The following is a 121447-nucleotide window of genomic DNA, read 5'->3' on the forward strand; positions in this document are numbered from 1 at the left end:
TCTTGGTTGTAGGTTTCAACAAGAAAGCAAACAGACAACAAACGCATTTATTGATCGGAGAATTCTTGGATTCTGGCTATTAACAAGCATGGACACGTTCGGGAAATATTTAAATGGTGGTTGAGAGCTTTGCAGGGAGCGGGATTTTATTGGAAACATGCCGTAGAAACGTTTATGCGCTTCTACTTTTTTTAAAGTTTCTTGTTCACACAAGATTGAAAACGTATCTTTTTCTTTTTTGTCGCAATATTTATGTGACGCGCGTTTGGACACATTGGCGTTTAATTGGTGTCACGTGAGGTTCACATTCCAGTGATGGAAAACAAAGATATCCCGAAACATTGTAGGTGAACTGAGTTTAAGATCGCGTTCAAGATTAATGCATATCAATGCGTGTGTGTGACGCTTGTACTCGACCAGAGTGGTTTTACAGAGGTAGGGGGTGGTAGGGTAGCCTTGTGGTTAATGCGTTCGCTCGTCATACCGAAGACCCGAGTTTGATTCCCCACATGGGTACAATGCGTGAAGCCTATTTCTGGTGTCACCCGCCGTGATATTGCTGGGGTATTGCAAAAAGCGGCGTTACTCAACTCACTCACTCACTCAATTATAGTGGTAGCCCACCGAGATAATATACCCCACTCACATATGGTATACTGACTCCTTAATGCCACACGTCAGGCAGGGAAACAACAAGTACCCTTTTTTCACTAGACGCGGTCACAGACACAAACCAACAATGTTGGTAGGCGCTCTATCCACAAGACCACGGGGGGCGGTGGGGTAGCCTAGTGGTTAATGCGTTCGCTCGTCACGCCGAAGACCCGGGTTCGATTCTCCACATGGGTACAATGTGTGCAGCCCATTTCTGGTGTCCTCCGCCGTGATATTGCTGGAATATTGTATATAAAGACGAACAAGGTTATCATGCACGACTGGCTGGATTGATTCCACGGACAGGCATGATGGATCAAGTGTGTGCGTGTGCACCAATAACTAAAGTTGACGTAGACGCTCGATCCACCAATCCCCTTGACAATGAACGCGGACGACTAACATTGTAAGTGGGCGATAGATTCAGTACTTGTTCTGATTCAAGTTGATCAAGCAGTTATGACAATTACCAGCCATCCATGATGGTGGCTTTGTTCTCGGCAACCTTCTTAGCAAATGATTTTCTACAATCCTTTCAACCGTTACTCTCAAGAGAACCACCCACGGAGGTTTTACATAGCTTTTTATATTACATTGAACAAAATGGTACGGCGGTTGAAATGTAGAACTATTTCGCGTTTTCGTTATTACAATATGAATTCAGTGAGGGAGTGAGGGAGTTTGGTTTTACACCGCTTTTAGCAATATTCCAGCAATATCACGGCGGGTGACACCTGAAATGGGCCTCACACATTGTAACCAAGTGGGAAATCGAACCCGGCTTTCGAGCGAACGCTTTAACCTCTGGGCTACCCCAGCCACTCATGAATGGGGATAATTCATCAGTTAGAGTATGGCATAACAATGAGATGTTTTAGGGTTTAATTTCATAAAAAAAGAGAGAACAAGTCACCCATGCCCTTTATACAATGTTTTCAGCTCGCTCGGCGAACATTCTGTCAATCGGTGGTCCACAACACAGAATAGTCCCTCGGACGTTCCTCTAACGTAGGCAGCAAGCCGTCCGTCGCCACTGAACGTCAACACCAGAACGTCACACGTCATCAGGACGTGCTGATCGTATATCGCCTTCTCAAGACCTTGACAACCAAGTGCGTCTGGGTTATCTTCTATGTCGTATACAGACATTCCAGTGTCTATGATCTGACGAGGGAATAATATTTTAGCGTTATTTCGGACATCTTCCGAATCGGATGTGACGAATACTTTGTACCTCATGATGTCGTTATATTGTCTTAGGAAGTTCCATATTAACTCGACGTCATCCAATGTGGTTGCTCGTTGTCCGAATTCCGATACCCTTATGTGGGCACATATCAGCTGATAATCCGAATTTGGCCTCGCCTTGGAAATGAAATCTGTTAATGACCTATTCAGACTGGGAGAGAGTTGAAATATTTCTTCGTAAGCTTTTGCAAACACTTGGTCTCTTGTCATTCCCTTCATCCATGATAGAGGACCGTTCATATAACGTGGGTTCATTTTAAGCGAATCGACATAGTCGAGGTTTGATGTGATATAAGTGACATCATGTCTTAACCACTTGTCGAAGTCAACTGTTTTCGCATGAAACACAAGATTAGCGTTATTATACAAATTATGGAAGCCTTTTGACGCCGTATGCCCAAGATGTGCGACTTCGTCTACAACCGAATACCAATCTATCATCTTAGGTACCACGTATGACGTAAGACTACATGGTGGTGACGTCATTTCAATTCCGAATTTCCGATTGGTTCCGAGCGATATAAGATACGTCATCAATATTCCCATAACACGATCAGACCAGCCACCACACAGTCCAAATCTGCCGCCACAGTTGTAGATGATGTAATGACTGCGCGTTTGTTTTGCCGTCAACGACGTCATCTCGACATCCGTGACATGAACATCGGTAACCTTGGTCAGTTGGTACAGAGAGAACACTACGGGCAGGACGATCAATAACTTGACAACCTTTATCTGCAACAGAATTATGAGAAACATCCATTAATGATTCAACGTGCTTTTCATCATTCACTGAATGGAATGTCTTTTTGTTTTCCAACATTTTCGAACGTGCTCACATGTGTGCCAAAAGTATATGAGTTCGCATTTTCGATACAGTCAAACACTGCTGTATCGAAGTTAAAGGGATCTACGTCAACCGAGTCTCGACACAACCAAACATGGTTAATAAAGAAGAAATTCACGGGGGAAACGTTTATTTCGTGACAACCGTTAATACGATATAAGTTCGACGCAACAGTGTCTGACTGTAGTTTATAGATATGGCGACACGAACAAAAGCATAAATTCACATCCAGAGGGAAGACATTTTTCCGTCTCCTGTCTATAATTTTACACGTCGATAGCGAAATGTTGTTTGTTCTCGAGAACATTGCATTTGACCTACATGATCAATTTGCAGTCATATTTTGGAATACCCCGTGGTAACAATATACCATATTTGAGTCCGTTTTAACGTAAATTAGGCATATACTAACACACGTAAAATTTCACTCTGCTCACACATGAAATCCCGCATGACGTATAACACTGGAAGAGGAACAATCAAATCACTCATGATCTTCACTAACATGTTCAATCTTGACTACAAACCCGTGAGGATCCGGGTTAAAATTGATCTGCAACAACCCGTACTTGTAAGGGGCACACCCGTGAAGGTCCAGGTTAGAATATTGATCTCCTGCAACCCATGCTTGTCGTAAGAGGCGACTAACGGGATCGAGTGGTCAGGCTCACTGACTTGGTTGACGCATATCATCGGTTCCTAATTGCGCAGATCGATGATCCTGCTGTTGATCAGTGGATTGTCTTGTCCAGACTCGATTATTTACAGACCGCCGCCATATAGCTGGAATATTGCTGAGTGCGGTGTAAAACTAACCTCACTCACTCACTGTAAGAGGCAACAAATGGGATCGGGAGGTCAGGCTCGCTGACTTCGTTGACACATGTCATCGTATCCCAACTGCGTACATCGATGCTCATGCTGTTGATCGCAGGATTGTCTGGTCTAGACTCGATTATATGCAGACTGCCGCCTTATAGCTGGAATATTGCTGAGTGCGGCGTTAAACAACAAACAACATCAATCTTGACTAAGCTACAAAACAAGAGAGATGCGCAAAATTGGGAACATGTTCAGGAATGTGAATAAATCCTAACTGGAATACACATTTGTTGTGATCCTTCTTAAGTACAAGGACTGGCTGGCCGAGTATGGTTTAACGCCGTTTTTAGCAATATTCCAGCAATATCACGGCGGGGTACACCAGAAATGGGCTTCACAAGTTGTACCCATGTGGGGAATGGAACCCGGGCCTACGGCGTGACGAGCGAACGCTTTAACCACTAGGCTACCCCACCGCCCCTTAAGTAAAAGGTAGAGCGGTGGGCTAGCATAATAATTGAAGCGCTCCTGACGCAGAAGACTCGGGTTCGATTTCCCATATATACAGTGGCTGGCCATAAGTGAGTCATCATGAGTGAAATTTCCATAGACTTACTTCTTAATTAACTGTTGCAAGAATAATTTTCATAAATTGAGTAGAAGTCATTTTATTTTGATATTTTGCAAACACATTGGAAATCATCTTCAGCTACGTGTACATAATTTTCTTTCATCTTTCCGTTGATTCGTTATCGAATGACACCTGACTAAGCACCATAACTACAACTTAATATTAATCTATCCCATAGACAGCTATGTTCAACCTGATTGGTATGTCTAATATATGTAGTTTAAATAGTTGCAGTTTTCTTAATAATCATCGGAAAATTGAATGGAAATTATGTACGCGTAGCTGAAATGATTTCCCAGCTGGTACTGAAAGCAATTCGACCGAAACAGTGTGAAGCCCTTTCTTTTGTCCCGTCGTGATATTGCTGGAATACTTTCAAAAGCAGAATGAAACCAAATCACATATAGGATGTTAACATGTGGAGTGAGCTGTCATATCACACTGGACAACAGCTGAACACAAAATCCCCATAACCTAATCATGTTTAGAGTTTTTATTTAAGAAATACAGTTCGCTCTACCACCATGTATAATGTAATAAAGCACACTTTGGCCCTGAACTATTATAGTTAAAGTACGAGGACGCTTGCGTTATAATAGTTCAGGGCGAAAGTGTGCTTTATTACACCATACATGGTGGTAGAGCGAACTGTATTTCTTTTCTAAGATGCCAAATTTAATACTTTCTAAGGATAATTACGATGAATTTAACATCATGAACACCAATTGCACGCTACGCAAATGTGATACAATGACATGTGACAACCAAGTCAGCAAACCTCACCCCCGATCCCGTTCATCAATTCTTTTGTGTGAGTGAGCGAGTGTGTTTAGTTTTACGCCGCCGTTAGCAATATTCCAGCAATATCAAGGCGGGGGACACCAGAAATGGGCTTCACACATTGTACTCATGTGGGGAATTGGACCCGGGTCTTCTGCGTGACGAGCGAACACTTTAACCACTAGGCTACCCCACCGCCCAATCTCTTTTGACAAGCATGGGTTGTTGAAGCTAACTTCTGGCCCTGATCCCCACGGCTTTAGAATTTAGATACTGTGTATGATATGTGTTGAAATTGGATGTGTAAATCTGATTTACAGGCACTTGCTTATCAAATCCGTCAGTACTTAGAGCCTATATCGCACAGTGCTAACGCAGTAATGTACAAATAAACCAAAGTAAATAATGCTGACTGGAAAATTAACCTTTATGATTTCAATAGGTTGTTGGTTCTTATCCGCGGAGGTTGCAGTTTATTCGGAACACATTTTAACCTACAGTGTTGCATCATGAAGAATATCAAATTAAATGTATTGATGAAACACTGACAGAACGGAAGAGTGGGTAACTCACAAATGTAAGTGACTCGGGTTTAAAGCCTCTCAAGTTTAAGTTATAAAATATTGTATCGAATCAGGGAAAGAAACCTTTCAAAATTTCCCACCTGACCACAGGACCAGTGAGTGGACAATAATTAGTGGCCCTGTCTGTAGTTCACTGGTCCAAAATAACATTCGTAGATTTATTCAACTTTCAATACAAAATTCACTGGCCACCAGGACCACTCCGCATGCAAACTTATCATTTTGAGGTCCCAATGAATTTTTACTATCCAGGGACCACAGGACCAGCGTGATTTATTCTAAAGGTCATTATTAGTAGTGTAGCCTACTCGTTATGAGTAGTGAGGCACTGCACAGTTACATGACATGACAGGTGTGATAAATGTAGAATGAAACTAATGGAACAGCACGCAACGGCTGATTAATCCATATACCTAATCCACCGTAGGATGACTGCAGGAAAAATCGTTAACTGCTTGAAGACCAAAAGAAGCAGCACGCCCCAGTGCTTATCTACAGATCAGATTCAGTGGTGTAATGCAGTGTCCAGTGACACTATTTTCATTTCTTTTGACTTAAGTTCTGGATAAAACTCCATCACAATATTTAAGCGACCAGGTAAAGTGTTTTAAATGTTTTATAAACCATCTACTTAAAACATGCTTCGACTGCAACTTAAACTGAACCCGGAGTCACTTTACGATACATGCAATTCGAGACTACTTAAAACATAAAATATTAATATCAACCAACGGTACCTTGTATCTGCCGGAGTGGAACACCATCGCTGACCAGCGGTGAATTTCATCCACAGACCCGAAGTATTCACCGTGCTACTGACAAATGTTAAATGAATCGTTCGGCATCAAAGCCAAAAGCTACATGCACAATATCGACGTGAGCACGTTTGAAGCCCACATTGATCACAGCACACTCCGTGAACACTCCAGTGACTACACCGAACTTCAGTAGTTCAAGTTCTCTTCACGATATAATGCTCGACTAGGGCATCGCACGAGTCAACCGTTCCCGAGGGTGATTTATTGCTGTGCTATCAACTGAATTATTGTATGGTTTTTTTACAGTACTTACCGTTTCATTCTTGCGTCATAGTAATATGTCATATGTGAATTGGCAAGAAGAAATATCTGGACTCATATTTCATATTTATACATATATGTAAGAATGTCCATCTCTGATTGGTTCACGTTACCTTCCGTGTTCAGGCGAGAATGAACATTAAGCATAACATCTTAACGCATAAAACATAAATAATATTTTCTCATACCAATAAGTAATATCGTAACTAGTGCTCTATTCCTATTGTTAGATATAGGTGAACAAGTAATTATAAACGGTACCATGGTCATACATCGTACTACCTAATATTAATTCATTCTACCTACCACAATGCACATATATTCAAATATTTGAGTCTACCACACATGTTTACTGCTTTACTGAGAACAATGCAACGAGGGTGTTTATACATAACTGTTTTAAACTAAAATCAATGATGGCAGAAGGGTCTGGTATAAAAATATGTAAGTTTACTAGGTAGGTAGGTAGGTAAGTAAGTACATAAATAAAACATATATTTTTTCATGAAGATTTGAGGGCACCTCACTATGCCAGGTTGAGTCATCTCAATATTGTTATCAGTCAATCAGTGTCTTGGATTCCAGTTCTGGGTCCGATCCTGCGTTGTATCCACACTGGCATTTCTGATCTCAAAAACAATAATCGGGGGATTCCGAATACAAACAAAATGAGCCGATGGTATCCATGCATGTCCAACGGATTTCTGTCGACACGGAATGATGTATTTGTTTCTCGAGATCTACTAATATCTCACCCTGTGGTATACTTATCATTTAAATGAACCCTTTCTCCCGTAAAAGATTGTGATGTTTCAACTTTCATCCAATATATTAAACAATGCTTGTCGACACGTACCGTAGTTGACGGGTAACTGGAAATAGTTCAGAAAGATATGACAAGTAACCTCTGTGGGAAGAGATTGCAATATAATGAAGATGGCGTGTTTGGTGTTGGCCTAATTCTTATTATTTGCCATTTAAAGCAATTCTACTATGAAAATGTGGCCAACCTCTTGCATTCAGCATCACAAACTTAACTAACACGTCACAATACCTATGTCTTAATATTTGCGGCGAAACAATGTCCCCGTGACGTCAGCCTGCTTGTGTGGTCATCGAGTGTGAAAAGTCATCCACTGATCCAATATCGAAAGCGCATGTTAAAGAAGTTCCAAATGTTTGAATTATATTAATTTGTAGGTGCTTTCCATGCAAATACATACGTGGTCCCATTCGGACATTCTGGTTCAGTCGACATTCTTGGTTTGATCTCCAGCTCTACGTACAGTACATATTGACCACAATTGGGTTGGCACGCCAAAAAGAAAAACTGGCTTCAAGGTATTACAGTGTCACTGACGGCCGGTCAGGTCTGAGCACTGCGTGAAAATAGTGTATACGTAAATACCCCACCAGTGACAATGTATACCTTGAAGCCAGTTTTTTTTTGCGTACAAGAAAAGTCCATGTGAACCAGCTCTCGTCTGCCACGGTCTGGTGCTTACTGTTTGTGCACGCGACACTATGTCAAGGGAGGTAACGCAGTAGAACTTTTAACCAACTTGCTGGCTTCAGCGGTGTAGGGGAGACAACCCATAAATTGCAATCTGTCAGACACACTCGAGGCCCAGCTATTTCAACCAGGGATAATATACAGTCTTCTATTCTCCCAGTTTCAACAAATGAAACGCCCAAACCCATCTTTGGTACCGTGATCAAAAGTGCTTATGTTTCGCAGCGACAATGTGTTTCAACAGGGAGACTCTATAAGGGGGGAGTGGTCACTCCTCGGAAAGCTCCTAAGCTATGCCTCGGCTCGTCACGTGACCAGTGCAGCCAATATGGCGGCAGCGTAGTTTTTAAGATTGAGCCCGGTTTATTTTCAACAGCTGATTACATACGCTGAGTGTTGTGACAACTGAAAACCTACATGTAGAAGATAAGTTACCTATTCTGTCACTTCATTTTAAGTCAAATACTTGTTATTAGTGTCAGTATAAGTACAGTAGCTTTGTAGTAAAGTTTCAAGTGGGCATGTTGTAGCTCACTGGCTTCAATTCTCAGTACACAGCGAAGAAAGACTAACTTATATCGCTAAAAACTTCTTTCACATATTCGTTTAATTTTTAGAAGGAAATATACCATTTGTTAAAAGGTGTTTGCAAGTAATAGTGATATTTTATAACTAAAAAATTTGTTAGGGTGTATTTGAGGGTGTGTGAAAATATGACATATCGCCGATCTGCCATTGAAATACTACAGGGCGTTATTTGAGTGTTTCTAGTTAGTGTTCAAAAACATCTTTCACATACACCTTCAATTTTATGAGGGAATATACCATCAGGTGAAAGGTGTTTGCAAGTAATAGTGATAGTTTTATAATTTAAAAAAAATTGTTAGTGTGTATTTGAGGTGTGTAAAAAATATGACATATCGCCGATCTGCCATTGAAATACTACAGGGCGTTGTTTGAGTGTTTCTAGTTAGTGTTCAAAAACATCTTTCACATACACCTTCAATTTTTATGAGGGGAATATACCATCACGTGAAAGGTGTTTGCAAGTAATAGTAATAGTTTTATAATTTTAAAAAAAATGTTAGTGTGTATTTGAGGTGTGTGAAAAATATGACATATCGCCGATCTGCCATTGAAATACTACAGGGCGTTGTTTGAGTGTTTCTAGTTATTGTTCTAAAACATCTTTCACATACACCTTTAATTTTTATGAGGGGAATATACCATCAGGTGAAAGTTTTTTGCAAGTAATAGTGATAGGTTTTTTTGTTTTTTTGTTAGTGTGTATTTGAGGTGTGTGAAAAATATGACATATCGCCGATCTGTTCTGATACGCCATTCGTGCTTGTGATGCTTGAGTGTTATAGTTCTAAAACTTCTTTCTTTCTTGTTGATCTTAGTATTTGACAAAACTGGAAAGGTGTTTGCAAGGCTTTGTGATAGTTCTAAACTTTCTGTTCTTGAGGGGTCTGTGACAGTGTCAGTTAACATTCTGTCAATGCCCATGTCATTCCACACATGCAATAAGATATCTGAATTAGTTACTAATGTAAAAAAATGTCTCAAAGTAGATTTTTAATAAAAAGGACAGCTGATGTTAACATGTGTTCTACCGATAGTTTTGCGTTCTTTAACATGTTTGGGGAGGGATGGCCGTGGTGTATCATTTATTCTTTCATTCATTCACATATGTTCTTTTTCTTAATTTCTTTCATTCATTCACATAAAATTCTTGCTCTTAATTCATTCATTCATTCATTGTAAAATTCCGACCTATACAATACACTGGCTGAAGTACTGTTAAACGCAGCCGAAGTTGCGCTGGGACCGAACCAAGTCACTGTGTGCGTTGGAGCATGACGAGGCACACGTTAATTAGTACAAATGGTAAAGAAAGCAAGCGAGTGACCTATCCCTGTTGTAGAGTATCCCTGGTTTCAAGTACGAATACAGTTGTTGAAAATATGCAAAATGAAACATGGGATTATCACTCGTCCATTAGGTCAATATTAGTTAATAATCAAATTTGCAAACACAAAAACCCAACAAAATAAATGAATAAATAAATAAAACACAAACAGAGGATTAACGTTTTTATATCAGTTAGTAACTAGTGGGTTTCTGGTAGCAAACGGAGGCATATTCATTTTATAACGATAAAGCGATCGAAATTATTGACATGATTCGTTTGAATTTATGATTTATAGCAGATTATTGATGAGATTCGTTTGAATGTATCTCCGCAGGTTTGGGCGTTCTGGCCGCTGACCAGGCGGCGAAAGTCGATGCTCATAATCACAATCACTGTCTTGTCCAAACCTGATTATTTACAGAACACCGTCACAAGCTTTGGTATGAAAATACTGGAAGCCGTTTCCGGAAGATGTCTGTTGTCGTTTTCGATTCAACCGTTTGACAGGTGCTTGTCTCTTTCGTGGGCGTAATACACTGTGTTGTGTTGCAGTATTATATACATGATACACACTCAATACATCGGGTAAATGTTTATGTTCGACTGTTAAAATTACACGGGAAAATCTTAATTATTGGACGGATCCGTAATCCGCTCCGTAAAAGTCAATCTCGCGAGAAACTCCGAGACTTCGTTGCTACAACATCAATGGCCGACGAACTTGAGTTTTGACTTGGAAGGATTTGTTACATTGTGCTTTTGCATTCTTAATTTTCAAAGTAAGATCTCAGTACTTTTCTGATTGTCACTGGTCATTTGAGCATATGTATATTTCACAAAATGGGTAAACCATAGTCGTTGTCACACCTGTTGCAGCCGTTGTTTTTTTCTCGGATGTGGAAATTCGAACATTGCCCTTGACCTGCGAGTCAGATATTTTAATGTTATCATGCTTGAAAGGATATGACAGCTGAATATGTTTACCAAGTTTTGTACAATTCGTAGATGTTCCGTAAATGATCAATTAATAATGATTGATTTCATATCAATAAACAGTCAATGAATGAAAACAAAGACAACTTAAGAAATGGAGCAGTAATGTTCATTTAGAGATAGACATTATGTGTTTTATGACTTGTGGTCATCTTGAGTATTCAATTTTGAGAAAACCAATACATTGTTTTCAACTGACAATTTAATATTAAAAAATGTGAGATTACCATGATACAACTTCAATCACAATTTGTTCCAAGAGATGTTTATCAATGGCAGGCTCTCTATTATTGTGGCACGTGAAAACATTGGCAAAGCAGAAGTACCACTGCCTGTATCGGCTGTTTACATATGCAAATTACATAAATAAAATTCTTGAAAACGTCAATTATTTCATTGGAATGTCATGTCAAATCAAAGAAATATTGCAGCAAATTGTATGGAACGTTTTAAGGTGGAAAAAAATATTTTGTTACGTTAATGTTACCTTCAGTGTTCACAAATGGTGTTCCAAAGTAACAGGACATTGGGTCCAGTAAGTTTATGATGTCCGTCTGACCCATTGAAAATTCACAGGACCCATGGAATAAATTTAAACATACATTTCAGATTTAACATTTCTTATAATTGGCATTGAAATTATAAACAAACATAAGAAAAATTAAGATAAAATAAACAGCAAACAAGTGTCACATGTCACATATAACAACTTCAGTCAAAGTCATTGTGAAATATACAGTCGGACACTGGGGCCAGTGGGTTGTAGACTTCTATCGGACCGTTGGCGAATCTGCCGATTTGTCAGAGGGTCAGACACTATTCGCGAACACTGTACCTTGTTTCCAAATGAATAGAAGTTTCAGATGTTTTGGTTTAAAACATGATGATATTACTAATCTTAATAAAATACCTAAGTAATTTTGTAAATATTACAACTACATGTGTATTTAGATTTGTTACTTGTCTTAAGTAATCGTTTGACAGTGTCGTTTGTTTATACAGCGTGCCATAGTAAGAAAATAGCAATGCTACGATAATAGAGAGTTGATTCAATTTCCGAGTCAAATGAGGCAATCAGGATTGCGGCGACTGTATTGAATGAGTTGCGATTATGTGTCACATTATTTGCAACAGAAATGAACATTAAACATCAGTCAACTGAAAATATATATAAAATAACAAATGTCAGTAGGATTTCTTAATCCCGATATCGACAACCTTAACTACCACGATAATAGAGGATCCCATGATAATTTGACATATCACACATCATTTGCTCTCATCTAATATCAAAGTTATTTTTATCCAAATATTTAATTATTAACTTAGTTATTTTCATTTAAGCTGATACATTAATAAAGTCAAGACTAAGCACGATGAGGTAAAAATCATGGCAGCTGTAAGATTTCATAATATTCCCTCACTTATTTTTATTTTCACAGTATGAGGAAAAATGATGACAAGAATCTTAAGTACTATCTATCATCAAATATTTCTAGATAATCGTAGCTATCTGCTCAGCAACATAAGAAACTGCAGTGAATCTTTGTAAGTATGCCATATGTGAACGATTTGTTTCAGATTTTGTATCATGTGAAATCCCAGAACATTAATACTGTTACACTAACATGCAGTTTTGTTGGATAAAACTTGGTTTCTTATGATGCACTTCCTGTTTTAAGCTGATAAAAGAATTGTGATTGGTCCAATTCAAATAAATTCAATTGCTTTCGATATGGACCAGTTGTTAAACCATGTGTTCAAGTTTTAGTTTTGCATTGCATGAAATAGTTCATAATTTTCATTCTAATGTTTGAGTGATCTCAACTGAAATGAAATACATATTTTCAGACATTATACGAATGATGTGACAAGGGAGTCCATGATACAATATACAAACTGTCTTCCCCCTCCAAAAATCAGTTGGTTAGTATTCTAGAAAGATGTGAAAACAACATTTAAATTTATATGTGTTCAAACATAATACTTTTTATTGTGATATCGTTTTTGCCAAAATTTTCCAATTATTTATTGAGAAAAGGATGCTTAGCAACAAGATATTCATCACTGACATGACGTTAATGTTAAATACTAATATAATGTAGATGGACATGTCAGCATCAGCAACCATAGAAGGCCCTGATGTGATGGGGATCCCTGAGGATGACGATGGAATTCTGGATTATGATGGAGACCTTGACCTTGATGATGCAGATGACTTGGATGTTGACACTGTCATAGAGTAAGTTCGACTGATTGTCACAAAGACATTCTGTGCAAAACTAAAATGGCCAATTAGTTGTAGGATGGCACCAGCATAATGTCAGATTGGCTGATTACAGCAGCAATTATTCACTTCACAGAACTCTTAAATCTCAGGAGCAGGTAGTTCCAGGAATAAGACTAAGAGCCTACACAGTGCATGTGATTATTCTAAGTCCCTCTTTGATAATTTTGTTATGTTATGGGTTTTTTTTAAAACTACATAATCCATTGAGCTGACAGGCAAATGCAATTATGAATTATCTATATCTGTTTAATATTATGCTGAGGGTGATTGAACTGTCAGTTGAAATTTGTTAAAATAAAGACTCCTCAGGCAAATAAGTAAATTAATTACATGTATTTCCATGTGATAATTTTAAGGTTTCAGTTTGTTGTTCTCAAACAAAGAATTACCAGTGTTTTACGCGACAAATGTATAGAGTGGACTCAGAAAAATACATATCCTGTGTCCCCTGGAACGCACAATGATGTTCACTCATAACAAGAAATATAAAGTTCATGTAATTAAAGTAATCATTAAACCTTACAATACAATCTACATCATTTCGTCACTTTACAGGACTGTCGTTTTTCATGTAAGGACCCTCAAATTAGTATGTGGGGGTCATCTGGACCCGTTATTTTGTTGGTCAAGGTAAACCGTGATTACATATTGTCTCATGACAATGTTTCAGTGAGCACCAGCACCCTGAGTCTGCTGGGAACAAGGTGACATACCAGGAGCAGATTCGGATGATTCACCTGAGGAGTCACATCAACCAGCTGGTGGAGAAAGTGGAAGCCCACCAGTACACAGCAGAGAAAACAAGGTCATTCAGCTCACACATGAATTACTGAAAATGATTGTCTCTGTGCAGAGTTGTGTCCCTTAGAATGGACAGGATGTGCTGATTTTGCAAATTTTTAACTTACCTTACCATAGGTCTTATGCATATTACCCCAAGCTCTGCTTAAAAGAGATCAGACAGTCGTTGGTTAAACAGTCGTTGATTCGCCATTCTCTAGAATGGCTGCCTCAAGTATCAACGAGTGTACAGGAACAGAAGTGACGTGATCTCCCCTCTCCGCGAAAGAGCAGTCTATCCAAAATCACTTTTACTTCAAGCGTACTGTGTGTCCAACGTTTTTGATTTCGCTAGTTCGCTGCTTACTGATTCTTTCAGATATATATATATTTAGATTTTAAGAATTTTATGTGACATCCTACTTTGACAGCACGGTTTGAAACAAATAATTGTCATTTTCTTATTCATTCACTCACTGTCTTTTCTTTCACTTTCTCTCATGTCCAGGGAGGAACAGAAGAAGTGTCAGAGTCATATACAGGAGCTGACTTCAGAGAGAGACAGGCTGTTCATGGAGATAGAGCAAAATGAAACAGATAACAACACGTAAGTTACAGATATCTTGATGGACATAAATCACTTAAGTTAGACATATTTCATATGGTGAATTCATCATCTTCAGTTACCATTGTTTGCTGGATGCATCTTTTCAGTAAACATTACTATGTATTCTTTTTAAAAATGTGTAATTAATCAACCATATTTTCGATCTAAGTGAAAGATCAGGAGTCATATATAAACACTTTGCCCATTTTCGCCCAATATATATGTTGTGAGTTAATTTTGGCAAAGTCTATCCATCAAGCACATGGGACATTAATTTAGATTTATTATGCATGGAATTTTGCTACGAATCGCTGACTGAATGATTTAGTGAAATATTGATATCAAATTGAACATCACATGTTGTATATGGGGCTGGAACGATTCACCCAGACCTCAATTCGATTCGATCTTCGATCCTGGACCCTCGATTCGATCTTTTTCTGTTTGATTATTCATACAAGTAAACATTGTATACAAATTGGATTATTAGCCTGGCATTAACCAACCACGTTTTGGATGTTTTGTAATTTCATTTAGTACCACTACATTCAGTTTGCGAAGTAATTTTGTTGCTTTATTTAAACAAATGAAATCCTACCTGTTACAATGTATATCCATCCAATCAGAAAAAATCTGGCTAAAGTACTGACCTCCATCTTGTTTGACAGAGCGGCACTGTACAGGCTGCGGTCAGCACATGAGAGAGTGTGCAGGGAAATCCAGGGTGAGGGAGACTTGGAGAAGGTGATTGCTGAGCGACTGGAGGATGCAGAGTAAGTGTACATGAACCTGTGAAGATCTGTGTTAGAATTGATCTTCAGTAACCCATGCTTGTCAAAAGAGGCGACTAACGGGATTGGGTGGTCAGGCTCGCTGACTTGGTTGACACATGCCATCGGTTTCCATTCCCAGTTGCGTAGAACGATGCTTATGTTGTTGATCACTGGATTGTTTGGTCCTGACTCGATTATTGGCAGACTGTTGCCACGTGAGTAAGTAGTGGAGCAAACTGCCTGCTCCTCAGGAGACACAGAGCTGTCCAATAAGGGGAGCAGCATGGGTGCACAGGCATATGGACAAGAGAGGCCTAGATTTTGGTTTACAGTTAAACTCCACTCATTCACTCACCACACCGAAGATCCAGGTTCGATTCCCCACACGTGTGAAGCCCATTTCTGGTGTCCCCCACCGTGATATTGCTGGATTATTGCCAAAAGAGGCATAAAACCATACTCTCTCTCTTGCTCATTTCCACTCAGCTGGTCGAATATGTATAAATATACAATTTATAGTTAAAAAAATTCAATTATGGGTAATCTTGTGGAGTGGTGGATTTTTGTGTGAGGTTTAAGAATTAAGATTTTTCAGATTCTATGTTAATTGTCTGACAGCTACCTAACATTTTCTATCGTCACTGATAGGTATGAGCTTGCAAAGACCGAGGTTGAACATGGCAAGTTTATCCTGATTGAGGCTGATCTGTTGGAGAGAGAGGAGCAGTTGGCTGCCGACAAGACAGCACAGGCGATGGTTCGCTTGAAAAAGGAACAGAAGTATGCTGATCAGGCTGGACAAGCACAACGCAAACGGGAGAGGTGAGGCGTGTGTCAAACTTTGTATTCAGTGTCGTGTGCCAACTGAGATCATAAATTATTTACAGTTTCATTAAATGTTTTGCTAATTTTGAAAAGGTTCAGGTGAGCTATGTGCAGGTTGTTGTAAAGATGTGCTTCTAATACTTCTGTATGAACACTTTTCCAGTTTTATGATGTAAACACAACACAACCCCAACCCTGCTGTTGGTTTCGAAACTCACGAGGTGATCAAAGAAAAAGATGATACTTCTGCATCATTGAAATGTAGACATATTGAGCTGAAACCCCAATCCCACACAACCCAATTCCTTCCCCACTGTTCTTTTTCTTCTAAAAATCACATGTGATAAGAAAAGAAGATGATACTTATGTATTATTGAAATGTAGACAGATTCCTCTGATGACCTTGCATCTGAAACATTTGAATTGAACCCCAATCCTACCCAGTCTACTCAGGTGTAAGAAATCTAAATTTGACCCCAGAATTCGACAACATGATTCACTATTGATAGTTTTAATAGACATAAACATGGTAAAACAATTTAAAAAATAACCAAAGGTATTGAATTTGGACTGAACTGTGGGTTAGTATATTGTTTTCCATTGCACTCAGCACTATTGTACCTGCATGTCTTTTTATGCTGGTCTGTGGATCATGGAATCTGAACCAGACTATCTAGTGATTGACACAAAGATAATTTACAGTCATAGGGATATGATTACATGCATCAATAAAGTCAGCTATCCTGAACTCCTAATCCCTTTATGCTCTTGTAACAAATATCAGTGTTCGCGTTAACACAAAATCCTGCAGCTTTCACGCAAATAAATCTATGTTTCAAGCACGATATTTTCTACCTGTGTGTTCTACACGCTAAGTATTTTGTGTTCTAGGAACATTAGTAACCGGAAAACGTATTTTCCCCAAGGTCAAACAACAAAATAAAACAAAGTTTCTCTCAGCTAATTTGACTTGCGAATGATGACAACATGCTCTGAAATGCGCTGAAATGACGTCTAAATTTCACAATTGTACGGGGGAACCCCGGACTCCCCGAGACACCTCTCCGCTTTCTGGCTCGGGCATACACCTGCATTGCATGCACACGAAAGATTCTTGGGGCTCTGCGTTTGAGGCTGTGGGCTGTGCTTTTTTTCCTACCGCGAACACTGAATATGTGCTGCAGAAGATGACCGATTGTAAAAATAAGGGAGCATTAATTATTTTCAGGTTTATGCTAGCTGTGTGACAGTCTGATAAAATCGTGATGGGAAATTATCTCATTGTTTTCTCCGTTACATATTGCCAGAGACCAGAGAGAGGCTATCAGGGCACGAGAGGACCGACACCGACATGCTGTAGAGGAGGCTAAGAGAAGCCAGGAAAGGGCCAATAAGTACCTCAACATAACCCTCAACAAGTGAGACAACTTGGATATGTTCGCACCATACACAGGAATGATGTCCATTTAAATATTTTAAATCTATGGCCTGACTAACCTGACTTATGCAATTAACAACAATTTATCAAGAACATTTGTATTTGTATATTGTTAAGATAGTAATGAAAGGGATGTTCGTGAGACCTTGGAACATAAATGATATTACATGCACTAAATATAAATGTATTAGCTCCATTTTGCATAGGCGGATCCAGAAGGAGGGTGCAGGAGTGCGCACCCACCCCCACCCCCTTTGTCCTGAAAGTTTATTAAATGACCATTGAAACTCAGGTGAAAATGAAGTGTGCACCCCCTCTTTTCTCAATAGTTTGCACCCCCCATTTCTCAAAAAGCTGTATCCGCCCCTGTTTTGGATGTCCATGAATGTTTGTATTTCTGCAGATTGCGGACCCGAGAGAAGGAGGAGGAGAACCGCTACGAGTCGGACATGAAGAAGAAAATAGAAATGTTGGTGAAACTCAAGAATGATATCGCAGCTAACAGGGTAAGTAATAAGAATTCACTGGTATTTTGTGTATTTTGGACAACGAACCTCCATGGAGTGAATGGCAATCTGTCTGAACACCGGCACTTACATTGCAATACATTGTACCAGAACATTTATGAACATGTGTCTTGTCGTCTTCTGACTGGTATCTCGTACAGTGGAGAAGTCACTTATGGCTGACCTTCACAGTGAAATAAGAAAGTACCCATCTCTCTCACTCTCCTCTTTCCTCTCTCTCCTCTTTCTCTCCACTCTCTCCTCTAACCTTTTCCTCTCCCCTCTTCTTTCCTCTGTCTTTCCTCTCTCCTCTCCTCTCTCCTCTCCTCTCTCTCTCCTCTTTCACTCCTCTCTCCTCTCCTCTATCTTTCTCCACTCTCCTCTCACTCTCCTCTTTCCTCTCACTCTCCTCTCCCCTCTCCTCTTTCACTCCTCTCCCTCCCCCTATTCTCTCATATAAAAATCATGTGATGGAGTTTTGTGTTCTGTTGCACATTTATCTCTGAACCGGTAAATGTGGCATCAACACAACTGTAATATTGCTTGATCATGATTATTAGTCATTTCATTGCTAAGCAACTCTTGTCACAAAGTACTTTCAATGGTTCTTCTTGCCTGAATTGCAGGAAAACCTCCGAGCACTCCGAGCTCGGGACAAGGCACGTGAGAGAGAGGAGACATTCATGGAACAAGAGGAAAGGAGAAGGATATCACAAGATGGAGGAAATCCAGATGAAGTTCTGCTGATCAAGAAGCGTCTGAATGATTTTGAGAGACAAAAAACGTGAGGAATTATACTTTTATCAGTTCACTTTCATTTCCTCAAAATGATTTTACATGGGAACTGATTTTTGATTTTGTAATGTTATACTCAGTCGAATAAAAGGCTGAAAAGTACCCTGAGTTCATTGGCTTTGAAGAAGAGTCAGTTAAACTGGGTATGTTCTCTTTTGTAGTAAATATCTTTTGTAGTAAATATATTTGTGGATCGCCATGCTCTATATCGATTGCTCATGCTATCAGTCATTGGTTTCCCTGTGTTGTACTGACTGCAGTAAAAACAGTGTTCACTCACACAAAAACAGATGTAATCATGAAGAGTCTCTTGTTAACCCACACAGTCACCATGAAAATTGTTTTCATTTGAAGTTTTGTATTGAGAAAAGATTTAAGATGTTCTTTAAATATCTGTTAGATCACATATCATTATCAACCTTTATTTTTTCTTATCCTGACTCATGCTTATTTGCTTGTCTTCTTCTTCTGGCGAACCTAGTGGAACACTTGTATCTCCCAATTGAAGTTCCCTTCAATAAAAAATCACTCATTAGTACTCACCACGAGTTACCTCCCTTCTGCAAGCGCGGGAACGAGGGCGCCACCCAAGCCCATGTGCCTCACTCTCTCCTTCTTCGCCCAGTGAGCTGGACGTGAGAGCGCCTGTGTCTCCCAACACACTATATCCTTTATTTATATTTAGTTAGTTCCTCTTATACGTTAGTATAGAGGTATTACTAGTATATTTATTCAATTTGCATTGATTATTAATTGTGTTTCTGCTGTTTATTCACGCTTCACCATGATTGTTCAGTAGGCTACATTAATGAAAATTTGCAGATTGTAAACTACGTTATTCTGATACCGATCCACATTTAAAATGCCCTAGTTGCATTACTCCATGTTCCTTTGATTCTCGTTGTAAATTGTGTATCAATTTACCAATCTCTGCCTTTGACAAATATTTATGTTCCGTTTATAGACGGAAGGCAGATAAATCTCGTAAACAGATTTCAAACATGGCTAATAGATCGCAAATTAATGTTCCTTGTCAACTGTTGATTGAGGACACGCCACCGGCTGGTGGCATGCCTGAGTTTCCCTCGGCGGATAAGCGTGGGACGCAGTCCGCTATGTCCAAGAAGCGACCTGCATCTCAAGAGCTGCCGTCTTCTCAGTCCAAGTCGAGGAAACCAGCCGTATCATCTCGTACACTGCGTACACCAAGATCTACACCTTCATCTAAAGGGAAGTCAACAAAATCTAATAATTTTGCCTCTGATATCTTACCAGTTACAGAATTAGCATTATATGATGATGATATGCCAATAATCATTCCAGAAGTTCGTCACAAGAAACGGCCCGTTTCTGCGACTGTCACCTCAGCGCAGATGAACACACAACCGACACTATCACCAGAAATTTTATCTGAGGGTCCCGTCACCTCTGCAGAGAGACATCCCTCATCAAAGCAGACCGCTTCAGACGACTTGATCAACCAGATAATGAGGGTGATGGAAGACCGCTACGGCTTACAGAGGCCTCAGAGCCACGGGCCTCAGAGCCCACCCCATATTAAGTCATACAGGGCCTCAGAGCCCCCTTTGGCTTCGCGTAGGGCCTCTGAGCCCATAGACGCGCCTCCGCGAAGGGCAACCCTGCCCGGAGTGAGCTCTTTGCATAAGGTATCCCAGGCCGCCTCCGCGAAGGAGCTAGAGCCTCACCTTTTGCAAGAGGCTTCACGGAGAAGGAGCGCTTTGCCGAGCATGCACCTTGTCATGCGAAGAGGCGTTCAGCAAAGCAAGCTCATATGTCGGATCGGACACTGACTCCAGACATTCGCGTAGGACGCGAAGGCTAAGTGGTTCTACATTGCCTAGAAGGCGTTCGCGTAGCCCTCAACGTTCGAGAAATCCAGAGCGTCTGCGAAGCCATCACCGTTCACGAAGCCCACAGTCTCCGTGAAGGATGTCTTCTCCAAGGTCTACATACACTAGCCACTCGTCAGTCCGTTCTCCTCAGTCCTCACATAGATCTTCTTACAGATCGAGGACTCCGACATACGACCATACGTCAGAGGAGGACGATGGTATCATTTTATCAGAGGCTGAGATAAGGTATTGGATGGTAAACGAATTACAACTGGCCTCCCCTTCTAAGAACGAGGATGCAGCCCAAACTTACCTGATGAAAGATGATGATGTAGATGCCTCCTATGGATCCTATCGCAGCCGTTCCTGCTAAACTGGATACAGCCTACTCCAAATCTACTAAAACCCATCCTACCCATTTACCGTTCCTCAATGCCAAGAGTTTTTATGGACATAATATGGAGCCCTTTTTCACGACTCAGGAGATTGATGAAAACTTTAAACTTATCAGTGATTCCAAGTCCAGAAGTTATAGGGTAGACGATCACAAGATGGCCCAGTTAGATACCATTTCAAGAAGGATGTTCTTCGGACTAGGACTATTAACGAGACTCTCCTCACTAAGTTCAAGAACTCTATGGATGAGGAGGACAGGATGATCTATTCAGCTCTACTTATGCAGAGAAAAGATCAACAATTCCTTACAGACCATCTTTCAGCACTTACTGAAACTACTACCATGACACGTCGGCAAGGATTACTAGCCTCCTGCTCTTGGAATAAACAATTCACAGAGCCCCTGTACACAGCTCCATGGTCTTCACCTTTACTGTTTGGTGGCAACATTAACAAGGTTTCCAAGGAAGTATCTAAAGATTCTAGAGAAGTACTCATGATTAGATCGATGGATACGTTAGCGAACGTCTTTAAACAATCAGCACAGAGGTACTCGGGTAAGTCTAAGTTTTCAGGGCTACAGAGAGCACGGGATAAGAAATTAGCGCCGCTAATAATCCCAAGGATTCTTTTCGATGCGCCTCGTAAAAAACAAGTTCAGAGGAGGATCAGCTAGAGGCAGATCATCCAGAGGTGCCCGTGGATTTAAACGATGAAAGTCAGGTTCGAACGACTGGAGTCTTCCACCCCAGTCGCCCCAGTACAACCTTCTCAAGTGGGTGGACGTCTACAACTACACTGGGAAAACTGGGGAATACTTCAAGATCCGTGATGTATCCAACATCCTTCAGCACGGATATCGTCTACAACTCAAGGCCAAGCCACCGTTAACAGTCAACCCACCAGGGTTCAACGTTCATCTGGCACAACTACCGATGCTAAGAGAAACAGTTCAGTCTCTACTAAACAAACAGGCCTTAGAAGTTCTCGATCAGCGAAACATCATACCAGGTTTCTACTCCCCAGTTTTCCTAGTGCCGAAGAATTCCAAAGAGAAGTATCGTCTCATTTACAACATGAGCACATTCAACAGAGAATTTCTATGCAAACCACCAGCGTTTTGCATGATACATTTACCTCAACTCCGTCATCTGATTCATCCACTAGATTACATGGTAAGTATAGATCTGCAGGACGCATACCTACACATTCCGTCTGGAAAGTACTTCCCTTCGGAATCACTTTGGCCCCATGGGTATTCACAAGAGTAACCAAGCCTATTGTCTCATACGTAAATCGTCAAGGACTGCGGAATGCATTTTACCTAGACGACGGTATACAGGTGGATCTAGATCCACAGCGTCTCAGACTACAGCTGAACTTTACAATCAAGCTACTAACGCAGTTAGGCTGGTTAGTAAATCTACTCAAGTCGGACCTAGAGCCCACGCAGGATCTGTAGTTTCTAGGTATACGATTCCTTACGGCTCAGAATCGTATGGTAGTCCCGGAGGACAGATGGATCAAGATACAACAACTGATCCCCCAAGCCCTACTCTCTCCGTTACCACTACTGGGACTACTCACATCAGCTCAAGACTTGACACTCAGAGGCAAGCTTCAATTGCGTCCATTACAAGTCCTCATCAATGCCCATCTCGAGGACCCTCTACCGTTCAGTCTACCAGATTACGTCAAACCACATCTACTCTGGTGGACCAAGAGATTGAATGTTTGCGCAGGCGTCTCCTTAGTAGAGCCGGAATCGAAAACACATCTCTACGTGGACGCGTCACTAAAAGGTTGGGGAGCCCACCTTACCAGCAGGACAGCGTCAGGCCTATGGAGCATTCAAGAGAGCTTATGTCACATAAATCTGCTAGAGATGCAAGCAGTCATAAACACCATAGGTCACTGGAGCAACCTGTTACAGAACGCTCAGTTAATGATTCACACAGACAACTCAACAGTGGCGTTTTATGTGAACAAACAAGGGTCAACAAGATCACTGAATCTACTCACTCAATGTTTCAGACTGTTCGAATTAGTCGACAGTCTAAACATACGTAACAAAGCCTGCCACATTCCAGGAGCAAAGAATGTGTTAGCAGACGCGCTCTCTCGGCCGCACCAACCGTCGCCGACAGAATGGATGCTCCACACAGAGATATTCAATCAGATAATCATGGAAATCCTCTGATAGACCTATTTGCCACCCGATTCAACAATCAACTGACAACCTTCGTATCGCCAGTGCCAGATCCATTAGCCTGGGCAACGGACGACTAAGCACATCGTGGAGGAACTAAACGATAACGCTTCCCCGCCTCCTGCGTTAATCCCACAAGTCTTGCTAAAAATCAGTCAAACGAAGAGCCTCGATCTCATTTTGGTCTCGCCTTACTGGCCAGCAAGAACGTGGTTTCCAGACCTCATACTAGGAATCGGAAAACCACTACTTCAGCTCCCACTACGCTCCAATCTACTGATACATCCGCACACCAAACAAGTGCACAAAACACCAGAAGCATTCCGACTTCACGTGTGGATTGTATCAAGGCATGTTTGAATAAGAGAGGTTATTCCACCAGAGCGGCGAAGGCGGTCACGCTTTGCACTCACGTAACTCTACTGTGAACTTGTACGATGACAAATGGCTCAGATTTGTCAATTATGCTGCTAAGAAAGGATTTTCAGCCAGATTTGCTACACATCCTCAAGTGGCAGATTTCTTATGTTTCCTACGCCAAACTAAGAATCTAAAAGGATCTACACTGTCCACTTATCTTGCAGCCATAAGTTCAGTCATAACTATGAGAACGGGAAGCCAAATTGACTAAAACACCAGAGTTACTCGCTTTGTTACGTGCCTTCGATTGGAAGACCAGAAACGGAAGTTTCAAGCGCCAGCCTGGGATCTAAATGTTGTACTTCAACACCTCACAAGTGAGGCTTATTTAACCATTGTTATCTGCGCCATTTCAATCATTGACCCACAAAACCTTATTCCTGCTAGCGCTAGCTACTGCCGCCAGGATGTCTGAAATTCACGCTTTGGATTACGAGAGAACACGATTTGATGATATTCATAACATCGCCATCTGGGACTTCGGGCTGGGATTTTATAGCAAAAATCAACTACCAGGTCAACCAGACAGGTTGTTCCATGTCCCAGCTCTCTCATCCATACTTGGACCGCAGGATACGATGGACTTATCACTTTGCCCTGTAATGCGTGCACTGAAAATATATCTCCAAAGATCCAAGCAAAGTAGAGGGAAATTCAAAAGATTGTTTATCCCTATATCTACCGCCTCACAGACAGAAGTGTCAGCAAGCACTACCATTTCTATTTGGATCAGAACTGTCATACTAAGAGCCTACAAGGCAGCTGGACTGGACCCTCCAAGTGCTGCTAATCCTCACGTAAATTAGAGCACTAGCTTCAACTTTGGCTTTACATGGAAATTGCTCATTGAATACCATTATGGAGGGATGTTTTTGGAGATCCCGATATGGTGTTTGCCAACCACTATCTGAGAGATATCACCACCAAGGACGCCTCAGGTATCCACCATTTCGGGTCCCATGGTCCTCGCTCAACAGTTGACAGTTCCACGGAGAAGATAAGTCTATCTGGTTGATTTTATACTTATCTGATAACAGTACTAATAGCTACATGCTATCTATATATATTTGCTTAAGTTAAAATATTATCTTAAGCTCAGTACTATGATTCTATATCATAATATATATATACCTACAACTCTTACGAGTTTCTACTATTATATATATGTTCAGCTTAAGTGTCTATCCTTAAGCTCGGTCATATGTTCATTTCATAACATGTATTAGTATCAAACTCTCAGTAGTTGGTTACTATTATACAGCTTAAGTTATCATTATATCTTAAGCACAATTATGTTATAGCTTATATATATGCATATTGTAAGCTTACTACTTTGGTTCTTATAAAAGTATTCATTATAAACTATCAACAGTTTATACTATCACATTAATAGCTTTAGCTTAATTAATGTTCTATATACTTTTATTATATTCAGTAAATTGTAATAACCTTCTTTAAAAGGCAGCTGTTAAATTAACAGCAGGAATTCAGTTCAGTGCCTTCATGAAGTTCCCATAGGGTTTTACAATCATCTCAGTTCAAATCACTAATTAGTAAAATCCAAAGTATATATAATCCCACCTCCTAATCCTGTAGGATTCTACAAGAAAATAAGCATGAGACAGGATAAGAAAAAATATGAAATTTTTAGAGTAAAATTAATATTTGTATACTTATCCTGACTCATGAAGTAAGCCCTCCCGTCCTCCCCACTTAACACTTTGGATTTCTCGGGAAAAATAAAGTGTTGGGCTCAAAACAAAAAAGGAGAGAGTGAGGCACATGGGCTTGGGTGGCGCCCTCGTCCCACGCTTGCAGAAGGGAGGTAACTCGTGGTGAGTACTAATGAGTGATTTTTTATTGAAGGGAACTTCAATTGGAAGATACAAGTGTTCCACTAGGTTCGCCAGAAGAAGAAGACAAGCAAATAAGCATGAGTCAGGATAAGTATAAAAATATTAATTTTACTCTAAAAATTTCATTCTTGTTTTGAGGACAAAACTATTCTTTATTTTTTCTATATTTTTCTATCAATGATTTCCCAGGGTATAATAATGCCACTGAACCCATTTGCCACCATAGCTTCATTTTGAACCTGAGTCAGTTGGCATAGGACTAAAAGTAGCTGTCCAGTCAAATTACTCAGACATGCAAGAGAAATTCTCTCCTGAGAGACTGGAGCCATGATATCACTTACGAACAATCTCTGGTGGTGAATGGGTCTAGGGTCTTTATAATGATAAAATGGCATTATACTACAGTGGATATTTGAGTGAGTGAGTTGAATTTTACGCCGGACTCAGCAATATTCCAGCTATATGGCGGTGGTCTGTAAATAATCCAGTCTGGACCAGACAATCCAGTGATCAACAGCATGAGCATCAATCTGCTCAATTGGGAACCGATGACATGTGTCAACCAAGTCAGCAAGCCTGACCACCTGATCCCCTTAGTCGCCTTTTACGACAAGCATGGGTTACTGAAAATCAACATCGAACCTGGACCTTCACGGGTTGGATAATTGAGGGTGCTTATTACAAGGGACTTTGATTTCATCTATTAACAGTCAGTTCGAGGATGAGCAGGTCAAAAACAAGAGTGAAATCCTGGGGAGGATTCTGTTGGAGGAATCGCGCATGCGTCAGAGGAAGAAACAACAGCCCCAGCTGTGGGATGACCCGAAAAGACACATAGCAAAGGTACATAACTTTCAGGAACCCTTTTGAGAAAAGGTGATGCACAGCCTTTTCGGAAAGGAATGATGCTCAGCTTTTCTTGGAATGCTTGGCATTTTGGGAATATAATTTATTTTTGCCCCAAACTATTTTCAGTTGCAAAATCGTTTCTCTAGAATAGATCATAGTATTTTCTTGAAGCACTGGTTTTGTAGGTATATGTGTTCATGGAATGACAGATACTGCCTGAATTTGTTATGAAACGTTTCTGATATTGTCTCATTATCTTATCATTGTAGATGGTTGAGCCCCACAAGAAGAAGACTCTGAAAGTGTTTGAGGAATATACCAAGATGACTGACGGTCCCAAGTCAGAAGAAACGTTGAGCTTATCTCCTGATCTTCAACCAGAGGTGAGACCTTCAGTTCAGGTCCCCAAAACAATCGTATCACTACGTAGCGGTGGGGTAGCCTAGTCGTTAAAGCATTCGCCAGTCACACTGAAGACCCGGGTTGGATTCCCCACATGGGTACAATGTGTGAAGCCCATTTCTGGTGTACCCCGTTGTGATATTGCTGGAATATTGCTAAAAGCGTAAAACTAAACTCACTCGTATCATTACGCTATTTGTAAGCCTATGATAAAGTATATAATTACGATAGGTCATAACTTTACGAACACTTTGTGGATTGGGACCCTACCATAAGAAGATCTTAGTGCTCTGACGAGTTTAAGTCAGTGTTGAAGTGGCGGCATGACTATAAGTGAATCACCTTGATTATGTTTGTAGGTTTGACAGCACCATACCCATGCTCATGGGGTTCACCAAAGACTTGCATTGCATTCACATTATCATCTAATAGAATGTGTTATCAGTGCAAAAAAGCAGTCTGATAAACTTCGTATCCAAATCTGATAACTATGCAAACAACGTCAATCCACGAACTACTTTCTCAAAACTCCATACATGCCATGCGAATCCTAAAATGTTAACATATCATTGCTGACGTCCCCGCGAGTTTACATTGCGTGGACGAGTTTGTAAACAAACATGGCTGCCCCCATTATCAAAATTGGTGATTCTGTAAGAACTGATGACAGAGGTTCTGGAGTCGTTACTGCAGTAATTGACTTTGGAAAACATGAAACGTAGAACTTCGTTCAGATTGAAGGTACAGATTATGAGGCACAAGTGACAGGCTATCATTTAAGAAAGGTACCAACCAAGGATTTCGATCTATTGATCACAACAAAGAAGACGACGAATCAATTCCGTCAGGTATCAGAAACTGATACTGATGAGGTGATTACCCGCAATGAAAATAGAAACACTACCAAGAAAACCCTGCCTTATTTTGTTGTTCTTTTTAGACAGAAAGATCTTATTTTAAGCATGAGTTATGTTTGCACTGTATTAGCGACTAGTCACAACCATATGCTGCCATCATGAACGACCTTCACCTTGGTGTACCGCTAAGTATTCTTACACGTATGCTTGATTCTCTTCACATATAAATTCACATACGATTTGCTTCTATTTTAGAGTAATTTTAAGAATGACATTATATGATAAAGAGATTATTAACCGAGTGTGTTTCCGTATCATTAATATCCTATATTAGGAATTTATCAAACTTTGATAGAACTCAAATGCTGTTCAATGAGGCAACAAATGGAACTCACTCATATTGTTATCAGAAAATGACTTAGAAGATAACAGGAATACTTCATCTAAAATAGGATATGTGGTCAGTCTTCTAGAGTCATTTGTATATCGATAAGTGGATGTTCAAAATGAGTTTTTTGAATAGCCAGCACCGATGCTTCTTCCAATGGGGCATCATATTCTTGTCTTATATGTCTGATACTGCTAACTACTATTTACTCCAGCGGAACGGGAACTCACTGAGAGAGGTTTTCCTCCAAGGGTTAAAAACCCACTGGGCCATTGGATTGACTTGTTAGTAATAAACCTTTGCAATAATCTATACAATGTTTTTCTGTTCCTGCTGATTTCAGTTCTTGTTATCTGTACATTTTTCTGAATTGTATTAAACCGTGTTTTGTTGTGATCAGAAGCAGGATGGAGTGAAGGATGACACAGAGGACGAGGATGAGAGACAGGACACATTCCGGGAGATGGGCATCTCTCATAAACTGCTCGACTCTAGTGATTCCAACGCCAGGGGACAGTGAAGGTAGGATGGGCTCCCATCTCAGTTACCATGTCCACTATTGACAGTGACAGAACCAGGCCTACCAAAGAAAACATTCCCACTATGCAGAAAAACGCTGAAAAGTCCACATTTATCGTGGAAATAGCAACATAAACATAATACCTCGCTACTGAAACAATAAAATGGTTTTCATCGTGATTCCAGATGACCAGCATGTCAACTTGGCCAAACCAGAGTTTGAAGGTTTGTGGGACCAGCACAAACCGTACAAGGTGCCCAAAGATGTGGACAGTCATGTCAAGTTGCCAGGAGCCAGCAAGATGGACCAGGTGAGGACTTGCATACATGGCTCAGTAGTGTACGTTATCACCATTCACTGTGTAGTTCCATCCTTGACCTGTCCAGAACATTGGTTTAATTTCTGGTGATGGGAGGGTAGCCAAGTAGTTGAAGTGTTCGCTTATCAAACCAAAGGCCATGTTCGATTCCACACATGGGTACAATGTGTCAAGCCCATTTCTGGAGTCCCCTGCTGTGATATTGCTGGAATATTGTTAAAAGCATAACCAAACTAAACTAAACCCAATATGTCAGATCCTTGTTTGTACATTTTGCATAAGTAGAAAAGTGTCATGACCTGTGTTACCTTGTATGTTTCTTATCACTATTATCATCACTATTACTATCATTATTATTGTTTTTGTTGCTGGAATGGTTATTATTGGTATTGTTACTAGTATGTAGTGTTAGAAGGTCATTTTAACATGATACCTTGTCATGTTGAACCAGGAAATCCTAGCCAAGGTTTTGGACAAACACCGTGAGGGTATCATTGTGAAGCAAGTGGCTGCTGGGAAGGAGTTCACAGGCTGTCCCTTCTACAGCAAGCCGGACATCATACACTTCAAGGTAAGAGCACCTTCTTGGAGGCCATATTGGGTACTCATAGCTCCGTTCATGCTCTTGAGACAAATATGGCACTATTTCCTTTTAACGATGTCTTCACTTCACTTTGCTGCTTAAAGAAAATGCAGTTAGGGGCCGTTCATAGTATGTGGCTGGGGGTGGGGCTGGGGGGTTGATGATGATGATTTTAAAGGGAGGTCTCCCATTTTGTTCTGAGAAGGTAGGGAGGGTCATTAATTTTTTACACATGTACTTGATGGGGTCAGCCGTTTTGTACATAAAGATATTTTTGAAATACACTTACATGCAGGGGGGTCACTTACTTTGTACATAAATCTTGGGGGGTGGGGGTGTCATTCACATTGTACATGCTTCTCCATGTAAATCATCATCTCCCCCTGGCCATATACATAAATTATGAATGCTCCCTAAGCTAGAAAATGTTCACCTGCTTAATTTTCATGGAATGTTATTGATGCAATGTTTACTTGCTAAATACCTAGGTATATTTTGTGAAAGATACTGTTTGTTAAGTATGTTCATATTCTCATCATTCCTTAGATGTTTGTCCAGTATACTTATTAGGGTTGGGTATTGCCAAAATTTCCGTATTGCGATATATTGTGATATGTGTTGGCGTATTGCAATATGTATTGCAATATATTGTGAAAGTGTTACAGATGGTTTAAGGTAATGAAATTACTGTTTCCTTTCTTTTGAAACAATGCCACTGGCCACTGTCAGAACTCAGATGTGATTGTACAAGAGATCAATTGAAAATGTTTCCAAATTGAAGACTTCACTCTAAAGTTTGCAACTCGAGAAAAAGCGTCCAGCGGCGTCCCCCATTTTGGTTTGTTTATCAACGAGTGCCGGTACCAATCTATATGCTTTAAAAGTCACGCAAATGCAATTATATGGCCAATAAACACTCTCAAAACTATTAATGTATAATAATATAAAGGATATACATCATCACGAAAATTACCGATCTTGGTCACGGAAATTACCGATCGTATCGGGTGAACCGGTTCGCGAAAAGTGTGCCGCAATATATCGTATTGTGAAGTTCGAATTGCAATATACCGGTTAAGCGGTATTATCGCCCACCCCTAATACTTATGCAGTAGTACACACATAAATGGCTGAAAAAGATAAACAACTCAAAAGGGAGGTTTGTTATTAGGATTGTGTTTCTAAGTGTACCTTAAACTCTGGGGACTCATAAGTACTGTTTGACTTGATTCATGCGAAGTTTTACTACAATGAATTATGCAGACTTTGTTTGCTGTGTCTCACTACATGTTCCTTCATCTAGGACTTCAACGTCGGCCACTGCTACAAGAAGAAGGTGATACTGACCAATGTGTCGTACACAGTCAACTACTGCAAGTTTGTAGGCATCACTGAGAGGCTCAAGGACTTCATACATATCGAGTGAGTCACACAGACTTCCACTAGAGTCAAACTGATGAACTGCAGATAATGATAATAATAATATGGATTCTTATATTGTGCTAAACTCCACACCAAAGTGTGCTCAAAGCGCTAACAGAGTTCCACAGTTCATAATTACCCCGGATAACCCAAGCTGATTGTGAGGCGCTAGAAGTGTCACATAACTTATCCCACCTGGTACCCATTTTCTGCTGGGTGAACAGAGGCAATCTTGAACAAACTCACTTGTCTAAGGTGAGACCACATGTATCACATGTGTTTCATTGTGAAGCAGGACTAAAGTCCGAGAAATTGTCAAGAGTCAAGCTGCCAAACACATTATGGGTAATGTGACCAAGTAGTGGAATTTGATTTCTTCAAGGATTAGCAGCCCAGATCAAACATTCGTCTGAGTTACTATTAGAGTAGAGCAGGTCTATCTGTTGCAAGAGACAACTGAGATTGGTGGAGGGTGGTTACCATGGCTGATGTATACTGATTCTGATGCATGCCCTTATTTGTACCTTGAAGTGTACCCAGATGTGTACCATACCACCTTGGTATGATGTAATGTGTACCTGTTGTATACCCTGATGTTTTCTTCAACCCGAATGTACCCCTATCTCTACTCCCATGAGTACCCCTTTGTGAACCCCTGTGTGAACCCTCTAATATATACAGCTGAAACAATACTGTCTGCAGCCTGACTTCACTCCCTATTTATGTCCATGTGAATATTCAACTTTCAGCTTTGACCCGCCTGGTCAGATGTCAGCTGGTTTGACCTGTGAAATGATGGTTACATTCAAGCCAATGGTAAGTGAATATTATCGAAAGATTCTGCAGGAGAAAATGTCCCTTGTTAATATTGCTTCTAAATGTGTAACATTCAATCCCATGGTGAGTTTTATGAACATTCCTGCAGGTAAAAGCTGTCTCTTGATAATATTGTCTCAAAATGTGTAATAACTGTTAGTTCTTGTGACAGTATGTTTGTATCACAAGTACTGACACATGTTCTGTGTGTATCTCAGAGCACAAACATCTGAGTTCCACAAACCATACACTGAATCAGTGTTAAAAATAAGGCCCTTCCGACCGCCCGAGACAGGAAAGATTTCTGATGGATGGTCTAAATTTATAGCTAGCCAGCCCAATGGTCAAGTAACATTTTAGATAACAGGTTCCATACATCTGAGTAATTTTCTTTGGATAGTCTGGTCTGGTTAAATACGTTGTGGGCTGTTAACATTTTGAAGTTACCACCCCGACGTCTGGCTGGGTTTTTAGCTTATTTCATACAGTGACCGAACATCATACAAACTCCACAATTCACAGACTGAATAATTTCAAATAAATTTCTATACCAAGTGTTTGTTGTTTAAGGCATGAGATGCTGTGTTCATTTACTTTGAAACAATTAATCCACAGATCAACGAGGATCTTGTTGGCGAGGTCAACTTCCTGTCCCAGACGGGGCCTTTCGCAATCCCACTGCGATGTACAACCAAGAAGTGTGACGTAAGTTATGACCTGTAGGAAGGGAGGATAGAGGTGGATGGGGTGTGTGGAGGGAGGGAGGAAGGGAGGGTGAGGGAGGTGGATGGAGGAAGGGAGGGTATAGGTGGATGGGGTGTCCGGGGGATGAGGAAGGGAGGATAGAGGTGGATGTGGTGTGTGGAGGGGTGAGGAAGGAGGATAGAGGTGGATGTGGTGTGTGGAGGGGGAGGGAGGGAAGGAGAGGTGGAGGGGACTGGAGTGGAGGGGGTGGAGGAAGGGAGGGTAGAGGGTGGATGGGGTGTGTGGAGGGGGGTGAGGTGTGTAGAGGGTGATGGAAGGGAGGGATATGGGTGTGTGGGGGGAAGGAAGGGTGAGGGAAGTGGAGGGGATGAGGAAGGGGATGGGGGTGGGAGGGGGGTGTGGAGGGGATGAGGAAGGGAGGATAGAGGTGGAGGGTGTGTGGAGGGGTAGGAAGGGTGGAGGAGGATAGAGGTGGAGGGTGAGGGCCAGAGGAATGGGGTGTGTGGAGAGGATGAGGAAGGGGTGTGTGTACAATCCCAGTGCAACAGAGGATAAATATTGGAACAGATGAACTGGATTTTCTGAGTGCGATATTAACCATTGACCAGAGGTGGCTACCTGGTATAATATGGCTGATGTATTGCTTATTTACTTATCAATGCTAGAAAAGCTACAGTTAGTCTCAGATCCTACTAGTTCATGATTATTTTTCATAACCCTTTTATTTGTCCACATTTTTGTTTCTGGTTGTTCGGAAAAATATAATTGGTTTCTGTTGTGACCTGAGATTATACAGATTCTAGATGATAAAATAAATTGTTGTGAGTTGTTGATTTTAAGTATTCATAGTGAAACAATTTAAACACTGTTCTAGTGAAGGATGTTTCTGTGTTTCAGCTCCATGTTGACTCGAAGATTGTGGAGTTTGGTACCACCGTGATTGGAGAGACACTCAAACGTACTGTGACTCTTAGCAACAAGGGAGCACTTGGAACAAAGTTTGAGTTCTTCAAAGTCACAGGTTAGCGAATGGTGGATTTTCTTCAAATTAAAGAACTTTTTGGGGCAAGACATATGAGAGAAAATTATTATGTTATCGATGAACTTGTGTAGCAATGCCTACAGTGTTGAATGTGTGTTACAGGGATGAAGCAGAGAACATGCACCACAGCTGAGACTTCACTTGGAAGACTGGTAAGGCAATGTTTTCTATATACAACACATAGGTTTAATCCATGAAGATCCGGGTTAGAATTGGTCTTCAGCAACCCATGCTTGTCGTAAGAAGCAACTGGGGCGGTGGGGTAGCCCAGTGGTTAAAGTGTTGTCTTGTCACGCCGAAGACGTGGGTTCGATTCCCCACATGGGTACAATTTGTGAAGCCCATTTCTGGTGTCCCCCGCCATGATGTTGCTGGAATATTGCTAAAAGTGGCGTAAAACCAAACTCAGTCAGTCAGTCGTAAGAAGCAACTAGTGAGATCAGGTGGTCAGGCTCTCTGACTTAGTTGATGCATGTCATATCCTAACTGCATTGATCGATGCTCATGATGTCAATCACTTGACTGTCTGGTCCAGACTCGATTATTTTCAAATTGCCATCATATAGCTGGAATATTGCTGAGTGCAGCGTTTAAAAATAAATAAAAGAAACACAAGGTGGAATTTGCTGTGACATGTTGAGTTATGTCCCTTAGTCCCCAGGCATGCTATTGTCGGGTTGTAATGCCTTGGTTAATTTTGTCTGCACATGTGCTCATGCCTTTCATCAAAGAGGTAATCATCTAAGACTGAGTTTCTCCCACTTCAAGCCTCAGTAAAAGGCATGCCTATGATAAAGGCTGAATGACCCCCATATCCGACTGCTGAAATCTATTGTCAGCAGGAGTAAAAGTGCTCTCACTTGATGAGAATGTGGACACTTATGTCTTTGTAACCTTCTTCCAGACAACTGCAGACACACTGAGAGCTATGAGTCCAGACTCGGTGGAATTCACAGACAAGGCCAAATCCATCAGTCTCACAGACAGAGGGCCAGAAAGTAGAAAGAAGATGTCTATGGATGGTGAGGATTTTCATCAGGAAATGCCAGTTATTTTTATGCTGTCCATTGCATCAGTATCACAACACTTTTATCTCAAACACAAAAGATTGGTCCTGTGACATGCACAGATGCAGATCTTTTATAAAGGGGAAGTGCTCTTGAAAAATACAAAAAAATGCTGGACATTATGAATGTGAGGTACAATTAAATTTTGTGAGGAAACTATATTTTGTACTAATATTAGTTCTTGCTGAAAACATGTCTTCCGATGATTTAGTTACAGCTTTCACATATCATCATGACTCAGAAGCTTCAGAAAGTGGTGCAAGCATGAATGCATCTTCCCACTGGATGAGTGATGTGAATTCATTGATTCTATTTTGTCTCAGATTTGGGAGAAAATCCCAGAACAAAGCCCTGAGTTGACTCCTTCTGATGGTCATCCATTACCGGATGGAGCGGTTCTGCCAGAGAGTTCTGGCGTGACAGCTGATGGTCTGCCAGGCATGGAGCTGAAGCCAATGGAGCTGGATGGAGAAGGTACATAGTTGAGTTATCTCCCTTGCTACAATTGTTTCACTTTTTACCAGGAACTCACGGTTGTCAGACTGTCTCCCCTGACTGACTGAACAAACTTTAAAGTTTGATAGCCCAAATGATTATGCATTTCATGGTTGTCATTTCTTCTTGAAATGCTCAAGTTTTTCTGTTTTGAATGACAGATGACATTGTGACATTTTATTGAATAATTACACCATTATTGGCAAATCCGGTAATATGTAATATTTTTCAACTGTTTACAGTTGCCTCCCCTGACTTTGCGATCAGTGAAATGGACGATTATGGGACACTGGATGGAATGCGAGTCGGTCAGGTGGTAACTGGGGAGATTGGTCCTTTCTCTTCTGTCAAACTTGAGATTATCTGGCAACCGACAATACCAGGCAAAGTGGACACTGAGTTCCTCGTCACCTTCTCAGACCCCCTGTCTGATGTGGTAAGTGGACACTGAGCTCCTCGTCACCTTCTCAGACCCCCTGTCTGATGTGGTAAGTGGACACTGAGTTCCTGGTCACCTTCTCAGACCCCCTGTCTGATGTGGTAAGTGGACACTGAGTTCCTGGTCACCTTCTCAGACCCCCTGTCTGATGTGGTAAGTGGACACTGAGTTCCTCGTCACCTTCTCAGACCCCTTGTCTGATGTGGTAAGTGGACACTGAGTTCCTGGTCACCTTCTTAGACCCCTTGTCTGATGTGGTAAGTGGACACTGAGTTCCTGGTCACCTTCTCAGACCCCTTGTCTGATGTGGTAAGTGGACACTGAGTTCCTGGTCACCTTCTCAGACCCCCTGTCTGATGTGGTAAGTGGACACTGAGTTCCTCGTCACCTTCTCAGACCCCCTGTCTGATGTGGTAAGTGGACACTGAGTTCCTCGTCACCTTCTTAGACCCCATGTCTGATGTGGTAAGTGGACACTGAGTTCCTCGTCACCTTCTCAGACCCCTGTCTGATGTGGTAAGTGGACCTACTGCTTCTGTCAGACTCATAACACAACTCACAGAGGATTCTGAGGTAGATGCCCAGATGCCCAGCAGTAGCCTCTGCAACTATGTCATTTTTATAGAATCAAATAACTCCATGTAAATTGAACATGAGTTTGATATAGGGTATCGTGAAGCTGAGGAAACTCTGGGCCTGCTTCATTGCCTAAAGGCATGGGCAGAAAGGAAACAAAATAATATGGTAAAGGGACTAGGTTCAGGAACTATGAGACAAACTACCTCAGTAAAGTGCCCCATGCAGTCATAGGACAGCATTAATGCTGGTGAGGCACCCATGTTAGAATTGGTCCATGCTGTCATAGGACAGTGTTCATGCTGGTGAGGCACCCATGTTAGAATTGGTCCCCAGTAACCCATGCTTGTTGTCAGAGTAGACTAATATCAATCACATACAGTCTGGACACTAGGCTGAAGGTGTGGCTCATACTTTCCAGACATTGGCTAAGCTCTCAATCTCTGCTCTTCAAATTTGATATGCTGCGTTACTGCAGCTAAGAGTTTTACGTTATGTTTGTCATCAGTTGAATGTGGGTCAGAGGCTTTATTGATTAAAGAATAGCAGAAGGACCTTGAAACAAATGGGTTTATGGAAAACTGCATCTCTGACTGAGAATGATGATAATGTTGCAGCTTTCTGTGAGTGCGTTAGGGACAGCAATGGACGTCCCTGTGTGGGTGGAGAGGCAGACAGTGGACCTGAGGATCTGCATGTTAGACCGGCTCTTCCAGGATACAGTCATCGTCAACAACAGGTGAGTGTGGCTTCCAGCGGTGTTTCTGTAACATGATGGAGTCTGGGGCATTGTGGGCGGCTGGCTAACGTGCCAGGCTTGTGATCCAGCGAGTTTGAGGTCTTAAAAGAACCCACGAATCCGTTGGTATATGACCAGATGGTGGCCTCATGAATACGTGCAAACACCTAGTTGCATGAACAACAACGTGCAGTAAACCTGGACAAAGTACTGTGACTATGTGTCCCAGTCCACCCAGCTGTGATTGGGTGCCTTGTAAGGATGAAACAGCCGCAAAAACTCAGTGTGCCTAGTGGCTGCAAGAGTTGTATGATCCCCAGGGAGTGGAGATTGATAATACGATGTGCCATTGAGATTGACATCCAATGATCGAAGGAACACTCCAGCTCCTTGAGCATGTACTAGTTATGTGGATATGTGCGCTAGATAAATATCCTATCAAATATAATAAATAAAAATTGTCTGCTCTTAATCACAATGTGTCATTGTCTACATACATTCTCTCCTGTTAGTGTTTAATGGTTACTGTGAGTAAGTGTCTGAATGTTGTTTCGCGGGGTTTTTAAGAAATTGCTTCATTCTGACATCAAACCTGGCTATTCAGTGTCACAGGCCACTACTTTAACCACAAGGCTTCATGACATGACAGTAATGGTGAAAAATAGGTTTCACATACACCCATGTTGATTGCCCCATCAATCAGACATTTAACATGTCAAAACCACATTACAGGTGCATTGGAAGACAACAGGGACTTTCTGCAGAATGTGTCAGGGACAGAGTGATATTCTGTTAAATGTACATGTCAGAGGTTAATTCCATGAAACAAGGCTCCATAACATTAGTAGTATGTTAATATTGGTTTATGAGGTAATCTGTGTTTTAGAGCAACCACGGCCCTGCGGCTGAGATTTGAGGTGTGTAAGGAGTTGCGTAACCACCTGGAGCTGCTGCCAAAGACAGGATATATCCAGGCACAGTCCCAGTTCTCTGCCCAGCTCAAGTTCCTCCCCAGGTAAAAATCGCAGTAAAACTGATGTTAGCTGAACCTTATGCTTAAAAATTGTTAAAATGATTCAACATTGTGGTGGGATTATTGCAACTGTATAGCCAACAGTGGCTGTCAATGCCTTGAGCATTGTTTTACAAAAAAATTAAAAATACAATGTGCAGTATTGTTTACATTTCCTGTTTCTTCATGGGCAGAAAAAGCTTGTTTGAAGAAGCGGGGAAGTACTTTGACAAGGAAACTGGTGTGTTAGAAGCTCCCCTGCTGATAAGAGTTGCAGACCAGGTATGTGACAGGCTAAGAGCAACTTTCTTTTCCCGTTTCTTTTCTTAATACATTGTAGTGGACAAATATATCTTTATACACATTCAAAATAAGGGTTTGGGACATGTCTTTGGATTGCATGCAGTTATGATGATCACAAATACTTTGCGCATTAACTATCATTTAAATCAGAGCAATTTCATTACTACTGTTGGTCAAGCTTAGAATGCATCTCTCATCAATGTGCAAGATCTGATTTGTATCAAGTTTCAACAGAATTTCTACACAGTGTACTGAATCTTAGCTAACCATTCCTTAATGTCAGACACCAGGTACAGAAACAAGTACCATCTTTGTATGTAGTTTGGTGAAGCAGCAAGGGATGGAACTGCCAACCTTTCTCTGCCCAGGTTGATGCTCCATCCACTTGACAATGGAAACTACCATATTAGGACAGAAATTAACGAAAGCCCAATGAACTATGATGGTGATGTGATTGCAGCTGCTGACATCATACTGATAGTGTTACAGGGGCAGTGTTTGATCTGTGTATGTTTCTGTTTCAGACACAGCCTGTGCCCTTCACAGTGACAGCGGTAGTCACCAACTCGGACATGATGTTTGATGTCTCCAACATTGACTTCGGCTGCTGCACCATCTACGAGTCGGTCAAGACATCCATCCAGCTGACCAACAAGTCTATCCTACCCCAGCCATATGGCTTTGTTGGGCATCCAGATGTAAGCATTCTGTAGTGACAAATTTGTTTGGGGATTTGGGGTTCCCTTAACAACCTATGCTATTTCCACAATTGAATTTGGCATCATACTCATGGATGCAGTTGGATTTCGACAAAGTTGCATGCTGCTCATGATATCGATCATTGTTTTGTCTGTCTTATCATGATTGGCTTGCTGCTGAGTGTGGTGGAAATAAGAAAAGCTAATAATTACCAATGATCCTATCTGCGAAAAACAAAATCCACCCAGTTATTGGACATAAGGGGTTTGCAGCTGTGCTAAAAGAAAATTCGCCACTGCAGCTAAGGGAAATAACTCTTCATAGCATTGCTTCCAACCACTGACCCAGTGTTTGCCCATGGCATAAAAACTGAGGAGTCATCATGACTCCCTGGTGTCATGAGAGTAGGTCATTGACATGTTTTTGAAAGTCAACTTCAGTTTGGAACTTTCATCCAGACATCAACTGTGATTGTTTAATATCGACAAAAAAACAAGGCAAGGCAAGCCAGGTATTTAATCAGCACTGAGCAGTCAAAAAAACAGTCATTGCAGTCTTGCACAGAAACCAAAGTTTAGATTATCTGAACTAAGGGCCCAGTAGCATTGTGTCAACAATGACGCAAGCTTCTAAATTAACTGCGTACTTGAGATAATTTGTGTGTCAAATACACAGGTTTTCTGTGTCATGGCAAACACTGCTGACCAACTACAGTAGAAGGGTGAAGTACTACAGCGTTGTTGTTTTTAGGTATAAAGAGTACTGAGCATTTCATTTTTACTTCTTCATGTTTTGATTTCAGTATGTGGAGATTCAGCCAAATGATGGGTTCGGGACGCTTCTACCACTTGAAACTATTGAACTACATGTCATCTTCAGCCCTCCCAAAGCCAGGGATTACAAGTTTGACCTCTGCTGTAAATCTCTTATTAATAGGTGAGATGTGTTCAATGATGGTTTGCAGGAACTTAGATTGTAATGTAGACTTCAAAACTATATATTTTTACTAAACAAAACTCTTGGTTTATGTTGGTTGGTGCTGTTAAAGTTTGCATTGAAAAGACAGGAGGTTTATGTCCTAAGTAACAGCAAGCTTGTTTTCATTACAAACATTTATGACCAATTTCAAAAAACAATGTTAAAATCATATGGTTTACACAGATAAGATTCCAGCATCAAGACACCTGCAAAACTATCTTTGACTCCACAATCAAAACGAATGAAGGATATACTTGAGCTGTTAAATGTCAGTTGTTTTTTAGATATGGCTTCCTGCTTTAATTATCCGCGAAGGTGTGTTATTAGGCTCTGTCCATCCTTACGTCCGTACATCCGTACGTATGAATTGGTTCATCTTAAGATACGTTGACTAGATTCTTTTCATATTTGGTAACTAGGTTCATCACAGTATGCTAAAGGTCCCAGTCAGGTTTGATGACCTTGACCTTTATTTCAAGGTCACAAGGGGACATTAACGTTTTACCCATGTGAGCAAGATATCTCAGGAACTGTTCACTGGATTTTCTTCATGTTTGACACTAAGCTTCATCTAGGGAAGGCGCAGGGTCCAGCCAATTTTTGTGATCTTCACCTAATTTTCAAGGTCATGGCAACACTTTGAAGATTTCATCATGTTAACCTGCATGTTAAGCTTGTATTTTGATAAACAATTTCTGTATTTCTATTTTTGCATATTTCATACACCATGACTCTCATGTCAAGGTCAAAGTGAATCTTGAAAATATTTGTGTGTTTGGACAACTACAGAGGAAGATATCAAGAGAGGTTGACTGGTCATGTTTTTATTGACATTTAACTTCATCTTAAACTACGACCTTCACTTTCATTACTTTTCAAGTTTGGTTTGATAATTTGCGGCGGGGAATTATGTCACCTTAGTGCCATTTCTTGTTCAGAAATGTCCCGGGTCACACATAACCGTGATAGCACTTGATTATCTGTAGTTGCCACGGTATAGAGAAATGACGGGATGTACCTCTGTATCTATGACATCATTAAACCATGTTATATACCTTTGTGAGACACAAGAATCGGATTTGGTTGTCTGGAAAGCTTGCTGTATGGTTCTAACAATTTGGAAGCCTTGATTGACTGATCTGAAATATCACCTGTGGTACCTCATCCTGCTCTGATATATGGCAGGAATCTTTTCTCATGCTATCAATCACTGGTTTATCTGGCCCAGATTGGACTATTTGCAGGCTAATGATATGATCAACTTCTGATGTGTGTGCCCATTCAAACACATTCTCTTGTTTTGATGACAGTTTTAGAATCTACACTGTGAAATTGGCGTAATCATGTCATTATGTTTACTTCCACTCAGAGATCTGTTTCACAGACAGTCACGCTACAGCTTGAATATTACTCTGGCCTGAAACAACACTGACTCGCTCTCTGTTTCAGGCAGTTCAAGATCCAGTGTAAGGGAGTTGGGGTCCACCCACCACTGGAGTTGTCCCAGCAAGTCATACACTTTGCTGCAACCTCGCTGTATGACGTCTCCACTGCTTCGCTCCACGTCATCAATTCTCACACCAGCAGTAATGAGTTCACTCATCCAGTTCCAAGGATTGGCAAAGGTCAGTGTCAGTATGCCACAATAAGGACAGTGAGTCAGTGAGTGAGTGAGTGAGTTCAGTGTCAGTATGCCACAACATGGACAGTGAGTGAGTGAGTGACTTCAGTGTCAGTATGCCACAACATAGACAGTGAGTGAGTGAGTGAGTTCAGTGTCAGTATGCCACAACATGGACAGTGAGTGAGTGAGCGAGTGAGTTCAGTGTCAGTATGCCACAACATAGACAGTGAGTGAGTGAGTGAGTTCAGTGTCAGTATGCCACAACATAGACAGTGAGTGAGTGACTTCCGTGTCAGTATGCCACAACATGGACACAAACAACTGAGTGATTGAGTGAGTGAGTTCAGTGTCAGTATGCCACAACATAGACAGTGAGTGAGTGAGTGAGTGAGTTCAGTGTCAGTATGCCACAACATAGATAGTGAGTGAGTGAGTGAGTTCAGTGTCAGTATGCCACAACATAGACAGTGAGTGAGTGAGCGAGTGAGTGAGTTCAGTGTCAGTATGCCACAACATGGACAGTGAGTTCAATTTTACTCCAACATTCTAGCAAAATCACCTTGGAGGGCACCAAAACTGGGCTTCACACATTGTACCCATGTAGGGAATTGAACCTCTTTATTCACCATGACAAATGAACCACTTTACCTTCAAGCTTTCCCACTCCTCAAAAACAACTTGGAGGTATCTGATAATGAGAGTAGTACTAACATAACTTGGAAGTTTTAGTCACTGTGCAAAATGTTCCACAATGAAAAGACTGCACAGCTGACTCTTCTTAGCTTTGTCTTGGAATAATCATGGTGGGGTAGCCATGTGTTTGAATCATTCACTTGTCATGCTGAAAACACTGCCAATTAATACTCTGTTTAAAGGGTCCTTCAGGGATTCCAGATACCTGCAATCATGGGATTCAATTCTTGATTTGTGGGATTAGGTTTGCATTTATGTCAGTACCTCTGCCAAAGGGTTTCACCAAAGTGGTAGACTGTATAAGCAAAAGCACTCATTCACTCAGATCTTTTATCATTTGGCAAATTAAATATTCAGGAATACCGAAATGTATATGAATTATTTTATTTGTTGAGATGATGTATTATTTTATGATTATTTTTATGTTGTAGGTGAGATTGCTCCAGTTGGGCCGACATCATTTGAGTTTGTCCTTCCGGAAGACTGTCCACTGACCATCTCCCCAACTGTTGGCACCATTGAACCAGGAAAGGTTTGTTATTCTTTCTCATAGAGATCATCCTTGGGGTACATATATGCATTTTCTGCGGTTGAAAATGTCATGTGACAGTTGTATCAATGTTTTAATACAAATATTGTACAATAAATACAGATCTTTTTTATTTATTACACGGCCCCCACCACGTGGAGTTACCTCCCTGCTACGCATGTGCAGCCAACCAGTTAAGCACCTCTCATCATTCCTTCTGCTGTCACTCTAGCGTTCACACGTACTTACCCAAGAGTTACTAGCTGATTTACTTCTTGTAGAAGAATGTCTGAGACTTCAACAACTGTATGTATGGTCTATATTTGTTTTGAGAATTATTCGCTTATGGACTTTGCAGTCTGTTATTTCTCATTAATGTGACTTTGTATTAAACTTTTACGCTTTCCCGTGGTTTACACACGTGTTGCTAAGCCATGGCGGGAAGTTTAGCATGCCACGTGGTTGAAATATTGCGTTATTAACCAAGTATTTCATGTCGCGTTGTCGCATTCACGTAATTTTCAATGTTTTGTACGTGTATATTTATGCTGTTGGGTTATGCCGTTAGCTACATGCTTGCGTGTTTGCTTTCAGGCGTTTACGGGATGTGCTACCTGCGGGCAAAATATTCCCGTTCTGATAAACATGACAAATGCTTATGCTGCCTGGAGAAGGCAGGGCATAACCCTGACATCTGTGAGTTGTGCATGGGCTTCTCCCCAGGCCCAGGCCCTGGGCAGGCTGACTTCCTTTTACAAGGAATTGCATGAGGTGGAGGGATTTGACCCAGGAGGTTCCCCGTCTAAGGCCAAAAGGCTAAGCAAACTAAATCTAAATCTTCACATAGGTCACACTCTCCGTCTCCTCTGTCCAGTTGTTTTGATATGTCACTTATCCCTCAATTGTTTCAGCAGCATATGGACTCGCGGAAGTCCCTCGTTCACAAGTCAGTTGGAGGTCTCCGGCAGGAGTTCCTCGCCTACTCTGATCGGGGATCAAGAGTCCAGGGTGGGATCGAGCGAGCTTGGTTCGATCCCTTGGCCTGGGAGGCGTCTGTCGATCCTTTGCCTTTGGCTTCGGGTCCGGACGCCTTTGGCTGCCGGAGGGAAGGGGAGGGTTCCTCTCTCTTGGTGTTGGCGCAGGGTCCGCTGAGGATTCATGGAGTTATGGTCCCTGGCGCCACCCTGCCCCATGAGAGCGGAGGAGGCGGTTCTGTCTGGCCTTCCTCCCGTGTCTCGGACCGGGTTCAAGTGTTGTGTCGGGTGGCCAGAGCTGAGAGTCCCTTCCGGCTCTTCCCTTCCTGCAGCATCTGTGGCTCGCCTCCCACCGGGTCGGGTTCAGCTCCTCTTGCGTGGAGATCCAAATTCTGACTCGGGCTTGGGTGCCGAGTCAATGGAGGTTGGGGAGGTCGAGGAGTCGGTGGGTACTTTCCATTTTTGTTGGCTTTCCGAGGTTAGGCAACGTATTGCAAGTATATTCCCAAGCCACGGTGGCTTTCCGGGAGGTTAGGCAAGCGTATTGCCAAGTATATTCCCAAGCCACGGTGGCTTTCCTGTAGGTTAGGCAACGTATTGCCAAGTATATTACCCTGCCACGGTGGCTTTCGGGAGGTTAGGCAGCGTATTGCGAGTATATTACCCAAGAAGTGGCAGTGCCCCGGACTCCTCGACCCTGAGTTCCGCTGCGGGTGAGAGCGTTTGCCCTAGGCAGCCCTCTCAGACATTGTTCCGTTATCTTGCCTTCCCTGGTGCAGGACGTGATGGATCCCTCCTGGTTGGTTCTCGCCTCGGTTTGATCTTCCAGAACTTCGTTAAGAGGTATCAGCTGGGGATGATTCTTGTTCTTTGTGCGGTGGTTGACGAAAGTGAGTGTTTACTTCTCGCCTCGGGGAGTCTCGGCTTCCTCAAGTGCAGCCCTGGCTGCCAAGCAAGGACGGTTAGTACCATGGCGGCCGCCCAGCAGCAGGCATACTGGACTTCACGAGGAAGTCTACCGGAATGCCATGCAGAAGGTGCGGTCGTGGGTCCACATGGCATACCTTTCCTTGATACAAAGGTCGGCTCTGGTGGTGGAAGGGAGCACTGGTGACGTTTCCCAAATGTTGTTCTTCTCAGCCAGCCATCGGAAAGTACAGGCCCACCTGACGAGACTCTTTTCACGGTCTGCGGCGTGGTCTGCCCAGTCATAAGGGGATGGCTGTCTACATCAGGTTTTTGGCAGCAACACAGCAGACCTTGCTGGCCCTTCCGTTTGGCTGGGATCGACATTGTTTCGGGGGTACAGCAGGTCATTCGGGAGGCTGTTGCAGCAGCTACCTCCTTCAAGGACTCTTAAAGCCTTGTTGGGGAGCAACCGCCAGGCTTCTCACTCCTGCGCTTCCATAGCGGGTTCTTCCTCCGGGCGCAGCCTATGCCCGAAGTCTGCCCGGGCTGGCCTCGGCCGCTGGGTAGAGGTAGGAGGAGGATCCCGTCCGACAAAGGTAAGGGCAAGCAGCACGCCTCTTTGTCTGGCCCCCAGCAGCCTTTTCGCAGCCGTAAAACCTGCAGGCTGTCACCGTGGATCCGCCTCAGCCAGTTCATCTGCAGGGGACCACTCACCCACTCTTACCACACGTCCCAGTGGGAGGCCACCTCTCTCTATTCCTACCGAAGTGGGAGAAGGCTACCAGCAACCTATCCAGTGTCGCCATCTACCACTGTGGAAGCAAGGCCCGCAAGTTCACACGGCATAAGGTGCACTCCGGTGCCGTCATGTCCAGTCTAGGCAGGTATACTGTGCAGCGAAGTTCAGGCTTTGCTGGACAAGTCCGCAATAGAGTGCATGCTACCGGGCAAGGAACAGGCGGGGTTTTATTCCGCGTTACTTCCTCGTTCGAAGAAGGACGGCGGGTTCCATCCCATTCTCAACCTCAAGGGGTTGAATCGCATGTTAGAGGTTCCATCCTTCAAGATGGAGACACTTCACGCAGTGATCTCCTCTGTTCAGCCCTCGGCGATTGGCATTTACGTCGATCTACCTAAAGGATTACATGTGCCAATTCATCCATCGTTCAGCAGTACCGCCCGGTTCTCTTACGACGGGATGGGTTACCAATTCACGGTGCTCCCTTTGGCATATCCACTACCCCCCAGGGTGTTCACCAAGCTAATGTTAGTGCCGGCTACCTCGCAAGGTCGCCAAGGAAGGTGTTGTTACTCTTACCTAGGCGACTGGTTGCTCAGCTCTAACTCAGCCAGCGAGCCTAGATTCTACCCACACGGTGATAGACATTCTAGTTCGACTGGGGTGGATCATAAACCTCAAGAAATCTGACCTGGTACCCACCCAGGACTTGGTTTTTCTCGACGCAGTTCAAAACTCAACAGGGTCTTGTCTCTTTTGTCAGCCCGACCAGGTCACCAGAGCACGGAGATGGTGTCTTCGCGTTCCTCCCAGCCCCAGGCACCAGCGCAGACTTGGCTCCGTCTACTGGGTCATATGGCGGCGACTATAAGGATGAGGATGCGCCCTATACAGCAAGCTTTGGCGAGTCTGTGGGCTCACTCAGAGGATCTGGAGAAGTGTCTCACAGTCCCTGGGTGGTTGTCTCCTCACCTTCAGTGGTGGACCAATGTCGGGAATCTCTCCAAGGGGGTCCCTTTGGAAATCCTGACACCAGCTCTTACAGTTCAAACCTATGTGTCCCTCACGGGCTGGGGGTATTCTGGACAGTCTGTTGGTGTCCAGACTCTGGTCGAAGCCGAAGCCTGCCTTCACATCAATGTCTTAGAACTGAGAGCTGTGCGGTTGGTTTTCGAGCTCTTCCGGGGAGCATGTTCAGGGCCAGGTGGTTGCGTCTTCAGTTGGACAACCGTCCGGCCATGACGTACATCCTGAAGCAAAGGCGGCACGCGGTGTCCCTAAGCTCCTTCAGGAGACGTGGGAATTTCTCCTCTGGTGCGACCAGTGCGACTGTCAGATGATTCCTGTTTATCACCTGGGGCTGGAGAATGTGCGAGCAGACGCGCTCTCTCGCCGGATCCTGGCCCCGCACGAGTGGATGCTCGACCGGCAGATATTCGGAGTTATCTCCCAGTTGTACGGATCGTTTCAGGTGGATATCAGATACCTGTGTTCTGCTCTTGAATACCGGACCAGAGGGCGTTGGCTTCCTGCTGGATTGGACGGGCAAGGTGCTGTGGGCGTTTCTGCCTCTACCACTCATTCCCCGGGTCCTCTCCCAGCTGTCCACCCAGCCAGCTCGGCTACTTGTGCTACTGGCACCGCTATGGCTGTCACAGAACTGGTTTCCGGTAATTCTCAGGTTTCTTGCTCAGCCTCCTGTTCTATTACCTTTGCGACCAGACATTCTCACTCATGTGGTCCCGCTATGCGCGCTGGTATTCAGATAGGGGGATTGCAGATCCCTTTTCTGCAGATTTACACCGAGAACTGGAGTTTCTGCAAGCTCGTTTGGAAGAAGGCTTGGCGGCTCCGACCATTCGTGGCTACTCCACCGCTATTTCCACTTTCCACACCCCTGTCGATGGTGCTCTTCTGGGGCAGCACCCTCTTATGCAGCGCTTTTTAGCTGGCGTGGATCGGGTTCGACCTGCTGTCAGGCGAAGCAGCCCACCTTGGGATTTGTCAATCGTGCTAGATTGGCTGTCCTGTCCTACGTTCTCTAGTCTGTCGGCAATTTCCATTCAGCTGTTAACATGAAAGGCTGTGTTTCTGGTGGCGGTAACATCTAGGCGAAGGGTTGGTGACTTACATGCTTTGTCGGCAGACCTGGCACTGACTGTGTTCCCTCCTGATCGTGTCAGTATTCGCCTCCCGGATACTTACTGTCCGAAGATCTATCACGCTTTCCATGTGACAGCTCCTATCAAACTTCTCACTCTTACCCAGCCTTCCACATCGGGGACCTCTGCAATGAGCACTCACCCGTTGGATGTCCATAAGACCCTCAAGGTCTATATCAAATGAACACAAGGGATCCGTACGGGTACCCATCTGTTCTGCTGTTACGTTGGCGGGAAGGCTGGGATGCCGGCTAGCAAACAGACCCTATCACGCTGGCTTGTATCGGTCATTTGTGGTGCTTATCAGGCTAAGGGCAAGCCTCCCCCTGAGGGGTTGCAGGCTCACTTGGTCAGGGCAGTGGCCACTTCAAAGGCTTTTGCATCGGCACTGCCCATTGAAGAGATTTGCTCTGCCGCTATTTGGAGCAGGCCTAGCACTTTTATAAGGCACTAACAGCTTGATACACATTCTCGTGATCGAGCGCGTTTTGGACGTTCTGTTCTCTCCAGTGGACAGAGTCCTGCCTCCCCGACCGAGTGAGTCTTGGTTATCTGGACAGATGACGCTACTATCAGTTGTGTATAATTGATATATCCGCTGTTATCATATCTAACTACTTTCGATATCTCTCATGAGATTATAGTCGGTTGTGAGTTGGTTTTCCCCCTTACGGTGCCCTTTAATAGAATCACGATGTGGGCAGGGTTTTTTACTTTCGCATTGTGTGCGAATTGCTTTGCTTAACCTGTGAGGTCAGGTCTCAGTACTTTCCTCCCTGTCGGTTCCCCTCCCATCATGCCTCTCGCAGAAGCTCCGGGACACATGACAGGTGAGTGTTGTGGCGTCTGTTACATTCTTCCTAACGATCGCTATTTATGTGTAGTTTGACAGAATTCCCTCCTCCCTAGCCTCCGGTCTTTGGGAGTCTGAGTTAATGCATATATGTACCCCAAGGACGATCTCTATGAAAAAGAATTAGCTAAACCTGTAGAGGTTTCAAATTCTTTAAAGAGAATCATCCTTGGGGTAGGGCCGCCCACCTCACCGCAGTTCTGTTCACTGATTTATTCAGCAGAAGGAATGATGATACGGGCCTAGGTGCTTACCTGGTTGGCTGCGCATGCATAGCAGGGAGGTAACTCCACGTGGTGGGGGCCATATAATAAATAGCAAAGATTCTTATTTATTGTACAATATTTTTATTAAAACATTGATACAACTGTCACATGACATTTTCAGCCGCAGAAAATGCATATATGTACCCCAAGGATGATTCTCTTCAAAGAATTGGAAACCTCTACAGGTTTAGCTCAATTTTTGTCTGACATATTGCTGGAAATCTTTCCTAATTCTTTACAATGCATGTACATTTTCAGGTTTGATCTAAAAGAATTTCAACCAAATGTTCACACTTTTTATCACCGATGAATCAGTTGGCACAACAAGGTTGATGATGTACCCAAGAGTCACCTACGTACATGTTGCACCACAAGGACCCCTGGGCAGATTGTGGTTATTTGTTCGAGACTGAAGTTCGAAGTTGCTTCAAACAGTATCATTTTTATCACAAAGTGTCTGCTTAATGAGGGAGGTAAATCTTCAGTGATGGAGACCTCTGACATTTATGGCTTTGGGTACAGTGATGGCAGAAAAAAATAATTGACGATGACACATGTAAAGAATTGTGACCAAATTACTGTTTTTGGTCACGACACCTTCATGATGTTCAAAGGGAAACAAGACCTGAAAATACAATTTCTTCATGAGTGTTGCAGGGGCGGTGAGGTAGCCTAGTGGTTAAAGCACTTGCTCGTCACACTAAAGACCCGGGTTCGATTCCCCAAATGGGTACAATGTGTGAAGAACTTTTCTGGTGTACCCTGCCGTGATATTACTGGAATATTGCTAAAAGCGGCATAAAACCCAACTCAAATCACTCACTCACTCATGAGCGTTACAAAAAAACTCTTTAGGGCCATACTGAGCTTAACTTGTTTATGTTATTGGGAAAGCAAAATAGCCAAGTCTGTTGTATCTTATCTTCCTTTATAGCTAAAATACATGGAATTATCATGAAAGGGCCCTGCTATTATCAGAAATTTGCGGGCCACTGCAAATGATGTTGGACCGCTCAACCTTAACGAAGGGCCACTATCTGTTCTGTTGTCATTCTCAGGAGTCAAGCTGCCAAACACGGTCACCCATCCATAGTGGGTGTGTGGGCTTACTGTTCATCCGACATTGGCTTTGGACTGGCAGATATTTTAGGGCAAACAAGTCAAAGCAACCCGAATTCCCGCTTTAGCGATAAAATTGGCTTTCTTGCTGGTGTTAACCTTAACAATTGCACTATTAACGTTGTTGTTGGACCAAAACCAACCACCGAACACTGAACACTGAGGTTGTGTCTGACATAGTTTGACATGTTGCAGGCAATGGTCTTGTCAAAGGCCAAGGTCGAATATCGTCACATTCTGTTGTGACGTCACTTGAATTGTTCGATGACGTAATTGCATTCGGTCAGTCAACCCCGTCAGAAGTTGGTTTTCAGTAAACTTACAGTCAAATTCCTTCATGGTTTCCTTTTTCTTTTCAACACAAATTCTTGTATTTTAGCAATAATAACGGTAATGCTATTTTGGGGGGCATTATCATTTGCAGAAGCCCTTGGTCTTTTTCAAATGCCCTCCTTTGTCGGGCAGTTAATAGAAGACCTAGGGCTTCTGCAAATGATAATGCCCTCGAAAATAGCATTAACCTTATATTAGAGACAGTTATGAAAGGCATAGGAATTGTTGAGCTTGAATTATTCACTGATGGATCCCGAAGTGGGCAGGGAATGCTCTCAACATCTTTGTCACACACCTGACTTGTCAACCTCTGTGTTGTTTATGACCTCTGTGTTGTTTATGACCTCTTGGATCGCCTTTGCTCTGTCTGATGTCTTGTCATAGTGTTTGTGTTTTCATTCCAGAAATGTCGCATCCAGTTACGGTTTTCTCCCATGCTGAAGGAGTGTGACATACGGAAGGAGGCGGTGCGGATGGCCACTCGGATAATGGAGGCCCAGGCAGACAGGGAGTACCGAGAGGCCTTGAAGAAGGAGAAGGAACAGCAGGAGCAGGCACAGGTAACATGGAGGCCTTTATATGTACAGGAAGACATAGTTGTGTCCCTTGGGTGGACAAGGATTCTCTGATCCTATATGTTGGTTCAAACCATTGATTCGTGGTTTGTCAGCATTATACCTGTGTTTGTTCATCAGAGTATTAAACGTGGTAAGACTGCTTTTCTATGATGAAACTGAAATATTTGTATTTGTTGTGGCAGTAGTCAGCAGCCTCTCCTTTTCGTTTTTGTTAGAATTTGACTGCTGCTACCACTGATGATTTTCTTGTGACTTCTACATTATTGCCATAATATTCCTCTTCCACTTCTGAATTCTTTTGACACTTGTCATGAAAAGGTCAAAATTAACATCCAAAGAGCGGAAGAAAATCCAAAAAAATCTTTTTTGGGTCAAGATGAGTTAAAGATCAAGGTCATCGTTGACCTTTTTTTGGAACATTTAATCATTGTTGGTTTCTGATTCAGAAATCTTTTCAACGGTGAAACTTCATGTTAACATGTTTCTTCAAAATGAGAGCTACATTGTCCAAAGTCAAGTGCGCCATTGAGGAAATTTGATTTTGCTGAGAACATTTTCTATCCTTGAATATGGCAAACTGATTATTGATATTAGAACATTATCCTACAGCGGGCGTTTGGAATGGTTTTGGCACCATGCAGTCAGCAGGTCCAAGGTCAAGGTCACAAAACAGAAAAATCTCACTCAAAAGACAATTGCTCAGAAAATGTATGAGGAATTTATTCCTCTTCAGAAGGCTGCTGCTGCTGCCAAGAAACCAGCCAAGGGGAAGGTCTCCCCTAAACCGGCGGGAAAGGGTAAAGGCCAGTCTCCGCAAACACCAGGAGGAGGGTCATCTGTTGCCAAACCTGGAACTGTCACACCACCAGAGCCTGATTCTATCAGCAAAGAGTGAGTTGTTGTGTCAAGTGAATTGACTGAGGCCATCTTGGAGTAGATGCATGTAGACACTGGATGAAAAATACCAAACATTTGTCATTTTTTAAAGTAGAAATTTGAAAACACTAAAATGTTTGTCGTAACACTAACTAGAAAAGAGACCAATTCACTTTCTTGCCAAGTTTGCCAACTTTATAAACTTGATTTCACATTGTTCTTCTCATGTTCACACACACTTGGAGTCATCAAGATACCCATTTTTCCATTTATCTTCTGCAGGAAGGCAATGTCGAATGAAGGACAAATGAACAATGTCTTTCTTGTTGGAAGGTTTTGGCCCTGACATTTGTAAAACTTGACACACTTTTGCTGAATTCTTGTGAAATCTAATTGAACCAGATATACATGCCTAATAGCAGGTACCCATTGCATTTTTGATATGCCACACTCAGCATTATTCCAGCTGTTTGATGGCAGATTGTAAATAATCAGCTTTTCTTCATGTATGTTTGTATGTTTGTGTTGTTGTCCAGCTCTGCAGCCTATGCTGCTGCTATAGGATCTCTACTGAGGCAATACAAGGGAGGCTTCAAGACTTGCACTGTGCCCTGCTATGTGGCCTCGGGAACATGCGGCAACCCAGGAGAGCTGCCCTACAGGTAGAGTATACTCCAGAGCAGTAAACGACACAGCCTGTACTCGTTATAGGCACCTACAGTAGCAGGGCATGTAATCATCCTGCAGATGACATCCTTACCTTGTCAGCCTGCTTACAGGGTTAACCTCTTTGGTCATGTTGATCAGAAAGTCCATGGTTCAAATCCCAGCATCAGTGCAATTATCAGAAAATACTGCTTTCCAGAACGATCTGGTTTTGTAAGGGAGTGAGTGAGTTTAGTTTTACATCGCACTCAGCAATATTCCAGTTGGTAAATAATCCGGACAAGACAATCCAGTGATCAACAGCATAACCATTGATCTACGCAATTGGTATATGATGACATGTGTCAACCAAGTCAGTGAACCTGACCACTCAATCCGTTAGTCACCTCTTACAACAAGCATGGGTTACTGAAGATCAATTCTAACCCGCAGAGTTTCACGGGTCCTAGTTTTGTAATATGACTGTGAGCAGATCAGCAGTTCCTTACCCATTGCCCAGCGTGACACATGACAGTATTATTTACCTTAAAACAACAAATCTGGTGCCCCAGACAGTAATAGGGCTGAAGTTCATACTGCTAGCATATTGTATTCCTTTGAAAAACTTTGATATGGTCAAAACTGACCTGCTGCTGAATGGACAGGAAGCAACTGTAAGCAGGACCAGATTTTGTCGGAAGACCTGAGGCTGGAGATATTTGATTACTTAATTTAGACATACCTTCTGCAATTATAGTTGGTCTTCTGATCAGCTGACATGTGAAACACCTAAACAACTAAAAACTTATTCGGATAACACTATTCAACTGCAGTGAGTGAGTTTAATTTTACTCTGCAGTCAGCAATATTCCAGCTATGTGGTGGCGGTCTGTATATAATCGAGTGTGGACCATACAATCCTGTGATCAACAGCATGAGCATCAATCTATGCAATTGGGAACCGATAACTTGTGTCAACCGAGTCAGCGAGTCTGACCTCCCGATCCCTTAGTCGCCTCTTATGACAAGCATGGGTTACCGAAGATCAATTCTAAACCGGATCTTCTATTCAGCTGTAACATTTAGGAGCGTAGATACCTTGAACAAGTAAAGTGTTAGTTGAATCTGATTTTGTACATACTTTGCCACAGTATCCACAACACTCTGTACCTGGAGGTGCACTGCCCAGTGGTCAAGCCACCCATTGTGGTCATCTCTGACAATGGCAAGACCACGCTGGACTTCGGTGAAGTGTCGATCGGTCAACATACGACCAAGTCGGTCACAATACAGAACATTTCGGACAGAAATCTTGAAGTATCCTTTCAGTCTTGTATTACTGTTTGTACTCAGCTACATTCCAGTTGTATAATGGTGGCCTATATAGCTGAATGTGGGTGAGTGAGTGAGTTGGGTTTTATGCTGCTTTTAGCAATATTCCATCAATTTCATGGCGGGGGACACCAGAAATGAGATTCATACATTGTACCCATGTGGAGAATTGAACACAGGCCTTCAGTGTAACGAGTGGACCACTGGTCTATTCCCCCTCCCAACTGAATCTGGACAAGACAAACTAGTGATTTTTGATTTTAGTAACAAGTGAAAATGAGACCAGTTATATAGTTCCACACAGACAAAATGTTCACTTTATGATGTATAACGGTACTATAGATACTAGGGGTGACTATTGAGGGGGAAACAACTATTGCGATAACAATAGTCTATTGCAACATATCATTGCGATAACAATAGTCTATTGCAACCAAATTTTGCAATACTATTGCAGAAAGTTTTTTTCTCCTTGAATTGTCTCATTTGAAGTCATTAGTTTATATGAAATAAACACAAGTTGAAGTAGTTTCAGTCTCTTTTAATAACTGACAAGAAACTTGAAACCCAGATCAAATAACCAGTTAAAACATAAACTTATTGTTATTCACAATTTCAAACTCTGAGTCGCATGCCGTGTTTGTCACCGTGTTTGTTTAAGAGATAACAGGGGCGGATAACTCTAAATCAAAGTGAACGAATCTGGTACTTCCTGTTTCAGTCAATTACTAAACTGTCGATAGTCACACATACTATCAATGCATCGATAGTTTTTCATTTCTGCCATCAATTAATTGCTATCAGACACTCAACAGTTGCAATCCATCAATAGTTCAATGTATCGTTGCAACATTAATAGTTACTAATAACAGTGGAATATTTGAAACGTGTTTTGTAGCTTGTCTTGAAACTGTTGGGTGTTGGGGAGTGTTTTGATTTGAATGAAGGCTTCATTTCATGAGAGCAGCGGTTTTAAAAGAACAGTATCCAGACACTTTGAGTTTCAATCTTTGGGAAGCATCAGTTGGTGTAGACTGGAGAAACAATGTTCACATGCTCCTTAACGCGACCCAGCTTCAAGCGTCACTACTGGACACAACAGGACCATTCCAGAACCTGAACGCCCTCCGGATGCTGAGTCCAGGGGCCACTCACACAGCCGTCATATCCTTCACGCCTACAGCAGGCAGAGTGGTCAGTGTGCTTTTCTATTCATATCATGATTTGCATCTCCATAGTCTCGTAGATCAAAACATCTTTTCAGAAAATAGAGCTGTGTAGATGGCCTATCATACAGACAATGCATTATGATTTCAAGATGTTTCTGTTTTCCAGTTCCATGAAGTTCTGGAGATACATAGCCCTACGGCTACCTTGTACCTGACACTGACTGGGCGGGGTGTCAGCCCCATCGTCAACCTGTCCATAGACTCCGAGTTGTTTGACATGGGCTCTGTGCTATCTGGGGAGTATGTGGAGAGGCCTTTCAAGGTGGGTACTTAGAAGGTACTTTCTCTGTATGACAGGGTGACCGGTTGGCTTGGCAGGAGTTTACTTTATTTGAGTGGGATAATCATGTTGCAATGTATCTCAGAGGGCAAGCACAACAAAACCAGCATTAGTTAGGATAAATACAGGCACACAAACACTTTCCCACGTAAAACCAACCACACCCACGAGGACATCCATCCGCATAATACAAACACCACACACCACACCACACCATGCCACGCCATGCCACTCCACACCACACACACACACACATCATGCCACACCGCTCCACAACACAACACACACACACACACATCACGCCACACCACTCCACAACACAACACACCACTCCACACACACCACACAACACAACACCGCTCCAGTCCAGTCCACACACCACACCACACACACCACTGCACACCACACCCACCACTCCACTCCACACCACAAACCGCTCCAGTCAACTCCACTCCTCTCCACACCACACCACACCACATGCTCCACTCCTCTCCACACCACACACACCAATCCAGTACACACCACACTGCTCCACACCCACCACTCCACACCACACCACAAACCACTCCAGTCCACTCCAGTCCACTCCACTCCTCTCCACACCACACCACACCACACCACACCTGCACATCACATTTCATCTCATGTATATGAATGTAACTATATAAGTGCAATAATTTTGTATACAATCTCTAAACCCCATTTCACCTCACTGTATGTTCCTGTTTACAGATCCACAACACATCCTCCTTGTCCATTGACTACGTGATTAAGATGGACAGTCTCTCCCTCCTCCGTCATGCCAAGAGCCAGTTGGTACCCAGCTTTGTAGACAGGGACAAATCTAGAAAAGTATTTGTTGGTAAGTCATGTGAAACTATTTGAGCAATACCGATTCAGTGAATACTGATTTACAATACATGACCAGTTTGCATCATCATGATCATCATCGTCGACATCATCATCATCATCGTCATCGTCATCGTCATCATCATCATCACTCCTTAGATGATATATATACTCATGGAAACGAATAATGGAACGCATTAAAGTACAAGTGTTCCTTTATTTATTTCCCGAATTTTACTCACAGTGCAATATACATACCTTGTGAAGAAACCCGGAAAAGAATAAAGGAACACGTGTACTTTGTTTCCAGGAGTAAATATTGTGTATGTAAAGGTAGGATATGTCAATTCAGCATCCCAGCAGCCTTATAGAAATGTTAACGACAAGATTGGGATTCATCCAAATTGCATAATTTTTTTGTCTTCCGTTTCAGGAACTCAGAATAATAACGGCCAAAATGTGTTTGACCTGGTTCCATCAGAAGGCACAATAGAAGCCGGTAGGTACAGTCTGCTCAAAGAGTGGTTGTTCATCCACATTGTCATAGCCGCTTAATAATGCCAAACTTTTGAAGCTTTAACACAGATGTCAGATAAAGCCTTAGTGTTAGGAGTCCCTTGCACTCTTGAATGCTGAAAGAAGTGCACATATTTCAATAAGCAGTGCCTGACAACATCATGATCAGATTACCAATAATCTCAGATGAGGACGACCGCCTCCGTTGTGTAGTGGTTAGAGCATCCGCCCGGAGTGCGGAAGGTCGCGGGTTCGATCCCCGACCGCGTCATACCAAAAGGCGTTAAAATATGGTACTTGTTGGTCCCTGCCTGGCGCTCGGCATTAATGGGTACAACAAGGACTGGTCGGCTCAGAGTCAGTATAATGTGTCTGAGTGGGGTATTCATGCTTCACTGCGGCATGGTATCTCAGTGGGCTAGCACTATAAAACCGGCTTCAGTCTGGGCTTGTACAAGCAGCCGCACATACACATACACACGCACGCATGCACGTCGTCATATGAGCAAAATATTCTTAAGCACAACGTTAAACCCAATTCCTCCACCACCACCATCAGATGAGGACATTGGACCACTAAGTCCCTGACATGTCCCCAATGAGTCGTCACTGGGATGTTACTCGGCAGCGAGTATCCACGAGCATTGTGCCAGTGTGGCTCAGTTTGGGGTTGCTCTTATAGGTGAATGTCAGGCAATACTAAAGGCAACATGAGCAAGTTAGTCAACAGAATTCTGTCAACATCTGATGTATTTATGTTCACACATTGTAGACACACCAGATATTGACGTAGATATTCAAAAATAAATTCATCGTTCTTCGTCTTTACACCTTCACCATCATTTCATCAGTACCCTAATTTTTTGTCAGTGGTATATGGAGTGAAAAATGTTATTGGGCTGCTACATGTATTGACTGCTATGACAGGTGCTTCCAAAGAAATCCTTGTCACCTTTGCTCCTGACCATGCCAGTGACCACTACTCCGATGGAGTCCGAATAGAACTCTTCAATCAAGTAAGTCAGAGTTAAAGATGAGGAAGATAACGTCCGATGTTAAATAGCAGCTCAAAGCTCAAACAAAACATAACTTACGGGAAACATGTCACATTCAGAGGGAGACATTAAATGTAATTCTTTGTATTGCGTCATGTGTCTGTTTTGCAAATTTTAAATGTTTCTGAAATTGTATCATAGGTACCTTAGCAAATGTTTGTCCTTGACATTTGGTGTTTGCATTGTGTATGGTTAATGGTCAGGATACATGATATGCTGTTGTGTAATGTCGGAAAAGGTGATATAACCAATCATGAGCAGTGGTGGTTGGATCCCAAGAGAGATGCAAGGAGTTCCCACTTCTCCCTTTTTTCAGACACTACACGCTAACTGCACCCTGGCCAAGGCAATTAATGACTTGAACGGACTTGTTTGTGTGTCATGATGCCTAACCATGTGAATGATTTTGCTTGCACAGTGGATGACTGTATTGCCTGACAAAGACTTGCCTGTTTACTGCCTTAACCTAACTGGAATATTGATGATCAAGGCATAAAACAATGTTCATTCTTTCATTTCAGGAAGAGAGTCACTTTTTCCAGTTAACCGGTATAGCCAAAGATCATATCATGTACCTAGAAGGTGGAGAGGACCTCACTCCAGATGTCGAGTCTCTGTCTTTTGTTCCAGTTCCCACAGAAGAGGATGGAGAAGGTATGTGTTTTTGTGTTATCTATATTAATACTTTTTTGAGATACATACGTCTGTAAATAATTGTAAGACCATACACCATTGCTGTGGTGCGTATCTGCTACATTTTCTAAATTATTTCCTCCCGTTTTGTGCATTTTTTTTATCCATACATTGCAGAACTGAAGCCATCCATCAAACCTCTGCTTATCACATTATCCAGCGTTGCCAAGGACGACGAGTACATGGCAGCCACCAGGGACATCTATGTTGGCTGTGTCAGGACCATGGCAGTCAGTCAGAAAAAGGTAAGGTCAGCCTCCAGGTTCAAAGCTCTGGGCAACATCCAGAGTTATCCTGGACAGATTATTAGACCTCAGACTCAGTCATTCTTTCATTTGCAACATTCAGGGACACTGAGCTGATGATGTAGTGATTGCTGTGAACACTTTTCCCTTTTTTCCCCGTACACTTGCCCCAGTGTTTGTTTGTCCAAGTTGATCCTGTTGTGTTCTGAAGAAAGTCCCTGGCTGTCTGTAGTCTGTTGCTTGTCATCAGTGATTCCTTGATCTTGATGCCTCTTAAAGTGAATAACATACTCTCAGATATATTTACTCCATGATGTGTTTTGTCAATAAATTTTGAAGTGCACAATAAGCTAATGATTACAATTTCATAGCCATTTGTCATCAAAATCCAGTAAATAATAAATGTTGAAACCATTCTTAGACACCATACATGTTTCTTTTAAGGCAAACAAACATTTTTACATTTTCATTAATATGAGGTATAAGATTATCAGTTTGTACTTTTTCAAGAAGCTGAAGTGATTATTAAGTATTTTCATAGAGCATCATTGAGTTGATTTGCATACCTAGTCATATGTCCTCAAATTGCAAAACTTCACATTTATCCCATCAGGTGAGCACTGTCCATGCCCCAAGAAATGTATGCCTTGCTATAAATTACCTATTTGAGGAGTAACATACAGGGAAACTGCATCAAGTTGCATTTGTAACAATATATATCACTTGAACTGTCTTCATTGAAACTTGTAACATGATATATCCATCCCTTGAACCATCTTCATTACAACTTGTAACGTAATATATCCCTTGAAGTGTCCCCATTTGATTGTGTAACTTGATATACAAGTAAAACTGTCATAATTTTATAGTGACTACACATTTTCAGCATTTGGCTATTCCTAATATAAGTCTAGGATATTTGATTGTAATCATTATGTCATTGGTATGCTTTAATGATTAACAAATTTGCATTCTAATAAGTTTAACATCTTGCATACTTGCCAACAGCTGAAATGCTTTAAAATCTCACACACATCCATTAGTGAGTGAGTGAGTGAGTTTAACATGTTTTGAACAGTATTCCAGATATAGTGAGTGAGTGGGTGGGTTAAAATTTTAAGTCACATCTGCATTATTTCAGCCATGTCATGACTATATGAAGTTATATATTTATAATAAGTACTGGTAAATTATAAACACCTGTCAACAAAAGCGATTATTCCAGTTATAATATCTTGGTAATTCTTTTAGGGGCAGAATCTTTGGCCCATGTATTATTTTCAAAGATTTCTTTGTTATTGTGTATACATGACATTTAGTAAACATTGATATTTTCACACAAATACATTAATTCAACATTTTCATTAATCCGACATTTCCGTTAATCCGACATATTTCTCTGCAACCACAAGTGTCGGATTAACGAGTGCTGACTGTATATAACTATGTCCTGAATGGCTAGTATGCTTAGTGACCTTGGATCACTATTTGAGTGGCTCTCAGAGTGTGTGTGTGCATGCATGTGTGTGTGTGTGTGTGTGTCTGTGTGTGATATAATTCTGAGGAGCACCTTTGACCTCTGACCCACCTGCGCCCTTATAGTTTTAAACTAGCAAAACATATTTAACATGCTACTTGTCTGGGTTGTAAATACCAAAAGTTGGCAAGTATGGAAGAAATATGAATGAGTTTTTTAATTTTCTAACACTGCACATCACCCGATTTCATAAAGTAGGGTCATGGATGTAAATTCATTATTGGTAAACCAAAGGCATGCATGGTGGATTTGTACTTGTTATCCATTGTAGAATGTTGAACATATCTGTTTGTCAAGGTACTAACTGATGTCAACCTTTGTCATAACAAGTTGAAAGGATTCAGCTATCAGGCCCCTGAGCAATCTGTTAATTAGCAAAATAATTCAGTTTATATACTGGTATTTCTTCTGATTTCTGAGAAAAAGTCAGCTTCACAAAATCATAGAAGAAAATGCTTCCTTAAGCTTTCTGCTATCATCTCTCTATGATAGGGACACATTCTCATGATATTATCAGAATCGTACAATAGACTCTCTTTTAGTAGGGATTTCTTATGAATACAGAAAGGGTTTTGTTGTAGATGGGTTTTAATAATATTGTAAGATAATGTATGAGATGTAATCCCCTAAGAATACATATATTTGTAAGAATAGCATATGCCTAGTCGAAACCTATGGTAGTTTATAACTATTTATTTCCAGTATTTAGTTTACTATTTATTATTATGAGACTAAATAGCAAATGACTCAAAATGTGACCCTGTATTTTCAGAACTTCTTCTTTTCACTGAATTTTCTTTTATAGTCAAGATCCATTTCTTGAATTCTGCAGTTTTTTAAAAAACAAGAGATGCAGGAAACAAATACTGCTACTAACACATGAACGATTCTGTCCAATATTATATTATAGCCATATTGATTATATGTTTATGATATATGAATTTATCACATTTTTTTTTAATACACTTACAGACAGATATTGTGACATGGAGTCTCAATGTTCTTGGCCACTGAAAATGAAATAGTTCTATTTATCTCTGTCCAATCACAGAGGCAGGTCTAGGATTTGTTAAAAAATGGTTTACACTAGAGGTGTCATTCATGAGTATTGACATATTGACTGAAAAGTTATACAACATATACTCAATTTTTTTCTGAATATGAAAAAATATGCTACATTTGAGCTAGGTTGACCAAAGTAAATGTTTGAAATTAGAATTTCTGCCAACTCATTGACCATCTTAACCTTATAATGAAATATTCTGTGGCGGTGACTTATAAATATAGAATTGATGGTCATTAATTTGTATTGATTCAGTAACGCCATGAATTTATTGATATCATGATATACATGATGACATCTCTTGTGAAAGTCACCTAAGTCAAACAACAGCAATGGAGCAATAAACATGGAGGGAATGATGGGATTTCATTTCTTTTTCTCATATTTGGACCAAATAAAAATATGTAACCAGAACAATCAATTTAATTTGGTAAATAAATGTTGGTGAAATCGTTTTGTAACTGAATATATATCAATTCAAGATCTTCTATGAACTATATCTGTCTATCTGATCACAGTGATGCATGATTAATGATGTTTTTGCACTTTATTAATGCAGGGGTTAAAAATTGTAAGTCGCTGAAGTCTTTAAAACTTTATGAGAAGTTCCAGTGGTTACATAAAAGATGAAACAAAAGTTTGTGTGTCAGCAAAACTTTTGTAATGCTAATGTCAGTTACAATTGGCAAGTTGAACTCACATTGTATATCGTGGTTTAATACAGATGCAAGCTGATACCTTTGGATTCACGACAGTATAATTTAGCTGAAACTGTTTTCAAGCCTCAGTGACTTACATTTTTAACCCCTGATATGTGATGAATGTTTTGCCTCATATTAATGTGTGCCAACCATGATTGTCTCCCCACACCTAACGCTTCAACCAACATCTGATTGCATGGGCGTGCGCTCGTCCCAATGTATTGTGTTATTTCTCCACCATCCTCGGCATCCAGGAAGGAAAGAAGGTAGGGGACATAACTCTGCAAGACATGCACTCAACACACTAAAAAAGCACATTTAACCTGCACACTTACATGCATGACCACAGAGCAGCAATCATCCCTTACATGATGAATTTTCTTATTTCAGTTCCATGTTTAAATAGTATGTACACTACATTGTTACAACATTTCAGTTTTCCATTTTATGAAAGTTGGGGACCGTTCATAATTTTTGGCTTTGGGGAATGATGATTTTAATGGGGATCAGCCATTTTGTTCTGGTTAGGTTTGGGGAGGGGGTGTGTGATCAATGTTGTACACATGTACCAGGGGGGTGTTATTGATTTTATACATGACATGTGGGGGTGGGGTGGGGTGTCATTACTTTGTACATAAATTTTAGGGGGGTAATTCACATTGTACATGCTTCTCCCAAAAAATCATCATCACTTCCTCCTACCTATGAATTATAAACGGTCCTTAAAGGCGATGCTCATGGTAGACATCTATCACTACTGTGGCACCCATGAGCCAGCACCTTGTGCTGATACACCAAGTGTTTTGATATGGGTGACCCAGGATTCAAACCCATGGTCAGCAGATCCTGGTACATCAAGTAACACTATCCTTCACAAAGTATTACAGGATCTTAGACAGTCGAACAAATGAAATAACTGACACATTGAGCCGAGCTGCCTTATCTCTCTGCTGTGCTGTAATAGCAATTTCATCACTATATGGCTGAAATACTGCCGATGTGACTAGAAATCTTAAGTCACTCACTCGATATTAGCAATTTCAATATTGAAGCACCAAATTGATTTGGTTTGATAGGGAGCATCACAGAGATATGGTTACCATAGGAACACACAGCCACATGACACTTCCACATTGTCTCACTGTTGTTCAGTGTTTTTCTCTGTTCTGCATCTTGTCGAAGAGAGCAGTCTTCCAGTAGAACTGCATTGTCAGTTAGCCAGTGTATTGTATCTCCATTATCTGCAGCATGATGAATACCCTGGACGTATTGCCATGATAGCTTTTGGGATGGGAAATGAAGGTTCAAAGTGTATCACAATTTATTACCTACGAGGGTGAACATATGGGGGGTTCATATTTTTCATACAATGCCCTAGGGCAAAATGTCACTTTGTCATGGTGACGTGACGTCATGAACAATGCGATGACGTCATGTTTCTTCTGTGACGTTGCGTTCTACATGTGGCGACAGCGGGTAGACAGCCTATGTTTGCAAGTACATTTGGGTTATTTTCCTCAGTTTGACAACTTCGGCAATAAACAGTATATACTATTCGTGCCCATGTCATACTTTGTTTACGACACGAGTGCCTAAATGTTGGTATTTCCCGAGCGAGAGCGACTCATATAATATCCTCCATGTTATGTAGCTATGATATATTGTACAACTTCAAATTCTGAATTCCGAAGCAATCTGAAACATCATTGCACGAACTGAAGTTCTTAAATAGAATAACACAGATGCTTGCGATAATGTTTACTCAATATTCATTCATTAGCTATTGATGGGAAGTCAAGAACACTTCAAACTTTCATGCACATGCACACAAAGGAGGTAATTGAGAATTAACCTCTTATCATTGCAGACATTTTGGAATTACAGAAATTTTGAAGGTTTTTTGGCAAGAGTATAACTGAACATTGATAAGAATTTCACATCGACTGAAACTGAGCCATAAAAATCAATATTGTCATACATATCGTGGAAAAAATGAACTTCAACAAACTGAAATACTACCAACCCTTAACAGTTTTGTTTTGAGTCTGGTTTGACTGACATGTTGCTTGGGATATTGATATTTCATCTCCATTGTACACAGAAAACATCTTTGTGGGTAACATTATAAGAGCTTTCTGATGAGAATGACGTTATCAAGACCTTGCATGTGTAAATGGCAGTTTTGCTGTTGCCAAGAACAGCTGCATCATCATATGTATCTATGTGTTCCAGAATGGAGAGTTTCAGATCGAGAACCTGCAGTTGTTACAGGCTAAAGGATTCAACATGGACCCTCAGAGGGTCAGTCAACTTCATTGCTGAGAGCAATATACTTTCTCCTTTCAATGATGAGCTTATCCTGAAGTTTTAAAAAAAGAAGTATATTATTTTAGCGCCATGATTGAAAATAACATGTTTTCTATGTGAAATGTATGAAAGCGAAAACCTGAAAGAACCAATTTAATGTTTCAATTTACAGATCAGGTTTTCTCAAAAGAACTATTGAATTATTTGTTGTTACATAAATAGAAACACAAACATGTCGAAATAGCACTAGTTTTGCTATGAACTGTAAGACTACTTAAACAGATCTACATGACACTACTGAATGGAAGTAATGGTTCAACAACACTTATTGCATACAGTTTGCATGATTTTCTCCTCAAGGTTGAAAGATGTATTTTTGCAGGTAAGACAGAGTTTAAGTTCTAATGTTTTGTTTCAACAGGGAATGATAGAAGCTGGCACCAGAAAGCCCATCACTATAACATGGACACCACCATCAGGATATGATGTAGGTAGAAGAGACATGGCGGCCATTGAAACACAAATGGGTTATTTTTTGCCACAATATATGTCAAGTGCTACATTTTATGTCATGAGTGAATGAGCTTAGTTTTACGCAGCACTCAGCAATATTCCAGTTATATGGCGGCAGTCTGTGTGAATAATCGAGTCTGGACCAGACAATCCGGTGATCAACAGCATGAGCATTGATCCATGCAATTGGGATATGATGACATGTGTCAACCAAGGCAGCGAGTCTGACCACCCAATCCCATTAGTCGCCTCTTTCGACAAACATGGGTTACTGAAGATCAATTCTAACCCGAATTTCATGGGTCGTATGTCATGAGTAATGACCATTCCTTGACACATGCATTAACCCCATGGGAATACCAGGTTAGGATACAAGTCCCCTGCTGCCTTTTCATGTCAAGGGAGCAACTAAAAATGACTGGGTATTCAGGCTTAGTGACTTGGTTTAAATTGTGTCACTAAACCTGGCTCCCTGGGATTTGATTATTTGCAGACCACTGTCACATACATGGACTTTTTCTGTGTGTGGAGTTCAACAAAATAAACAAATATCCTCAAAGAATAAGCATACAATACACAATGTGTCACTCGATGCATATCCAAAATCTTTGGATGATCTTTAGGGACACAGTTATATAAAGAGATTATTACACGAGCAAGAGTGTCATACAACTTATACGAAACGAGTGCATAATTTTGCATGAGTTTCGTATAAGTCGTATGACACACTTACTCAAGTGCAATAATTGCTTTATTATCCATTTTATTCATGTACATTTGTGCAGTAAAACACGGTAAGCAAGTTTGACAGCCCTGTTAATTGACGTCACATTCCATTGTTTAATGACATCACGTTCCATTGTTTAATGACGTCACAGACAAAATACAAAAACAAAATGCTAAGCAAAAGGGATATATGACCCTGGTTATTTCACCATATGGATAATAATGCTAAATATGACACTAGACATCATGAAAAGGGCAAATGTGAAGAAACAGCAAGGTTCAAAAGATGTTTCCATTAAAATAGGTTTTTCTAATTAAGTTTAATTGAGATGTCATGACTCCATGTTTATGTCACTATGTTGTTGATGACCATGTTTCTTTCTCCAGCCCACTGTCCCCACAGAAGGCTCAGTGATCATCACGTTGAAGGGGGACCTCACAGAACAGTACAAGGTCATCGTCAGGGCCATGGTCATCACAGAGTGACCAGTTCCACAGAACTGACCTCAGTCCAGAGAAACTGCATGAACATACTGAGATATGTGATGATCAACAGAAGTGTCTTCATTTGTACCTGGAATACACTTGGAAGATGTTGGAAATGACGCACCAATTATGATATGAACCAGGGATTGTTTTCTGAAACTTTGGTAAACGTCTGGAGACTGCATTACGTGATGATCAAAAGAAGGGTCTTCATTTGTACTCTACATACCAGGGAAGACTTTGGAAGTGATGGACTTTTTTCTGATACACCCTAATCTGAATGCTCATTTACTAAAACTGGCTTTCATTTGCTCTGGTAGGCCAAATTATCTATCACTACCCCAGTTTTGTCAATAGTTATGCCCAAACTGTGATTTGGTTGTGCTTCTTCAATAACCAAATCAGGTCTTTCAAAGATTAACTGTAACTTAATAGCTGTTTTTATTCTAGAATTAAAAAAATAACAGAAAACAATAAATCAACAAAATATCCTGTCCAACAATTTTTGGGGGATGGGCTGAAAAGTGAAACCTTGGGGTTTTGGGCCATGATACAAGACTATCTGAACATCATTATCCAAACAGAGACTTCAAATGCAGGATAAGAAACATGTTGACAGATTCACTGCTTGATACTTTTAACTCTTGACATCCATCCGTCGTGATTTGTGTTTATCCGTCCACAAGTGACCTGATATTCAAATACTGCAAAACTATGAAATCTTAACTGGACTTTTGACAATGTCATATCTGTGATATTTTTTTCAGTTTGGTTTGTATTTATTGTTCAAGAGAATCAACATATTGGACTATATTTCATGTTATTTTATGGACATTCCATAGCAATAAATTATTATGAGACTTTCTTGTGTACTGTGATTTCTATAAAACTGTTGGTGTATTGGAAGATTAATTACTATTATTTGTAGGTATCTGAGTAAAATTCCCCTTTTGTAATTTTTACGCCCCCGCCATATATGGCTAGGGACATATAGGGTTACCCTCCGTGTCAGTCCGTCCATCCGTCCGTCCGTACGAAACAGGGAATGTACTCTATCCACTTCTCCACAAAAAACTCTCTGTGAAATTCAATGAACTTATACAAGGGCTTTCTTGGGACTCTAATGGTGTGCATCTCATATTTTGTTTTTGTATTTTATTGTTTTTTTGTAAGGTTAGAGACATTTGAACTTAGGTACATTTTGCTGAATTTCTCTATGATGATAGTGTAATAGGGGATGAAGTCTATCCACTTCTGCACAAAAACTGCTCAGCAGAATTGAATGAACTTCTACATGTCTTTCGTAGGGACTCTAAAGGTGTGCATTTCATAATTTTTAATGCAATTTCTTAATTTTGTCACTTTTACAGATGTTTGAACTTAGTTGAATTTTGTTCTATTCAGCTTGTTCGTTCCATCCAACAGGGGGTGTATGTTATCCACTTCTCCTCAAAAACTACTTTATGGAATTCATTTAGATTACACATGTGCTTTATAGGGACTCTGAAGGTGTGCATCTCACACTCAGTGAAGGGAACTCTTCCTACAGCAGCGGGGGCATCCGTGTCCCTTGATACAATTTTTTCTTGTTGGAATTGTAAACCCTTGAGAAGAGACCATCAGGTCTTACTATCTCTCCTGATAATCCATATCAAATATGACAAATCATCCTAATTCATCTTGATTGAAAACAAAAACAAAAACGAAAACAATTGTTTCATTTTATTTATTTGTATTTCATATCATACCCATTACATGTGTCATTAAATTATAGACATGATCGCAGCATAGGAAAATATGTCGTGCCATTGAGCCCCCATTACAAAACTTTGACAGTGTTTACATGACATAATTTATGGCCCTTGGAGAATCTGAGACAAACATTTAAATAAGCAGGATATGTTGGTGAAAACACAACTGTAGCTGGAAAAGACAAAACAAAATGACATATCAAATATTTTTTACCAACAAATGGAGGGAGATATAACATCTTGAACGTAAGCTTCAGTTCTTATCCTATGATGTTGATATTGGATACCCAAAACAAATAAAATATCAACCACCAAACAGCACAATCTTGAAATAAATCAAATGTTTCATTGCCTGAGAATCAATTATTTCATCCTTCATCCTTCTGGACAATATGACACAAAATGAAGCATAGGATGATCTGACCCTGAAATGCTAGTACCGAATCATGGTCCCAGAGATCGCCTTCTATATTATGTGCCCTACAAACGCAAAAAGAGTGAGTGAGTGAGTTAATATTTAACGTCACATCGCCAATATCTCAGCCATATCGACGCAAAAAGAACGAGGACACATAGCACGAATAACTTAGTGAGAAACTAGGCACAGTTGTAATCCATTGAGTTCATGCTGGCATGGACAAAGAGACAATGAGAATCACAAATAGCCATGTCCTGAAATTTTTGTACATTTACTGTCCGTATCTTCATGTAGATAGTGATATAGGGCTGTAATGACACACCTATCACCATGCATCAAATAGGACCCTCAAGTTTCTGAGAGGTGCATCAAACATCCTTATAAAATTGGGATATTCATTTTAAATTTGGACTTCAGTTTCAGGATATATTATAACGAGGGATTTGACCTTTTAATTTTATTTCTTCTGGATTGGTGAGTTGACCAGTTTTCTTTTTGATTATTGGACCATAATTGTAGTAATATATATCCTGAAAACCTAAAAGCTGTTCAGTTTCATCCATATTTTCAAACAATAGTCAAACTACCGTGGTACGTAAGTACCATGTAAATTAAGACAACATACTGACTGACTGAGTTTGGTTTTACGCCGCTTTTAGCAATATTCCAGCAACATCATGGCGGGGGACACCAGAAATGGGCTTCACACAATGTACCCATGTGGGGATTCGAACCCGGGTCTTCGGCATGGCGAGCCAACGCTTTAACCACTAGGCTACCCCACCGCGCCTTAAGACAACATAAGTGAAGTTGGCGCGAAAGAAGCATTGAATCCACACTGCCTGTGGAGTCGTCTTGTATTCTGAGGTGGCCTAACCTTATTTGTTTATGCTCAAGTATCTACAGATAATCACTATGTGTGTTCTCCTTTATTCATTGGATGAAATTAACAACATATACCTAAAGAATTTAATGCCTCCCACCCATGTTTGTGAAATATTTGAATGAAAAGCTGATAAGTTTCTTGCGGCACAATATGCATTCTAAGTTGAATATGTGCCTCATTGTTGGTTGTCTCTCTGCACAGAGCCACGGACAACAATATTGCAGCTATATTTCAGAGTCCAGCAGACAATCAAGTACTGACAGACTAGTGGTCGATAGAATGAGCACTGTTCTACTGTGTTGGTATGATGACAAACAATTAACCAAGTCACAAAGTTTGAGCACTGATTTATTTTGCCTCCTTGTGTGACAAGCATAGCTTCTGTGCAGCTCTTAAAACCTGAAATCAACTGAAGAGAATCCTTTATAGTGTGAGCTACCATTGCAGGATCAACTGCAAGCTTGTCCAGGTGTCGAAGATAACTTTTGTTGTTAGTCCTGCGACGAATGTATAAAGCCTGACTTCACGATGAGGTCACATGACTAGTAGCATCCATCCAGTACATCCATGAAACCTTGTAGTCACCAAAGTGCAAGAAAGATCATGACAGATTGACTTAACCAAAGCGGTCTGCAACTTTAGACAATTGTCTGACGCTCAGATCTGCTTAAATGTCTTTGTTTTGCTAATAGATCTCCTCATGTTAACCTTAAGCTTGACTGGAAATAATGTCAGCTTCACATTCAACTGTTTTTGAAACAGATTGTCATAATTGGACTACAAATGGTCTTAACAGTGACACCCATGATCTCAATCTTTTACCCTGTAAAATGCTTCAGAGGACGTAAAATCTCTGTGATTACATCTGAAGCTGCTTCAGGTGACCCTTGGCCACACTGAGTGAGTGAGTTTTAGTTTTACGCCGCTTTAGCAATATTCCAGCAATATCACGGCAGGGGACACCTGAAATGGGCTTCACACAATGTGCCCATGTGGGAAATTGAACCCGGGTCTTCGGTGTGACAAGTGAACGATTTAACCACTAGGCTACCCCACCTGTTCCACACTGACCACCCTATGTAAATGTACTTCTTAAACCAATAAATAGTATGACTGTTTTCAAAATTGATTTTCTTTAATTTCTTAACCATCCTTTTTCAGAATTTTCAGCTTGAACAAAAGTTAACCAATGCTGGACCAACATCCTTCAGATGTAGATTCCCATGTCGTCAGAAACAAACAAAATTATCTGTGACAAAGGCTATATCATGTACATTCAGTAAAGACTCTTTAAGCTCATCTTTATCATCATGATCAGATATTCTTTCTAAATGATTTGCTCACTTGTACAAAATACGCCGAAATCTTGATGCTGAATTTTCGAGAATTTACCGGATGTGACCTCCTGTGACGATGAAGTCATTTTCACACAAAATGGTGTCTGAGTAAAGGATCTGACATTAATGAGATAAGCATGTCACAGTCAGAAAGGTCCCTGATGGCAGTGGAACTTCATGAGAGATCCCAAAAGTAATGCACATTATAAACTGTGGCCACCATGAGGCCATTAGTTAGCTTAGTTACTCAGTTGTGAAGAAAGTGATTTTTTTTTATTATATAGAAATCGTGATTTTAAACTGATCTTGACTGCATCTACAACATAATGTCTATCAGAGGAATGGCATGATGTTCAGGTCTAGCACTGCACAAGGCAAGTTCAGTTCAAACTTGGTGATAACATCTGGGTGAAGCACTCCAAACTTTCCAACTGACTTGCCGTTCACAAGAATCTCTGCACATCTTCCAGGGAAATATGAAGGATCTGGAATATAGAATGTATTGTTTAACGTCACACTCAGAATTATTCCTGTGACATGATGACATGCATTGTTTGTTTTGTTTGTTGTTTAATGCACACAAAGCAGTATTCCAACTCCATGGCGATGATGATGTGCAATTAGTTGCCAAGTCAGACCACCCAATCCCACTGGTTATCTTCGTGTTTCGACTCTGGCGTGATGTGGACCTACAAGTGGAGCCACCTTGAGTGTCAGTGATGTGGACAAGTGGACCCACCTTGAGTCTCTGATGTGGACCTACACGTGGACCCACCTTGAGTCTCAGTGATGTGGACCTACACGTGGACCCACCTTGAGTCTCAGTGATGCTGACCTACAAGTGGAGCCACCTTGAGTCTCTGATGTGGACCTACACGTGGACCCACCTTGAGTCTCAGTGATGTGGACCTACACGTGGACCCACCTTGAGTCTCAGTGATGTGGACCTACAAGTGGATCCACCTTGAGTCTCAATGATCTGGACCTAGAAGTGGACCCACCTTGAGTCTCAGTGATGTGGACCTACAAGTGGACCCACCTTGAGTCTCAGTGATGTGGACCTACAAGTGGACCCACCTTGAGTCTCAGTGATGTGGACCTACAAGTGGACCCACCTTGAGTCTCAGTGATGTGGACCTGCAAGTGGACCCACCTTGAGTTTCAGTGAGGTGGATCAACCAGCAGACCTAACTTAACCCTCGGTGATATGGACCTACAAGTGGACCCACCTTGAGCCTCAGTGGTGTGGACCAACCACTGGATCCATTTTGTGACTCAGTGACGTTGACTTATCAGTGGACCCACCATGAGTCTCAGTGATATGGACCTACAAGTGGACCCACCATGAGTCTCAATGATCTGGACCTACAAGTGGACACACCTTGAGTCTCAGTGATCTGGACCTACAAGTGGATCCACCTTGAGTCTCAGTGATCTGGACCTACAAGTGGATCCACCTTGAGTCTCAATGATCTGGACCTACAAGTGGATCCACCTTGAGTCTCAGTGATCTGGACCTACAAGTGGATCCACCTTGAGTCTCAATGATCTGGACCTACAAGTGGACCCACCTTGAGTCTCAGTGATGTGGACCTACAAGTGGATCCACCTTGAGTCTCAATGATCTGGACCTACAAGTGGATCCACCTTGTGTCTCAGTGATCTGGACCTACAAGTGGATCCACCTTGAGTCTCAATGATCTGGACCTACAAGTGGACCCACCTTGAGTCTCAGTGATCTGGACCTACAAGTGGATCCACCTTGTGTCTCAGTGATGTGGACCTACAAGTGGATCCACCTTGAGTCTCAGTGATCTGGACCTACAAGGGGAGCCACCTTGAGTCTCAATGATCTGGACCTACAAGTGGACCCACCTTGAGTCTCAGTGATCTGGACCTACAAGTGGACCCACCTTGAGTCTCAGTGATCTGGACCTACAAGTGGATCCACCTTGAGTCCCAGTGATCTGGACCTACAAGGGGAGCCACCTTGAGTCTCAATGATCTGGACCTACAAGTGGACCCACCTTGAGTCTCAGTGATGTGGACCTACAAGTGGACCCACCTTGAGTCTCAGTGATCTGGACCTACAAGTGGACCCACCTTGAGTCTCAGTGATGTGGACCTACAAGTGGACCCACCTTGAGTCTCAGTGATGTGGACCTACAAGTGGACCCACCTTGAGTCTCAGTGATGTTGACCTACAAGTGGATCCACCTTGAGTCTCAGTGATGCTGACCTACAAGTGGACCCACCTTGAGTCTCAGTGATGTGGACCTACAAGTGGACCCACCTTGAGTCTCAGTGATGTGGACCTACAAGTGGACCCACCATGAGTCTCAATGATCTGGACCTACAAGTGGACCCACCTTGAGTCTCAGTGATGTGGACCTACAAGTGGACCCACCTTGAGTGTCAGTGATGTGGACCTACAAGTGGACCTACCTTGAGTCTCAGTGATGCTGACCTACAAGTGGAGCCACCTTGAGTCTCAGTGATGTGGACCTACAAGTGGACCCACCTTGAGTCTCAGTGATGTGGACCTACAAGTGGACCCACCATGAGTCTCAGTGATATGGACCTACAAGTGGACCCACCTTGAGTCTCAGTGATGTGGACCAACCACTGGACCCACCTTGAGCCTCAGTGATGTTGTAATTGTGAATTCATAATGCGCCTTTGCCACGTAAAAGCACTAACACACAATCTGATTATTATTACCCCGGATAACCCAAGCTGTCTATGAGGTGCTAGAAAGTTAATAGTCACATGACTTATCCCACCGTGTACCCATTTCTGCCTTAATAATGGACCTACCTTGAGCCTCAGTGATGTGGTAGCCAGTCTTGGCATCTCTTGGAACCTCCAGCAGTTGCATCACTCTGTCCAGGAGTCCATGGATGACCTCAAATCCTGCAGTCTTGTTGTAGTTGACAGCACAGAGGCGTCTCTCGTTCCTAGCACCAACATCTGACAAAACATAAGGTTGTCATAAATCATTTAGTCAATGAATTGTCCATATTGCAGTCTACAATTTATCAGTGACATCACAGCAGCCAGTGGTCTGGTGAGGTAAAGCAGTGCCAAACAATGTTGAAGACACAATAATGAAATCTGGTTAGCATTCAGCAATATTACAGCTATATGGCGGTAGTCTGTAAATAATTGAGTCTGGACTAGACAATCCAATGATCAACAGCATTAGCATCGATCTACACAAATGGGATACGATGTCAGCAAGCCTGACCACTTGATCCCATTAGTCGCCCCTACGACAAGCATGGGTTGCTGAAGACCCAGAGCTCCAGATAAGATTTAGCTCATATGGGTACTGCACCCACTGTATTTTGTTGGAGTGGGTATTATGAATGTTGAGTGGGTATTTCATTTTCCGTTACCCACTGCTTTCAAATATGTGCGTATTTCAGTCATTTTACTCACCTAAGTATATGCCATTGAGTAAGTTTACTAAGCAGGTATGTTCTGCCTTATGTCATACCTAATCAAAACCAACTTAAATATAATGGAAATGATTTCATAAAAAATCACTGATCCTCTACTGACAGTACAACACTTGTCCTATACTAACAGTACAACTGGATAGCAATCGATGTCTTTTTCATTACGCAAGCAATTTTTGTAAGCATATTCCGGACGCATTTGTTTTAAACTTTCTGCGTATCTAACATTTTAAATGCGTAATTGGTACGCAACAATTATTTTTCAATGCGTAATTCTATGCGTATTTTACCCGGATACGCAGCTTATCTGGGCCTCTGAGACCAATTCTAACCAGGATCTTCACGGTCTAAAATGATGTGAGACTGATGGTCTGATACCGATGTAGCCTGTCATTAACATCTAATATTCAGCTAATCAGGGCCTGAGACCAACAGACTTTGATGAGTCAACATATCAAGTCAAAGCAATAATGAAACAACTTACCTGTTTGTGAGTCCTTGAGAACTACATCTGAGATCTCAAACAGTCGGAGAGGCAACGGCATATTTTTGTTGTAGTAAACTGTCTTCAGAATACCAGGAAGAAGAGTTGTCCTGGCAACCTGTTGAGATAACCACATCTTGCATAAACAGAACTGGTCACTGTGAACAGAAGCTGAAGCTTTGAAGAACTCTGGATTCCTTTGTGAAATACATTATGGTTTACCAAAACTTCAGGTCCTGTTGTTCTTAGATTAAAACAGTGCATTATTAAAATGGGTATTTTCTTTTCTTACAACAAAATACCTAAAAGAATAAAGGTAGAACTATTACATTCCAATAATAGAATAACGGAGTATACACCTGCCGCTGTACAATAGTATAGTGTTACATTCTATCACAATTCCATTGCAAAAGTAAATATGCCATAAGATCTCCCCTGGTGAGACCGAGTGCCTGAGGCTTTTTAAGTACCTGGAACTCAAGTGTCTTGGGGTTCGCGATGTGCACAGCAGGGACATCTTCAATCTTCCGACACATCTTCTCTGACAAATCATCCCGGGAACACTGAATACAGAAGCAGTTTCATACATAATTGTACCATTGTACATGTACATTCATACTCAAAATACAAGTGAGGTCCAATTTTTTTTAAATTTGCTCAATTTAAGGGAGGCAATCTGGATTTCCTGAATCCTAAAATTACAACCATGACAAAGGGAGGGAACTGAAAGGAAAAAATTGCAGTGACTTTATTAACTGAACAAATGGTGCCTCATAGTTCCAGATGAACATTATGGAACCAGACCAGCATTTGCAATTTTGACAAGACTGATGTTCTTCATGTCAGACACAAATGCCTCCACAATGAGTGGGTGAGTGGGTGAATGGGTGAATGGATGAATGGTGAGAGGATGAGCGGGTGAATGGATGAGAGGATGAATGGGTGAGTGGGTAAATGGATGGATGGGTGAGTGGATGAGTTGGTGAATGGATGAATGGGTGAATTGGTGAGTGGATGAAAGGATCAGTGGGTGAATGAATGAGTTGGTGAATGAATGAGAGGGTGAGTGGATGAGAGGAGTGGATGAGAGGAGGAGTGGGTGCATGGATGTGTGGGTGAAAGGATCAGTGGGTGAATGAATGAGTGGGTGAATGGATGAATGGATGAATGAATAAGTGGATGAATGAATAAGTGGGTGAATGGGTGAGTGGATGAATGAATGAGTGGGTGAATGGATAAATGGGTGAGTGGATGAATGAATAAGTGGGTGAATGGATGAATGAATGAGTGGGTGAATGGATGAATGAATGAGTGGGTGAATGGATAAATGGGTGAGTGGATGAATGAATGAGTGGGTGATTGGATGAATGAATAAGTGGATGAATGAATAAGTGGGTGAATGGATGAATGGGTGGATGAATGAATAAGTGGATGAATGAATAAGTGGGTGAATGGGTGAGTGGTTGAATGGGGTGAATGAATGAGTGGGTGAGTGGATGAATGAATAAGTGGGTGAATGGGTGAGTGGTTGAATGGGGTGAGTGGGTGAATGAATGAATGGGTGAGTGGGTGGGTGAGAAGATGAGTGGGTGAATGAATGAATGGATGAATGGGTGAGTGAATGAGAGGATGAATGGGGGAGTGAATGAATGGGTGAGCATATGACTGGATGAATGGGTGGATGAGTGAGTGGATGAATGGGTGAGGGGATGAATTGGTGAGTGGATGAATGGGTGAGTCGGTGAGTGGGTGAATGAATGAATGTATAACTGGATGAATGGGTGAGTGGATGAGTGGGTGGGTGAATGGATGGGTGAGTGGGTGAGAGGATGAGTGGGTGAGAGGATGAATGGGTGAGAGGATGAGTGGGTGAGTGGGTAGGTGAATAGATGGGTGAGTGGGTGAGAGGATGAGTGGGTAAGAGGATGAGTGGGTGAGTGGATGAATGGGTGAGAGGATGAGTGGATGAATGGGTGAGTCAGATGAATGGGTGAGTGGGTGAGTGGATGAATGGGTGAGAGGATGAGTCGGTGAATGGATGAGAGGATGAGTGGGTGAATGGATGAGTGGATGAATGGGTAAATGGGTGAGTGGGTGAATGAATGAGTGGATGAATGGGTGAGTGGGTGAATGAATGAGTGGATGAATGGGTGAGAGGATGAGTGGGTGAATGAATAAGTGGATGAATGGGTGAGTGGATGAATGGATGAGTGGGTGAATGAATGAGTAGGTGAATTTATGAATGGGTGAGTGAATGAATGAAAGGTGAGTGTATGACTGGATGAATGGGTGAGTGGACTAGTGGGTGAATGGATGAATGGGTGAGTAGGTGAATGAGTGAGTGGATGAATGGGTGAGGGGATGAGTGGGTGAGTGGATGAATGGGTGAGTGGGTGAATGAATGAGTGGATGAATGGGTGAATGGATGAATGGGTGAGAGGATGAATGGATGAGTAGGTGAGCGCATGAGTAGGTGAGGGAGTAACAGATTAATGGATGAGTGAGTAAGCAGATGAGTGGGCGAGTGAGTCAGTGAATGGAAGAGTAGATCAGTGAGCAAGTGAGTGAAGTTAAACCGAAGTAAGATCAAGCCTATGAAACTAATCAAGTGAAACCCAACAAACATCGGAATACTTTGAGGGAATCAAGATTTCCTAAATCCTAAAATTACAGATTTCAGGCAAACCAAAGGGAGGGAACTGGTGTTCTTGGTGTCTGATAGACGTCCAACTCACCAAAGCGAAAGTGAGCGCCTCCGTGAACCCTGTGGAAGCGACCTCATACCGGAGCTGGTCCGTCAACTTGTTGATAGGGTATTGATGTCCAATGGTGTTGCAGTCAGGAACGGTCATCTGCACGTTGCCGAAGCCGTATGCTATAGCCACGTCCTCGTAGATGTCACAGGCATGAATCACATGTGCAGAGAGTTAAGTTGTCATAACAGTTACAAGTCAGCATTACAAGACAGGGTCTCGTTTCAAAAAGCTATCGTAGCCCTACGACTGTCAGACCTCTTAAACTGTACCATAGACTTATGTCAGTTGTAGAGCTATGATAGCTTTGTAAAACGGGGCCCAGTTTGATAAGATTGTGTCCTGACGTCCATATTATCATTAACAATGTCTGGTTGCTCTCTGCTGGTTTTCATTGTTTGGCTTGAAAGACGTCACTATCACTGGACACATTGAGTGTTCAAGTTGATAAACTACTTTCCAACACAGTAAACTCATAACAGCCATGTCAAGATCAAACTGTATTTTCTCATGGATGTTTCCCACTAAACTTATTAATTACGGCAAGTGCTGCATGTTCTTCAAAAGACATACTGTCATTCCTTAAGTGGCTTATTTCCTTTCTATGGTAGTTGAACATTCCTTGGCATTATAGAAGCATATGCAAATCCTGAGCATTCTACAATGGCATGGCATGATGGCACAAGTGTGTGTTTGTTATGGTGGTTGCATAAATCTACTAAATAATGCTATCATACACTGGTGTTACCTTGCTGATTTCAAAAACAAGGCCACTGATTAATTTCATGACACACTTAAGACTAAATGTTGATTTGCTGATTTTCAACTTCAAATCATGTACTTGCTCAAAAGCTCTACTTTATAGATGTATTTATATCACAACAACATATATACAATAAGAGGAAAAGGATATCACTCCTCGTGGGAGGGATCTCGACCGGATGGACTTGCCATGGTCCACAACCTCACTTTCCAGGCACATCTTCGTCAACAGTCTCGCCATTTTCTCTGCTTCAAGCCTGTTACGTGAGATAACAAGTGAGGTTCAAGCTTCATTCCTTTGAGAATTTGTTTAACTCAGAACAAAAAGCTTTGTTAATTTCAACAAATGTGTGTAATGGTCAAAGTATCAGAGAAAAGGGTATATTAGAGAGATTAGAGTGAGTGAGTGAGTGGGTGGGGGTCGGATGAGGGAGGGAGGGAGGCAACGAGTCAAATATACCATCAAATCAAACAGGTGAAGACGCTTACTTTATTCCGACCCGTTTATTCGTTTCCTCGACATCAATTGTATCCTTACGATATGTCAACAACTGAAATATACAACATGCAAAATATACAACATCTGAAATGTACTGTACACAATATACAATATGTTCCTGTGTCAGTATATATTATTAATGTCTAACAGACAATAGAAAATAGCCTTGGTTGCATTTTAGTGGATGCAAGCTTGGACAATAGCCTTGGACAATAGCCTTGTTTGTATTATACAACATGTAAGCCAAGAAAAAAAGCCTTGGTTGCATTATACAAGATGTAAGCCAAGACAAAAGCCTTCATTGCATTATACTGGATGTAAGCCAAGAGAAAAGCCTTCCCTTACATCAAGTATAATGTAACAATTAATTCCAGAAATAATTCACTTCAAACTTCTATAACATTAATCAGAACTGTGTTTTTGTTGTGGCATGTGAACAAATATCATGATGAACTCTTACCGGATACTGGACCTTAGAACCATCTGGATTCACAACTTCTGCACTTTCAACTCTGAAAAATGTACAACAATGCTATCAAATTCTGAAAAGAGGACTACACTATGTTTGCTTGCTGTTAAACACCTTGAACAGCAATGTTCATGTCATACGGCCACAGCCAGTAAATGAGTCAGGACTGGAAATTCCTGAGATTGATAGAGTGAATACCGATCAATCAGGTTACCATGACAATCAACCAAGTCACCGAGTCTGAGCATCTGATCGAAGTTGCCTCCAAGGACCAGCACTGGTTGTTGATGAAGAATACCCTTATGAAGAATCCCATGGAACTATAATCTACAATGAGTAATGATAACTACAGCCACAGATCAAGACGACTTACGTGAAGGGTTCTGCACAGTATTCACTGAACATGGTGACCAGCGTGTCCAGCGTGACCTGCGCCTTGTACAGATCGGTAGCCGTTGCCTCGATGAACACATTCCGCGTGTCCAGGGTAATCCTTGTGTGGAAACCTACAGGGATGGGCAATATTAGTGAAAAACACATTCTAGATTGAAAGTTATTCTAAGTGTACAATCAATCGGAATTCTACATCCAGTCTTAATTCATCGGTTATCCAATCGAATCGTTAGAATCTCAGGTCAAGTCATTACGACACAGGTCAACGCGATACGACACTCGTGTGACGTACGAGATTAGTATGCAACTACCTATACCATGTTGGTAATAATTGTTGGGAATCGAACCTGGGTCTTCGTCATGATGAGCAAACACTTTAACCTCTAAGCTACCCCACCGCCACCTGTGCAGAGTAACAGGCATTTGTGTATAATTAACTACACAGGTCTCGGAAAATTACCATTGATGATAGGGGGCATGGAGAGCACTACGTTGTTTTGGTCGTAGATGATGGGGTAGACAGGAGAGTCTCGGATGATGGGGAGATAACCCTTCAAGTGACTGTCAGCCTGAAACAACAACACTTGTAAAATATAGATATTTTTTATATTTGTATACTTATGCAGCATTACTCCTAAATGCATTTACTGCTTTCCTGCAACAAGACAAAGCTGTGCGATGGAAACGTTGAAGAGAAGTATTCCAACTAAGCGAGCCGCCATATTGCCATCGCACTGGGCCCACATGACCCAGAATGTGCTGACATTGCATATCTTCACATTACTGCTTGTCACTAGTCTGACAGGCCTTGTGATTTTTCTTGGATTAAAGTAATGCAGGATAAGGTAAAAAATCTAGTGTTTACAAAAGGATCGACACTCATGCTGTTGATCACTGGATTATTTAGAGACCACAACAACATAGCTGGAATATTGCTGAGTGACACGTTAAACAACAAACAAACAATGCAAAATCTTCAGCATTGATGTGAAATAATTATCAATCTCATTTCTATCAGATCTTCATTCTCAATACTGCTAAACAAAGATTTGAGGACATCCAAATATGGGTAACCAATCAGCTGACCAATCAGATCATCGTTTTCTAGAATAGGAAATTGTGATTTGAGAATGTGATTTCTAATCATGCAACCTCAAAAAAGAATAACATGAGGTGTTGGCTTTTATGAACTTCTTGTTCGTCATTTCATTGGTCTGCAAACAATTGGGAAAGGTTGACATGTCCAGCAATTGAAGATCTTGAGATCTTGGTTTAGCAGTAGCAAGAACAAAGATCTGATTTTAGTGGGCTGGTTTGAAGATTATGCATCAGTCATTTTTAAGTCAAAGAAACATATATATTGGAAAGCTGTAGCCATTGCTCATGTCATAGCCACCTCTGTAAAGCATGGGGCCTGTAAGTCTTGCGAGGCGTTACTTTCGGTACTGTTGTCACAGCTGTTGACACTCACAATAGTTGACTAATTTGGGGATGGTTAGATCAGAAATTTGTTATGCCTGCAAAGATTATCAGTTCCTTACTGTCAACTGACAACCATGACACCATCAGATAATGTATAAAACGTTGTTTGTCACCGGAAGTGACAGGTCTCACTTAGTGCCGTGACCTACTTACGGGCCCTATTGTTTTCAAGGGAGGGAGTGAGTGAGTGAGTGAGTGAGTATGGTTTTACGCCGTTTTTAGCAATATTCCAGCAATATCACGGTGGGGGACACCAGAAATGGGCTTCACACATTGTGCCCATGTGGGGAATCGAACACGGGTCTTTGGTGTGACGAGCGAACGCTTTAGCCACTAGACTACCCCACCGCCCCTGTTTTCAAGGGAACTGTTCCAACAAAATCATGGGGTGTGATGATAGAGGACATATATCAACTGCTTTAAATTTGTTTTGAAAATAAAAAAAGTACACACCAACATAACAGTACACAAAAGCTGAGAACATATGACCTCCATACCTGCCAACAAGGGTCAAGGTCAAGTATAAGAGAAATGTTCCGCTCACCGATAATGTTTCCATTATTTCTGGGGCTGTCATTTCCTTTTCCTGGTTCAGGATCCGGAACTTGATCTCTGATGGAGGTTTGGCATTGTAGGTGAAGGGTCCCTGGATAGTGTCAAGGTCATGTGTTCCTATAGCAACCAGAGTTCTTCTCCTGGAAATGAAATATGGGAAGAAATTGTTTGAGAATGTCAGCTACGCTGAAACGTAGGTCAAATAATCAAACTGAGTGAGTGAGTGAGTGAGTGAGTGAGTGAGTGAGTGAGTGAGTGAGTGAGTGAGTGAGTGAGTGAGTGAGTGAGTGAGTGAGTGAGTGAGTGAGTGAGTGAGTGAGTGAGTGAGTGAGTGAGTGAGTGAGTGAGTGAAGTTTTATGTCGCTTTTAGCAGGGAACACCAGAAATGAGCTTCACACATTGTACCCATGTGGGGAATCGAACCCAGATCTTTGGCGTGATGAACAAATGCTTTAACCACTACCCCACCTCTCCTCAAGCTTAACAACACAGGATATCAACGGATGAACTAACCTGCATAGGTTTTGATGAAGTTTCTCCTGGAGGTCGATGAAGTTTCTGTACCTCTCCTGTAACGATACAGCAGATTGCTAAGTGAGTCGCATGAACCATTACCATGTGTTTGTTCATATGTTTACTGACTGACTGACTGAGTTTAGTTTCACGCCACTTTTAGCAATATTCCAGCAACATCACGGCAGGGGACACCTGAAATGGGCTTCACACATTGTACCCATGTGGGGATTCGAACCCGGGTCTTCAGAGTGACGAGCGGACGCCTTAACCACTAGGCTACCCCACCGCCCCCTTTCATATGTTTAAGAATGCTCAGCGGCTTGTGTCTGGACCTTCCAATCCAGTGATTGATGTTGTAAGCAGTGTGGATCACTCTCGGGGATGGGCAACGCAATCATCTCACCACTTTTTGTATTAGGATGACTCTTACAAAAAGCATAGGTTTGAATGACTAATTCGAACCAAGAAGTCTTCTCTTAGGGTCAAGTACAACATGAAATCCTTCAAGCCACAGGAATTTCTTTGGTAAATTAGGCCTATTGTCCCAGTACTCCCCATTTATTTATCGGGGACATTTAACCAAGTGTCCAGCTTGAATGTAATCTTTGATGATTATGTAAAAAAAAGAAGATGTATCATTTTCAAGCAACCCTTAGACACACTTACTGGTGTGAATTTAATGTTTCTCAGAGTGGCTGCCACAGCATATGGTCGAATTTTAGCAGTCTGTAATAGAACAAATGAATGAAGCTGGATTGAGTTGCTGCAATACATCGACAAAACATCATGACTGACAACATAAAACTAGCAAAAAACAATCAGAGATGGAGATTCAAAATGTCCAGCTATGATATTGACAAAATTACCACGATCCAGAGAGATCTGGAATTCATACTAATGACCAGAGTGAGTTTAGTTCTACGCTGCACTCAGCAATATTCCAGTTACATGGAGTCCATCTGTAAATAATAGTCCGAACTTGACAATCCAGTGCTCAACAGCATGAGCATCGATCCATGCAATTGGGACACGATGACATGTGTCAACCAAGTCAGCGAGACTGACCACTCAGATTCCCGTTAGTCGCCTCTTACGACAAGCATGGGTTACTGAAGAACAATTCTAACCCGGATCTTCACGGGTAATGACTTGAGGATCATGGTACCAGGGGAACACAACTTGCCATGACTGCAGGGGCCTTGTTCCCATTTTCACTTCCCCACAGTAAGGAGAAATTTTATTCCAAAGTGGGAATTTTTAGAGACTTTTGCTGTAGTCTGAACATTGACCCCTGAGAAAGCCTAGATAACCCCTTAACTAATAATACAACTGCCAACATGTGTACATACATCAGGTAATATAATCAGCTGCTGCATCGAGCCGCTAGAGGGAGCCACTGCCTTGTATCGGGGGGCTTTCATCCTGAAAATATATGTCACCATTTGAGCCAGCGCTTCCATTGAACTCTTAAAAATATAGTTTTGTCACAAATAAGGATGTTGATGGCAAGTTATTAACCTTCAAGCAACCAAGCAAGCATTATTCTTGGTTAGAATAAAAGGCCACTTTGTGTGTTATTTCACAATCTTACTTGCAATATTTTTAATGTCATACATTTCAGTCAAAGTAATACTCATAACTACCCCTATTTTGAGAAAGGTGACAGTTAATACTTATAATCACAACAATGACTGACTGACTGACTGACTGAGTTTGGTTTTACGCCGCTTTTAGCAATATTCCAGCAACAACACGGCGGGGGACACCAGAAATGGGCTTCACACATTGTACCCATGTGGGGATTCGAACCCGGGTCTTCGGCGTGACGAGCCAACGCTTTAACCACTAGGCTACCCCACCGCCCCATCACAACAATGAATATATACGACTAAACAATCTATCAGAAGCAGCACCAAGCTACCTACTTCTCCAGGAACACCTGTAGTCCCCGAACTAGCCCCTCAAGACACAGCAAGTCATATCTGAAAACAAGATCATCATCTGGTCAATATTTCAAAGACATTTATACATAAACTGCAAGTGATTCTGTGACACTTTCTCTGCTAACCAAGCAATTTTCTTTTCATTTATATTTCTACTGACATTTGCTCCTGCTTATAACTCCACAGAGTAACAAATATTGAATTCAATTTTAATATATTTTCCTGGTCAGATACTGTACCGATATTTGATAACCAACAAGCTTTGATTGAACAAAAAAAGCCAACTTAGGACCTGATTTGCATTCTAATACAAAACTGATACTTTTAGAAAACTGTAAACTGATGAATCAGGCAAGTTTGGTAGACACTGGTTGATAGCACAGCCTCATGTCAGCTAAACCCTGTCTGACATTAACCTAATTCCCAACACAGATCATACCCTGAATGTTAACACTGTGGCTCAACATGCAATATTAACATGATATGTGATGTTGGCGAATCATAATCCCCCTTCCCTCCATCATTAATTCTCTCCTTAATTAAATGTCACCCTCAGCAGTATTCCAGATAAGTTGGCCTGTAAATAACCGAGTCTGGATCAGACTACAGTGGACAATGATTCCCGCCACTGGGGTATGATGGCAAGCAATCAACCAAGCCTGGCCACCCAAATCCATTAACTCTCCTCTCACCACCAGTACAGGTTGCCGGGGACCAATTCTCTGACCCTGAATCCCCATAAAGGCCCCTTTCGTGATAACCAGCTTGTAAACCAGACAATGTATCCCTGTACCTGTTAGCGGGCACCTCCACTTTGTACTCCACCGCATCCGATGCTCCAGACGCCTTCTCCTTCCCTTGCTCTCGTTCAATCTGCTCCTTCTCACTTGTCTGTCACAAGAAGGGATTCCATGTATCAGTGTTCACGAATGGTGTTTCAAAGTAACAGGATATTGGGTCCTGCAAGTTTCAGATGCCTGTCTGACCCATTGACTGACTGACTGACTGAGTTTGGTTTTACGCCGCTTTTAGCAATATTTCAGCAACATCACGGCGGGGGACACCAGAAATGGGCTTCACACACTGTACCCATGTGGGGATTCGAACCCGGTTCTTCGGCATGACGAGCCAACGCTTAACCACTAGGCTACCCCACCGCCCCCTGACCCATTGAAAATTCACAGGACCCACAGAATGAAATTAAACACACATTTCAGATTGAACATTTCTTATAATTGGCATTGAAATTATTAACAAACATAAGATTTATAAACAGCAAACAAGTGTCACATGTCACATATAACAACTTCAGTCAAAGTCATTGTGAAACAAACAGTCAGACACTGGGGCTGGTGGGTTTTAGACTTCTATCAGACCGTTGGCGAATCTGCCGGATTTGTGAGAGGGTCAGACGCTATTCGTGAACACGGATGTATTATGTCTCTTCAGATCAAACAACATAACACACCAACTAAGTTATCCCCAATATATAACATGGACAAAAAATTGTTTCATGGTCATATTTATTCATGATAATTGCAAAGATTATTATAAAACATTTCAGTTTCAGTTTTATATAAATTAACTTTCACTCTTCACTTAATCATGTTAACACAACTGTCAACAAATATTCAAGCTATGTAGCATGTAAATAATTGATTTTGAACCAGACAAACCTTGATTACTGTCATGATCCACATCATCAAGCTATCAATTGCAAACAAGTCCCCAAGCCTGACCTTGATACAATATGTTGCCTTGTATACTGATAGTTGCTTGGGACCTATTCAAACCATGATTCCATTTGGCAACTCTCTAAGGTTGACCAGAAAGTTATTCTGTATTTTGGGGATATTTTTTTCACGTATAGAAGAAAATCTACAGAATTCATTAACAAACCAATTCTACCGTTTGTAAGTGGAAATATCTGATCTCTGACAAACAACACTGTCAAACAAATGTATATGCTCCAAAGTTATACTTTTGGGTACAGATGTAGTACAGTATGTTAAATAACTGCCCAAGAACATAAATAAAAGTGCAGCATTATTTAATCCATATTCAATTTTTCAATTTTGAGACACAGAAATCAAACATTCCTGTCTAAATGCTACACTTGTGCACACTGACAATCTGCCTTCAGGGAGATCTTGTATTGGTGATTTTAATGCGATTTCAATTTCATATTTCATCAGAAATGTAATTTCTATGTATACTGGAGACAATGTATAACATTCGGAAGATGAAATCAATAAACATAACTTAATTAACATTGACAGGTTACAGACTGGAACTGAAACAGCAGAATTACTTACCACTTCATCAAGTTCGATACCAAATTCAAAACAAAGCTCATCAAACTCCTCATCAGCTGAAAATACAAGGACAATTTGTTATGTGTAAAATCTGTAAAGACGTGAAGTGATGAATGATTTTTGGACCACATGAACACTATCTATCACCATGAACAGTAGAATTTCATCACTTTAACAAAGTTTAAGAGTGCCCTTGTATTTCATAACATTGTTATCACTATTCAGACTCGTGATGATATGGTTTAGAATTCATCTTCAGCAAACCATGTTTGTTATAAGATGGGACAAACACGACTGGGTGGTCAGACGAGCTGACTTGGTTGACACATGTCATCATATCCCAAGTCGTAGATCGATGCTCATGATGTCAATCACTGGACTGACTGACTGAGTTTGGTTTTACGCCGCTTTTAGCAATATTCCAGCAACATCACGGCGGGCGACACCAGAAATGGGCTTCACACATTGTGCCCATGTGGGGATTTGAACCCGGGTCTTCGGCGTGACGGGCCAACGCTTTAACCATTAGGCTACCCCACCGCCCCCCTGTCAATCACTGGACTATCTAGTTGCGACTTGATTGTGGTGTTAAAGAACAAACATATTACTATTCAGGTAAATTGTAACTTTTAATTATTGACAGCACACATATTGATACTGCTTCTGAAGAGGACTGTGCTTTACTGTCTGCTAATTCCCCTGAGACTTGGTCTTTGCAAGGCTCAGCCTAAAGTTTCTACTGATTCGAAAGAGTGATGTGCTTGTTGAAAAGCATATGTTAGCTGTAACACTCAGTTTAACACTTAGATTCCCCCAGTTCATTCACTGCACATTCCACAAAACCATAATTGTAATCTGTAATTACCGTCCTTCTTCTGTAAACAGTGACAAGATCAGAGGCTACCTACTGCAAAACGTTACATCTTGATGTCATCAAACAGATCACAACATATTGATGATAGTTGATACACCAAAATTGAAATAATCAACAGCCAACAGCAGACCACGCCTTCTGTTACGGCTATAAATCAAAATCGCTTACTGTACGTTCTCCCAAGCGCTTTGAAGAGCTCATCTCTCTCTGGACCGATATCGTCGGCATGATCGACTTGGTTGTTGTGTCAACTATTCGTCTGCAATACTTATCCGGAAAGGTTCTAGCCCTGTTTACCGGCTGATGAAACGTGCGACCAGTGAAATAGTTTTTTATTACCCACGTTGAAAACATCCAGCATTATCAGCTTTTTGTGTTAGTAATGAATGGCTTAAAAATCGCAGATATATTGGTTAACACAGTAATATACCAGTTTTGTGGGAAACATAGTGGTACTAAACAATGTGTTAAATAAGCAACAATTATTGTCTCTTGAAACTGCAGTTTGGGGATACAATTACAGGAGGAGCAATACAAATGAACACCGGTAGAAATTATATTACCTCCATTACAAGAAACAGTTGAGAAGAGTGGTTTCCCTTTGTCAATCTCACGCAATGGCTTTGAAATGCTCTGAAAGTTGAGTTCTTGTCAGATAAGCCCAATGCAACTTAATTCACGCAATCTGATACTTATTTGGCTGCGCACTTCGTTCTTTTATCTATTTATTTTTACGGTACGCAGAAAATGCCATGTAGGCATCTGAGTATAAAAGAAATGAGTGTAAAAGTATATATCAAAGGTAAATACCGGGAATAAAATAATGTTTCCTGTGTAAATGTTTAAAAATGTAACAGGTCATGTCAGGCGGAAAAGCTAAATAAAGTGTACTGAAGGTATGGGCGTGTGCGTGCGTGCGTGTGCGTCCGTGTGATTGATTATTGAGAGAACTGTTGTTAGATCCCATTATCTCTACTGCAAAAATTTGTTAGAAAAATAAAAGTTGTGGTTATCTAAATTTATGTACAAATGAGCTGATCTAGTGTGCAAAATAGTTTCCAAATTTTGTTAGCCAGTCGGGCTAGCTATGCCTGAAAGTTACTTGCCCACAAAATAATTCACTAGCCCGAAATTCGAATGTAGAAACTAAGCAAAAGATTACAATAATAGATGAGAATAAGATATTGTCGGCATGACACAGGTTTCACCATTAGTCTACACTTTGAATGGGTAGTATATATATACTACCCATCAAAAGTGTAGATTAATATGATTATTAGTTGGAGATTTACGTACGCTTTCCGATATAATGCGTATTTCGGCTTCAAAACTCCATCTCACGTTTTTGAATGACCTTCAAATTAAAAAAAAGAAAATTCTCATGTATTTACGTTAATAAATATTATGCATCGGGAACAAAATCTATATAGTATGATCACCAAAACTTCGCAATATACCATGTAATTGCTAATGTACATGTATTGTATATATGTTGCAGAACGCACATGCAAGAGAACGTATATAGGTACTGTAATGGGTACAGGTGCCTTATTTCCACTGAACATGTATTTTTATTATTGGGTCATGCACGTTAGAGTGTTAAATTTAACTATCATTTGTTGTTATTAAGCAGTATTTCTCTCTCTCTCTTCCTTTGAAACTAAAATTTAGGAAAGAATATTGAGTTCCCAGAAGACATGATCCATTGGTGTAGACGTCATAACACGGCAGGGCAGCAAAAGAAACACACTTATTATTGTGTGCCGCCATTTACAAAATGTCAATATCGTTATATTGACAGCAGACGTTTCAAGTTAAGTTTAATTCTTGGTCTTCGAATGAATCGGCATCTTATTAGCACACTGTGAGTATCGTATCAACTGGTTTCTTTGATTTTCAAACGGATTTTCTCCCTTCCATGATTGCTGTATGAAACCATATGAACAGGAAGGAAATTGAATACAAACGAGATTTGCCATCATCAGCTGATCATCAATGTCGAGTATCGTATCAACTGGTTTCTTTGATTTTCAAACGGATTTTCTCCCTTCCATGATTGCTGTATGAAACCATATGAACAGGAAGGAAATTGAATACAAACGAGATTTGCCATCATCAGCTGATCATCAATGTCGCGTCCATTTTTTGTCATTCAATAATATTATTGCTTGTGCTGAAACAAGCCCCAAAATGTATTAGTCGGCAGTCTTTGTCATTCAGCAAAGTCTTGGGTAGATTATGGTATTGTTTTCGGTCTGTCGTCTGCTGAGCCAGACTAACAACTAGTCTCTGAAATGAACATATTGTTTCGGTTTTCGAGGATATTGTTGCAGTTTGGGAAGTTTATTTTCCTATTTTGGTGATTTTTGTTCTGTTTTGGTGTATATGAGTTCAGTTTTGATGATTTATTCACCGCTTGTATGGTAGGCCTGAGATTGGTACAGACCCTGAAGCTGTGGAAATCTAGACTTGCCACATTTTCTAGACTTGCGTGGGATTTCTTGGATATATTTGCTTCAGGGTCTGTATGACAGACTAGGCTAATCGATGAACTGTTGAAAAGACCTTGGGCTGTAAATTAGTGTAATCTGATTTTGGCATACGGTACTTTTCTGTATGATATCATTTTTTAAAATCAAACTCAGCTAGTGCCCAAGAAAATGAAAATGAACATCTCCAGTGATTGTATGTTGTTTATTACCACACTCAGAAATATTCCTGTTATTTGATGGCGTTCTGTAAATAATTGAGTCTGGACAAGATTCTCCAGTGATTTATGCTGTCAGTGTATATAGAACAATCCATGCGACTTGGTTAAAATGACACACAATGAACCAAGTAGCCACATCTAACCACTGGGTCAGTTTGTTTACTTCTTACAGTCAGCATGGTTGCTGTTTTTAACTATTCTAATCTTGAGTCCCTTTGGGGGTCTCGTCATTATGCTGCCTTTTCCGATTATGATATCATGTTTTTCATGGCTAACCATGAGTTTTTTATTTATTTTCAGAGTGAAGTCAAGGGAGAAAATCAGACATTTCAATGTCAAAACATCTTCCCTTTCACATCATGGTTGAACACACGCGCATCATCAGACATCAGAACAATGTTTACAAGGTCAAGGTCACTTTTGAAGAATCACGCCAAATATCCAAATCAGACGAAGTGATTGCTTTTGAAAAAGTGGAGCCTGTAATTCGAGCAGTGTTGTACGCTGAGGAGAGGGGCCAGCTGTTGAGGTTGGTAGACACAAAGGAGCTTACTGTCTCTTGTGAAAAGAAATACTGGAAAGCTTCTGAAAAATTGGGATTCAAGCAGAATGGAAAGACACTGGAAGCATATCCTTACATGCTATTATTTCATGTCAGGTTAAAAAGTGAAAGTCATCAGGCGACTGGAAAGAAGGCTGAGAACACTTGTGAAAAGGGGACAAAAGTACAGAAAGGGTACACATCAGACAAAACGAACAGGCTTATTAGTGACTTTAGTCAGAACAACTTTCAGCCTGTTGTTGAGTTATCTAGAGTGTCTCTGCGGTCTTTTAATCAGCAGAAAAACAATCATGACACTCCTAATCGTAGATCCACTAGGAACATAAGTTCACCATCTTTGGTAAGTGAAAGATTGCCTGAAAAAACGAAAACAGTCCACCCACAATATTGAGCCTGAAAACAGTAACAGCAGTACCAAAAGGCCTAGATTTACTCTTGAAGACAGGCATAATAGTTCTTCTGGAAAGAAACAATCAGAACTTTGTGACAATCAACTGCATCCATCGACTATGAAGAAGAACTCAGTAGAAGCAATGGTGATGTCACCTATTGTTCCTAAACTGACAGAAAAACTAAGGAGTTCACATTCTCAAGGAATTACATCTGTTTACCCTCAACAAAGAGGTAAAAGAACTGATTCCCCTAGACTGTCAAGTGCTGCTTTCAAGAATCAAAGAAAGAGCCCAAGGCTCGTGAACAGAGAAGCCAAGATTTCACCAGGACCAAACACTCCTGGGAGCACGATTTCCCAGCGGGCAAGTACAGAGTTCTGGAGGCTTATGAAAAGTTTATTAACACCTGTGAAGTTGTTAACAGGACGACATAGTAAATAGATTTGAATCTGTGATTCTGTGCCAGTTTTACACTGAATTTCTAAGCATGTTTTTCAAGTGAATGTTGTATTGTTGTAAATCAGTTGGGTTTTTAAGATACTGATAATATTTGCAAAAGAGTTGATTTGAAAAGTTTATGTGCTTTGGTTCAGCTTAGTGTACAATAAAGATGAAGCCAGGTTGCTTTATATATCCAATTATGGCTGCAACAAATCTACTATGAGGCCAATACAATACATATCACAAATATAGGGTAATGAATATGCATGTCATCAGTGGATGTATTCATTATATTCAGTGGAACAATAACAAAACAATTCTTTGACATGTTTTGACCATGTTGACAATATTAATTAAAACTTCGAAGACAATAACCAGTGAAAACATTTCTGTCACATTCACCGAGGCCAAATAAACTTGGTAAATGTTTCCAATTTGCAATGCACTAGTAAGCATGCCTAAGAAGCTATTACGTTTATTTAAGTAGTAGTTTTTGTTAGTTATCTATCTAGAAGTCTTGTTGCCAATAATTTTTTATGCATTCAAAAGATTTTTTTTGTTCCTGATCATGTTGATCATGCTGATGTCAATGGATGTTTTGGGTTTTCTAGGTCCATGTTTGTTGTAAGAGGCGACTTAACAGGATCGTGTGGTCAGGCTTGCTGACTTGGTTGATACATGTCATCATATCCCACATTGCATAGGTGTGCATGCTGTTGATTGGTTCTTGATCATGCTGATGTTGTTGGATGGTTTGGGTGTTCTAGTATTAATTGAACATTTTGATTTTCTTTTGCTCCCAGTGTTGAAGGTTTCATATAATATTTTTAAGGCTATTTTCTTGTGTTGGATATGAGGCCAGACCTTTTTCTGTGTTTTCTGAAACAGTATTTTATTACAACATATAGCAGGTGTGTTGATATCCATTAATTCCCCGACCTGGGCGGTGGGGTAGCCTAGTGGTTAAAGTGTTCGCCATCATGCCGAAGACCCGGGTTTGATTCCCCATGTGGGAACAATGTGTGAAGCCCATTTCTGGTGTCCCCCACCGTTATATTGCTGGAATATTGCTAAAAGCGGCTTAAAACCAAACTCACTCACTCATGTTAGGGTGAATGAATGAAATCAGTGAGTTCATTTCATTCATTCACCCTAACATGAGTGAGTGAATGAGTTTGGATTTACACCGCTTTAAGCAATATTCCAGCAACTTGACCGAGGGGGACACCAGAAATGAGCTTCACACATTGTACCCTTGTGGGGAATTGAACCCGGATTTCAGTGTGAGGAGGGGGACGCTTAAACCATTGGCACCCCACCCCCCACCCCTCCCCAACCCTAATGGACGTAAAATGGGTACATCTAGCCAGTTAAAGCTTTTAAGTTACAATCACCATTGCACAAAGATTGCTATGTTGAACAAGGCATGAATCAGTCGACTTGACAAAACCTTTATGATTTGGCTTGATGTATTAAGGCCTTATCAGTTTTTTCGTTGAGCAAAATGAGTATGTTGTAGAAACAAGAGTTACTAGAATTGTTATATTGTAGTTACTGTTGATATAAATTATTTTTGTTACATGTTGGTTTGTCAAAAGGTCATAAAAATTAATAAGACACCCCCTTGCGATTATGGCTTTCTTTTTCTATCTGTAGCTACTGTTGTGCTTAGTTCACTCTTCAGCGTCACCACCCGTGAAGATCCGGGTTAGAATATTGATCTTCAGTAACCCATGCTTGTCGTAAGAGGCGACTAACGGGATAGGGTGGTCAGTCTCGCTGACTTGGTTGACACATGTCATCGGTTCCCAATTGCGTAGATCGATGCTCATGCTGTTGACCACTGGATTGTCTGTTCCAGACTCGATTATTTACAGACCACCGCAATATAGCTGGAATAGTGCTGAGTTCAGCATAAAACTAAACTCACTCACTCACTTCAGCATCACATAATGGTTGTGTGTTGTCAGTGCCACATGGCATTTGGACTAAAAAATCTTCCAACATGGGTTTTGAGAATGTTGTGTGATTAGCCCAGTTCATCTGTCAAAAAAGTTTCCAGATTTGATTCTCAAAAGACATTTGGTGTCCAGTTCGTGTTGTTTAATACTAGAATATTGCTTAAAGCAGAGGAAAACTTCTTTCATGCAGGAACAAATTCAAGACTATAAGTTTTGGAGATTTTGACATTTGATATGGAGTGGCCAGGTCAGACTTTCCAACTAATTAAGTGTTTGCCACAAAATAGCTTGAATGATCTTAACAATCTGGGCTTAACATTCTAAGGGATCTCTAAAACTGTTCTGACATATAAGCTCTTACTCTGAGGCTAATTGCTTTGTCTTGATTGGCAAACATAAGTATTTTAGCATTTCTTTAGATCCAAACCATGCTATTTGAAAAAACAAGCTTGTGAGAAGGTAAAGTTTTTTTCGTATGAGTTTGTGGAGGTTGATTTTTGTGGAATGATGAGCACAGTAAATGTCCAAACCAGCGTCCTCTACCTCTCCGAAACATCATATCTTTCAAATTATAAATAGTATGGATTGTGTATATGGAACCTTGCTTTGAGTGTGAGTTTGTGTTAATAATGGACTTGTGTAAATGTGTACAGTAAATTTGGTATAGCCACTTTATGGCTGAACTAATTCCAGCTTAAAATCTCGACTCACTCTGGGGGGGGGGGGGGACTCGCATGACTAGAAAGTGGCCAAGTGTAACAAATGTATTTTGGATAACACTTTATTTCTCGGTGACTGCAATTTCTAACACTTTCTTCGTTGGATTCCGATCAGGGATTCGAACCCGTACACTTAAAGTGAGGCACTTAACCGTAAGCGCACACAGTCAGCTATATTATAACAACTCAGCCACAGATCCTTCTGTAAAGAACAACGTATTTGCTTACTAAACCCCAACCTTGCTTACTAAACCCCAACTGTCAGCGTTTTTCTTACTGTTCCCAAACTATCGGGGACGATGTGTACACTGATTCCCCACAAGCAATGAACAGGGTAAACTAAAAGAGGACGTGCTTGCTGGCGAAATATATACTGAACAACATTAGAAACGCACCACACTAAATTGCACCGACGATGCTCAGATATCATGGGTACATTTCAGTCTGACGGGGGTATTTCGTATTATATGGGTGGTGCATGTCTAATGTTGTTCAGTACATTATGAAGTAATCCTTTTCGAAAACTGTTAACAATGCACCGCATGTGTCCTTTTTTTAAATACTGACGTAAAATGTTTGTTAAACTGATATGGCGATATGTGATGATTCATTGAATACAAATTAGTGAGAAGATGTAACAGAAGGACAGGTTACACGTACTTTCTGTCTGTATTTCAGCGAAATCATGGATCACTAAGAATATACATGTATGAAACGAAACCCTGATTTGTTCTCGGCATGATTCGCCAAACGTAAAAACGACTTAACCACCCATCGTCCCAACGGTGCTGTTAGGATTAGTTTCACATGACACGCAAGAAAATAGGCCACTACCCTTCAGAAAACAGTTGGGACAGCCCAGATGTCTTCAGCCTGTTGGCTTGACACGCAGTCTTGTCAGATGTGCACATGTGTTCATGTAACTACCATGAGACAATGTAACCTCTCAGATTATTCAGCCAAGCATGTCTTAAGTTTTTTGTGATATCTCCATAATAAATATTATAACAACTTTCCTCATTTGAACCGCGACATATATGTCACAGATGTGAAAAAAAAATTAACGATGCCGTGATTTAATTTCGCTATATTTTCTCGGTTGTACCATTCCCTTCTTCAACGGACGATGGGCACATGACTCAGTTGTTTGGGCGTGTAACTCTCGTGCCAATCACTGGGACCTGTCAAATGTCACACGTGGTCGTGGCAGAGATTTTTCACTAAGGTTTTGCCGCCGACTTGCAACGTCACATCACACGTCCCGTTCCTTTGATGACATCGTGCCTCTAAAGGTTCTTCTGGAACTGTCGTCAGATTGTATTGAAGCTCCGTGTCAGCATGTCCTTGTTTGTGTTTTTCGCACTGTTTGTCGTGTCCGTGGCCTACCCCGACGGAGCACCAGAACTGGGATGCTACACAAGTCGCCCAATGCACGATGAGTTTCTGGCACAATGGACGCCAGCCCCTTACGTCCTTGAACTCAACGTGACCCATGGCGGACGGACGTACGGGACAGGACAGTCGGTGGCAGGTGAGGGTGTCTTTCTTGAATTATTCTTCACTTCGAGCGATAAACGTTTTGTTCTCCTGAGTGTCAATTTAGAAATTTACAAGAGAGTGTATTGCATGTGTTAAGTTCGGTTTATGACGCGTGTCATCTTGAGGGAAAGCCCATTCTCACGCACAGAAACCCAGAAGCCTTGGACATTATTCGCTTCGATGAACCACGATAGCGTGGGTTTGGTCCTGACGAATAATGTGAATTAACCCAGAGTCTGTAAGGCAGCGATAGGTATCAGAAAAAGGCAAATTTCAGTTAATGTATTGTATCACCTGAAGATCCGGGTTAGAATTGGTACTGTCGTATCCATGCTTGTCGTAAGAGGTGACTAACGGGGTAAGGTGGTCGGTTTCCTTGGTTGATGTATGTCATCGTAATTGCACTGGATTGTCTGGTACAGGAATGGATTAAGTTCAGACCGCCGTCATATAGCTGGACAATTGCTAATTGCGGCGTTGAACAACCTACAATCCAAACAAACGTATTATTTATCACGGATATTTGGATACCCTGGTCAGTGGTCTCTCAAATCCACCACCTGAGCGTTTGCAAATACCAATTCTTTGTTGTGATACCAATAATTTATTTGCCTTTATGAAGTGACCAACGTTCTACTGACAGTAACTATCCGGTTTCAAATATGTCAAGTTAAGCATGACAAAGCCAGGGCCGTCACAAGATATTATATATCTATCCGGATTTACTTCGCAAAACGTGATTATATATGTGTATCAACTTCTTCTTGTAACGTTATTCGCCGTTTTCATGTTCTTCCTATACTGACCGAATCAGAATCCGCTGATCCACTTTGCGAGAAGACATTGGTTAACTGTGACGTCACTACTAAGTTTGCTCAGGCGACTGTCTTCAAAGAACCATCGTAATTTTTTGTGACTATATAATGGGAAGTAAACTGTCGGTACCAAAGGCTTCCTGTACATGAGGAATATAACGTTATACTTATAGTTAATTCTAAAATACAATTTTACAACGGTATGTATAAGAGTTATCAATCAGTTTATTACCAACTCCTGGAATGAGGATTGGTGCCATTATTTAAAACAGCAAATGTCGAGTTTCAAGGATTGGTTCAGCTGAAATTATTTTTTTTTATACCATTTCCCCAACGAATCGCATCAGCGAAAATATGAATCACTTTGCTAATCGTCGTGTCACGTTGTATCTTTTTTTAATGAAAGATAATGTTTGTGCGAGCAATAAAACGTCATGTGACGGCCTCGGGCAACTCGTTCCGTCCAGGAGCACGTGCTTACTCCTCGATGTGACACGATGACGTCACACGTGTCACCCTGCACACAGTCATTCTATAAACATACCAAATTGCATTCGAAACACACGAGCCATGACGGGAAATATAACTACATCTCGGAGATTTTATTGTAGTTCAGAAACAGGGTCTACTTGCAGTGTTCACTCCACTTTGCCATAATGAGTGAGTGAATATTACCGCACTCAGCAATATTCCAGCTATATGGCGGCGGTCTGTATATAATCGAGTCTGGACAAGACAATCCTGTGAGCAACAGCATCAGCATTGATCTACGCAATTGGGATACGATGACGTGTGTCAACCAAGTCAGCGAGTCAACCAAGTCGGCGAGTCTGACCACCCGATCCCGTTAGTTGCCTCTTACGACAAGCATGGGTTGCTGAAGACCAATTCTAACCCGGGTCTTTATGTGATCTTTTGGTAAGACTCGACCAGTGCTAAAATCACCTTCCTTCTTCGCGCTGCGCAGATATCGATGCTCTCTAACCACTGAAGATCGTGTATGTCAGTGGGACAAATGAATGGGAATGGCATTTCACCATTTTCAGTACCAAATCACAAAGTACAGCTATATCAAACCGGGTCAAACCAAGTAGTCATCGCATCCATTTGGGGACTGAACCCAGATCATCAGCGTGCCCCGCAAGCACCACTTGTCTTCCCGAAATTTGACTGTTGATGCATTATGAGATTTGTAAAAGCTTTAGTGACATCCATGTGTTACAGTGACTCTGAAGGCCACGCGTCCCGAGTTTACAATCCGTGGTTTCCTTGTGACTCTCCTGACGTCCAGTGGGATCACTGGAGGCACCTGGAAGAACCTGACCTCTGACTCCAAGGTCATCACGGACTGCGGGGTGACTCAGTCGGTCAGCAGAGGCAGAGACTCCGTCACCATTGTCTGGGAGGCGCCGACAGCTCGGGAGCTCGACCTTGAGACCATCCAGTTTAAGTGAGTATAGACCCTGGCATCTTTGTGTGGAATTTACCCCAGTTCAAATACGTATAGCTCCTGTCAACTTTCCATAGAGGCAACAACGGTTAACTCTGAGATCATCCAATCTCACGTTAGCCCTCTGTATGGAGCCTACCCCGGCTTGTGCTGCCGACCTTGTCGCCATCCAGTTTAAGTAAGTATCACATTTGATTGGAGGCTACCACGGTTTAGATAGACCGGTTTATGTGATGCTTTATATGGACCAGTTTATGGAGCCTCCCACGACCAGTGACGGCGACTTTTAGATCATCCAGTTTTAGTAAAGCCTGTTGCATGGAGCCTCCCACGACCAGTGACGGCGACTTTTAGATCATCCAGTTTTAGTAAAGCCTGTTGCATGGAGCCTCCCACGACCAGTGACGGCGACTTTTAGATCATCCAGTTTTAGTAAATCCTTTTGCATGGAGCCTCCCACGACCAGTGACGGCGACTTTTAGATCATCCAGTTTTACAGTTTTAGTAAATCCTTTTGCATGGAGCCTCCCACGACCAGTGACGGCGACTTTTAGATCATCCAGTTTTAGTAAAACCTTTTGCATGGAGCCTCCCACGGCCAGTGACGGCGACTTTTAGATCATCCAGTTTTAGTAAAACCTGTTGCATGGAGCCTCCCACGGCCAGTGACGGCGACTTTTAGATCATCCAGTTTTAGTAAAGCCTTTTGAATGGAGCCTCCCACGGCCAGTAATGGCGACTTTGAGACCATCCAGTCTAAATCCAGTTCTTTTTATGGAGGGTTTTACGGTCATTGATACCGTTCATTAAAATACTTCTCAAAGTGATTGGGTCAACGTTACTTGTTCATCATTAATATTTTATCACCGATATCTCATGCTACCAAATTTCCAGACAATTCGAACTTGTTTGTTTCATTACCATGACAACGTTGTCCGTGTATGTCCGCAGGGCTATCGCCGTCCACAACTTCTCCATGTACTGGGACCACATCCTCTCACCGCCACTGAAACCAGCCGTGGACTACTGTAAGCTTGTTGCAACTTTTCACCTTTGGTGTACCCGTTACAATTCAGTGAACATTTTAGTCAGACTGGGATCTGGGACAAAATAGTTGGGTTTTTTCACACCTACCTGCTTAACTTACAACGAATGCCAGGTCAATGATCTTGTTATCTGGTTTTGTTGTAGACAATCATTAATAGTTTTAATCTCTATATTGGACGCCGTGTGCCCAAATCCAAAGCCACGTAATTTAATCTGCGAAATTACTACCCCTAGTTGTGAAAGGATCAGCAGATCATTGGTTCGATCGATACTATGATTTAACATTTCGAATCGGCGTTAATTTCAAGTCACTCAAGTATATATAATTGCAACGTAAGTATCTACTCACTTATTTATGTCAATATATCTCCTCGGTTGCTATTTGTAAGAAAAAAAACCCTTTACATGTACAAATATTTCTCATGGTAAACTCATGACCGCCTAAACGTTTACCAAAAACATACCAGGACATTTTAGGGTATAACGTAGATAAGCAGGTTTCTGAAATCAGAAAAAGTGAAATCGGTCTTGCTTTAAAAGTTGCACTGTTTTAGAATTTTTCATAATAATATAAATCTTGCCTACCCTCTTTTGCAAAAGGGGCGGTGGGGTAGCCTAGTGGTTAAAGCGTTGGCTCGTCACGCCGAAGACCCGGGTTCGAATCCCCACATGGGTACAATGTGTGAAGCCCATTTCCGGTGTCCCCCGCCGTGATGTTGCTGGAATATTGCTAAAAGCGGCGTAAAACCATACTCAGTCAGTCAGTCAGTCTTTTGCAAAAAGCCTAAGTCCACCATTCGAAAACCGTATCTCCAGCTTTATTACATATATCATAAGTCACATCATTTATCATAATAAAACATGTAAATAAGGCCACGCCACTTTCACCGACATCATGAATAATGTTTACAACATCGAGTGAGTGAGTTTAGTTTTACGCCGCTTTTAGCAATAATCCAGCAATATCACGGTGGTGTATGGACACCGGAAATGGGCTTCACACATTGTACCCATGTGGGGATTCGAACCCGGACTTTTGTCTTCAACAGTCGGAGGTGTTATGGAATAACATTTTGGTTACACGCGCGTAACAACTTCTGTCCCCTTTACTATTTCACTAACTATGCTGATTCAAACTAAAATGAACATCCTTTAAACAATATAAGCTAATAGGTTCATGACTAAACATAAAAAAAGATTCATACGTTATCAAAACACCACGGGGCCAAAAATACATTTCGTATAAAAACTACAATCACCACTGAATACCATTCCCAATCGTGAGCAACTGATTTATTCCGAATACTCATGTTCCTCTGGATGGTGATGGATGGTTGCGTTACCAACACTCATAGATACGACGGACAAAATGTCAAGACCTTTGATGGTCAAAGGGAAGTAACTGTCAAAACCTATGAATTGTTGGTAAACATAATTACTTCCCTTTGAGCATAGGTTAGTTCTCGGAGATTGACGGCTGTATGTGAAGTGGTAGGCCAGACCCTTGCGGTGTTAAGAAAAGGTGGTCAACTTTGGTATAAATACGATTACAATTATCACTTAAATATATAATGTTTTTTAAAATGTCGCATAACTATGCTTCTATTCCAAACGGATCAGCAAGGAAACCTGTTGCTTGAAAAATGAGGATCGGTGTTTACAATTTGCAACTTGTCTGAATGTGTTACATCATATCGTAACGGCGTTGCTCATGGTGATGCCAGCCATCGGTTTGCCTTGTCCACACACTGCCATGAGGTAATTAACTGACATGTTGTTTACGGACGCAAAAAGCATTAATCCATTCGCCTTGTGTTTTCAGCAAAGCTGCAGTTTCAGCAGCTTCTGGACGAGCTGAAGAAGTTCTCTGACATGGCATCATTTGGTAACTTTGGCCTTGACCTTAACATCCCCACTCAATCGCCCTCGTCTTCATCATCTTCCTCTTCTTCGTCCTCCTCCTCCTCTTCATCCTCCTCAGGCAGGAACGGCGGCGGTTCCAAGAAGTCAAGGAAGCCGTTCAGAGAGCCACGGAACCATAACAAGAACCATGGGTCCAGATCCTTCCGATAGATCTCTTCTTGCCAAGACTCTATATATCTTTGGTTGTATTCTTTTTGGGGGTTAAACTTGATCAGCATGTTTCTGACGACATGATACCTCACAGCACGGGAATGCTGTCGACATCCACCTAGCTTTCACTCAATAACAACAACAGCATCAGCAACAACAACGGAAATAATTCCTCGCTTGGTTGGTCTTTCCTTTTCACATGTTTGTGACTATTTCATTATTTCTAAAAAATAGAACCATGGTAATTTCAGGCCCGAAACTGAATTCATTTTTGTTCATGAATTTTAGTTCATATCTTGATCATTTCTAATAAAATGTTGCCGCTCGACTGTTTCACAGCCTGCTTTGAATTTGATTAATCAAATCTTTGAAGGGAATTTAAAAATGGAATGCATAAGAAACGCAAGATTTATGGATGTCAACTTCTTTATTGTGAATAACACAGCGTTTCAGAGTGTATGCTTGCTCCTTCATCATGTGAGATGGGTCATCATCACCTGATGAAGGAGCAAGCATACACTCCGTCGTTGACATCCATAAATCTTGCTTTTCTTAATTTGATTAACGTTCAAACTGAACATATGAGTGGGTGCCTTTGAAAGTATCCAACATGGGTAGGGCAATCCAGAGGAGTGAGAGTAGGCAATTGGCTTCTCACATTGTACCCATGTGGGCAATCGAACCCGGGTCTTCGGCGAGACGAGCGAACGCTTTAGCGACAAGGCTACCATCTGCAGACCGCCCCAGAGTTGGCTGATGGACCTAGGCTTGGCGTATCATTCTGTGATAGATGCATTGCTTTTGCTGAAAGCGACGTTAAATAGTCATTCGTCCTTGACAAGCATCACATGGACGACGAAGGGGACCCCTGAAATGCGCATACATTAACACAGACGTTTGACTGTCGTATCTTAAAGGCACTCTTTCCTGGTGATGACATCTCCTGTCTGGATTTTGTGCAACCATACCGGAGAAATGCTAAATATGTCCAACCAACGTGCTTTACAACTCATGCATATTTATAATTACTGTGCACTTAGACCATTGTAGGTTTAAGGCACAACACACGTCTGCTAAAAGATTACAACAATCTAAACAACGGACATACATCAACATACACAACAAAATACAACAACCATATACAACATACCACAGCAGTCGCACATATACAGCAGTCGCACCAACAGCTTTTCAACAATCTACAAGTTAAATTGTACAAAAAGGCTAAAGCAGACATCTGGGTTGTTACATATTCTTACATACACATGCACTAAAGAGTCGCAACAACCAATATTTATCATAGTATCAGTATGTTACTATTAACCACAGCCAAGCAACATATCATTTTAACTTGCTATCTGGATAAATTAGCCTTCATTGAATACATAAATGACACAAATTATACGCACACACACACACCGAACAACTTCAGCTTATTCAGGTAGCTAAGATGTAAAGCTTTTGACTCATTCTGCAGAAAAAATAACAAAACTATGGTCGTATGACGTTAACAAATGCGACCATTTTCATGATTCTGGCAAACAATCCTCACGAAACCATACAAGTATCAATAATCATTAATTTCCCGAACATGCTCTATGGAATCAGAGGATGGTTATCAAAATGTAGAACAATCCTGTCTGTGATATCAGTGACGTACCGTTGGCCATTCAGATTTATGTATGATCGTCTCAAGGTCAAGTTTACAGTTATGTAAGTGGCACCACCACACCATTATTGAACCCCCGCCAAACGGTCCTTGCTGCAGGATATTACACTGTGTTTTGCGAGCACGAGCTCGACCATCAGAACCAAGAAAACAAAGACAAGGAAACGACCAGTGTTCCCTTCGCCGTGACCTCAAATTCCAGTGACGTCGAAAATGATAGCAAGCTTGTCATGCTGCCATGAACTCTGGGTAATAACGGACGACTGGTAGGTCGTCTGGCTCTATACCCGGCCGATATTAGACAATTTCGGATTGTTCTGTTCGACCAGCGAGACTATATAACGTATAACGTGTTGTAGATTATCCCTGGTTCGACAAACAACTATGGGGAAGCCATTATGTTTCAATACGATTGTCATGAAAGGATGAAGTCATGTGATTCTGAGTAGGGTTGTATCCTCCCTAAAAGTTCTCACTCGTGGTCAGCCTGAACGCTGACGGTCCTCAACGTCATAAGTTTGTTGATGTTTTCTGGCCAATCGGATGATAGTCGATGGATGACAACCAACATCCCTTGAAATAGCCCTCGGTGACATTCCAGCATTCCACGTGCCAATAACTCGCCATCTTTGAGCAATTATCAGTTTAGTATTGCACGTGATACTCGCCTTTGATCGTAGCACATCCAAAGGGTCAAAATGAACATAATTATGACAATGTATGAAATAAGCCATAAACCCAGCCAGACATCAGGGCCGGTAACTTCAAAATGTTATCTGCACAAAATGGATTTAACCAGACTAGACAATCCAATGAAAATATCTCAATTTTCAGTTATTGTTTAGTCGCAGTTTTAGTGATAATATAATATGTCAACGCAATGCTGCTTTAGAAAGGGGGTGCATACTATTGAGAAAAGGGAGGGTACACATTCATTTTCACCCGAGTTTCAATGGTCATTTAATAAACTTTCAGGACAAAGGGGGCTCCACCCCTTCTGATCCGCCTATGTAGTTTAATGTTCAAACAGTAATTGTCAAGTCAAAATGTAACGCTCAATTTGAAAAATAGATTTTAAGATTTACTCAGATCTATGGAACATGTTATCTACATTTTTTACCAGACCATCGGGTGGTCGGACGGGCCTTATGTCATACAGTGATTATGATATGAATATGAATAACAGTAGGTGCGATAGTGTATACATAAATCCACTGTCGAGGTCCCAGGTACAGGAGAACCGACCCTACGTGCATCTGTCTGGATAATCTCGTCGCCATCTGAGGCGCACGTAAAATTCTCTAAATTTGGCCACGTCAAGAAAGAGCTCGGCCACGAGACACGGAACTCTTTTTCCAATCAGTTAGGTCACGGATGTTCAACCCTCAACCCCTTTGAGAATACTGGTACATTTTCAACTGTGGTATGTAACACAGCAGTAAAGATAATTTATTGCTAACATATTAACACATAGCTATAAATTACTTCTTCGTAAAATACAAATTTAAGTTTCGGGTATTCCAGTACTTTTTGAGTCTCCCATCCATCAGTCACCCGATTTCGTGTCTCACTCTGAGAGTCTGAGAGTGTGGGTGCGAATTCCAGGTGTTCCTCGCCCCAGGGCGTACTTAAATGTTCCCTTTACAAAAAAAAGTGTAATCCTAAATTTAACAAATGCTAAAATTTTCTAAAAGGCAATGTGTATTCAATGATAAATTACAAATATATCACATGTCAGTTGGTCTTTTCTTTTAATCTTTTGCGTTAAAATAATTGTCAAAATTTTGCATGCAATGTAGCTAAACAAGAAACCTCAGTTACTGATTTCCAACGTATATTACATCAGTATATCACGCTCGATGTACTTTCATACTGCAACGCATGCTGTTGATCACTGGATTGTCTGGTCCAGACTCCATTATTTACAGACCGCCGCCATATAGCTGGAATATTGCTCAATGCGGCGTAAAACTAAACTCATTCACTCACTCATACTGCAAAGGTGTCTCACCCAAAACAATCATTTAAGGATATTTTATTTCAAAATGTTTTTCTAAATATTCCTTGAATATATTTTTCTCTTTTTTTTGTTGCTTTCTCATTTTGCAATGTACAAAAAGTATTTTAACAAACGATACAGTAAGGAGTCAGCTTTTATTCCACGATATTCAGTTCGACAGTCCGCTATCAAAAGGAGCAAACAGGGAAACATTTCGCGTAAAGGGAGTATATATAATGATGGTGGGTTATCTCCCCTTCATTATTATCGCAACAGATAGATAGATATACATAGAACAACATGACATATAACTAACTATGTGATTATATAACCATTAAACGACATATATATCGTATGTATTGTCACATTTGTTTGTTTACATCTCTTTACGACAATAAATTACCAAAAACCGTCGCGGTAACCGGAAGCACGTGCGATTGTTGTTTTGGTGGATCGTGTGTGTTGTCAGTACCAAATATGCCACGAGGAAGAAGAGCGCTGACACAGAGACCGGAGTCTGATGACGAATTCGAAACACCGGCATTCCGAGACATCGGAAAAGATGATCAGACGAAGGAAACTGAAGAATCTGACAGCGAAGCGGATCTTGTTGAAGCAGAAGGTCTGTCAAGTTTGCATTCTCAGAAATGAACATTCTGAACGTCAATTTGATGTTTCATAATTCATATCTTAAGTTTTCATCAGAGGTGTAAGTGTGGTCCGTGTCATAACACATAATACACACCCTTACCCAGATATATTATATGTGTATATCAATAACCAGCTGATATTGATAACAATATTAATATCATTAGTCAGGGTAGTTCAGCCAGTTAAACGTCTTGTTCGGTGTATAGTATACCTTGGTAGGAACAAAACGTTTAGCTGGCTGAACTACAGTCAGGGAGGCCTCAGCACTACAGTCTTTGAAATGTGGATTTTCAATTTCTGCTCATAACCCCGACGTGTTGTGATAGAATATGAATTCTGAAGCATAACAAAGTCGCCTTTTATGTTATAAAATACATGCCGGATTCCAAGGAGAAAACAAAATTAATAAAACTCCAGTTAACAGGCCCATCTACTGAAGTTTGGAAGATTACCCTCAGTTCTATCCTTATGTCTTGGGGTATCTTTCTGATTAAGGTGCCCTTCGTTATCTTCTGGTTTCAGACTTCCTTCTCTTGTGAACAGCTCTTTAAGCTTAATGCCTGATTTGATTGTCTCCCTGACATAGGTCTAGAGAAACATCAGATGCCTTTTGGCCAGTCAGAAACTTGTGATCATGGATTCAAACCTGGTTAATTATGTTCGTAAGTTTAAGAGCACAGTACCCTTGATCATGGATTTTTCCAAAGTGATAAACATCTGACACCTGCATCAGTTTGTGCATTATGAGTAGCCATCGTGTCTGCTAACTGTATGGAAACTTTAACATGCATGATCTCTAGTAGCCGGTCTTTGTACCCTTTTGTTGTCAGTTGCTGTTCATAATATTGGTCTCTGAATTGTCTGGTCAATGTCTGCTTTTTCACAGGCAGTGATCATATAGCTGGAATATTGTGGAGTAATAAATATGGAATTAACAGCTACCAAAGTATTGGTTGCAGATTCTGTTGAAGAAGGTTCGTTAGATGATGAGGAAGAGTTGGAATTAGCCCATGATGATGTTGCCAGTGATGAGGATGACAGTGATGCTGCTCCTGAGGATGTCGGCTTCTCGGAGTCACGGGCAACAGCACTTTCCCAGATGAAGCAGGCAATGACACAGATGAAAGAGGAAAAACTCCAGTTAAAAGCAAAGAGGAAACAGAGAGATGAAAAGTTCAAAGAACAAAAGGTAGCCAGGCTTCTTTTGAAAGGCTTGTACATCTTATGATAAAGAAATGAAAGACAAGCTTTGAGTTTTGTACCAGTCGATGTCCAGAATCTCAGATTAGATTCTATATGAAAACCATGGTCTGAATATGTCTTAAACTGGCTCTTTGAGGGGACTGATTGGACCAGGTGGTCCTATTTTGTGACACAATTGTTCATTGTGTTTCATCTTCTACCCGTGAAGATCCGGGGTAGAATAGGTCTTCAGCAACACATGCTTGCCACAAAAGGCGACTATGCTTGTCGTAAGAGGCGACTAACAGGATCAGGTGGTCAGGCTCGCTGACTTCATTGACACATGTCATCGTTCCCGATTGCGCAGATCGATGCTCATGCTGTTGATCACTGAATTGACTGGTCCAGACTCGATTATTTCCAGACCGCCGCCATACAGCTGGAATATTGCTGAGTGCGGCGTAAAACAAAACTCACTCACTCATCATGCCGTACTCACAATATCAACCACTGGTTTGTATGGTCATTTAATTGAAATATTGCTGATTGCAGCATTAAGAACAAATAAATGTATTTTTTTTAAACGTGGTAACATAAGTGAGGGAGGGTTTACATGATTTTGGCAAATTTATTCAACTACCTTTGAGGTGCAGTAGATTCGCATGTATCTGCTTAGAGAGAAGACTTAGGTTTCATCCCTGGTTGCATAATACATGTACCAAAAACAACCCATGAAGATCAGGGTTAGAACTATTCTTCAGCAACCCATGATTGCAGTAAGGGGCGACTAACGGGTTTAGGTGGGCAGGTTTGCTGACTTAGTTGACACGTCATTGTATTGCAGTTGTGTAGATCGTTGCTCATGCTGTTGATGACTGGATTGTCTAGCCCTGTCTTGATTATTCACTGCCTGCCTCAATACGGCTGGAATATTGATGGGTGTGGCGTCAAGAAACAAACAAACAAAAGACATGTACATTTCATACTTGTTGTTAACGTACACAACACTCCGAATGAACAGTGCACTGGTCGGCTCAGTCAGTTTACTATTTCTTAGTAGGGCATCAGTTATAATCTATGGCATAGTATCTCATTGAGCTGGTGCAATAAAATCAGCATTAGCACAGACCAGCACAGGCAGTCACACATATACTCATGCATGCATAGTGCTATATATGTATATATTTTCAGTAGAATCACATTTCAGCTTTTATCGCGAACTAATTTCTCGAACATATTGTGCTTTTTAAGATATACTTCTATATTTCTTGCAGCGGATAAAGTTGGAAGCGTTGTCTCGTTTGCCGGATGAGATACTGAACAGCCTTCCAGAAAAACTCAATGAGGAAAAGAAGGAAACAGAAAAAGGAAAGAAGAAGAAGGGTGTAAAAAAACATGAAGCCAAAAAACAGGGTAACCATTCCACTGATGATTGCATGCTTTCTTCAAAGTAATTGATCATCATGCATGTTGTCATGTTTCAGGACTGTTACCTGTTATCCATGTTATTGAGACCACATGGGTACAATGTGCGAAGTCCATTTCTGGTGTCCCCAGCCGTGAGATTGCTGAAATATTGCTAAAAGTGGCGTAAAACGATACTCACTCACTCTTCTTGTTTCATGGACAGATCCAGACAAAAGGAAACATGTGACTGTGTTTGAAGAAACAGAAGACTATCTACCTCTTGAGACAGGATTCGTAGACAGGTAAGATCTGACTTACCTGTGTTTGGTATGTTTCACTCGATGTCATATTTGGACATGTGATGTCATGTTTATGTTATAAATAGATCAAGTGGTTGTATGTGTGACATACATAAACTTTTGTAAATATGTATGGCATTAAAATGCTGACTAATATTTACATCAGCAGCTGACAGTATTTTATATAATTTGTTATTTGTCACAGCTTCCCCTTTAAGTAGATAAGTGAGTTTAGTGTTACGCCACACTCAGCAATATTCCAGCTATATGGCAGCAGTCTGTTAATAATCGAGTCTGGACCAGACAATCCTGTGATCAACGGGATGAACATCGATCTGCGCAATTGGGATACTATGATGTGTCAACAAAGTCAGCGAGCCTGACCACCTGATCCCGTTAGTTGCCTCTTACGAAGTGCATGGGTTGTTGAAGACCAATTCTAACCCGGACCTTCACGGGTCTTAAAGTAGATAACAAAGGATTTGAATTCAGGCAGTGGGAAGCTTTGTTAAATATTTCAGTCATCATGCTCAGGGCCCTTGTTTGATTTGGTACAAGGATTGAATTAAGCTCATTTCTGGTGTGCCTTATCGAGATATTGCGAAATCATAAAACGTTATTTTTATACTTATCCTATCTCACGGTATGCACTTCTCTCTCTTACTTCGACCATGGCGTGGAAACATGCAGTAGGTAAAGTTGAATCAAATCTTCTGGCCTCTCTCCCACCCGACCGCTCCCCACCGCTCCCATTCCTGGATACGTCAATCTTCCCTGTCAAGCGTTCAAAGTGCCCAGGACAGTCACATGACATCCCACTATTGTCATTCTCGTCTTGTGGGGAAGGTCGGGTGGGAATTCATCGCATGAGATAGGATAAGTATATAAATATACAATTTATAGTTAAAATTTCCAAATTTTTAAAGTTATCCTATCTCACAGTATTTATTATCCCACGGTTGGACGGTGAGTCACAGATTACTCATTCACTCATCCTTTTTTTCAATGGCTCCCCAAATATTGTTTATTCTCAATACAGGATATGCTACAAAACATACAAGGATGATATCCTCTTTAACCTGTAATGTCAGTTTTAAATTTGGGGGTGTACTGGTGGGGTAGCCAAGTGGGTAAAGCGACTGGCTCGTCAATACACCGAAGACCCGGTTCGATTCCTCACATGGGTACAATGTGTGAAGCCCATTTCTGGTGTCCCCCACCATGATGTTGCTGGAATATTGCTAAAAGCGGCATAAAACCAAACTCGTTCGCTCTTAAATTTGGTTTCTCAAAAAAGTCTCCTCATCTCTTATGAAAAGTATCCACAAAACACCTATTTTCCTGGTCCAGATACAGATGTTTTGAATGTTTTAAAAATCATTAAATCAATCCTTGACATCAGACAATATCATTGCAGCTATAAACTTGTTGTTTGACAACTATTGGGATAAACATGAGTAACACATCAACAGTTCTATGTCAAGACTGACAAGGGTTATATCATGTTAGTTGAAATTGAAAGCAAAACCTATTTGACTTTAGAGTTTGCATATTATATGAACACCCATGTGACACTGTTCTGAATATTTGTTGTAGTGAGACTGGAATAAAGGCTATGCCACTGAAAGATCTGAAGAAAAGAATGGCCATATCTCAATCTGCTGCAAACTTCAGGAATTCTCGTCTCTATGGAGACCATGGAAGAAGAGAGTCCAGTAAGTATTCCTGATAACATAACTGATGGCATGCACTGGGGCTTGCACCATTCACTGATGGCATATACTGGGGCTTGCACCATTCACTGATGGCATATACTGGGGCTTGCACCATTCACTGATGGCATATACTGGGGCTTGCACCATTCACTGATGGCATATACTGGGGCTTGCACCATTCACTGATGGCTTATACTGGGGCTTCCACCATTCACTGATGGCATTATACTGGGGCTTCCACCATTCACTGATGGCATATACTGGGGCTTGCACCATTCACTGATGGCATATACTGGGGCTTGCACCATTCACGGATGGCTTATACTGGGGCTTCCACCATTCACTGATGGCATATACTGGGGCTTCCACCATTCACTGATGGCATATACTGGGGCTTGCACCATTCACTGATGGCATATACTGGGGCTTGCACCATTCACTGATGGCATATACTGGGGCTTGCACCATTCACTGATGGCATATACTGGGGCTTCCACCATTCACACGGATGGCTTATACTGGGGCTTCCACCATTCACTGATGGCATATACTGGGGCTTCCACCATTCACTGATGGCTTATACTGGGGCTTGCACCATTCACTGATGGCTTATACTGGGGCTTGCACCATTCACTGATGGCTTATACTGGGGCTTGCACCATGCACTGATGGCTTATACTGGGGCTTGCACCATGCACTGATGGCTTATACTGGGGCTTGCACCATTGATGGCTTATACACTTGCACCATGCACTGATGGCTTATACTAGCTTTGTACTATTTAAGCTTATACTGGGGCTTGCACCATTCACTGATGGCTTATACTGGGGCTTCCACCATTCACTGATGGCTTATACTGGGGCTTTCACTGATGGCATATACTGGGGCTTGCACCATGCACTGATGGCTTATACTGGGGCTTGCACCATTCACTGATGGCTTATACTGGGGCTTGCACCATTCACTGATGGCTTATACTGGGGCTTGCACCATGCACTGATGGCTTATACTGGGGCTTGCACCATGCACTGATGGCATATACTGGGGCTTGCACCATTCTATGCATAATGCATCATAGTTTGCAAAATGCACATAGTTTAAAGAAATGGTAAGGGTAGATATGAAACATTTGTTTGAGGCAGTGTAATTTGCTTATGCAGAGTTATGGCCCTTGGGCACATCAGGAACCTGTGATTTGGGGTTTAAGCCCTGGTCCATCCTTGTGCGGGCTAGTACCGACACAGGTAACTCATAGCCTGATAACTCAGTAATAACTTAAACTAAAACATAACGTTGGCTTTGTCTATGGTCGTACAGAGACAGACATATAGGTTAAGTACTCGTGAACGTGACATTAATCCCTATTTCACCTCACCTCTGTCTTTAATGTGCTGAATATGCCATAATAAATAATAAACATTTACAAAGTAACTGTTTCTTTGACAGCTCAAGCATATCTAGCTAAGTTGGAGAAACGGAAAGCACGACGACAGAAGAGGTGATAGCAAGAATGCTGTGTTGTGGTTGCTAGGAGACTGTTGCTAGGAGGCAAGCAATGACGGAGATACCAATGGGGAAGGTTGGACAGTGGATGGCCAAGTGGTGAAAGTTTGCATGTCACATCTAAGATCCAGGTTCATTTCCCCATTGTGATAAAACTGTCTCAAACTGAAAGCCCGTGTACTGACTATTGGTGTGGACTTGTTGAACACATGATTACTGGGCACATGATACGGATCAGGCCAGGAACTGTACAACATGATTTGGCGTGAGACCATGATATGTTAAGGGACCCACAGTTTAATATTTGGGGACTGGAGAGGGGTTGCTTTTTCAGTGTTAAGGGATTGATGTTGATGGTATAATTTTCTGGTGACTCCTTCCAAAATTTCGGACAGAAATACATTTTCCCCAACACATTTTTTTTCAGATGAACCAGGATGTCCATTTAAAAACGTTTTCGGGAAAGTGGGAGGAGTTATACAAGAGAACAAATTATCTTTTTCCAATGTAACATATGTTATATTTATGATTACTGTAAAGTACAGATTGTAGTGCTTTTGTTAGGTCAAGTCCCCCAGGGAATGGAAGGAGACTGGAATGATCTTACATTAGAAAATCCGATGAGTTGAATCTCTGGGAACCAAGTAATAAATTCGACTTATCGATGTATTGAGACATAGGTATGTCTATGAGGGTAGAAAAAACATGATCCAGTCCTAATTCCTCCACCTAAGCATTCGTTTACCTAATGATTTCCCTATCACTAATAGGGCACCTTATCAGTTCCAGTCTGATTAGCACAGACAGTGATTTCCGTAAAATCACTAATCTGCCTTTGAACTCACCTGTCAATGGCGGAAAGGTGTGAGCTGCATTTTTTGTTAATTGGATCAGTTTGCTACAACAATCAACTTCTCATTGACTGATTTCGGCTTATGTATACAATATTGCTGTTGTTTGAATGTCATGGGACCAAATTTCCTTCCTCGAGTCATAGTCATCGTGTATTTATGAGACTAAATCGTGTAACAGAAAATCAAATGATGACAACTATAACAGGAAATGGTCGGGACCGACAGGTACTTCGAAGTTATGCATAATATTCGGAGACACCGCATTCGACTCATCGGGATTTGACTGTACTTAGAAAATGAAGAAGTTACTCGAATCATGCTCTTGCTGAGGGTGAGATTATGCAAAATATATTGAACTTTCATAACATAATTCAACAGAACTGACATTGTTATTGATTTGTTCTGGATTAAACTACTTGTACTTTCAGCAAACAGCATTGTTACCTCATTTTAATTGTGTGTTGTTTCATAATTGGAATTGATGATGGCAGTTATGGTCAGGTTATTTGAAAAATCTTCATCTAATGTGTTTATCAAAAAGAATAAAATTTTGAAAATAGGATATTGATAAAACGACTCGACAGTTTTATTATCAAAGTTATACAAATCTAAAATTCAAGTCGACTGCAAAGAGATTCTTCATGGCAATGAGGGTCTAAATGGAGAGCCGTGGAGGGCAACTGGGATGCAGTGTTTGCAATAATTTGATATGCCAGTTGACCCTCAGGGCCTGCTGCCGCCTGCAGGCTTTAAAATCTACAGGCCCTGAATGAAATCTGCAGGCCCATTTTGTTAAAGGCAAACCAATAAAAACAAGTGTTTGCCACTGATATGGCAATGTCCCCCGTCCTAAAGGATGGAATATCTATATTTACTTTTTATTTTGTGGTCACATAAAAATGCCTGAAATGCCTGGTGTCTGCCTAATCACCCAATGTAGGCTGTAAACATAATTGAAAACATTGGGTGCAATATTTTATGAGATATCGAGCTTAAACAAGTTTGAAAAGCAGTCAAAGTGTCGTGGTGACCTTGAAGATAAGGTCATGGTCACCCAAATAAACTGGTGTCTGCGTAATCCCTCAATGTAGGCAGTCACCAAATTTGAAGACATTGGGTACAACAGTCCATGAGATATCGCGTTAACAAGAGTTAGAAAAGTGGTCAAAGTGTCGTGGTGACCTTGAAGATAAGGTCAAGGTCACCCATTTAAACTGGTGTCTGCTTAATCTCCTAATGTAGGCTGTCACCAAATATGAAGATATTGGATACAACAGTTCATGAGATATCGCGTTAACAAGAGTTAGAAAAGTGGTCAAAGTGTTGTGGTGACCTTGAAAATAAGGTCAAGGTCACCCAAATCGACTGGTGTCTGCGTAATCCCACAATGTAGGCTGTCACCAAATTTAGAACATTGAATACAACAGTTCATGAGATATCGGTTAACAAGAATCGGGACCGACGTCAATGTACGGACGCCGCTGAATACATAGTTACAAAATAGACTACATTGTACACAGTTTCACACTGTTTCTACAAAATCAATTTACAACAGTTCATGACATATCGCAGCGAAATTTACATTTTAAAGACTGGTGTTGACATTGTTATGCGCAAATAGCTGAAATACCAGGGTGAAGCTGTAAGTTATTGTAACATGATGGAGCATGGATTCCCAAAACAAATATGGGAAAGATTCCAGTCGAAAAAAATCCCTGACAGATAATTTACTGAAGGCCACAAGGGCCTGCAAATATTTGAAACTGCCGGTCCGATACAATAACAGCCGGCGCTAGGCCTCGGCTCAGGGCCGGCGGTTATTTCGAACGCTGCTGGGATGATTTCTTGCATGTTATACTGGAACTGGAAGATGCATATGAGTTCTCAGTAGAGTGAACACACATTCCTGATGTAAATATAACTCATTTTACCCAAGTTTACCTCATTCAAAGATGAAAGGTCTGTTATATTTGCTGCTAGGGTTAAATTGAAAGAATAGCTCACCTTGAGGGTATTTGATGTAAGATTTGCTCAGAAGTCTCAAATATTCAAATCAAATTATATGATATACGTTGTATTTTTGGTCTCCTTGATGATCGTGAGGTGTTGAAAGGCAAATGGTCACCATGCAAGTCCCTCAACCAAGTCTTAGTGCTGAGAAGTGACGGTGGCGTACTTAGCGATGACCACCAAGACCCCCCTCATCCCCGATTAAAGGCAACAGTTTGCTTGGTCACGGGGAGTGAAGCTGAGACAAATGTTCCGTGTATGAAATAAGCCAAAAATACAGACAGACATCAGGACTGGTAACTTCAAAATGTTACCAGCCCAAAATGAATTTAACCACACCAGACAATCCCAAGAAAATAACTCCATTTTTAGTTACAATGAATAATTTAATTAACCTGAGGCGTGTAGCTGTTTTAGTGGTAATATATGTCAACTGTGTGCATTAAGCTTGCGATACAATAGTTCAATATTCAAACGGTAATTGTCAAGTCTAAATGTAACACTTAATATGAAAGCTAGATTTAATGATGTGGTGAATATACTCAGATGTATGGAACATGTTATCTTAACATTTTGCCAGACCATCAAGCTTGCTAGCTGTAAATTTAGACCTTCCGTCAGAAATCTAGCCCGTATCGGGCGGTCGGACGGGCTTTATGTCATACACTGCTACAGCTCTGAAATAGTGATGTATGATGCCAGTAAAGTTATGAATACATTTGGCTAATGTGCCATATGAATATATGGTGTTAATGTGCCAGCCAATTGCCTTGAGCAATTTGTGAGAAATTCAGGTGGGGAAGCTATTTTCACCACAGTTTGGTCCAGTTCGATGGACACAGTTGCCTCAACTTGTCACACCTGAGACTTGTTGTTTCTGGTTTCAACTCCGGTTCATGAGTAATGCTTCCTGGTTTATCAGCACCGTATTAAATGGCGAAGCTGTATCACCCGTGATTGTTTCTGGTTTCAACTAACCGGTTCATGAGTAATGTCATCCGTTCCCGATTGCCTGGTTTCTCTGGTCCAGCACCGTATTAAATGGCGCCTAAAGCTGTATCACCCGTGAAGATCCTTGACTGGGAATAGAATTGATCTTCAGTAACCCATGCTTGTCGTAAGAGGCGACTAACGAGGATCGGTTATTCCCTGGTCAGGTCTCTCGCTGACTTGGTTGACACATGTCATCCGTTCCCAATTGCGCAGATCGATGCTCATGTTGTTGATCATCTTGCGACGCATCTCCTACTGGCGGGTTCTGGTCCAGACTCGATTATTTACAGACCGCCGCCATATAGCTGGAATATTGCTGAGTGCGGCGTAAAACTAAACTCTTATGTTGTTGATCACGCAGACTCGCTCCGCCGCCTAGCTGAATATTGCTGAGTGGGGTCACTCGCTTTGTCTCTCATTCCCTATCCCGACTCTTTCTATACGCTTCCAGAACTCATTTCTGTTGTCATCACACATGTCTCCAGCTCGTTATGTTTGTATTACAAGGGGGTATGCACTTTAAATGAAACATCGAGAACAAGTAGTGTTGGTTGAAGTTAACGCTCATCACGTACCGCACGTGCATTTGTTTCACTGTTCCATCTACTGCGCTCACCCCCTTCTAATACAAACAAATGATAGCGATTTTAATCTATGATCGTTTGTTAAACAACTTTTATCCTAAGTTGAACAAAATATCTGAGAATTGATTGTTCAGTTGGCAAGGTAAAATTATGAGGATTCGCAATCTTAATTTCATTTAACTTGATTTACATTTTTGTTTAAAGTGAATTTCATCGGTACGTTTTCACTGCAACAGACTGTTGTCAATATTTATCGATAATCGATCAATATTTATGTAACTAATATCAATCACTTTTATCTATACCGTTAGGTCGACATAATGAACACATATCGATCTGTTCGCCATGTGATTGATGGGCGGTGGGGTAGCCCAGTGGTTCCAGCGTTCGCTCGTCATGCTGAAGACCCGGGTTCGATTCCCCACATGGGTACAATGTGTGAAGCCCATTTCTGGTGTCCCCCGCTGTGATATTGCTGGAATATTGCTAAAAGCAGCGTAAACCCTAAGTCACCCACCCAACCACAAAGACATACATTTAGTTCCTTTAAACATTCTTGTTTGTTTTAAAATGTCAAAATATCACTGCATTTAATATAAGTGTTTAGAAGATACATGCTTTGGTGACACGTAGAGACCCTTGTTTTATCTCACAGCAGTATGGGTTTCAGTTTCAGCCCTTTTGGAAATTTATTCGAGTCAATATTTCGTTACGTATGTGCGCATACTTTAAAAATACAACTATTCGTATTTAAAACGCCAATACCCCGTCGATGAGGTGAGGTGAGGTGAAATTACGTCGTACTTGAGAATATTTCGCTCATATGACGACGTGCATGCGTGTGTATGTGTATGTGCGGCTGCTTGTACTAGCCCAGACTTAAGCTGGTTTTATAGTGCTAGCCCACTGAGATACCATGCTGCAGTGAAGCATGAATACCCCACTCAGACACATTATACTGACTCCGAGCCGACCAGTCCTTGTTGTACCCATTAATGCCGAGCGCCAGGCGGGGACCGGCAAGTACCATATTTTAACGTGTTTTGGTATGACGCTGTCGGGGAACGAACCCGCGACCTTCCGCTCTCCGGGCGGACGCTCTAACCACTACACCATGGAGGCGGTCCCCGTTTTTTTTGTTTTTTTTTCCCGTCGATGAAAAAAAGGAAAGATGAAAATATAAATTATACACAAATAGAAAAAATATACTTTAGTGAGAGACATTATTTGAAAATATTGTCTCCTGGCATTATAGACATCATAATATGACTTACCCAATTCTCAGTAAATGTGAAAAGTGTTAATTGATTTAATGTAACAAATGAATAACTTACATGCGATGGCTGTTTCGCTTTTGTTATAAAACTACATAAATATGTTTTTTATTGAAAAAATGCAGGAAAACAGATTTCTTTTTGTGAGACCTTACCTTGACCTTAACGAACGCAAAGACCACTACAAGGTGAGAAATCTTCATCTTTTATGTCTATTGTGTTTACATATAGTAAATGGAATTACTCTGAGGTTTTTCTTGCCTCGATATATATTTTCTCCATCAACTGAGTTTAACGGAGCAAAAAGTGACCACATCTGACCTACCGGGAAATTAAAAAAACGGGGCATATAAAATATTAGTATGACTCTATACATGAGGTATAGTAAGAAAACAAACATTTGCAGACACTTGCCACTTTAATCTCGCTTTGACAATTATTCAGCAATTTGTTGGCGTGGAAATTTATGTTGGAAATATTGTTGAGCTTGTAACGTTTAAAACTGTATTAGCCAGTGTTTCTTAAACATGTTTTATTCACGTAATTTGTATGGTTCCAGAATCGTTTCAGCAATGTCCTCCCAGAATGTTTGGTTGTAACATTTCAATGTTTTTGCAAAATGTTATCATAAATGCCCCTGGAAACGTTTTTTTTATGTGAATTTGTATGGTTCCGGAAACGTTTTAGCAACATTTGCTCTGTACGGTTTTAACATTTAAAGACGTTTTCAAAGCGAACCAGGACTTTGGAAGAGATTAGTTAACAATCAGTTGGTGTTTTGTGCTCTCTCCATATATAAAGTACTTAAGTGGTGTACAACTAATGCTCAGGCATGTGTTCGATTGAAAATTGATGTAATCTTCATTCTTATACAAAGAGTGCACATACAAATACAGACTACAAATAACCCACAAAGCCATCAACATGTATATAGGACATGTTTTTTTAACAACTGCACCAATGTTTACTTAATTCACAAACTCAGCATGGTTTGATGAATCCTTCAGCCCTCAGTAAATAGCCCAGTGGGTAAAGCGTTCGCTCGTCACGCCGAAGACCGGGTTCAATTCCCCACATGCGTGCACTGTGCGAAACCCATTTCTAGTGTCCCCCGCCGTGATATTGCTGGAATATTGCTAAAATAAAACGCACTCACTCCTTATTAAACCCATCTTTTCTGTCTGTACCTCATTGAATGTGTACCATTTTCACCCTCGCTGCAGCGACAATAACAATGCTGCTTATTATAACAAGTCATGAACAGATTCCAGTACTTTTATTAGGCTCAGTTCCATCCGGGTTTCGAACCCACACCCTCAGAGTAAGACACCTATACGCCAGCACACAAAGTCAGCAATCTAACCCACTCAGCCAGCGCAGTTTCCACAAAAAGGAAGTCGGACAACTGGTAGACCAGATCACGTACTTTGTGTTTAGTTTAAAAGTGAAAAGGATCGGGAACAAGTTCTTACAATGTATAAAACCCCTCTCCAATGATATTTACAATAACTAATTACACCACAAGCAATTATTAGAAACAGAGACAGAGGAAGATTGACAGTTCATCCTGAAATGTTATAATACAAAAGGTGTATAGAAAGATGACTACTGGAATCGTTTAGATTTGCTTATATACTGATGTACATTTTTTTAATATAATTTCATTTTGATGATTTGTCAGATCTGCAATGCCGTCTAAAATAACAGTGTAATCACAGAATTACTAGCACATACATCTTGAATAGCTTTAAGCATGATCTTTCTATGTTGATTGTATAAAGAACATTCTAAGAATTAGCGATGAGCATTTTCGCATGGGTTTCCACATGCGCAGGATGGATCAGTGATTAGCCCTACTCTGTACAGATCGTAGTAATATATTAAATTTTCTAATACCGTAAGAAAAGTAAAGTGGAGCTGAGTTATATGATGTTATTATGCTCGATTATGGTCGAATTTCTTACCTCTGTAGATAAATTGTTCCACAATCTAACAGTCGATGGGAAGAACGACTCGTGAGAATTTTTTTATTCTTGTTCTTGGCAAGAAGATATTGCCTGAAGTTCTTAAATTATAATGACACCTGTACTTTGTATACCCTCTGACAAGTGTAAATTGGCAAGGGTTCCACAATCGAAAGCTTTGGTCACATGTAAAATGGTATATTTGGGAATTACTGAGAAAAAGACTCACTCATACACGTATGGTACAATTTTCTGAAATCTTGGTAGCGAGTTAAGTCCATGGGAATATCACATGCAGCGACCGGAACCGAACCGGGCGAAATGAGAACTGCATCTCTGGGTCATGTACCATTCACTACATAACTGGATTGTTTAAGAATAATGGTAATGCTGAACTTAAAATGCTACTGATAATAGGTCAAAGACTTCATTTTACACTCTGATAATATTAATCATAGACAAACCAACATGGCACTTCCCGTCAGTAAAACACAAACTAATCACATGCTTCCTCGCCGACAACGTGGGAAATATATAAGTGACCTCTTCTATAACTAAAGCTAAGGTTCACAAACCGGAACGAATGTCTAAAAGATGTGTCTGTCATTTCTTCCTGAAAGTACAATTTAGTAACCAATATTTGCGTCTTAGACTGTGACAATAACTGATAGCCGAGACTGGTCGGCCAGAAATGTAATTCGGTAGGTAAATCATGTGAATTTCAAAATGCATAAACATAGCAACCAGCGGAGACTGTTTTTGGTAAAATAATCTTATTGCATCCTAGGTATGTTCGATGATCCAAGGACCCGTGAAGATCCATGCTTGTCGTAAGAGGCGACTAACGGGATCGGGTGGTCAGGCTCGCTGACTTGGTTAACACATGTCATCGTATCCCAGTTGCGAAGATCGATACTCATGCTGTTGATGACTGGATTGTCTGGTCCAGACTCGATTATTTACTGGAATATTGCTGAGAGCGGCGTAAAACTAAATTCACTCACTCGATGATCCAAGCACTGCACCGTCACTATGTTGCATGGCGTAAAGAATACATTTGAACACATTGTGTCCCATTTTCAGAATGTTTTCGAATGTGATATCGCAAACGTTTTAAAATACAGGTCAAGAACAGTTTCAAAGGTGTAGTAGCTAAAAATGTCAGCAACCTGCTTATGGCATCGTAATATTAATGACATGCCATGCATTAGTGAACCAATCAAATGAACATGGCTGCGTGTGCGTTTTTTTTTTCAACTTTTGAACAGCCTCTATCATACTCGCGCAAACATGGTTGATTTTGATGCGTTTGTAACACCAGATCTACGACTACTGTGAAGCAAACTGTATGATGCTGTATTACAAACGTTGTGTGATGTCTGATGTACAAGGGGTGGTGGGGGTAGCCGAGTGGATAAAGCGTTCGCTCGTCACACCAAAGACCCGGGTTCGATTCCCCATATGGGTACAATGTGTGAAGCCCATTTCTGGTGTCCCCACCGTGATATTGCTGGAATATTGCTAAAAAGAGGCGTAAAACTAAACTCACTCACTCCGATGTACAAGATTATCACAACGAATATTTGACGTTTTGTTAGCGAATGTACAGAGGTAAAATGGAACAAATATATAAGCTACACCTTCTCTGTAGATCAAGGAGTGCCCTTATGTACTTTGACTCCCAAAGGAAATATTAGGAAGAAGTGGAAGGAAAGCAAATATTTGACCAATTGAGAACGTCAGTGAATGTCGGCTGTGAAGATGATTTTGGAAAAGTAACGCGTAGTAAATTCAGGGTATGTGCAGTGAAAAGGGCCTTTCACCCGTGGGCAACGTGTTGGTAACCCTGGAGCTGGATCAAGCAACGTATTTAATAGGCATGCTTACAACTGCATCTATATTTTAATTGTGTGAAGTATAGTCAGTAAATGTACCAGCTCTTATAACTAGCTGTGATTCACGCCTTCCTTGCAGAACAGTTACAGCTACTGGACCATGTGATCTGTTTCATCTGCATTTTAGAAGTTGGGGAGTAAAAGAAAGGTAGGATACTTTATGAATGAACAATAAATGTACTGATGTGCAGTCCGTAGAGGGTAATGTCCGAGTAACTCTCCATTCCTTAAAAATAATGGAGCCGAGGCCCCGGAGGGGCCGAGGCACATTATTTTTAAGGAATGGAGAGTTACGAGGATATTACCCTACTTAAATTACATTCGAAGTATTGCGAATATTGCTGTTATCAAAATTAAATGTCAAAATGACAAAATGAAGGTTTTATTTTGAAACTGGTACACATCGCTCCATTCCTGAAAAGTAATGGAGCGAACAGACAATGGAATGACGTCACAAATGTAATTTAAGAAGAGATAAAGATGATAAAGTAGCTACCATTATAAAAAAAAAGCCCGGGCTTACACATGATTGTTGCCCGCCGTGATATTGCTGGAATATTGCTTAAAGCGTCGTAAAACTCACTCACTCTCTAATCTGAAATGGGGCAAACGCATTTTAATTTAGAATTTTGGACGGTAGATAATGACGTCAGTTCATGTCATTACATCGGCGTAATGTGAAGCCTCTCTAAGCTGGATGGTTTGCTTGTCACCAAGGATAGACTTTTCAGTAAGTTTACACCCGTCCGCACTGCTTCTGCCAATGAGTTTCAAAACGAAGGGATTCTTCGATGGCCAGCACTCCATGTGTATCAACCAAAGACGACCGGAACAAGACTCACTCATACACGTATGGTACAAATTTCTGAAATCTTGGTAGCGAGTCATGTCTATGGGAATATCACATGCAGCGACCGGAATCGAACCCGGACGAAATGAGAACTGCATCTCTGGGTCATGTACCATACACTACATAACCGGATT

The 121447-nt window shown here is 41.2% G+C and overlaps 5 protein-coding genes and 1 long non-coding RNA gene across 6 annotated transcripts; 4 read left to right on the top strand and 2 right to left on the bottom strand.

Annotated features, from left to right (window-relative positions):
• Positions 1-1419: 1419 nt before the first annotated feature.
• LOC124280973 lies at positions 1420-6499 on the bottom strand. Its single transcript, XM_046716985.1, has 2 exons — positions 6304-6499; positions 1420-2637 (listed from the first exon to the last, which is right to left on the bottom strand). Exons 1-2 carry the CDS (start codon positions 6328-6330, stop codon positions 1564-1566), a joined length of 1101 nt encoding a protein of 366 aa, XP_046572941.1. The 5' UTR covers positions 6331-6499; the 3' UTR covers positions 1420-1563.
• A 4271-nt stretch (positions 6500-10770) lies between these two features.
• LOC124280949 (cilia- and flagella-associated protein 74-like) lies at positions 10771-66720 on the top strand. The gene is given in 46 exon segments (XM_046716955.1): positions 10771-10852; positions 13172-13308; positions 14027-14161; positions 14645-14743; positions 15412-15516; positions 16165-16338; positions 17649-17759; positions 18183-18285; positions 18912-19069; positions 26525-26657; positions 26933-27046; positions 28711-28810; positions 28812-28832; positions 29016-29140; positions 29601-29720; positions 31036-31154; positions 31904-31970; positions 32586-32675; positions 33573-33696; positions 33820-33869; positions 34622-34739; positions 35108-35119; positions 35121-35258; positions 35522-35715; positions 36912-37033; positions 37920-38048; positions 38240-38327; positions 38873-39046; positions 39850-39983; positions 41475-41650; positions 42774-42874; positions 50631-50786; positions 51538-51695; positions 52217-52342; positions 53477-53642; positions 54732-54851; positions 54993-55148; positions 55899-56028; positions 56449-56514; positions 57459-57547; positions 58108-58240; positions 58397-58524; positions 62080-62091; positions 64058-64126; positions 64554-64619; positions 65759-66720. Coding segments are annotated over 45 exon segments (5145 nt in total). The 5' UTR covers positions 10771-10852; the 3' UTR covers positions 65858-66720.
• An 848-nt stretch (positions 66721-67568) lies between these two features.
• LOC124280950 (phenylalanine--tRNA ligase beta subunit-like) lies at positions 67569-87087 on the bottom strand. Its single transcript, XM_046716956.1, is given in 20 exon segments — positions 67569-70734; positions 73067-73219; positions 74195-74312; positions 74665-74757; positions 76930-77111; positions 77861-77887; positions 77890-77966; positions 78199-78260; positions 78669-78720; positions 79051-79183; positions 79531-79639; positions 81097-81247; positions 81621-81676; positions 82290-82349; positions 82973-83045; positions 83549-83605; positions 84360-84457; positions 85882-85937; positions 86924-86954; positions 86957-87087. Coding segments are annotated over 20 exon segments (1767 nt in total). The 5' UTR covers positions 86984-87087; the 3' UTR covers positions 67569-70582.
• A 1406-nt stretch (positions 87088-88493) lies between these two features.
• Positions 88494-91289, top strand: LOC124280951. Its single transcript, XR_006899800.1, has 2 exons — positions 88494-88619; positions 89766-91289. It is a non-coding gene; the product is annotated as an uncharacterized LOC124280951 (long non-coding RNA).
• A 3461-nt stretch (positions 91290-94750) lies between these two features.
• LOC124280953 lies at positions 94751-100797 on the top strand. Its single transcript, XM_046716957.1, has 4 exons — positions 94751-95071; positions 97119-97344; positions 98296-98372; positions 100214-100797. Exons 1-4 carry the CDS (start codon positions 94879-94881, stop codon positions 100462-100464), a joined length of 747 nt encoding a protein of 248 aa, XP_046572913.1. The 5' UTR covers positions 94751-94878; the 3' UTR covers positions 100465-100797.
• Positions 100798-104510: 3713 nt separating this feature from the next.
• Positions 104511-111615, top strand: LOC124280954 (stress response protein nst1-like). The gene is made up of 6 exons (XM_046716958.1): positions 104511-104754; positions 105743-105972; positions 107240-107378; positions 107596-107674; positions 109268-109386; positions 110833-111615. The coding sequence occupies exons 1-6, from the start codon at positions 104610-104612 to the stop codon at positions 110886-110888; spliced, it is 768 nt and encodes a 255-aa protein (XP_046572914.1). The 5' UTR covers positions 104511-104609; the 3' UTR covers positions 110889-111615.
• The last annotated feature ends 9832 nt before the right edge of the window (positions 111616-121447 follow it).

Source organism: Haliotis rubra, unplaced genomic scaffold (assembly GCF_003918875.1).
Source record: "Haliotis rubra isolate DU_JTF1 unplaced genomic scaffold, ASM391887v1 Scf277, whole genome shotgun sequence".
Classification (NCBI taxonomy): Eukaryota; Metazoa; Mollusca; class Gastropoda; order Lepetellida; family Haliotidae; genus Haliotis; species Haliotis rubra.

Excerpts from the sequence above, each read along its gene's own strand:
- LOC124280973 (XM_046716985.1), bottom strand. The coding sequence starts at position 6,330 with ATGGTGTTCCACTCCGGCAGATACAAG. Across the intron at positions 2,638-6,303 it reads TCCACTCCGGCAGATACAAG|ATAAAGGTTGTCAAGTTATT; the intron begins GTACCGTTGGTT and ends ATTCTGTTGCAG.
- LOC124280953 (XM_046716957.1), top strand. The coding sequence starts at position 94,879 with ATGTCCTTGTTTGTGTTTTTCGCACTGTTTGTCGTGTCCGTGGCCTAC. Across the intron at positions 95,072-97,118 it reads GACAGGACAGTCGGTGGCAG|TGACTCTGAAGGCCACGCGT; the intron begins GTGAGGGTGTCT and ends CATGTGTTACAG. Across the intron at positions 97,345-98,295 it reads CTTGAGACCATCCAGTTTAA|GGCTATCGCCGTCCACAACT; the intron begins GTGAGTATAGAC and ends GTATGTCCGCAG.
- LOC124280954 (XM_046716958.1), top strand. The coding sequence starts at position 104,610 with ATGCCACGAGGAAGAAGAGCGCTGACACAGAGACCGGAGTCTGATGAC. Across the intron at positions 105,973-107,239 it reads AAAAGTTCAAAGAACAAAAG|CGGATAAAGTTGGAAGCGTT; the intron begins GTAGCCAGGCTT and ends TATTTCTTGCAG. Across the intron at positions 109,387-110,832 it reads CCATGGAAGAAGAGAGTCCA|CTCAAGCATATCTAGCTAAG; the intron begins GTAAGTATTCCT and ends TTTCTTTGACAG.